Source organism: Rhamphochromis sp. 'chilingali' (genome assembly GCF_963969265.1).
Source record: "Rhamphochromis sp. 'chilingali' genome assembly, chromosome: 20".
Classification (NCBI taxonomy): Eukaryota; Metazoa; Chordata; class Actinopteri; order Cichliformes; family Cichlidae; genus Rhamphochromis; species Rhamphochromis sp. 'chilingali'.
The window spans coordinates 7,579,259-7,720,015 of NC_137947.1; the positions used below are offsets into that span (position 1 = coordinate 7,579,259).

A 140,757-nucleotide genomic window follows, 5' to 3' on the forward strand; every position below is an offset into this window, starting at 1 on the left:
CAGGTTACACTGAGGAAAAGGTACTTTAGCTCATCTGTTAAGGATGCTGGGCTGTTTCGTATCATTTCTGCTTTTAGAGATATTTTTTTTCTCAGCCTCGAGGTGTCTGAAGACACCACTCCAAATCTCTGCTTTTGATCTCTGCGTAATAACACATGTGATTTTCAATTACAAATAAGACACTGCATTAGGCAAAGATACACGGAAGGTAATGGACTTCCTCTGTTGCTCGGTAAGATGGACTTGTCCCTCAAGACCTCTGTTTCCATTATTAAACCACCTGCACAGTGCCCACCTCTACAGTTTCCATCCCTTCTGACCAAGGTGAAATTACCTGCTTTTGAACCTTAAGCATTATAAAAAGAAAGAAAAAGAGCCGCAGAGTTGTCACCCACAGTCTCAGCCTTCACTGCCCGGCAGGACTTTTTGTGTTCTTTAGGGCGGCAGCAAACAAAATATGCATTGTTGAGGTCTGACATCCCTATAGTTTTCATAATCAAAATATCCCAAGGGAGTGAAAAGCAGCATGTGAGCTGGTGGCAAATACTTTCACCGGCCACTCTCCCAGTATGTATCAAGACCTGGATGATGAATTACCATAGCAGGGCCTGAGAAAAAAAATGAGAACACCCCAGGATGAATGTTGTGTTGCAAATACAAACACTTAGTATTCCGCAGGGCTGAGACAAAAGTGGCTTCTTTTATGATAACCTAACAATTCACTGTGCCATCTCCAGTCTAACAGCAGCTTATGCAGATGTGCACGGCTCAGGAGTGCTCTGCTGTACTGAGGATCACCCCCCCACGCACTCACACACACCACCCCCTTGAAATTGTTCAGCAAGCAGGTCACATTGGCGTGGGCTGCCTGTTGTGGATAAAATGCTGAAACACTGTGCTCCGAGACACTCTAAAGCCTTATCACTCACCTACCTGGCCTATAACAGTCTGTGATGGATAGGCCCAGACTGAACCTGCAGTCTCCTGTCCAACCCATGTCATTTAGAGAAAATAGATTTGCTTGCTCCTAGGCTTAGATTACTTCTTGACTCTTAAACAAAACCGAGCTATGGGTTGCTTCCCATACACTACGCGACTTAGAAAAATCACACAAGAAAAAAAGAAAACAGCTCTTAAAAAGCGTTTAAGTGCAGTGTTTGTCAGCGGCTGAGTTGTGTGGCACAGGGGTATGGATGGGAATCGAGTCAATGCTGCAACGGTGACCTCATTTGGAGGCAAGACAAGGCAATGAGTTGAAATTGAAAATGTGAATATCCAGCTAATGGCAGAAGGGAGCTGGAGATATAATACCAGATCTATAAAGGACAATTTGAGGCCCTCCACTCTTGAGACTCGGGCGCTCAATCATGAAGTGATTCACTCAGATTGATCAAGGAGCGTTGTAATCACATGGGAATGTTACATTTGGCTCCAAAGACGGCTCGCATAAGTGTCAAGAGATTCAAAACTGGATTTAATGGATCTGAGGTGATGTGCTTAGAAATCCTTTCAGAAGGTGCAAATAGAATCCTCAGAGCATTTTACTGGCATTTAGCAGCTGTCCGGTGAAATTAATGTGCAGAACAGAGGAATAAATTCACCGTCAGAGACACAGAAGGCTGGAATTTACTCAGTATTCTCACAGCAGAAAATCAAAGGGCCGTGGCCCTCTGAAAGAAGATTTAGAAATCTGCTAATGAACCGCACTGTTGATAACAGTCCCGCATTAAGCAGAAAGCCTAAATGCACTTACAGATAACAAGCTTTCTTTTATTTAAAGCGATTCCAGTTAAAAGCTCGCTGCTCCCTCTGAAATTGAAATAAATGCCGCAAATGTGATATTAAATATTCATAACCTTCAGCTGTCATCTAGCTTTTCCCCGTTTCAAGACAAACGTGCAACAAAAAACATGATCCAGCGTAATTACGCACTTCTAATAAGTGTGAAAGTAGATGAGTGGGGCGTTAAGGGAAAGCAAAGCCAACTGAGATATCATGAGCTGCTTTTCTCACTTATATCAAAGTTCCCAACACTTGAGTTTCATGAATGCAGGCAGGTAACTTCCTTTTTCTTTCCTTTTTTTCTTCCCCCTCTTTCTCACGGAACATTTTCACATCTGTCTAATCGTTGTCTCCCAAAGCTTTTAATGCCTTTGATAAGATTGCAGACAGATAGGCCCATTGACTTAGGCTTATGTGCGTCTAAGAGAAATCATGACAGTAAACCGGTGCTTTTAAAACTTTAGATGGAATATGGCGCTGAAAAGGTTTTATCTAAAGCTTCAATCAAACTGCACTTTTATACTGAGCTTTGAAGAAGCGCCAGCCTGTGAAAAAAAATTCTTATTGTTTTGACATATTAATGAAACTACCTGTGTTTATGTCGTGTTTTGCTCTGCTATGTGACGTAATGATTCTACACAAAGCAACAGGAGGAGCCTTATTGTCAGTTTTTAAATTAAGAATAGTACCTATAGAGGATACACATTAGTCGTGGGCAAAAAAATGGACAGCTGTAATCTTCATTATTAAAGGCATTTGATGCATATCTTAAACAGCAAACCGGGTCTGTGACCATCTTTAACTCCTTCTTGTCTAATATGTCATTTATGTTTTTACATAACCCACCTTGGCAATGTAAATGTAAATTGGCAGTTTTGCCATGTTTACACTTCATATGTTTGGTATACTGATGTTCGGTAACATGTGTTGCCCCTGTTAAAAAAAATTTTTAATGGCTCAACATATTGTATAGCAGGGGTCTCAAACTCCAGTCCTTGAGGGCCAGTGTCCTGTAACTTCTCCATGTGTCCCTTCTGCAACACACCTGAATACAATTAGTAGGTCATTAGCAAGACTCCAGAACTTGACTGCATGCTGAGGTGGCGGCAATTCAGCCATTTGATTCCTGTTACAGCAGCTCATGAGTGAATGAACATGGTGCAAAAAGTGTACATTTAGTAGATCATTTTCCAAACACTTACATTTACTTAAATTTACTTGAGTGGGGTTAGGAGTCACCACTTCAGCATGCAGTCAAGTTCTATACTCTTGCTAATGACCCACAAATTTTTATTCAGGTGTGTTGTAACATGGAAAAGTTGCAGGACACTGGCCCTCGATGACTGGAGTTTGAGACCCCTGCTGTATAGCGAGTGTCATAAACCCTTAAATGCACAAGTGTTTGACGAATGTAGATCTACTTCAAAAGCTGAAATTAATAACATTATTTGCTCATGACCTTTAAAAACAGCATAATAAACAATAAACAATCCAATGCCACTTAATGGCCACGTTTTAGTGCTTTGCCTCTTATGTACCAGGGATTGGTTTTGTATAAGATAAATAAATAATGTTCTTAATATGATGACATTTAAAGACAAATTACACACTCATAATCAGTCCTAGCAAATGTTTAAAAAACAGTACAATAAAATAAAAATGTTGTCCTAAAGGACTCTTTAATAAATACAATGAAATATTTTTTTCAGAGAGTAGCAACATCCTTTTTCATTTTTACTTTCTCTGAGCCCAGGCGGGCACCTTGTGTGTCTTCTAAAGTTCTTTGAAGTTGAGTGCACTGTTACACTGGACTCAGGTCTAAAAATAGTCTTTTAATGTCTTTCTGCAAGTTTGATGTGATGCAGCCATACACATGTCACATATCTTATTACACCTTTTTAAAATCTATATAATCTTCCTGAGTGTTAGTGACTTGTGAATATCAACGTATCACCTCATATTAATCAGCTTGCCCCTATTCTGAACCATAAGGTTAATGTTAGGACTACACTGACTCTCTATATGCAAAATAAATCTTTTAAAATGATTCTGAGGCAGAAAAATACATAAGACAGTTTGACAGCAGAGACAAGTTAAACAAGACTAATACCCCATACTTACTAATGACTGGATTGGATCCCATTTGAATACATATGCTGATCATTTTTAAACACTGTAATAACTACAGTGATGATAACCCTATTCTGGGAGAACTTGCAGCTCCTCCTGTTTTTTGTTTCTCATCCATCATGATATTTTAGGGGTTTTTTGGTTTTGGTTTTTTAAAGCTCTCTTAAAGATTTAAAGAATTTTTTGGGGTTTTTTTTGCATCACAGGAAGTAGAATATGTGTTTTCTACTGCGTCTGGGATCAGTCACAGCCAGTTGCCATCTTCAAAGTGACTTTGTCGTGCTAAGACAGCGATAAAATGGCAATAAGACAGAGTAAGTCTTTCAGTATGCAATGGAATGGGGTCAAATCGGCAATTACATGCAATCTGTTTGTGATGATATGGTGATTAACTGTGACAAACTGGCAAAAAATTGCAAATCTGTTGCTGTTTGTTGCAAATCTGTTGCTAAGTGTATGCACAGAAATTCACGTTGAGTGCTTAGTTTCAGAGTCCAGCCAAAAAACAGGTTTGAATTTCAGAAATTCGTCCACAAATAGCAACACAGTTGCTGTGGGAAAGTGATTTAAGTCAAAATTGCTTAGATGCTCCGCAGCTTTCCTTTTACATAGGAATATAACTAAAACACAACTGCTTGACCACTGGCTGTAGTTTAGCATATAGAGCAGGTCATCTACTAATCGAAAGGTTGAATCCCTGGCTGCTTCAGTCTGCATGTCAAAGAGTCCTTGGGCAAGATGCTGAACCGCCAGTTGTTCTCCAATGCACAGTGAGAAAGCACTTAGGCACAGAAAAAAGTACTTGTGTGAATATGTGTGAATGTGTGATGAATGAGGCGAGTTGTATAAAGCGCTTTGAGTACTCAGGTTGAGTAGAAAAGTGCTACATAAGAACCAGTCCATTTACCATTATACCCATCCAGCCAACCTGATGGCGATCTGTCTGCATTTATAAATTAGACGGCAGTTTGTCTGAGAGTGTGACTGCAGTCAGTCTCAATCAGACCAGATTGTTTGGAAACAGGTTGCCTCCCACCACGCAACCTGTGCAGTCACCTTGCAACCAAACATGGTGGCCCAGATATAAAGTGTTTTGCACATTCAACCTCTGGGCAATCAGTTGGTCACTGCGACTACTTGGAGTTGGTCTCTCTCAGAAAAAAAGAAATCAGTGCAGTCACCTGGCAATGATCAATAGCAAGCAGTGCTATTTTTAATCTAGTGCGACTGAGCCACTGATGTAAGGTACTGTGCAGGTAGGACCAGCCCTGGCTTTGGTTTGATCTAGAGTGTGTGTTTACTGCAGATCTGCCATCTTCAAAGCATTAAAGTGTGTTATTGTATGGCCATGGTAGAGCTCTGGGGGGCTAACTGCTGACGCTCACCAACCATAGTACGAGCATGCTGACGTTTACCAGTTGTAGTCTTTAACGTATTAGCATATCAGGTGTGCTAAAACTGCACAACAGAGGCTGATGAGATTTGGAAAAACAAATGGGCAAAAGTCTATCAGATAAATAATAAAATAATATAAGTGAAAAATATGAGCCGCTGGTAGCCACCAATGGGACATATTTCAGTGAGGGCATTCCTCCTGGCCACCAGGACAGACAGCTAACATGGAAAAAAATTTACAGAGATGGCTTAACTGATAAAATAGACTAAAGGAATTAGAGGTGTGTGTTATGCTGCAGAATTTTACTCATTAGCCGACACTGCAGCTCAGCGATTGTGTCATTTGCCATTAAGTTTACAACATATTTCATAATCTCTTGTGAAGAGCCAATAACTCCGGAAGACATTTGATTTTATGCCACATTGCTGCACTCAAAGTCACGTCTTCACACCGATGAAGATTTCAACTTTCTTTCGCTGACCGAGAGTTTTGGTTGGTTTCTCAAAATACGCGATGCTTTCATTTCAAATGACAGAGCCGGCCGATTGCTATAAATGAATAATGAATTTCATCACCTACTGTAATATGAACACATTTCATCTCAGCGCTGCAGCGTGCATTGTCCAGAACAGGGGAGAAGCCTAATTACATAGCTACAGCATTGGGAAGACCGGGCTTAATCTCTTATGGGTTTCTCTAACAGATGTATCCAATTAATGGCCTGTCTTTGAAGAAATGTAGATGGCTACTTCTCTGGGAATTTTATTTCAAAGTAAAACACCCAGCCTTGTTTCTGATGAGCAGACTTTATGCCCAGTCCTAATTCTTTTGTCCAATACACAGATCTGATCTTAAGTAACTGCTGAAATATGAAGTGATTTAAAGAGAATCTTGAATGTTAATGACCTGGACAGAGACGCTCAAGGGAACTGATAGAGGCCCTGTGATGGAGCCATTACTTTACAGGCTGAGTCACAGCAGGTAAGCTGCTTGGGAAATTACACATAAGGGAGTATTATCTTGTAAAATGAAAGACTATACAGATAAAAATGGCAGCAATCCCTCTAAATGGAAGAAAAGAGAGAGTGTGTGTGTGTTGTGGGGGGGGATTCGGGTGTAGGAAAGAAAAATCCCACAATCATTTACCACTTGTATGCACAAGAGCAAGTCCAGCTTTCCTTGAATGAATGAGCCTGATTTGAGAGGACACTTACAGTCATAGGAATAGCGGAGTTAAGGACACCCAGAAAACCTTAATAGATCTGTGCCACTGCTCCCCCGCTGCTCTGAGAGAAGCCTGTCACGTAGCATGTACATGCATTTAGGCTTATTTACCTCGATCCCTTCGGCTGTCTGACAGGCACGTCTCACCGCTGGAGATGCAACATCGTTGTCTGGCAACCTCTTGATCAAAGTTTTGCAGCGGGGCCAGCACGCTGCACAGAGGGTGACACAGCTTTGCTGCTAATGCAAAAGATGACAGGCGAAAGCGTGAACACAACATATGCACGCGTTTACGCCAGCCTGCCTTTCAGTGTTCATAACCTGGACCTAAATTATTCATCTTCATTTTGATCTGCTGCTTGATTGGCCCTTACGCCTCTGCATTCGTTTGATTAATCTTCAAACTAAAATAACGAAGGCAAAAACAAAAAAGCATATATGCAGCAAGTCGGATGACCTTTCGGTTTCCAAATTTTGGAAGCAAATTGGAATCAATGAGATCGAATTGTCCAGTCTGGGCTTTATTAATGGAGTTGGAAATCCAGGGGCAACTCCGGAGCGTCTGCACTTCCAAGGGCTCATGTTTATATAGGGCTGCTTATAACTACCGGAAATGAAAGCCCTGCATTACTGAGGAACTTAATATCCTCTTTGACAACTTATTAAATATTTACCTGTAGCTTTCACAGAGATATCATCCAGGAACTTCAAAACCGAAAAACGTTCCCATCTAAAAAGGGAAGATTTGTCACTTTCAAAGGCTCCTCTGATACTCTGATCATTTATTCCAAACAACAAACCATCGACAATCATTTGTTGATTCAAGTGAAACTGCGAGCTTTTTGTTTTTTCCAGGTAGCAAGTCTGTAAATGCAAATCACCATCAACATAAAAACTCACAGCTATAAAAAAAACAGGTATCGTCGGAGCATTTACAGAGCACAGAATGGCATTTATTTGAAACATGAACACACTGTACCGAGAGAAATACAAAAAAAGCACTTTCAAATCAAAGCACATTTGAACATCCAGAAAAAAAGGATAAAAGAAATCAGGAAACAGTCGAGTCCTCGTGAATTTACTCGTCTTTCTTCGTTGTTGTTCGCCTGTAACTCTGCACTGCGCTGTCCTGCACAGCAAGTCTGCACCCTAGCACTGCAAAATGAATCGCGCACAGTCTAGTCTGCACTTTGGTGGTAGAGGGACGGGTGTCGAGATTTGTCGGATGACACCGCGGGTTAAGAGACGTTGAGGCTTGCACCTCCAAAGACAGCTGTGTGTGTTCTATACATTCTGTTGTTTTATTGACCTCTGGTCCAATACATTGCTTAATAAAATACAGATACTATAAAAAATAGTCTTCCACTGTTTCAGCATTAATGACTCCTATATTTCATATATATATTCATAAATAATTTAATACATAGATAAATAGATATTCTGTGTGTGGATTATAAACTTTCATAAAAGCATCGTTTCAGTAATGACTACAGTATTAATGCTGAAATGCTTGAGGGGTGCTGTCCGACCCTGATGCCCGGTAGACTGGGTGAAAGGCTGAGAGTGTGCATGAGGCTCGGCACTGGTGTTGCGTGCCAATGTCCCTCTCTCGTCGCCGTGCCAGTCTCTAGCTCCGCTGGCACTCGTTCTTACTGCAGGTGGCTTGACGCTCAATCTGCCACGTGCCTTCCTCGTATGTGCAGTAGCAGATTGTGCACTCATCGATCTTCACCTCTCGGCCAGCCGGTATCACCGCCGTGTCCGCGTAGCAGTTTGGCCCTGTAGGTGGTACAGACATAAAAGAAATAAATAAAGAGGAAAACAGGGCACGACAGACAACAGGGCTTTTTCAAATCTTTCACAGTGGAATTTCAAATTTAGCTCATCCATTTTTAATATGTTTCTTTTTGTGTTGTTGGCACAGTGTCACATTATCGAGGTCAGACTCACACTGAGAGCCCTGAAAAATGCGTGATTTGCTTTGTTCCTTTGATTTACAATGCTGTGGGACCTGTGCTGTGGTCAGATTAAACGAATACAAACTTGATGATAGTCAAGGGGATTGATTTATTGTTAAAATTCTGAAAATTCCTTTCATGTACGTGCAGAAGTCATTTTAAGGTTGCACTTGTCGGTTCTTTTTTGCCTTTTGAGCGGCCAAGGGCTCTGCTCGGTGTGAGGGGAACACGCAGTTCAAAGACCGAACACGACTGAAAGTCATGTTCTTTTGTGCTTCTCAGTGGATCTCAATCAGTTATAAATTCCTCAAATTCGCAGACACCTGTGTCAGCCGGCCTATTTATGAAATAGGATGGTAAACTGGTGCTTGACCTCCAGTTCATTTCAATTCCTGAATCTGGTGAGTGACATTAAGCATCAACATGAAGATACTTTCATTGTTTTCACTCACGTCTGGGAACATTTACTTTATGTAAAACCCTACATTCAAAAATTTCCCCGATATTTTGCTCAGTGCTGACATGACAGCATCACACGGTTGCTGTAGATCCATAACGTGAACCTCGTTTTCTACCACATCCCCAAGGTGCTCTGCCCGTGGAGGCCATTTGAGTACAGTGAACTCATTTGTGATGTTAAACAAACCAGTTTGAGATTATTTGAGCTTTGTCCTGCCAGAAGGAGCTATCGGAAGATGGACAGTGGTGAAGTAAAGAGATGGATAGGGTCAGCAACAATACTCAGGAAGGACGATGTCTTAAAATGATGCTCAAAGTGAGCCAAGAAAATATCCCTGACACCATTACCACCACCATCACCACCAGGCTGGACCTTTGCTGCTGTAGCCCATCAGCCACAAACTTTGATGTGCTGTCTGTTCAGAGATGTTCTTCTGCATACTACAGTTGTAACAAGCGGTTGTTTGACTCACTGTTGTCTTCCTATCAGCTCAAAGCATCTGACCATTGTCCTCTGGCACCAAAAAGTCGATTTCAACCAGAGAACTGCAGCTCGCTGTGTATTGTCTCTTCTCTGGGCATTCTCTGAAAACCATAGAGATGGCTGAGATGGGAAAATCCCAGCAGATCAGCACTTTGTGAAATACTTACATCAGGCCACCTGGCACCAACAACCATGACTTTGCCACTCAGCAGGATGTCTTGACCATGTCTATATGCCTTAATGCATTGAGTTGTTCATTGGCGGATGAATTATTTGCATTGAAGAACTGAAAGGAGAGTATGTTTTAGAGTATATTTTTGCTAATGCCAGCATTGAGTGTTTTTGGTAAGGGGGATTATGAAAACATAATGTTAATGGCTAAAGACTAGAGAGGACACAGCCTAATGCCAGACAGTCAGTGCTCTGATGCAGTCCAGACCTATGCATCAGTTAGCTAGTCAGCTACAACCAACCAATTATCCCATACACTGACTGCATCAACCACCAACAGCACCGGAGTTTGTTCTCTGCATTCTGACGCTGCCAAATGTGCATGCTTAACAATTGCACTGATTTAACCCCGGCTATTTCCAGTACACAGAGTTCCACTCAGGACAGAGCAACAGCTCTATTTCCACTGTGGTTTAGCTGGTGCTGTTCTACAATACATCAGATATACTGTCACTCTTGCTGATGCAATCTGAATGCATTTTATACATTTAACATTCATATTTTTTAATTGTTTTCTAATGTTTCTAATGCAGTGTGCAATTCAAGCTGAAGTAGGTTGCTATTATGGAGGGCAAAGTTTCAGTATCATGTACAAATAATTATTTGGATGGGAATAAATATAAATTAGTCATAAAGGAGGACTGGCAGAATTGTTTGGCCATATAATTCAGCTTTTCACAAAGGCTGGTGACAGAAAACCTTTTGTGCAAAAGTACATTGTGGAATGAAGGCCAGTGGGACACATGCCAGTTTGAAAGTGGGGCAGGACTTCAGTTATTGTTAAACTGCTAATTTTAGATGTTATATCTGTTGCATTGACCAGATGGAGTTCAGTGCAGTTGGTTGTCTTTTGGTTTTTTGGGTTGTTTTTTTTTGTTTTTTGTTTTTTTATTTTGCTTTAAGACAGTTTTGTGACATCCAGGAGAAGCTGAAAGCAGTCAGTCAAAGAAAAGAATGAATTTGCTGCTCGTCAGTTCATTTCTCTCAGTGGAAAATGGGCTCTCTCGTCTGGGCTTTTCATTGACTGTTTCCCAAAATAGTGTTCTGTTATGGGAATATAAGAGGCCCGGAAAAAAATAATGGCTACAGAAGCATCAAGAATTTGCTAACACCCTTTCTAGAGTCGTTTCTGATGGCAAGGAAATGAAAGGCTTTTCACATTTACCTTTATGATCTCAGGCTTGCGCTTCTCTTAAAGGTGGAATTTATGCAGCTTCCACTCTGCCATCTATCATCAACCGGCTTTGAATCCACTTAAAATACACATTCCTGGGAAATCATTACAATGTTCTTCAGACTACTGATTGACCACTTATGGTTTAAGCAGAACAGCCCTTTGATTCAGACCCAGCTCCCATCAGGATAAAGATTACACTGAATTCTCAACAACCTGAATCAAACGATTATCTCATCCACTGTCATATTCTGAAATTAAGGCATTCAACTGAATCCTGTCTTTTATTTTTGTATGGTTTGCACATGAGAGGTATTCAATTACATTTCTTTCCATGCTCCTTAGATTGGCTAAACCACAAGCACTGTAAAGCATATGTCTGGCTGAAGGCAGCTGCTCTCCTCTGCAACTTCAAGGCTGGACTGTGAATTGTGCATAAAAACAAATTAAGCACTGTTACACAGTGGTTTAATATGGTTTTTGAAGTGCACCCCAAGGGACTGCATCTTTTTTTTCTTCTTTTTTTTTTTAACTATTTTGCAGGAAATTGGCTCTCGCTAATGGAAATTTTGATGTTAGGTAGTGGTTGTTAAGACCTGAACAACTAGCCGAGAGAGTCGACAGAGGAAATAAAAGCTGTAGTCCAACTCATTTTGGTGCTTCTTCCCATCTGGCAACACTGGAGTGTACAAAGAAATCTACTTGCCATGCTTACAATACAAAAACACAAGTGTCCTCCTCCTATCGGACAGAATTACCTTCTTTTGGTCCTAAAGTGTAATGGGAATGTTTTTGTCTAGTGAATGTGCCCGCGTCCTCGACTAGTGGCTGCAGAAAAAGTGCTCATAAATCATCCATTATCTCTCCAGCCGCACGGCAAAATATAAACACTGTGGGAATTGCTTCCACAACAACAGGTGTAGCATAACAATGGCTATTTCCCTTACACTAACAAGGTCTTGAGCCACTCTGTTGTATAATTAAGATGCTGATAAATGGGGAGTCTTTCAGCTGCAGCCACTGCGTTTGATTGGACGCAGCGCCCAGAAGGAGCGAGCCTGCGCATCAATCAATGTGAACAGTTTACCGAGGCCTGTCAAAATGTCAACCCCAACACGTTTATAAGTCTGTACATGAACGCGCGTGCGCGCACGCTATCTGAATAACAACTCATCCTGTGGCCCGGGCTGCTGTCGCTACTGATTCATCATCATTAGTAGCATTTAAAGCACTGAGTCTCCAGTAAGGGGATGCATATGTCAAGGGTGTACTAGGAGAGAGGGGGGAAAATGCGAAAAATAATCTCCCACTTCGCAGCATTAATCAAAAGCACTTCCTTCGTGGAGCTGGGATTAAAGCCCATCATTGACAGTTGCATGACACTCATTTGTGTTAATTAATGCATGGATTTAGCCCTGCTGTGCTTACTCATTCCTCTCACCCTATTATTCTGCCATTCATATCACACCACCTTTTTGTCATTGTTTCATTAATATAATATAATATATCCCCATCTCTCCGTCACTCACTGTGGCAAAAAAAAAAAAAAAGGGTTTTATGGGCACATCAGGCTTCACAAGAGCTTTTGAAAAACACCCGAAGAGGCAGAGACAAATGGACTGTGCATGTGCATGAACAGTTGGACCCAAACTGTCAGTGCAGCGTGTTAGAAGTTGGCATGGGAAGCATGTGAAAGAGATAGCCATTAGCACCTGTGGCTTTTGGCTCTGTAACTGCGCCAGATAATGGATGGAGAAACGAGGACACATCCTGATGATCGCACCCCTTAATTCTGACATGTTAAAAACAGCCGCATTATAAGGTAATGGAAAGAGAAGAATAGCCGAAATCACTCATCTTAATGCATTTCTTGGGTACATTTGCATTATAAATGCAGAATAAAAACGAGGCTGCTTTGTAAGGGCAGAAAGAGGGGGGACTTTGCAGGGATTTCACAACAATATGAATAATTTCTTTCAGAGATGCTCGGTGAGACTGGTTTTCTAAGTAACCGCCTCGCTTAGAGAGCCGCTGACTCTTTGGTTTTGTGGGAGTGGCACCTTGCGTGAAGGTTCGCGTACGCGCACAGATGATCTTTGCAGCCAAGCTATGCAGCTGCACTCGAGCAGCTCGACTGTCGTGACCAATGTCCTTTAAAGAAAGGAGCCTCGAGAGCCATCACAGCAGTGTCCAGGTGACAGTCTTTGCTGCAAGACCTTCATTTACATAATCCTTTAAAAAAAAAAAACCAGCGTGTTTAAAGGTCTGGCATCAGGCCTAGAACATGTTTTTGTATCGTTTTGTTCCTCTATGGGGTTTTTTCCTGTACTGAGAATGTATTTTCAAGTCACATTAAAATGGACTTTTATTCAGGAGAAAATGTAGAAAATAACACTTAACAAGCAGACCAAAGCTGAAAAGCATTCAGTGACCCAGTAGTACTATAATGCGACTAACTATTATCGTCATTATTGCGACCTTTCGCTATTGTAATAACTCAAAGTCCAGTAATGGGAAAGAAAATGGCCTTTAAATAATAAAAATGTTGTGGTCCAGCAAAAAAAAATTAAACAAAAAGGGGGGGAAAGAAAAAACTAAACCTTTTGTGAATTGATTAGCTTATTAGAGCAGATGCAAAATGCCCTGCATGTAATTCCACGTTTGCCTAAAAAATTAAACCAGTGCATGCATTAATCTTGATTTCCTCATGACATTATTTATAACAACAAATACTACCCATAAAGTCTGTTGCTGGATGTCATTTTGTTTGTCGTGTAATAAGGAAAGCTTTGGATTCCTCTGCACATACGAGGCTCTAATAAATGCCACACTCTGTAGGGTAAAACTTAGAGGTCACTGCTACCTTCCAAGTAGCCTTGCCAAGACTAAAAACATAAGCGTTAGTGTGTATGTTAGACTGGCATCGGTAGTAGTCTTGTGTCCTTTCCAAACGTGAGGAGTATGCCATTAGCTTTATTATCATGTGAGGTTACAGGTTACGTTAGAAAATTATCTGGAACAGCCACAGCGTGGGAGCCAATGTGTGAAATTAGAATAATGTTCTCATGCTCGTCATTCGGTTTGGGAAAGTTCACACTCCAGCAAGTGCAGCTAGATTGGTGTTAGATACTCCAACTCATCAGGTATTCCCCATTTTTTAAATTCTTTCTCATGTAACAGAAAAAAGGAAACATCGATCGATAAGTTTCTCATTACGGTTTAATTTACTTTTCCCTTTTTTCAAAATAAAAAAAAAATCTTGGATGAACAGTTTCAGCCTCACTTATTTTTTTTTTACCCTCATATGATGTGTGTGCATATTTCATACACTTACAGTAGCTTTCTCCAAGAGCCTGCTTTTACTTTCTTCCGCGAGAAATCCATCGCTGTACATGCTGAAATGCTACTGGAATTTCAATGATAAATTAGTCACAGTTATTACTGTAAGCTACATTATGGTGTGAGAAGTGTTTGATAAGTGTACCAACATTAGCCTAAGGGGCTTAGCAAACAGTCAGTAATGAAGCAGCATTATTTTTGCATTCATTGACTGAAACTAGCTCTGTCAGCTGCACTGGTCCCTATCTGTGGCATCAGGGTGAAATGGGGGATGCTTTAAATGGACAAACCAGACCATTTTATATCCATACAAACAATTTCCCTTTTGACTCATGTGTTTTTTGATGTCTGTTTTTTTAAAAGGCCCGTCTATGAATCATGCCTTTCTTAGTTTAAATGAGCCCGTATCCCTCTTGGCAACCAGGCTACCGTGTCTCGTGCTGCTCTATTTGAAGTGATTTTGGCTCCGGTTCATACTGTTTATCACACCCCCCCTTCCAGATTAGTGTTGACCCTAATGTCTGAGTCTTGGAGAGCACCACTTGTTTCCTCGTGCGTTGCCAAGGCAATACCCTGCAAGAGCAAAGGACAAGAGGGAGGGGAGCCACGGCTGAGGTGCAGATGAGAGCGACTTCTCCTGCATTGATTTTTTTTTTCCTCTAAGCGTTCTTCAAAAGCAGATGCAGTGAGAGAAATCTGAATCTGCAAGAACGGAAAGCGCCACGTCTTTACCAATATGTCCAAGAAAAGGAAAGCAACACGTCAAAACATATTGGCAAGAGGAAAAAAACTAAAAAAGGGAGAAAAAAGACAGACTCCAGCTTAGAGTATAGAAAACATGTTTTCCCCCTTCAGCTCGCATTGACTAGATGTTCTTTGCATGAATCGATGCTGTTTAATTAAACTTTATGGCATAGAGCGAATGATGGTCACAAACTTTTGAGGGCTATGAGACCATTTAATTGCAATATGTTCCACTGCTTTAAGATAATGAGTGAAAAATGATGAGAACCTGCCCCCATTCACAGCTGTTCTTTGATATTCATGAACAAATGTCTGGGGTGGATGTTAGTGATACCTCTTACTTTCATCTTCCTCCCCTGGCTCTTCCCCGAGTGTCTCCTAGCATACAGGGTGAATAACACATCTGAGGCAGGGTGCTCTGCCATAAGCATTGATTTTGCATGCCTGAAAAGGCCAAGATAATGCCTGTGCATAATTGATGAACTTATCAAACATTGAAATACCTCGTTGTATTTTTATCAATAGTGAGGAAAATGGTAAAGAGGCGAAGTGGCTGTTTGCTGGGGAATGAAGGTAAAAGACAGGAGGGATTACTTGTTGAACGAGAAACCACATCTGAGGGTGTTTTTATCTCTACAGATTTTAATCTTTCATTTTCACTTCTCTTCGGTGCTTTTTTTAAAAAAAACAAAAAAACTTTCCTGTGCACACTACCAGCCTCCTTCCCCATTTGGTGTCATCTGGGTGAGTGTTTAATTCTTTCTCATTAATGAGCCCGAGCTTTGATGTGACACATCGGATGCACCGCGGAACCTGGGAGGTCTTAACATCTGCCCACAACTCAAACAACATCTGTAGACAAGACAAACAACAGAACCAGAGGAGGAACTCTCCGTCGACGACCTCTACCATCCCCCCCCCCGCCGCCCCCTTCTTTTTTTTTTCTTCCTTTTTACATCATCTGTATTTTATCACGGAGCCACCTCTTCGGCGCTGTCTCATATCGAGTGCTGCATGATCAACAGCGACAAGATGGGAGCTGACAATCAATGATCCTCGTCATCTAAATGATGGCGCCTGCAATACCTGGCTAAGAAGCATCATGAATAAAAGACAAAGTGAAATCCGATGGATAATCGTTTTGATATTGAGAGGAGCTGAAGGGAAGATCAGTGGTGTCATTTGGAGTGATGTCTCATTTACTTCTGTTTACATCTAATTAGTATAGCCTCCAATTATTTAATAAGATGTCCCCCAGTTAATTTTTCACATTTTTATTGTTCTTTGTTGTCAAGTCCAATTAAGTCCACAAAGAGATGCATCTTTTGGGGGTATTTTTGTATTAGTTCCTGACAGAGATCTTAATTTTCTGGGAGCGGATGGCGTAGCGCGCAGAGTCAGACTTTCACAAAAGATATCTGGTGTTTGTTTGTCGAGTGCTCACGCCTCCTGTTTGCACAGCCGCAACCCCGTCAGCCGTGGTCGCAAAATCACGAGCCAAAAATGATTCCCCGTCCAATAAGAAGTTGTTAAACACACACTGATACCAGACTCTCGATTCTGTGTCAATTAACACTTTGGGCTCTAATGTTCACAGCTATCGTGAACATGCGAAAACACCAGCAGGAGGCAGAGCAAAAGTGAGGAAGGAAGTGTAAATTATTGGCACGATCCTAAAAATACATAAAAAGTGTACCTGCTAGAGTTACAAACAAAAAAAGCACAGCAGCCCGACTGCTGCACAAATGAGGCGTAAATGTTGCCAAAGCCTATTTCTGTATTCTCATAAATATCACTGTGCTCCTGTAGATTATGCTCCCTAAAGGAGTTTGAGAGCAGGCTCACAGACGCTGCATGACGATGACGAGGCTTCTACTTTTAGCTAAATGTCATAAAGGTATATGCATGGAAACAAGTATTTGAGACAAGTTTAAAAGAGCACTCTGGTCATTTAGTCCTTCACTTCACTATATTAAGGAACACAGACAGGAAAGTCCAGATTTCCATAATGGAACTGAGCAGAGTCTCATTGCGCCCAAAAGTGGAGGAAGCAATTTTGGGTTCTCATGTTTCTTCGCAGATTCAATTCAGTTTCTAGTTAAACAACATAACGAGTGGCTTTACGCAGCCGACAAATGGTTTGGACATTCATGATGAATGAATCACTGAATCATCGGTACAAAAGCAACGACCTTTGATCGTAAAACGACTGGTGGGAGAAATCACTGGTCGCATTTCGAGACGAAACATCCAGTCACTAAGCTGAAAATTGAGCATCATCATCGTCAGAGCTAAACATAACAGTGTTTGTTAAAAACAGATCGCTCTGAACTTTTGGCCAATTTGGGTGTAATTCAGAATATATGGTGCACAAGTGTAACCAGATTTCCAGCTGAGCACACAAATAATTGTAATGTTAAATCAAGCAGCAGGCTCCTGTGTTTCTCTGTGGAAGCACACCGAGGGCTTCATTAACGTTTTTAAGAGTGGAGAAATAATGCTTCCAGAACCAGCAGGTACTCCCCCACTGGAAAACTCTTAAATATGGTTAAAAAAAAACAAATTTTCCCCAAGTTAAAGGGCAACAGACTACACATAAAAGATGCACTTAGCTGCCCATCAATCACTGTTTGCAGATTAGACTAGTGTTTCAAAGATATCACTTTCTTTTGGAAGTTATAAGTGAAAAAGGTGTTCTTTAACACCATTTAGCTTGGTTTGCAAGCTGCATGCATAATTGTACATGTGAAATACATCAGTACAGAATCACAGTCAAAAAAACAAACCAAAAAAACCGGAGCACAGACATCTTGGACGGTCTGTTGGTATAATTAACCACACAACAAGCCGTATTATTTGTCAGATAATTACAGATCAAGAGGTCCAGTAGAGTGCCTCCAATTAGCCGAGGTGATGTCTAGCAGCAACACTGCGTGTGCATGGGTCCGCGCACACGTGCCACTCAAATCAGTCACGCCTTTAAACATATATAACTATCAAAGTTAGACATTTGAGCTGATAGCATTAACTTTAAGGAGCATGGGTGTTTCCTGGACTTTTTAAAATGGTGTGTCACGGGGTTACGAACAAGACATAAATCACAATATGCAAATAACTGTGAGCAGACCTCCTCCCTCCATAAACATGCATGAGGAGATGCAGCTGTCCATAAGAAAAGAGCACAACTGCAAACCAAATGCAGTCTGGTTACAATCATAAATATGTTTTATTTCATTGTTGGGTAGAAGAAAAAATAATCTCACATCAGGAAACAACGGGCAGCCATTAAAAAAAACCTGTTATATCACCTCTATTATTAGCACTTTTATTGCATTTTGTTATTCAATATTGACAATGATGTATTGAGCAGGACAAGTTTGTTTTCCCCCATAAAAAAGGATTCCCAGTCCTTCTTGTACCCTCTATAATTTCCGGCAATGGCTGCATTGAGGAAACAGCATCAGCCTTGCCCCTGACAAAGAGCGAAACTTCTACACTGGCTTCATTTTTCAGCTCTAGAGGGTGTCAGTTGGCTAAAATATAAAATCTCCCAGCCCAAGCTGAGATTAACTTGATGATGTTATTAGGGTCATCAATTTAGGAAGCTCTAACAACGCCACAGAAGACGTGCCCTACTGTTTTTGCAGGCTGAGTAGTTAACACTTTTAACCACACAATCCCCATGGGCTACAGTATTCCTCGCGACGGTATTAGCTGTGGCCAGATAACGTGTCATCCCTTGCATAGCAAGCCGCATTCATTGAAAGGTAATGTGTGGTAATCTTATGGTAATAGGGACTGACGTCAACCTAAAACTGAAAATCCTTATCGGGTGAACGAGCACGTGGATTTGGGGATACTTGAGAATACAAATGCCCGCTCTCTTCAATCTGCCACATCTCTGTGCATACTGTACGGGATCTACATTCGTCTCCTGGACTGCCGTGCCTACAAATGTGGCCCAGCTAATCCACTGGGCATTTCACAGGGGGGAAATTATGGAGCACTGCCCAAAACTGCCCAAAAAGCACTCTCAGCATGATCAATATGTGCATATATATAAAATGTGGGTGTCCAGCAAAAATAAATAAATAAATAAATAAATATGGAAGAACAAAGGACCAACATGTACTCCCCAAGATTACAGCAGCCAAATATTAATAAAGCGAGCGACGCTCTATGACTACCAATCTTTTTCAACTTGCTACCACTGGAAGGTTGTGAGACAGGCTTCTCATTTGAGCGGGACGATCTCTGATTGATGACTAGTCATGAACATTCATTACATGCAAATTCTAATGTCTATAATACTTCCAGAGTTTAAAATGATACATGACTAATGCTAATGTGATATTCTGGGTGCAATGATAATGAACCGATGGCAGACATATGCTGAAGAAGAGGTGTTTTTGTGCGTGTGTGTGTTTTGTTCATTTAAGCCAAATTCATTCATCATCATCTGATCATCTGTTTCAAATCGACTTCTAATTTTCCCATTTGGCATTTAATGTGTAAAAAGTTCCAACAGACGCCCGGAAAATCAAAATATCTCACTTGCAGTTTTACCCGGAAAAAAAAAGAGACACTACCAGCAGCGCTTGTCACCTTGTAAGCGGTTCATACAGACGAAGCACTTTCACATGCAGCGGGTTCTGTTTTCCACATGCAGATTGTTTGCTCTTGTTTATAGCAGACAGCCTGCGCCGCTTTAAGATTCCAAGTCAGAGATACATATCGCAAGTCATCATTCTTTTTGCTGAAGGAAGCAATGTTGCTGACATTGCCATGTTGCATTAGAGTCACGCCAAGAAAACAAGGGGGCATAATCTAGGACATGCTGTCTGGAATCATCGGAAACAACTTCATATAATCGACTCTGAGCTGCAGAATTCCTTCTTCTCAGGCAGGCTCTCAAACCAACGGGATCATAAACTCCACCCCCCGCCCCCCCAACAGCAGCAGAAGCAGCAAAAAATGCAAGCGTATCTCAAATCTCAGTACCAGACGGATTTGGAACATATGCTACAGAATCAATCAAACGACTCTCGAAATGACATTAAGAATGACGCAGAGAAAAAAGTAATATTTACACAAAAACAGGCCACGACTCAGAGCTAATTAGCCATATTTTTTTGCCGTGACTTCATTTAAACAGATTTGATCCGATGTGGCAAGATACTGCACACACTGCAGTGCAGCATGCTGCCTGCTTTGCGTCAGCGAAATGATGCTTTGCTACCTCGCTACTCCTGTTGTGGTGCCCTTGAGCAAAAACTGGCACTAGTGGGGCTTTCATGCCAATGCCACTGGGATACCAACTGCACTGGAATGAACTGGCTTGTTGAAAGAAATCATCATCTCCACTCACCACCCTTGCAGATGGGACAGCACTGATCCGGCTCGTACTCCGGGTCCACGCACTCCGTCTGTGGGCAGGCTGCCACAGAGCACAGCACCTCTCCGCTCGGCTCACACCTGCACTTCTCACACGGAGACACCTGATAGCAGAGAAAAAAAACATCAATTTACGCTCTTACAAACAGTTCATCACATGCACAAGTAAACACAGGTGACATAAACTCCTCCCATATTAATTGATTTCTTGCCATCTTTGTCTAAGATTCATTTATTTCATGTCTGTTTAGCCAATTGTCTGCCTTTCTGCAGCTCTCTCTGTCTCTCAAACACACACAACCTGCACACACAAAACACGCCTGCCTGTCTGCCTCCTTTAAAGACTGTGTGCACTCAGTGTCACAAAGCCACATCTATAGGGAAGCCCCATCTTTCTCAACTTCATTGCCAATGAATGCCTCATTTTAGAAAGGGCTGAGTCGAGAATTGAACTTCACAATCGAATCAGGGGGATATGGAGAAATCAATAGGAATGGGAAACAAGAAGGAAGATGCTTCCAATTTTCTCGCCGCGTGATCAGAGTCAGGAATTACTGAGTTATCCGAGCGTTCCTGTATATCTCAAAGTACAGCAAATGTAGCACAAAGGCAGAGCGCACTTTGAATTACATTTAGCCTGCAGCCTACAGTGTCCATGCAAAGCTCAGTTTAGCAGCTGCATGTATAAAGTCATATACATGTAGTCTTAACAAGAGAGCAAAGGTTAATTCCAGCATTGCTGTAGATTGCAGAGGCTTGCGCCTCCGCATGGCACTCCACTGTGAAAATGGAGTGAGGTAGCACTTAGCACAATGCCCCAGAATGCAGCAATCAAGCATTAAAACCTGCCTGTTGCTTAGTTTCAAAGCACCCCCTCTTCACACAGCAGAAAGGCTGATGTATGCGGCTAGTGGCAGTAGAGGCTTTCTGTAGATTTGGCTCAGCAGAGAGCTGTCGGCAACAACATGAGTTAGAGGAAGACATCCCATATTAGCCCCAACCACCTGGTGAGACACTATCCATTATAAATAGGAGCATTAGGCGCTGATAAATGAGACCTAACGCTGAGACTGTGGTGCAGTCCTGAGCTGAACCTTTCAAAGTGGTGTCAGAAGATAAAACAACCATCTCACCAGTGTATTTCTTCTTCCTCAAACACCCACATGCAGCAGTGTGCTGCGCTGTGCTGTTGTAACACTACTATAACTGTAACTTTTATCATGTGTATCAACAAACTAAATATGGAAACACTCTGCTGAAGCTGCACTGCTAAATTCAGCCTCCAGTAACATTGTGCAGAGGAGAAAAAAAGGGAAATAAAAGACAAGTGCTGACCTTTGCCATTATAAATTTGCCTGCCTGCTTGCATGCTGCAAGGCGAGGTAACTAGCTCCTGTGTAGTGCCTGTGATAAACTCCACTCATGGCGAGGGAGTGTTCTGTCAGCCCTTCTTTCAAGTTGGAGCATGTCAAAAATGAGTGAATGCAGTTAATGGGCTCACCTTAAACTCTTCTAGCGAAGCATAGATCTTGCCCCGAAACTCACAGTAGTTCTTTTTCTCCTTGCACTGCGGGCAGCACTGGCTAGTGTCCACTTTGATGCAGCGAGGGTGGACCTTGGGACATTCTGGCTTTGAGCACAGAGGGCCTTCATCTGTGCAGAGGCAAGGGCACGTTGAAGGGCCCGGGGTGAACTGCTCGCCGATGGCAAAAACAAAGCCGCTCTCATCCATGCAGCCTTTCCCCCTGTAGTCTGGGTACGCGTACTCATCGATGGCGTCCAGGGAGAGGGTGACGTCACTGGTCGGAGCTTCGTCTATTTGGTTCAGGCTGTCCTGTTCGCTCCACAGCTCCTGGGAATTCTCGCCTTTAGATCCTCGCGCCTGAGAGCTGAGGTTTGACCTGGCATTCCTGTTGGGCCCTACAGCATTGATTTCCTGCGGCTGTTCCTGGGCCATGTATCCCAGCGGCTCCTCTGCAGTCTGCTTGTCCTGATGTTTGTCCTCCCTAGCTTGGGTCAACACCCTTTCCAGACGCTCTTGGCTCACCGGTAAGGTCGCGATAGGATTACACAGAGCGCCGCTCATCATCAGGAACCCAAGAACAAAGAGAACTTCTGCTGTCATGGCAACGGAGTGCAGCATCTCTCCCCACCACCAGCGAGGTGGGAAAACACCTTGGCTCACATAACACACTTCACATCTCAGGTGTGAGCCAGTCCATCTGGAAAGAGAAAATTAAACTGGGGTTATGTGCTCGGCATTTTGTCACTTTTTATCCAAGGTGTGGCTTTTGTCTCATTTAGCCTCGAGAACAGGGCAAGAAATTCACTTCAGAGCACTGCTTCATCATGTCTGTCGAACACCCCGCTGAGTGTGATGCAAGCCTGCAGGATCAGTGAATTGGATCATCAGGACAGGGAGCATTCATGGGGCCGTTGTAGGAAATCGATGCTGCTTCATACTGTAACACTTCCCTGCATCAATCGGGCTCAGCGGTGATAAAGTAAAAGAAAAATGGTCAAAAAAACCTCCAACAACTTGAATCTCGTAAGCTCGTAAGCTCTTAGGGAGAATCAGGATCAATGTCTAGATTTTTTTTCTTAAATGAATCCCAGTCAGCTGTACAAAGGGAAGATTTGATTTGAAAATAGAACATAATATCAGTCTGGAAAGACAAATTTCCTTTGCTAGAACTGACTGCAGTGGCCAGCTTTTGCAAAGAGGAGCATTAAAAGTTTCCCTCTAAAGCTCTGTCTCTGTTTTTTGTTTTTAAATCAGAAGTAGAAGCACATCTCTTTCCTTATAGTTTTCAGCACTGCCAGGAGTCAATATACAACAGCTGAAGTTAAGGAAAATCCCAGGATCAACTGCTGACGCTGCACACACTGCAAATTTCTGAAAAGCTGTAGTCAATGTTTTTGTTTTTGTCTCCTGCTTAACTTGATTTACCGCACCGCCTTGAAATTCAAATGCCCGCTACGATGCTTTGCTGCATTCAGTGGCCTACTTCCATTCATTTCCCTACTCCCACCAAATGCTCGGCTTAGCTCGACGCCGAGCTCCGTCTGACGGGCTCGTCTAAGAGTTGACATCCGCGGCCTATTTCGTTAAACAGAAAAGGTGAGATTACCCCTCATCGATTGACTCGACAATTAACTTAAGACCTGTCCGCGTTTGTTTAAGAAATAGTTCACCATATTGATTGGTTTGTCAGCGTCAATGAACACAACTAATTTCCAACAGAGTGTTTAGGAGCCCTAAACAGCAGGTGAAGAGCTGAAATGGTAACACATACAGCAGAGATAGCAGCCGCATTAATTCTACTGCGAGGAAAACAAAGTCTGCATGTTTTAAGCCACGCATTTTGATATTCATTAATTCTGCTCCATTCTGAAGGAAAAAAAATGCTGGAATTGACTGCTGGCACACCAGTGGTATTTGAGTAGTGTTTTAGCCTTGGAGCTGCTGTGGAACTGAGAGGAAGCAGAACGAGGTGCATACCGATAACACTGTTGCAGCAGAAAGAAAGAAAGAAAGAAAGAAAGAAAGAAAGAAAGAAAGAAAGAAAGAAAGAAAGAAAGAAAGAAAGAAAGAAAGAAAGAAAGAAAGAGAGAGAGAGAGAGAGAGAGAAAGAGAAATGCCTAGGCCTCATTAGCAAAAAGGACCTGCTACTGGCTGTCACATTAACACCGCTGCTGGTTTTTGCTGTTGTGCTGGGTGGCCCTCAGGCTCGGGGAGCAGAACCTCATCCGTAACATCATGTTAAAGGACACAAGGATGCCAATAGATCTATATTTGCCCTTCACTGTCAACAGCTCCCACGGATAACCGGCAACAAGTTAATTCCAAAGGTAACGCGGTCGGTACGGTGTGTGAACAAGCTGGTAATGAGTCATGTGGGTGTCGTGTCTCGCGGGCGTTCTCTCTTTTCTCATTACGTAAAAGTTGCTCGAGTTTGTGTAACTCTCACTGTCACTTCGCACAAATGTGGCAAATTTGTAATGAAAACGTCAGCGTTGTGACTTACTAAACTTCATCTGTGCAGCGTAACAAGAAGATGCGGTGCATTTTATAACCTTTAAGCGGGCACGCAATGCGAAAAGGTGCACTTGGTTAAGTGCCATGAAATAACAGTTTGTGTTTGTGTCCTGTGAATAGGCTGTAGATGTAAGACAACCGTAACCACTGTGACGTCTGTGAAGCCTCAAGCTGAGTGCTTTTCAGCCGTCAGCATCTTGGTGTTTTGACACCAGACACAACATGACTCTAATTGGGACCAATATGTACAAAAACATCATGTCTTTCCCATCCATCCGTTTCCGGTTAGCCAGTTTAGGATCACGGTGGGGCTGGAGCCTGTCCCAGCTGTCATAGGGTAAAAGGTTGGGCACAGCCTGGGCAGGTCGCTACTCTCTCACGGGGCCAACACAGAGTGAGAGACAATCGTTCATGCTCACACCTATGACCGATTTAGAATCACCAATTAACCTAACCCCATGCAGATCTTTGGACTGCCGACTGTGCTTTGCATGCTGCTGCAACATCATCACACAGTCACTTCTATTTATGCTTGCTGTTAAGGTGCATTATTCTCCTGTACGATAGAGGTCACCACTCAGACAGTGCCGCCACATCAGCGCTGATATAGGAAGCGAAGAAGTCAAAACTGGAAGCAAAGACATTGCAAAGTTACAGTATCTTCTTCAGTATATCTATATATCTCTGAGATTCTGTACTGATATACCATTAAAACAGCCATAAAAACAGCCATAAAAACCAATACAATGGTACATTTGTGCATTCAACACAGCTGCATTTTAGGGTTAATGCACCAGATTACAAAAATCAAGAGGTGCATGACTACGAGTCACAAAAATATTGGCACATGCCACTGAATGTAATCAGCATAAACACGATTTTGATCTTTTTCCATCCAGTAACACTTCAAGTTAGATATTTAGACCATAAACACGTTTAAAAACGTTTTGAAGATCATAGATGAGCCATTTCCCCACAGACTAATATACAACACTATGTAACTACAGGAGTCGCCCCCTGCTGGCCATTAGAAAGAATGAAGGTTTAAGACATTTCTTGGTTGATAGATGAAAAATCCTCACAAACTAAAAAACGTCAATCGTTTTAGTTTGTGCTTATTAATTTCAAGCTTTTCAGACCAGCTTTAAGATCCATCCTCACTGGCTTCTCTGTGGTGCCATAACCAGTACATTTATTCTCTTCCTATTCAGACAATAATAAGCACTGAACACACTTAAGTCTCTTTTCCATTCTTCCTCCAACATACAACACAGTCAAAGGGTTGCTAACTATCCACTTACAGAGATGATATACACTGGTGACGTGAGTGCTCACTACAGAACTACATGTGTACCCATGGCTGAAAATAGTCCTAAACAAATGTACCATTTACTTGCTTTTGTATAACTTCTACTTCAAGCCACAGTTCCCTGCTGTTTTTATGAAAACACATACTCCTGATAAAATAAAATAAAAACTATTACATCTAAGACCCATTTCATTACTTCAGGAATCAATGGGATAGCTACTAAAAGCCGCAGACAGGTTTTGGTTCTGGTTTTATTTATTTATTTATTTTTCTTATTGGATTTGTTAAAGGTAAGAAAAGGAAACAGTAGCATCTTTTTTATCTCTTGACAACAAACTCTTTACAAAATTATGCAGATTCCCAGCATCGGCAAATCAAGTTGTTGCCTACATCCATTAGCCTTATCCTTATGCCATCTTGCCATTTTCATACAGATCACATCTTTTCCAAATGTCTATCTAATTAATTCTCCAGCACACAGCATAATGTGTACCAAATGTCAGGAAGATTTACACACTGGATTGAAAACACTGAAAATATTTTCACTGTTCAAGATGCCTTTGTGGATACTTCTTCATTACCACTCCTCAGGTTCAAGTGATGGCAAGCGTTTTTTATATTTATAATGTTGCATATAAGCTATTTGCTGAAAGGTCATGGATTTATCTTTGGCCTACAGCTCTGCAAAGAATTCTGGGTTTTTTGCTTCACTGCTCTATCTTCAGTGCTCGCTAAGACGTTCTGGCAGGAAGAGAAAAAACACAACTAAGAAGTGACATGAACATACAATACAGTGTCAGTCTACATGTCGCTGCAGAATACAGCATTGAATATTACATAAATTATTTGCATTAATCACCTAGTGTCTTTCACGCTGCAACCATAGTCTCTTTAGGGACCTAATTGTGATGTAGCAAGTCTGTGTTTTTGCCTGCCGAGGTAACAACAGCGCTCTTGCGCTCGGTCACAAACCCTGCACAGGTGTGACCTCAAAGCACATCTCAGATTTATGCTAACTACCGGCTGCAGCCATCAATCAAAAGCATACCAGAGATTATATAAGCTGGTATCAGTGAGTTCATTCACACACGTGTGACACTTCAGAACACCCACTTCTGAGCAAAATAAAGAAGGAAATTCAGCTTTGTAAGTGGAAAAGCAACTCTCCAATTAACAGCAAATACTTATCGCTGGAAAACAAACACTTGATGGAAAATTAGGTGTGTTTATGTGTATATATTTTTGTTTTTATGGGAGAGCAGTCACTTTTTGAACCACACAGAGTCTAGTGGATGCGCATTTCCCCCCCTTTTTTTTTTTTTTTTAAATCGCTTTGGCAAGTGGCAGGATTCTGTACTGTGCCAAGTGAAGTGGTGCAAGCAATTATTAAGTGACATAAGGTGCTAAAATGAGATTAAGGTCTAGGCAAAGACTTTTTTTTAAGTCAGTTAAACAAGAAATATGTATGAGAAAAGTTCAAATCCCCAGACATGCAGTTTGTATTATATTACAGTGCCTTGGACCAAAACAGTTACACTAACACATGCATCATAATAATGCCAATAAAAAACAGAAGCTTATCTTTGCTGTTGTGCTGAGACTTGATCTGACGGTCGTCCAATTTTTGATTAATAAATAATGATGCAAACAGACTCCAGGAGAACAAACCACACACCCCGGGAATACAATATATATCTCAAATATAAGACTAAAACGTCTCTGGAGTGGTCATATTGTATTAAAGTTTAATGACTGGGACTTTAAAGCAGGTTATGGTCGGCCGGCTTTCAGACAGCGATGTGAAAGTTGTCGGTTCAAACCTCAGGCCTGACAGGCTGAACAGCAGGAAGACCTCTGCTGGAAACTGACAGCAAAGGAAGCAGATTTCCCGTGAAATACAACATCGCATTCATTAGTATAAAAACAGATTCGGGTCTCTAAATTCCTGCAACACATGCGCTATAAATCATGCACTACTATAGAAAACTGTGGCTGTCTTGTCAATACATTTCATATTGCACTACACCATCCAAATCCCAGATAAATGTCTTTGGATTTGTTTTACTGGCTAATATAAGTCTAAGGGAGTTAGATGTCTCATGGGTTTAGCCATCCCCAAACATTATTCATGTCACTTTGTAGGTTAATGTACTGTCTGCAAATGACTTCACTGCACATAAAATGTAATTATTTCTGTTTGCATGGCTGATGTAACCTATTAAATATTCATATCTTATTTAATATTTCCTTGCTTGCTATATCAACACTGTTTTATGGACATTCCTGTGTTTTGTCACCTTCATTATACCCAGCTTAGAGCAGAGGAAGGGCTCTGCCTTAATACTTTCCTGCAAATTGGTTTTTAATAAGGTCAAATAACATATTTAAGGGAGAACATATGCAATTATTAATATTCTGTAACCAGGCAATACATAGGTCAAGAAGAAAAGCACTGACAGTGTTCTCCTGTTGTAATGCACTTTCACTGATCATAGCTACATCACAGTACATGAAACTTGCCATTAAATATTGCACGTTTTTATTATAATTTATTATTTATTACGCTATTTGTTTCGACTGTGCCTTCGAAAGCAGCCTGTTGTTTTTTCCACCTATATTTTTCCTGGGAAAAATACTAAATAATGTGATTTTCTCTGGATAAATTAGATCAAATTTATAGATACTAAGTGCTAGCCCAAAATTTAATTCCAGGGTAATAAGAAGATGTAAGAGATGGATGCATATCAGCATGTCCATATTAAAAGAATGGGAATTGCCTTACTGTATGTTACAGATTGTTTTCCCCTCGTCCACCCCAAACTTCAGCTGATATGCCTTCATGTAGCTCTATCCTTCAATTCTCTGCATGCAGTTAGCAACAATTACCATATACACAGAGGATGTAACCTTGGATTTGTGTCTAACTGAAGGGAATTTTACAGGGACATGCAAAAGCTTGCCCTCTTGAAAATTTCTGTTAGTACAGTTAAATGAATAAAAGATGTCCTAATTTCCACTAGGAATAAAGTTAGAGTGAGAAAATCAAGAAACGAGGAAACAGCTGGGCACCCTGCTGGGCACCCGGCATGGTCAGTGCTTAATAGCTAATCTTTTGGCAAGTAACACAACTTGCTGTAGAAGTTAAGAGTCATTTATTTATTTACTCTGAATTTGTTAAATATTCTTGCAAAAGCTTCAACTTCTGTGTTCTTTTGAGGTTTGGCCACAGATTTTTCATGGTATTTAGGCCGACAGACTATCAGAGCCATGGGAAAAAAAAACAAACAGCCTTTAGTTTCTTTTCGTATTTGACTCTGAATTTTAAGGTGTGTTCAGGATCATTGCCCCGATGTAGAAGCCAGCCTCGTCTCATCTTCTCATCTTTTTTTACAGACTCAAACTGTGATGCTTCTAGAGTTTGCAGGTATTTAATTGAATCTATTCTTCCCTCTGCCGGTGAAATGCTCCCTATTCCGCTGGCTGCAACAAAAGCCCAAAGCACGACCTATACACCTCTGTGAAGTTAAAGAAGTCTTCTTTTCATGAATTCTTCTTTTTTTTCTGTGAAATCTACCTCAAACACATCTGTGTTTTGCCTTTCTTGCAATCCAGGTGGCGGCTGTCTCTGAACATTGTCTTGGTCTTCCAGACCTCAACTTGATCTCCACCACTCCCGTTAGCTTTCATCTTCCTAACGAACTGAGCAAAGAGCTCCCTGAATGTCTTCCCCTCATAGCAGTCCCTTGCTTTGTAGGTAGAGTGCTGTTTGGGTGCAGGATTTTTTGACACAAGCTGAAGAAGAAGTCGGAGTATTTATAAAACTTTGAAACTTCCAATATGGTGTTTCATTATGACAAGTGTGAAAAAGCCTTGGAAAAGATAATCCAAGGTTAGGAAAGACTGGGGGTAGTAGCTGTGGCTCATGTGGCAGAACTATTAAATTGAAAGGTTGATGGTTCAAGCCCTGGGTCCTCAAGTCTGCATGGCAAAGTATACTCGGGGGCAAGATACTGAACCCCTAGTTGCTGCCAATGCATTCATTATATTGCCAATGTGTGTACATATTAGATAGAAAGCATTTCAGCATAGGGGGAAAAGGTGCTTGTGTGAATGAGGCACGCACCTTTCCTGTTTTCACACTCTGCAGTTCTACACAATAGAAATGACAGACAAATCTATCTTCAAATGTTGAAATAGTTTTTCCCTTTTTGGAGTTCACTTCATTTTCTACTCACTTAACTGTTCATTGTTGCAGAAATGTGGACCAACCTTCTGCATGGCACTATAATTATCCCTTGATAATACAATTGCATTTTGTTATTCTGCTCCAACCATTAAAATTGCAAATCTAACTCCTGCCGGTCCCCGTGCTATTACTTTTGAGGACCGACCATGCTTCCACTTCCATCTGACATTTAAATATTTCTGTGGCTTCCTGCGCCGGAGTGAACGGACTCAACATCCAGCCTCGGTGTTTGGCACCAGTGTGACAAAGTGGCTAGGACAGAATTCATTTGCCATTTGTCACTTGCGTATATTGTTATTCTGTGTTCTGTTATTTTACAGTCAGCCATAATGCTTTAATTTAGACAGTGCTGGTGTAACTTCTCTTAACGCACAATATCCCGGGTTTTGTTTGTGGTAGCAGTAGTTACATTCTTTACATCCATGCATGTGTTTTAAAGCAAACACTACTAACCATCAGATCATCTGAATTTTCTTCTGTTTACAGGCACATGTCTAGTAAATTATGTTTCTTTATGTTGCTTTGGTTATACTTACCATGGTGTCCATGTTGTGCATTCAGGTCCTGTATGTGAGACGGGTGTATGGGAAGGGCCGCCCACTACTTCCTGTTTATATAGGGTCATGAGGTCAATGATTGGATCACTGGGTGTAACCAAATGGAGGGTTTTTCATTTTGTATAGTATTGTTTGTTTTCTTTAAAGTAGCCTTTTGAGTTATATTGTATGCAGTGTTTTACTTTACAAACCATTTAGTTGAGTAAATGAGTTTGTCAGTTTCATGCATGACTTTATTCCTGTTCTTTGTTTAGAATTGTATTATTTGGTTTGACCTATTTTGTTCAATGGTAGGGACTAACGAGGTCAGGTGTGGGCAAAGTCTTGTATAAAGCCAGTGGGATTTTTGCATGCCTGATTGATTGTTTTATGGTAAAAGGGAGATGCTAGCAATAAAGTATGCTTAAAAAGAACTTCAATTGTCTGCTAATGCTATTTACTTATCACCTTCCTTGCTGCTTAAGTTATGCTACATCACAACCAGCACCAGTTCAGTCATTATCGTCGCTGAAGTTATAAATCCCCTCTGTCAAAGGCCAGAGTTTTGTTTACATCTCAGGCAACCGAACATAGTAGGTTTGACCACTGAGGTGCAGCAACAATGATTAATCAAGACGGGATTCAGCCTAGCTGCAGCTTCACGCTTCAGTGAAGCTCACCATCGCATTGATTCATGACTCATAAATTATTGTCGTTTTCATTACACAGCAGAGCGAATATGGACGATAAGTCCTGCCACAACAACCTGAGATCTGAGTGCAATTTTTAGCTCCACCTTGACAAATACGATACTATTATTCATATAAATTGAACTGGCAAGGTTTCAATAACACAAACCGTGGCGCTTGAGTTGTGTAAAGGCTGACCTCCCTATTACTTTCTTCTTAGATGTCACTCAGTTAGGGCGGTTGATGGCTGTTCAGTCTCGCAATAATGCTATAAATAGGGTCAAATGTACTGAGGCAGCTCGCTCATCTCCAGAAATTTTCTACACCCCAACTAAGCTGTTTGTTTCTAATTAGCATTTAATCTTAATTAATAGGAGTGGTATTTAAAAGAATAAATAGGACAATTTGCAAATCTGATCCCAGTGAAACGCTTCACGGTGACAGAAAGCGATGGGAAAGGGATGCAGCAGTGGCGAGACTACAGTATCAGCACCCTTTTTTGTTTCCTTCTCTGTGTAAGGCTGGTATAGTACACAATGTATGTCTGACAAGCAGCACTACCAGATAAGCAAACATCATATTCACATTGTCTTGGGGAATGCAACTCCTGCGAATGTCCCTATGTAAAATCAAAGTGGATGTCATTGAGAGGAAAACCATCTCCTCAGGGCTAGAATAAACTCAGACAGACAAATATGCCCTCGCCACTGCATGCACTTCATTTATTGCACACAGATTACAGATTCTCCTAGTTAGACTCCTCCAACAACCCAACATGCCATCAACATAACAATTTACTCTGAGGTCTGCTTCAATTTATGACAAAGCCCATCGCAGGGGATGAGATGTGAAATGCTTAGGCGGTGGTGACTTGTGGGCTTGGATCTGACAGGGCTGAGAGAGTATTGAATTAATGATGCTGCGTTTTAAAATTCATTTTCATACAGATAAACAGTGTGAAATGATGAAATCCAATTAGAGCAATAAGGGACACTAAGGCAGGATCCAAGAGCATAAAGCCATCTGCCAGTGAGTAAAGATTGCTGCAGGGCTGTCTAATTGAATTTTGTCCTCTGACTGTAAATCTTACTAGTGACCCAAATCAGAAGAAAGTTTGCCTAAACATGCAAACCAACAGCCCTTGCAAAACTGTCATACAGGCTTTAAGGTTATATGCAGTGCAAGAAGGTAAGTGGTTTGCTCTTGCAACAAAGCCAACTAGGGAAAGTCTGAGGCTGGAACTATATTAAGGAAAAGAGAATTTAAAAAGCTGTTTTTTGTGTGTTTCTCAATAAGAACAAAGAGAAGTGATGATGATGATGATGATGATGATGATGATGATGACAGTGATGGGTATGCAGCTGGAACACGCCCAAAACGGAACTAGCATTTCAATAAAAAAAATGAACAAATCAGAACAGAATTTACCAAATAATAATAATAACAACAACAAGCCTACAGTATCACAAAACATATAGAATCCTGAGACCCTACCCCCTACTTTTCTGGATACTATGAATATATTAAATAATGAATACATTGGATTGTGGGTTTCGGCTGCCTGCTCGGCTCGGCTCTGCTGGTAAAGGCTGTGCTGACTGGATGGTGCACCCCTAAGTGTGTGAGCAGAGTCTGAAACCTCTCTTAGAAAATCCTCAGTCCTATATTACATATTTAAAAAAACACATAATGAACTTACAATAACAGCCACAGGTGCAACAGTAGGTTGCGACAATCTGCGTTAGTTTTCTCCAATCAAGCTAATTTGCATGGGATTAGGTGATAGGTGCAATTAAATGCATGCACGGTGGCTTTACTGTGACACAGAGAGTGGGAACATCAAGGAAATGCAAAAGAACATTAGAGCAGAAAACATAAATTAGCTTATTCACAGTCAACTAAGTTGATCTGAAGCCCGAGCGTTCAAGCAATTTAAGACAAGCAAATAAGAGAAGAAGAAGAAAAAACCTCCACACAGGAACACTGATGCATCCTTATTCACCTGTGATCCTCGGAGTGAGTCCGTATCCGTGAGTGCGCTGGGTTCAAACACACAGCCTTCAGCCTGCTGGACAGCGGAGCTCAAGACAGCAACAAATGATGTGTAGTGTAGAGATGGGAACAGGCGCTCGTTAAGCCAGTCAAATGCACAGTTTCCTCGGAGGAAGCTCGCAGGTCATCAGCGTGCTGCGCTCAACTTTCATCGGCGCAGTGAGTGAGAGCGCTCCGTCTGCGGCGAACAGCCACGGTTTCAAAGCGCTACTGATGTTGCTGCCCTACACTGGCACTTTATTTCTCACGGTGACAAAAAAAATTAAATAATTTAATAAATGGGGGAGAGAAGAGAGGCAGCAGCGCTCCGACGTCACGTTCAGCCGAGAGACCGCTAGATGGAGCAGTTAAATATGGCTCCAAGACAACAGGCAGTCAATTAGTGAGCCCGATGGATGTTTCACAGGTCGGTTCAGAAGGTTCACTCGCTGCTGTGATTAACGACTTTACCTAATTATCTGGAATTAGGGAGTCGTTTTCCATGGCGCACTTTGGTCTTTGGGGGTAATTTGGTGCCAGAAAAGAAAAAGACTAAAGCACCTGATGTAAGATTCTGATTAATTGTTGCATAAAGATGTTTTCTGTGTGTGTGCGGCCAAGATTCCTCCTCTTACCTGATTTATCTTAACTGAAGCTGTGAATTGCATCCCCTCAACAGCCCGCTGTTCATCAGTGTCACATAGTCATGTAATCCATAGAGATCCCGTTTTATTGTTCATTTGCCTGTTTCATTACCAAAAAGGTCTTAAATGGTTTAAGACATTATTTCACATTAGTTAGTCATTATTTATTGTTGCCAGTTGGAGGTGAGTTTAAATGACTAGCAGCACAAAGTCGCCAATAAGTCGCCACGCTGTCAGTTTTAGCCTATTTTCAGCTTAGTTTTATTTTCATTTTCATGCCTAAAACTTTTTTTTTCTTGCAGTCCAAGGAGATAGCATGCTTCATACTTCACTGCATTTACCTGACAGCTGTGAGTAAAAGATAAATTCCTGGGCACAGCAGCTGAGGAAAAAAAAATCTAACACCACCATGATAACCTGTTCACAGCACAATATCCAGCAGGTGTATTATCTTAGCTGGTGCTGTTAGAAAGGAAATGCCATTAGCTTAGCAACTATGTGGTCACAGAACAAAGCTGAGCAGAGTGACAGTTTGACCTGATGCAGCCATAACTGATGTTCTTCCACATTCACTCCACTTTGCCCAGCTACATTATATGTAAATGCACATACAGTCTACCTATATAGTAGCTGGATGCACATTTAGACTTCAGATTATTGAAGCCACTCTTTTAATTTTACTTTGAAAGTGAATTTGTAGGATTTCTGTTCCCTTTTATGAAGCCGTTTTGGTACTTTTACCTTCTCCATCACTGGTAGCACTACCTGAGCACACAAAGAAATTATCCTAGAAATGCAGTTGGTAAAACAACAGCAGCAGACTATATGCTGTTCAGGTCTCTAAAAAAGTATTCCTTATATGGATAAAACAAACAAACTTTAAGATAAAGCAAAGCTTCTGAAATATAAATCTAAGGGATATTATTTATAAGAGCAGACTATTGGTTGCATATTTACTGCTTATACGCTGGAATAAAGCCTCACTTTAAGGATTATGAATGTGAAGCTTCATAATAAAAAGTCTAGCATACAGACTTATTGTGTGTGATGGAAGTTTAAAAGAAGAAATCCCAATCTGCACCACAGACATGCAAGTCTGCAAAGTATTGCAGCCGTTTTTCATCAGGGCCTGAGCGACAGCCTGTACACCTTTAAAAAATTATTTATTTTCTTATTTACCTCTAAATAGCTTTTTTTTTCCAAAACTGCATTATGGCAGCAAGCTCCAGCAATGGCCCGCTCACTCCTGCCTGTGTCAGGTTGAAAAAGGAAATCATTAATATAACATTAGAAGCTGGCTGTGAACTCATAACTGCCCTGGGCACACATCAACATACATGCAGCAGCGTTCAGTGCACATACACCTTCCCCCAGGTTGAAATGTCATCCTTCACTGTCATTACATTTCTGCCCCCATTAACTATTGATTATCTCCACTTCAGCATTTGGAGCCCTGCTGTGGAAATGGCCCTCGTGGCTTGCTACGGATCAGGCGGAACAGAAGTGCTCCCCTCCTCCTCCTCCTGGGTTTTTACGCTGAAAAGGGAGCAAAGTCAGATTCGCCAAGGGGCGAGGGTAAAGAGGGACAAGCCGGCAGGGACACGGAGAAACAAGGAGTGACTGCACTGTACCCCCACCTGCCCACTAGCAGCACGGTTGAGCGGACGACTGGAGGTTAACTTGTTCTTTTTTTTTGCACCCATGAGAATTTTGCCACAGCATGTGTTGAATATTTACTGTGAGGTTCAGCTTCGCTTCTGTTTTCTTTCAGGAGAGTGCAGGTAGAAAAGTTTGTTTGGGCAGGAGCTGCATGCCCTCTGCCACAAACAAACTGCATCCTTAATACTATGGAGTAGTTTGTGCAGAGTTGTCTTCGCACTCCTGCTAGTCTCTATGTGGCTGTGTCCTGCTAATGGACTCCCTCTATTTTTTCTATATTTCAGCTGTTGAATGTTTTACACGTACAATCTGTGGAAGCAAATTCAGTGTTTGGGGGATAAAAATAAAGAATAAAAGTTGATCTTACGACCTTATTAATATCACTTTGTTTATGGGGTTTGTTTCCAAGTGTAGAAAACTGAATCACACCAGAAGGCTTCAGAATCCCTCATTTCTACAAAGGGAATAAAAAACACAAATCCTAAACAGTGTATATTCAACAAAATAGCTTCAACACTCTGAGATATTATCCATAATTTCGGCTAAGTGGGTATGTGTGGTATATACAATTATGGCTTAAAGCCACGAGTAAACAAGGGAGAAATCCTCAAGAGTCCAGGTTTATATTTATGACTCGGAGAAATCAGCAAAAACATGGAATTCTTTCACCACCGACAAAATTAGAACAAAAGCAACCAATCTGCATTTGTAAAAAGTCCCATTTATTTCAAAGTCATTTCATCAACAAACATAATAAATCTGCATTCTGGTATTTTTTGGTGGGTGGCGGTGGGGTGGGGGTGGGGGGGTGCCACACCAGGAACACATGAATAAAACATTTATTTAAATAACTGATCAGCACCCCGTTTCGGATGAAACAAGTCGAAGCCTTCCCCCACTCGCCGAGGCTGGAGAATAAACAAGAAACAAGCCGGTGTACAGTACGAGCGAGCGAGAGTTAGTCAGGCCAGTCCCTGCTTTACATGATTACTGTGTAGGGTGAAATCCACTAGAATCCAATGTGGCTTTAAGATAATCCCATCAGAACTGCAACAGTGCAACGCTACTACAGAACACCCAAGCCTGTTAGCACTGATGAGAGCCTATAGTGAAAGAGAGGGAGGGGAATATGACAGAAGAGTGGAACAATCCTTGTTAAAAAAAAACAAAAAAAAAAAACACTTAACTTCTACAGTGAAAAACCAAAGGTTTAACAGCCTGCTGCCAACAAAAGCACCACGTCTTTTATTGCTAGTTGACATTTTCTAGGAAAAACTAGTCACACAGACAGAAAACTACGGTAAGTCAATAATTGCATCGGGATAAGTCTTCGTATAAAGCTCTGGAACACAAATCCATTTGAAAAATAGCTTTTTTATGAATACAAGCCTGAGTTACCCACATTAATTGTTATACATGTCCATGAGATAATACTGACTTAATATGCACCTCTACTGCCTCATTTAATTAACGAGAACATGTTTTGATACTGCCAGCCTTTCTGCCTCTGTCTAATGTCATCCTGATTTATGGGGAACAAATGTTACACGGGGAAAACTTACACACTGGTGTAAGCCGATTTTAGGCCTATATACTTGCCATCCTTTTTAATTAGGTCCTATCGGTCGGCTACGATGCCTGGGCTCAAAAGCAGGTGTCAATAAGGAGCAAACTTCTGCCGCTCTGACTTTTTGACGCCGGAGGTTGGCATTTTTGCGGTGTAAGGGCATAAACCCTGCGTTAGGCTGGAAGCGGCTGCTGGGTGGACGGCCAGCACGGGGAGCGTTTTCATGCCAAGCAGGCTGGAAACGGGGACGGCGTAGTGTGGGTTTTGGATGGCTGGTAAGGTGGAGGGAGAGTGGACGTTAATTGTGGTGGGGGCTTGGGTGGTGGCCGCCAGGACGGCCATAGAGGTTGCAGAAGTGGAGGCAGTGGAAGCAGACTGTGAGAAGCTCATGTTCAGGTCAACTGGGGTCGCAGAGGAAGCGGCCTGCATTGTGTATTTAGCCATCTCTAAGCTGCAGGCCGTGACGATTGGAGGGGTAGTTGGAGACGGTGAAGGGTTAAGAGGAGAAAAATGGAGAAAGAAAAACGGGGAGAGGATGGGGGGAGAGACAAAGGATAAGGGAGGTGAGAAAGGAGAAAACAAAAGAATCAAAGAAGGAATGTGTTAAAAAGCAGAGACAATAAGGATTTTAATGCAGTCAAGAGAACAGAGCAGTGAGTTGGAACAAATCCAGCCTCACCCTGAGCACAATATCTCTGTCCCAATATAATAGCTCAGTGTTTGGCTGTCTTATCATCAGGCTGCGAGTGATGCCCTGCTGGACGTGGCTGTCCTGCGTAATGTCTTACCTGGCATTGATGAGGTACTGGGCCACACTGATGCTGGCTGGTGAACCTGTGATCGTGACTTGGCGCATGGCTGAGCCATCAGTGGCGCTGGCAATTTTGATGTGAGCTCCAGAGACCTGGCGAATCTCATTGATCTTGCTACCCTGTCTTCCAATTATGCAGCCAATGAACTGGGAGTTGGAGATCAGAAACATGCGAATAACAAAACAGGAATGCAGAAATTAGATTTTACAAAAGAACCTGGGAGCAACCGCCGTGGCCGTTTTCTGTAGAGGGAAACCACATTTCTCTTCATTATTGTGACAACAGAAAGCATATCTACGGTCCAATATGCCCATCAGATAAAACAGATGATACATAATTTATCACCACTAAAGCACTGGCTTTTACTTTTTACAAACTGATTGGTATTTTGGCAAATATGTTTATTTCTTGTCTGAGTTAAATGAGAAGGCAGGATGATATATTAGAAACAGAAAGAGCATCTATCTTGGCTCTGTCTGCAGTAGAAGTAGTAGTGTTGATGATAAACAAGAAATTATTTTTTAAAAATTATATGATAACATGTTAATATGCATATGGTAAATAATTCAGCAGCAGCCGTTATTATCTGGGAGACAGTGCAAAGAGAATAAGTGGCTGTTGCACCTTATCACTGGGTCCCACCTGCTATGTAATAGAAAAAAGAAGTAGATAGCTTGTCTATCTACTCTGAGTGACTTCATTATACTCTTCTGTAAACGCAGCAATAACATTGTGAATTATTTTGGTCACTAAGTAGTGCAGTGAAACTCTGACACCTTAATATTCCTACAGTGTGAAGTCAGCAAAATCCACCTCCAAAGCTCAGTAATTACCTCCGCCGAGGAGGTTATGTTTTTGGTAGCGTTTGTGTCATTCTTTCTGTAAACACATTAGCTCAAAAAAGGTTTGAATGAATTCTGATAAAACTTTGCAGGGGAGCAGAGCGAGGTCATGTTAACAATCCATTAAAATTTGGCTTAGACCTACCAGGGTCTTCAAGGTCAACTTAATGATTTATTGGTCAAAAATTGGAAAAAATGCCTTTTGACTCAAAAATTGTGATTCTTACAAGTATGGTATGTAAAAAAAAAAAAAGATTTTGACCTCTGACCTCTTCTTCAAGGTTAAAAGATTGATCTGAAGGTCAAAGTGATAACTGACCTCTGACCTTTTACATTTTAGATCTGCCTATTGACCCCAAAACGTGTTATTTTAACTGCGCTACTAACTTCTTGCATAAAATACAGTAGAAGTCCATTAAAAGTAAGAAAATGAGATGCCTTGACAGAGGTTTGTGCTCTCAGGGTGGTTCTTGTTAATTATGTTGCTTGTTTGGACAGCGTAGTGCTACGTTTGTTAGCACTCTTGCTTCATGGTAAAAAGGTCCTGAGTTCATATCAGGGCTGGGCCTCTCTGTTTAGAGTTTTTACGTTCTCCCTGCACTTGTGTGGGTTCTCTTGGGGTACTCCTGCTTCCTCCCATAGTCTAAAAACACGTGTGGGTTTTGGTTAATTGGAGATTCTAAATTGGCTGTGAATGGTTGTCTGGTGATGTGTCCATGGTGTACCCTGCCTCTCGTCCTATGACAGGATAAGCTGCGGATCTCTGCAACTCTGAACTGGATACGTAAGAAACTGGATGGTACAGTGACTTCCTGGAGTCTTCATTATTTTCCCTCAATGCTCAAGAAAGACACTTCTTTTGCCCAAGAAATAGACACCCATTAAATATTACAACTTGTTGATTTTACAGTTTGGTTCAGTCATTATTAAACTAACAAGATACAACATTAAAATTCAGAATTGACAGACCAAAGCTGGGTATTTCTCCCCCTTTCCCTGCCTCCATGGTAAGCTTAGCTAACAGGCTGCTGGCTTTGTTTTTATGTTTACACACCTGAGAGTCAGTCTCACTCATCCAAGTCTCAGCAAGAAAAGTGCATTTACCAAAAAGATGTTTCCTACAACATCAAGTTCTGACATGATTCAGTACAGATGAAACCAGGACTGTCTGTGTCTGAAGCAGCACAGTTAACAGTCCTCTAACAGCCGTCCACAGACATCTTTTCAATAAATCTGTTGTGGATTCCTTTTGCAATAATCGATGTCAGCCAAAAGCAAGGACTATTTAATTTCCGCAGCTAAGTAGGTGAAACATTTGTGTCCAAACAATTCCTCATTAAAGCTGTCCTCCTAGAAAGTTTTAATGAAGCCAAATGCATGGAGATTATCAGTTCAGGTTTTAGTGCCGGGAGAACACAAACAATGTAACACTTACATCATTAGGTATTGCCAGCTCTTGTGAACTTGTGGGGGCAGATGCATCCAATCCTGCAAAGTAGGACAAGGAGCGCTACCAACAGTTTGGCACTAATGGCTTCCACTTTCATAGCACGACAAGTTGCCCTACTTTGTCTAGGTTATCACTGTTACACTGCTAAATTAAGAAGCAGAAAATAGCATAGGGCAAAATAATCATTCTAAAAAGACAATACATATATACATAATACATGCATGCTGCTTGACTATGACTACCACACCAATACTCGCTATTTAATCAAAATATTGTAATGTATTGTGCTGAGTTAGTTGTGACGGAATATATGAGTACGTGGGGTGGTTGAGGTCAGGGATGGTCTGGCCAAGACAGTGTTAGATTTGGAGGAGAAATGTTGCAAAAGGTGGAGGATGGGGTCAAAAACTTAGGATTTGTTTTTGTTTGGTTTTTCTTTGGAGAGGGAAACTGGGCAAATGGGGCTGAAATTTGGGTTTGATGGGAGAAATGGTGAGAAATTGTTAAATATTTACTAAACTGTAAATATTTTTGACATTTTTCACATTTCCCTGTCAGAGAAAGCTGCTGTTTTTTTCCTTTTTTAGCTTATATATCATTCTGTCTGCTTCAGTCTTTTCGCATATTCTTTTCAGTGATAAATATTTCAGTGACTAACTTTCAAGGTAAAAAAAAAAGAAAGCTGGGTGGCTTAACCTTAAAAACCTACAATTGTGTTGATTATTCTTGTTTTGTTTTTCATCTTATTTTCTTGTGAAAATCGATGAAATGCAGATACATCACCGCAAAGCCACCGTCTACTCTCAAAGAAATCCTTGATCCTCACTGAAGTGACAGCAGTGTTTTGATGGTGTGAGTCGAAGAGGAGTGATGAGAGAGGGATAGATGGACTTCCCTGGGGAGCCGTGGGTACGTACCAGGGAAGGTAGGGTTGCTCTGCCCAAGGGAAGGGAGGGGGATATGCTGCATAGCCAACTGGTGAAGCTTGGTCAACTGCAGGGTAGGAAGGAAGTTAGAACTAACCAATCAAACTGGATTATTTCAGAGGAGCTGACAACTACAAAACAGAGCCAATCTGAAGTTCACAAACATCACACATGGTGTCAGTATCAAGAGATTCATTTTCCTCAGAAAGCATGCTGACTTCTCATAGCAGTCATCTGAAAATACAGTCACATCTCAAGCTACAAAGCTACAAGTGATCATGAACTCTGCAAATCTTCATTTCCATTTCAATCAGTGCATGCTGCTACCGTGGGTTAGTGTTAGTAAAGTCAACAGATCAGGGTTACTGAAATTTGATCTTCGCACAATAGGGTACACAGAGGGCGTATCGGTGGCTTGGAAGGAGTGGGCAGGAGTAGGTCATTAGGACTGATGTCAGTCACTCAAATGAACATACTTACATCTTGATGTGCAAAAGCATACTGCCCTGGAATTGCAAAGGCCTGGAAGGAAGAACAGATGAGATACGGTTATGTAATCGGGTGGTGCAGACATGTTATAACGTGTTACTTGAAAAATGAATTTGTCACAGACCATCAAGAGGAAAGTCAGTGCAGTGAAAATCCATTCCTTTCCCCTTTTCCATGGCTCTAATGTTTATAGATCTGACGGAATTTCATCTAAATGTCATCTGCCTTCCCCCCCCCTCCTTCTCCGACCATTAGCTGGAAATCCAATAACATAAACAGATGTCTGATAGGTCAAAGCAGACTCTGCCAAATTCAGGACAGCGCCTGGGCAGCTCGTGGAAAACATCAGCCTTAGACACAACATGTAAACATGTGAATTATTCATGTAAAAGCAAGTTATTCCTAAATTTTCGGCTAAATGCATGTAAATATGATCAATGGTTGTATATATTTACTAGGGGTGCAACGATACACAAAATTCACGGTTCGGTTCAGTTCGATACTTTGGTGTCACGGTTCGATATTTTTTCGATACAAAAAAAATGTTCATGCCTTTTTAATTTGTCATTTATTAAAATTATAAATATATATATTTTAACTCAAAAGTACAGTTTTTAAATTTAATGTTGCTGAAACAAAAATAATTTAAAAAATAAATATATCTGATTGAGGAGTCACTCATCTTTGGAAAAGAGAGTTTATTACAGAGAAATGGCTCTTTCCAAAATAAAAGCTATACTATACGCTTCTTCTGGGCTATATTCTCAGCAGCATATTGTAGCGGGTCAGGGCTGTTCGGGGTTCTGTTTGTACAGTTATGTTTTGTTTATGTTGCCATAGTGACGGGTGACGCCCTCTCGCTGCGACGGTGTGTCCTTCCGGGGTCAGAGGGCGCCCTGTGTGTTGTTGTTGTGGCTGTGCAGTTGCCGCGCTGAGCAGTTAGCTAGCGGCAGTGTTCTTCTGCAGATGTCAATAAACGGCTGTGCTCCCTGGCTAGCTCACGGGAAGCAAGACCAAACAACACCTCCGTCTCCTCGTTGTCTGAGCTCGCCACATTGGTGTCAGAAGTGGGATGATGGTGGCACCCCATGTTCTGACCCGAGTGACTTTTCCCCCGCCTGTCGTGACCGGCGGTGCGCCAAAAGAAGGCACCTGGACATTTGCAGGACTTTGTGTGGGGCAATGGGGTCGTCGGGGACGACTGACCCCTTAGGCGGGGGCTATGTAGCGGGTCAGGGCTGTTCGGGGTTCTGTTTGTACAGTTATGTTTTGTTTATGTTGCCATAGTGACGGGTGACGCCTTCTCGCTGCGACGGTGTGTCCTTCCGGGGTCAGAGGGCGCTCTGTGTGTTGTTGTTGCTGTGCGGTTGCGGCGCTGAGGAGTTAGCTAGCGGCAGTGTTCTTCTGCAGATGTCAATAAACGGCTGTGCTCCCTGGCTAGCTCACGGTAAGCAAGACCAAACGACACCTCCCTCTCCTCCTTGTCTGAGCTCGCCACAATATTAAACATATCAGGTCCCCATAAGGAGAATCATGTGCTAACGGCTGTCTAAATGACTCGGGTAAAGTTTGTAACATGCATGCTTGTTGTTTTTGTCTGCTTCCACTTGTCTTTGCACTAGGATGATGTCGGCGTAAATGTGCAGTCATATTCGTTGTGTTCCCACTAGTGCTCCGTTATCGAGCTACCCCTGCGTGGGGCTAGACGGCTAACACGTTAACGAGCTAACTGCTCGCTAACACACTAGTTCCCACCCATGTAATTGAGCATTGCGTGGCACATCCAACATACTGTTTTACTTTAGTCCATGACGCGCTTACCTTCAGGGTCATATGTCACATGAAAACCAAAATAATTCCAAACGCCACATCTGAATGAGGGTGGGGAAGGTTCAATTTGCCATGTTGCAAGGAGAGCTTAACTTCTGTCTCGCTAGCTTGCCCTGCGCTCGTCCTTCTGATGATGCTGTCTGTGTTGAGCGCTCAGTGGATCTGCGCTCGACAGTGCAGCCTAGGCTGAGTAGTCGAACGCAGATTTACTGAGCGCTCAACACAGACAGCATCGTCAGAAGGAAAGTTGATAAAATAAATTACAAATTTTGTATTGTTCGATACATATGCGTACCGAACCGAAAGCACTGTATCGAACGGTTCAATATCGATACGAGTATCGTTGCACCCCTAATATTTACACTGTTTTGCCCGTTTAGTAATAGAAACACCCCCTGATGATCAGTGAAATTTTGAAATCACACAAAATAATAAGTCCACTCAACTGCTGCGTGTCTTTAAATAAGCTAAATTCAGAGCTAAACAACTCCCCTATGGCTACTTACTTGTGCAGAGTGCTGTGGTGCTAATACTGCATGGGTTCCAGCAGGTACGACCTTGGGACGGTAGGGAATAGTTGCGCCTTTCGGTGGAGACTGGAGACACAGTCGTGCAAACCAAAAAGGGAGAAAATTTATACACTGGCGCAGCTGAGAAAAAGAACTCTCACTGGCATTGATGCGTTTTATATCCTCCTTTATAGCACTGCCTGAATCTTTTTATATCCCATTCATCTGCAGAGAAAGTAACATAAAAGATCGGACCAAAGAAAACTGCGATACAACTGGGAGCACAGCTAAAAATGGGGAATTGGCAAGTTTTTGATCAAAATAGAAAGAGGTCAAGTGGATACTAAACCCAAAATCCAAACTCAAAGCTCCTCAGAATACATTAAGAGCATGTGCTGCGATGGGCAGTGTGAGAAAAGTTTAAAACGGGGTCTAAAAACGTGAAGAGGCTTTGACAGTACAGTGGTAATTTAAACGCTGACATTTTAACGATATGGGAAAAGTACTGCATCAATATCCAGTTTTATATGTTTGTTATATAATACACGTCTGGGTATATCAGACAGACAAGGTTAAGAACTATCAATATAAATTATCTGGGCTTTAGCTTTGAAGACATCCTGAATTTACTACCTTCCTCTGCTCTCTAAATAAATGTGACATACTTGACTTCTAAATAGAGCCGCTGAACGTGAAGATCATCTGCTGGCTGACAGCGCTTACCTCCAGCATCACAGAGCAGATGTGTCTTACACACTGAGTGATGGCCTGTGGAGTGCCGGAGATTGTGACAGCCCTCTCTGTGGAGTCCGGCAGCATGTCTCCTGCCACCTGAACCTGAGCGCCTGTGGTCTTAACATCACCAGACAACAGAAAATACAAAGGCTATTTATTGCTGAAAAGAGCACGCCATCACCCAGATTGAAATGCCGTTTCGAGCACCCCACAAATTATCCTGAACACATTTTGACATGCAGGGAGCAGCTGCAAGCCAAATAGCAATGTGCGCTCCAATATTTGAAGAGGCGCACACAAATATTGTCCATTCGGAATGAGTATTCAGGCCCTGCTCATCCTCGCAGGCATAATCAATGGGATTTTCACCCACCCCCCTCCCCGCCACCCCTCCAGAAAACATACACATAGCTTCATGTAGTTTAAGGCAGAGAAAAACAAGAAGATTTTGACTTGAGTGTTTGATACTCAGGGTGTCAGAGTGCCAGGGAGACTGTTTTCTGTGCTTGTTTGGGTGCAAAAAAAACCAACTTCCTGCTGCAACATGAAAAAAAAGAAAGAAAACGACTCATACCTCTCGGATTTCTTTGATCTTTGAGCCTCCTTTGCCAATCAGTGAGCCACACTGGCTCCCCGGGAAAACCAGGCGAAGTGTCACAGGTGGCTTGCTTGTCACGTTGCTGTTTGTCATTGCTGCGGTAATATCCTGAGGGAGATTTCCAAAATATGTTGTTTTTCAGTGTCGACTGTACGGAACATCAGCGTTATTTGACAAGTCTTTTTGTGTGTGTGCGCGTGTTGTGATGCAAGACTGGAGAAAAGGTGCAGCCAGTGTCTTTCATGCTTTTGGGCATACCTCTTCAAACTTTTGCGCAATCATGGAAAAGGCTCTAAAGATGCCCTCTGTAGGTCCTGTGATGGTGACTATCCTCTCAGGGGACGAGCCCTCTGATATGTTGATGCGAGCGCCACTCTGGAAGCAAAGCCCCGCGGTTATTCCAGCTGTGATTTGATTCGATCTGCCTGACAACGTGAAATTATACGCCCTTTCTCATTACAGATGTCAAAGCAAACACTCACCTCCTCCCTCATTTTCTTGACTGTTTCTCCTTTCTGAAATCAGGCAGGAAAAGAAGTCGGTTAGATTGGATTTATAAGAGGAATATAACAAGACAAACAGAAGTAAAACAGCCAAAAAATCTATAAATGGTGATGGATTGTAAAATAAATCTACCTTCCCAATTATGCTGCCAACTTCCTGCGGATGAAAAGATAACAGCGGGACTTCTCTCAACAGTTTTTCAGCAGGATGTAAACATTTTAAAAGCTATTACGACACCGTTAGGCTATTACAACAAAAATGCACTGAATGATTTGAACTATTTACAAATGTCCATTACCTTTCCGTGCATCAGCAGCCTCAGCGTCAGTGTAACGTTCAAACTCCCATCTGAAGCCATTTCTTCCTTGTCAGACATTCTCGTTTTCCCAGATGTAAAGTAAAACACTCTGCAAGGATCGAGAAATAGTCAGGTAGTCAGGAAATAACATGTAAACTGAATGCATGCAGGCTGAAGTGAACATTACCGCTGTAACATTTGACTATTTATGCACAGGGTCTCATTCAGGCCTCCATCGGGTACTGCTGCTTTTTATCTTTTTATTCTGAATTTCCAGCAAACCTGTGATTTTTGGGTTATCCTCACTACTCGTGCTAACTACCCTGTTCTTCTGTTTACAGCTAAATTCCCAGAGCGGCCTGAAATATGCATCATTTCTTTTCCTCAACAAGATTCAGCTGGAAAGACCTTTCTGGCAAAATAAATGTTAAAAGCTTTCATGAAGTGCGTGTAAGCTGCATTACCACTGTGGAATCCATCTGTGGCACAGATGAAGTAGACCTCCATCTGAAATTGTTATGGATTATTACCTTAACGAGGATAAACGTTGAGTAAGTGGAAAATTCTCCAAAGATGGAACACTCACTTTTATGTTGCTTTACGGAGCCACGTACCCTTTTGGGGGATTTTTAACTTAAATGATGCTCTCTGAAGAGTCATGGACCATTGTTGCTTGTCTTCTGATCATGTAGTTGTGAGCGGGGGAAGATAAGCCTATCGCTGCGTGCAATCTTCACATGGGACTGTGTCTTTAGTTCCGGCTAAATACAAGTTGTGTGACTCTCTTGGAGAAGATAAGATATAAAGGAAGCTACTTGTGCTGGGGAGGCCTGAGGATCAATTGATGTGTGTGTCTGTTTGTGTGAGAAAGAGACAGAGAGAGAGACGTGTCTCTTAATATCACACTGACACCACGCAATGTCGACTCTGCTGTGGCCGCGTATCCAATTCTTTGTATTTGTAGAACAAATAAAGAATGTCTCGATGCAGTGAAGGACGGCCAGCTTATTGCACCGTAACAGACAGAGAGACGACTTCAAGTCTATAAAGCGCCAAGGTCGCAGTGTTCATTAGATCATCATGGTTCTGCTGAGAAGTGATTTTTCTATTTACTTTTAACGCTGGGCACGATGGAGAGTTTGTAGCTAATAAACAAGATAATCTAAATGGAGAAAAAAAAGTAATTTAACAAGAGATTGATGTGATTGTGGACTAACTTAGTAATCACTCACATGTGAGACATTATCTAAAACCTTTTTGCAAATGATAGATTTGCTTCAGCTGAAATCTTGGTCATGTCAGAAAAAGCAGGAATATACTGGCTATAGTGGCTTGCTGTTGGCGAGCATGCATGAAGTACTCCCAGTTAATCTGCAGTTAAAGTCAATCCTACTCGTTTTAACAGTATGCCTAATGACAACCATCTCTCATTTCTTTATATTTTGCATCCAAGGAGCCAAACTTTACTTATTGAGTTTGACCAATAGTTCTCCAGGATTTCTGAAGGTGTTTTAAATACTGGCTGCTTCTCACTTAAAAGCTAGTTTTAGTTGTTCTCTTATTTTCATTCATATACTCCATATTGTATGTTGTTATGTATGAGGAAACATAAAATATAATACACATATACCAAAATATCATAAAAAGACTTTGTCAAAAAAATGTTTTAATGGACAGGTGGCTGTGAAGAAGCCATTCTTAAGGAAAGTAAACAGGGAGAAAAGGCTGAGGCCGAATTACTTAAGAACTATACAAAAAGTCAAAAGTATCAGGTCTTATGAAATGAGGAAGACGTACATCACAGACAGAGGTACAACAGTGAGTGTCTACAGCCATCTGTAAAACATAGTGGGTGCTCTGTCATTGTTTGGGGCTGTATTTTTTAGCCAGTGGTGTTGGAGATGTCAGATTTCCACCCACCATGCGTCAGATGGGCAGCAATATCATTTTTCAGCATGACATTGATCCAAAAAAACACTGCCAATGCAGTAAAAGCACAATGGAACACTATCAGTCATGTATTGGTCTCCCTATAGCCTGGTCATCAACGTCTCTGATACTGTGGGATCATCTCGACAGAGAAAAGAAGAAAAGCCAGCCAACATCTAAATAAGAGCTTTGAATGGAGGAGAAGTATTGCTGAAGACTACTTAGAAAAATTACAAGAAAGCTTGTCTAAAAGAGTTCAGGCTGTGTTGAAGAATAAAGGTGGTCAGGTTTGCTTCGTCTACTGTATTTCCATCTATCGTTTAACTAAGGCACTGCATCCGTTTTCCACTTTGATATAAAAATATACAGAAATGAGGGGTTAATCAGGACTTTTGTTTAGTATTGTACACTTGTTAACTTTTTAATAAAGAGTTGGATGAGACATTGGCGTAACATTGTGCTGAACATCGGGGGGGGGGTCAAGATCTCTGTCTAAATAAATAAATAAATCTGCATAAATTCCCAGATGTTTAAACGTGCAACTATTTTGCTGGTAATACTTGAAATGAGTAAAGACATTAACGGCCTATTTATGCAAAATAATTCATAATTTTATTAGGGGGGTTATATTGGTAGGGTCTGATTATTGGGGGGTCATAACCCCCGTAACCCCCGTGGAAATTACGCCCCTAGGATGAGAAGATTGACACTATTCCTTTGTCTTTATGAAGTAGGGTTCTAGCCAGTCAGCTTAGTTTAGCATGAAGACACAATTCTGCATCTTTGTTTAATCAATAACAGAATGAATCACAAAAACAATACACTATGGTTTATCTGCCTGCCTCCTTCACTGGCTCAGCCAGTTGGCAGGCAAACAGTGGAGCTCTCCAGGAGCTGTTGAACCCAGTCAAGGATTTAGTGACCTTTGGACTGAAACAGGCTAAGCTAACAGGCTGTGGCCTCATACATATGTACAGATGGATAACCCTTCAATGCCAAGTGTTTCACAAAAAGTGTCATTTTTATGACCTTCCCATAGATCCCAGCTTTTATACTCACACAAACCAATAAATACAGTACTCTGTGCCGCCATTCCACACCTAGAAAAAAGAAGAACAGCGTGATTGTGTGGGTTTGATTAAGACATGCTAGCACTAACAACAAAATTCATTCAGGAGGTATCCAGTTAAAATGTTGGTAATATCAGTGTGATGACAAGCAAACAAAAACGGGGTTTCCCAGCAGCAGCGAGAAGCTTACAATATGGTATTGTTCTAGCACATTCCAGTGTTGATAATACCAGACTGGGCTAAAGGCCTTAATCCAACCAATATCTTGAATAAGTGGAGGGTGTCTTTCTGCTAACAAGAAGCGCAGCTATTCTCTCCTCTGTGCATCATTATAAAGTTCCTGTGAATACATCGAATAAAGCGAAACATCTCTGTCTAATCCTATAGGCCGGGATTTGTTTAGCTAATGCTAAGACCCTTTTGACCTATTTCTGTCACCTCTAGCATGCAGGCACCCACTCAAGACTTCCCGAACAAAACGCTGGTGCACAACAGCACCCACAGAGTATACATGATAAAACAGATAATCTACAGGAACTCAGCTCCGGGAACAGGCAGCCAGAAGTGTGCTTCAGACAATAAAAACAGGGTATTATCCCTCGGGGGAAATGGAGAACAATGTCTAAGTGGATTACTTGAAGGATTTCGTATGAAAATATATTCAAATTTGGAGGCTAAGACGAAGAATGATAGAACATTTTGAAATTGAAACAGTACTGATAAAATTACAGCATTTCAGGAGATTATGACTTGCAATTGTTCTCCAGTTTAGGAGCAATGCTCTTAAAAGACAATGTTTCAAATTACTTATCTCGCTTATCACAACAAGCCAACAGCATTCGCTTCTTAAAAATCTCGAGCAATGGCTATTTATAGCTATTTTGTGAGCCACCACATATCAGTATATAAGTGTGAGTCCTCTCAGTGTGGCATTCCTCCATCAACACAAAGCCTCCAGTATTGGAGATTCATCACATGTCTGGCTTAATGTGTTAATTAATTCAAGCCCAAACTATCTCTTAGGGGAACGGTGCAACAAAATGCATTTACAGCACAGCACAGAGTACAGGAAAAACAAGCAGCTCAAATTATCTCAACCTAATGGGAGTCAGGAGTAGTGCATTAAAACAAAGCCTCTCATTACTCAGCTTCCATTAAAAGTCCACAACCAACAACTTCAGCTTTCTTTCTGGCTAAACCCCAAAGTTACTGTTGTATGCAACAATGTTCCCAACAAATTCTCTTCAGTGAACAATCACCAGCTTGCATTTGAAGCCCAGTGCGAGGCCTGTAATGCATCAAGAATGAGTGGTTTAAAGTACTGACCTTATATACAAAATACTGCTTCCGTGCTCTTATTTCTGGTATTCAAAAAGAATGGCGCTTTAGTTTGTAGTCCGTGCTCAACGTATGACCCTTTGTTGTCAGTTATCCACAGAGTGGACAGATGGCTCCCTGTGCCCTCAGACCGGCTGGAGCGGAGGCTGGCTTTGCTATTAGTCCCTCAGCTTAGCCCAAGATAAGCCCCTACGCAGGGCAAGTGAACCCGCATCTCTTGCCTAATTCTCCCTGTCACAGTCACCAAAGAGGCGTTCCTCCGCATGGAGTTCCACTAGCTGAAGAGGCCTAAGGGCAGGGCAAAGAGGCTCTCCGGCTGGACAGTGTCCAGCAAAGATAGAACCAGCTACAGTTACACCACAACAAAAAGACCCAGGAAGGTCTAGCCTTTTGCAGTCATCAAAAAAGCACAGTGAGATGGTGAAGAGAAGCTTTGTTAACCGATGTTGGTTCGTGTCTAACGGCTCTGCATGACTGCTGTGTTTTTCATTAGATTTTCTGCGAGCTTCCTGCCAGCACAGGGCAGGATTTTCTCTAAAAATAAATCTCCTTGTAAGAAAGCACAGATTTCTTACAAGGAACTTGACTAATTGAGGGGTGGAAAGGACAATGTGGCGTTTGAGGTATTTAGTGATGTTAAGCACAATGTCTTCGTGGGGGGCTTTGCCCACCCCCCTTCATACGGCCTCTGCCCTCCCCCACAACAAGCCCTTCTGCCCTTGTAATGAGGCCATACTGGATACAATACAGCCCTTCTGCACAGAAAAAATGTATTCAGCTGAGACCCAAATTTGTGAAGGAAATGAATCAGTGAAGCATAAGTGGCATATTTAATTACTATTCAGTGCGTTGCACGGAGACAATGATGGCTGCTGCGAGTCTCATGGCCGTCTATCAGACGTGTAAGCAGACATTCACTTCTCAGCTATGATTTCAATTCAGCCTCCAAGTTGCACTTCTATGATTAAAAGATTTTACCTCGTGAGAACAGAAGAAGGAAGGCTGTCTTTATAAGTCTCGATACTGACTTGATTTGACTCGCTTCACTTTTTAGGAGGCCTTTATTTCAGAGTTAAGACAAGGTTAGAGGTTAAGCAGTAAAAGTAAGCAAAGTTTTATCCAGTTATAACAAAACAGGTTCAACAGGGTGTCTCTTTGTGTCCAAACTGCAAGTAGAATCAGAAGCACAAGAGGAGCATCAAAGCATTCAAGGGCATAGCATGTGACAGCTATTTCTATCCTTTCAGAGACCATGAGATGATCTGGCATTTCATGCCAATCACTTGTGACTAATTTCTTCTCCTTCATGTACCTTGTCTGTCAACTAGATTAAAAAGTCAGGGATTAGATGTAATTGGATTACAGTGAAGTGATTACTTAGACCTGCTGGTGTAATCAGTTACAGTTACTGAAAGCAGAGTACATGTAGTGGTTACCCAAATGGGAAAAACTAGATAAAGGATAAAATATACACACTGCCCTTGCATGATTTTCTGTGGCTTTCTAGCTCTATAGCTAGCACATCTTAATCATCACACAGTATTATTGTGAACTAATCAATATTTTTAATCAGTCACTTCTGATTAATGCCCTCGTTTGTGCACCCTGTTAGCCAGCGAGGCTAGGAGTCGGATGATATGTAAGAGGTACTGAGAAGCAATTTCTCATGCTTGTTACTCAAAGCAGTGATTTCAGATGTCTTGGAAGGAATTTAAATGCCTGTACAGGATGAATACACAGTTCATGCTCATGATATTATTTAAATGTATATATGTGCTTAGCACCTGTGAACCTTTCATGTCTGCTGGGCGGACACAACGCACTCAAAAATCTGATGGATGCCCCATATATGAAAATGACAGCTATAGATTATGTGTCAGTGCAGATCTCTCATCAGCTGCCAGAAACATATGTACGTGCATAATGCATGTATTTCTACAGCCAGCGCCCCCTTTGGAATGTGTTAAAAATATATATTTCATCTGATAATTAAGAAATGTTGATGTAAGGAAATATACTGTGTCCCAACTTTTGGTTTTATATCCCACAGCACCATCTGTTTTACAGTAAAAACACATAAAATTACACAATATAAAAGAACATTTTTTAAGGTAGATAGACTTAAAACTGCATGACTCTCACTTATCGTTAATCACATTCACAAAGAATACCTGGCCTCCCAATAAGCTTACAAGATTCAACTAACCTATATTAAAAACCAGTGTACATTTTTAAGGACTTTTTTTTCTCTAAGCTAAACATTTTTAAGATTGCCAACCGTTTATCTGATGCTCTTCTACAAAAATTGGCCAAAAGCGAAGGTTGAGATTTTTTTTTCCCACGTGACCGCAGTGCAGCTACAACAGTTTTGATTGGTCCAAGGAGCAGCATGTTTTGGTGCTCTCTTCCGTCTTCCGTCTTCCTAGCAGTAAATAAATAAATAGTCATTACACCGAGGTAAAGTAACACCAACATCTGCTGGGTCGGCCGGTCTTACGCACAGGGACTACAAATGGACGAGGACTACAAAAGCTCAGCTGCTGTCCGCCGGACTTTACACTCTAGCAGAGTCGATCAGTAACCTACGCAGTGATAAGGACTGCGTTTGAAATATCTGAAGCAGGAGCAGTCCCGCTGTGTTTTGTGTTACCTTTGTTCGGCGGAACAATTGTCATAATGGCTTTTCACCAACTTTGCACTTTTGAAACTTTTCAGCAGGTCTCGGGGCGCTACGGTTATGGAGAAAACTTCAGAGACGTGATCGAGCAGGAGTTCACGCGGATTAAAGGTAATGATTGTGCTCAGTCCTGAGCAGCAGCTGTAGTGACGGAACCGCTGGCTGTAAACCGTTGCTTCTCTGTTGTAAACAGGGATAACATACCTGGATCATGCAGCAGCTACTTTGTATCCCGAGTCTGTGCTTAGGGACTACTGCCGGGACATTACAAGCAATCTGTACGGTGAGACAAGTCACATAAAATCCCACCAAGTGTTACTGCTATGTGGTTATTTTTCCTTGAGCCATGAAATTTAAAAGCATCTCCTTTTTGTTTTTCCCCCCAATAGGAAACCCCCACAGCCACAACCCCAGCAGCAGACTCACACATGACACGGTGGACCGGGTCAGATACAGGTAAAGTCTGTGCATGCTCTCAAAAGCCTTAATAATGGGCCAGCAACTCCTTCAGTTGGTACTTTGCTGGAATAAATGAGTGAAAACATTTTCTTACAGGGTATTGCAGCATTTTAACACCACCCCTGAGGAGTACTCTGTGATTTTCACTTCTGGTTGTACAGCCGCTCTTAAATTAGTGGCTGAGAGCTTTCCCTGGAGGTCGCACACAGAGAGCCAAGCAGGGAGTCACTTCTGCTACCTCACTGACAGCCATACCTCTGTAGTTGGCATGAGAGGACTGACTTCTAGCCGGGGGGTGGTTACCCAGCCCGTCTCCCCGCAGGAATTGGAAAACAGAGCAAAGGATGAAGCTCAAGTTGAAGATGTTATTTGCCAGACACCGCACCTCTTCTGCTACCCAGCACAGAGCAACTTCTCAGGGAGGAAGTATCCCCTTAGCCATGTGAAAGGCATCCAGGCGAGACGCCTTTACCCAGCGTGCGCCCACCAAGGCCGCTGGTTTGTGTTGCTCGATGCAGCCTCTTATGTCAGTTGTTCGCCTCTAAGCCTACAGGACTGCCCTGCTGATTTCATTCCTATCTCTTTCTACAAGATATTTGGCTTCCCCACAGGTCTGGGGGCGCTTCTTGTCCGTAACGACGCAGCAGACATACTAAAAAAGACTTATTTTGGAGGAGGCACAGCAGCAGCTTACCTTTCCGGAGAAGATTATTATGTGCAGGCAGCAAATATTTCTGACAGGTAAAACATTCTTACAGCCCATCGAAGGCCAGATAGTCTCTGAGAACTCACTGTTGTGAGCATCTGTATTCAAAACGCAATGTTTTCTCTCTCCCCGATAAAGATTTGAAGATGGCACTGTGTCCTTCTTGGACATCATTGGCTTAAATCACGCATTTGAAGCTCTTTACAGAATCACAGGTACTGTTGCCAGAGCATGGCGATTCATTCAATCTGTTTAATAGCGAAATCATGATGCGTATGCGGGTTGTTTATAATCTGCCTCAGGTTAAAAACAACAACCCTCAACCTTCGTTTATTTCTTTTTCCCTTCAGGGGGCATGCACAACATCCAGCAGCACACGTTCGGCCTGGCACGATACACTTACATGCTGCTGTCAAGTCTTTGCCATGGCAACGGGAGACCAGTGGCTCACATATACACCGAAGGCCAGTTTGACAGTCCAATCACACAGGGCGCAGTCCTGAACTTCAGCCTAATGGATTCAAATGGACAGATAATTGGCTATTCACAGGTGCATGTGGAAAACAGAATTTACTTCTATTTCATAACAGTCTAATAATTGTGTGTTTATGTAAAGGAGGTGAAATAATTTCTGTCACTCACAGGTCGACAGAATGGCCAACCTGTACAATATTCACGTGCGCACGGGTTGCTTCTGCAACACGGGGGCATGTCAGTCCTTCCTCGGGATCACCAGTCAGCGGGTGAAGAGGAACCTGCAGGTGAGAGATGAAAGAAAGAGAAAATTGTCAAAGTCGGTTAAGGGCATGCGTAGGTAGAATGAAACGTCTCTCTCTCTCTCTTTTTCTCTTCAAGGCCGGCCACGTCTGTGGAGACAACATCGACATAGTGGATGGCCAGCCGACCGGATCTGTTCGAGTGTCCTTCGGCTACATGTCAACATTTGAAGACTGTCAAAAGTTCCTGAACTTTGTGGCGGAGTGCTTCGTAGAGAAACCCGTCAGAGTAGACCAAGAGAGGCTACAGGAGTTAAAAAGAGCTGCTGCAGCGTCAGAGGACTCCAATGAATCTCCTTCAATCAAAATTACTAATGGAGAAGTATATAAAGGAGATGAAAAGAAGCCCACAGAAGCATCACTGAAGGGATTTCAACTGAGAGACTCAAACAGCCATGGGGTGGCTTATACTCTGACCAACATATACATCTATCCTATCAAATCTTGTGGAGCGTATGAGGTTTGAGAACAGCCCAGCCTTATCTCTCGTCTTTCTTTTCTAACCTTTTTCTCTCCTCCCCCTTCTTCCACTCTACCTGTTTTGATTTGACTCTGCTCTTCATGCAGGTCCACGACTGGCCGGTGGGCCCGCTGGGTTTACTGTATGACAGAGGCTGGATGGTGGTAAATGGAAACGGCGTTTGCCTGAGTCAGAAGAGGGAGCCACGTTTGTGTCTCATTCGCCCGCAAGTCCACATTCACTCCAACAAATTGCTCCTGCAGGCACCAGGTCAGACACTCAGTCCATGGCTCACTGGGAATACATTTTTAAAATATATGTCTAAATTTCAGTTAGTCCGATTTTTGTGCCGTAAACTTCAACGAGGATTTTTGTTTTGCTTTTTCTTCAATCGCCCTACAGGGATGGATACCATTTCTGTTCCCCTGGAAAACAACAATCATTCGCACACGAGGGTGTGTCACAGTAAAGTTTGTGGTGACAGGTGAGCTGGCAGCGTTTGAGACATCCGAAAAGCATGAGCTGCAGGAAATATTGTGACACATGTCATTTGTTCTTTGTTTTTCTCTCGTGTCAACGCTCTCCCTACCTGTGTCGTTCTTTATGCTACCCCTTCTTTGCGGATGGCATTATAAGGCCCTCCTCTCCCAGCTTCTTATGAAATTCCTGCTGCTTACCATTTTTAGGGGAAAACAAACAATAGAGCACTGGATGATATTAATCTCCTCTGACAGATCCCCACATGACGAGTCACAAGCTTAAAAAAAAAGCCATTCACCCAGTGATTCTCCGATTAGATGTCACAGCAAATAGTAAGCAGCATCAAAACTCTGTAGATTTCCCCCGGGGGTCTCCTGAATATAATCTTCCTCCTTCCCCAAGGGTGGAGACTGTCGACTGTGGGGATGAGGCTGCATCATGGCTTTCAGACTTCCTTGGACAGCCGTGCCGCCTGATAAAACAAAGGCCTGATTTCACCCGAGAAATGAAGAAAAGGCCGAGTGAAGGTACCAGTACAAGCGTTTCACCTGTTTTGCCTCGCCTTTCTCTGTTTACTCCAGATTTATGTGGAATACAGTACACGAGCAGTGTGACCTTGCATTCAGTAATGCTGGCAACATCTTTTTCTGTAACACTGCTTAAGAGCGTCAGATTGTAATCCGAAAGACTGTGAAAATGCTGCGTATGCCAGGGATTCTCAGCCAAGGATGTGAATCCCTCATTTAGACTGGAACATGCGATTTGATTTTAAAAAATCACACCTACTGAGCAAACATTCACACCTGATTCCTTTTGCACTTTGCAATGTGTGAAAATTATTAATAAGGGAGCAGAAAACATGCCCCAATATGTTCATTTCATCCTCTATATTTTCTTTTTGGGCTCCACTGGAGTAGCTTTGGATGACTCACAGTTCAAAACAATCCTTATTTATCTTATTCCTAGCTTGTGTGCGCCACTCTGACACAAGCCATTTTAGCTAATTCACTCTCCCAGCCTTAAGCCAACGTTTTTCTGATTGGCTGTTCCATTGTAAACACAAGATATGTATATTTAAAGTGCTTATCTAAAAGTAGTGCATACCTGATTAATGAGTTAAATGTCACAACTCAGTGGCTTAAAACTGTGTACTTAAATTTTGTACAATAGTTCAATGAAATTGTAGTACTGTCCCATGTCAGCGTTAATATAAAGGCAAGCAAAACACAATAAATAAATGCATAAAGTGCATCAAGTTCAGTTGTTATAGTTAATATGACTTCATAAAAGTGAACTTAATCTGAGTATGGAGAGCCAGGATTTTAATGGCAAGCCTGTGCTACAAACTGGAGATGAGGGATTTGAAAGCTCTGGACATTTAGCATCCAGGGAGAATCTAAGGCTAGGATTATACCAGGAAATACTTACTTATACTTTTGCATGTATACAACGGTCAGCTTGGGTCTGCATGACTTAAATTTCCCCATCAGATGGTGAACTTGAGGCTCTGTGCAGACCTCAGAGTCACTCCCACTTTGTTATGAACAAATGGACTTGTGGCTGCTACCACTGGCCTGACTTATGCTCCTTGAAGAGGAATGCACACAAATCCAGACACCACAGTTCTTCTTATCGTACCACTTTGAAAGAGTATGATGAGAGGAGCCATGTGAAGTCGGTGCCATTGTACTGCTGTGTCTTTTGAGCTACAGCAAATTAGGACATCTCAGCCTCGCCTGTGCAGATGCCGATCGTTCTTTGTTTTGAAATCTGCCTTTTGCGAGTCTCCAGATTATCCTGGCGTTTAATATACATTTCTGACATCTTCATTTCCCACACTCCACATCTTTGGAACTTTTTTATTTGTATCCAAGCTAAGCAACAAGGCCAAGGGTTGTAAGCACATAAGGAAAAAAAGCTGCCGTTCCCAGAGTGGCCTTGAGGCTTACTCCAAAAGTGAGTAAAACCCTGTAGACTGCAATGTTAAAAAGCCCAAATTTATACACATAAGAGCTGCAGAACATAATTTTGATCTCTATGGTCACATCTCACTTAATAATAACAACAGTACAACTATATGACAACTACACTGTGTGTGTGTGTGTGTGTGTGTGTGTGTGTGTGTGTGTGTGTGTGTATATGTATATATGTGTGTGTATATATGTGTGTGTGTGTATATGTGTATATATGTGTATATATGTATATGTGTATATTAGGGGTGCAACGATACACAAAATTCACGGTTCGGTTCGGTTCGATACTTTGGTGTCACGGTTCGATATTTTTTCGATACAAAAAAAATGTTCATGCCTTTTTAATTTGTCATTTATTAAAATTATAAATATATATTTTAACTCAAAAGTACAGTTTTTAAATTTAATGTTGCTGAAACAAAAATAATTAAAAAAAATAAATATATCTGATTGAGGAGTCACTCATCTTTGGAAAAGAGAGTTTATTACAGAGAAATGGCTCTTTCCAAAATAAAAGCTATACTATACGCTTCTTCTGGGCTATATTCTCAGCAGCATATTGTAGCGGGTCAGGGCTGTTCGGGGTTCTGTTTGTACAGTTATGTTTTGTTTATGTTGCCATAGTGACAGGTGACGCCCTCTTGCTGCGACGGTGTGTCCTTCCGGGGTCAGAGGGCGCCCTGTGTGTTGTTGTTGTTGTTGCTGTGCGGTTGCCGCGCTGAGCAGTTAGCTAGCGGCAGTGTTCTTCTGCAGATGTCAATAAACGGCTGTGCTCCCTGGCTAGCTCACGGGAAGCAAGACCAAACAACACCTCCGTCTCCTCGTTGTCTGAGCTCGCCACATTGGTGTCAGAAGTGGGATGATGGTGGCACCCCATGTTCTGACCCGAGTGACTTTTCCCCCGCCTGTCGTGACCGGCGGTGCGCCAAAAGAAGGCACCTGGATATTTGCAAAGTGAAAGCAAAAAACAAGCGCAAATTCAAACGCGATTTCAATATGTCACATATTGACAGTGGCTCACCGATGCCAATGACATAATTACCCAGCTACATTTCCGAAAGAATGCAAAAGCATTGACATATATTTTTCCTTCCTACAATAGCCCGACCGGCAGGGCAGAGATAGATTTTGGTAGCCCGACTGGAAAAATCGCTAGCCCGATTTTGCAAGCCCTGTGTTACAGGCATGGCCCTTTAAGGATGAAGCCTGATGGGAAATGTATTCGGGATGTGTGTAGCGGGACTGCCTGGTGTGTGTGTGTGTGTGTGTGTGAAGAGAGAGAGCGGAGAAGGGGAAAAAGTAACGGTTAGCTACAGAAGAGACAGAAAGAAAATAAATAAAAGGAATATAATAACTCCCTCGACAGCCAGAGTTGTGTCGGCGATGCTCGCTGTGAGTAAACTGTTTCAGCCCACTGTACGCTGTGTTCGTGCCTTAGAGAAGAAATAAAGTTCGGTGAAGCAGTTTCCTACGCCTCCTTCGATCTTTTTGCTAGCGGAGTTGACCTGTATAGTAAGCTTTGCCGGCTACCGGCTACGAGTCAGTTACGGAACCTTCAAGTAACTGCCAGAGGTTTCCTTACTACGGTTCGGGGCCGCGGATCTGGCGCGGTAACACCTGTATCTGATTGAGGAGTCACTCATCTTTGGAAAAGAGAGTTTATTACAGAGAAATGGCTCTTTCCAAAATAAAAGCTATACTATACGCTTCTTCTGGGCTATATTCTCAGCAGCATATTGTAGCGGGTCAGGGCTGTTCGGGGTTCTGTTTGTACAGTTATGTTTTGTTTATGTTGCCATAGTGACGGGTGACGCCTTCTCGCTGCGACGGTGTGTCCTTCCGGGGTCAGAGGGCGCTCTGTGTGTTGTTGTTGCTGTGCGGTTGCCGCGCTGCGGAGTTAGCTAGCGGCAGTGTTCTTCTGCAGATGTCAATAAACGGCTGTGCTCCCTGGCTAGCTCACGGTAAGCAAGACCAAACGACACCTCCCTCTCCTCCTTGTCTGAGCTCGCCACAATATTAAACATATCAGGTCCCCATAAGGAGAATCATGTGCTAACGGCTGTCTAAATGACTCGGGTAAAGTTTGTAACATGCATGCTTGTTGTTTTTGTCTGCTTCCACTTGTCTTTGCACTAGGATGATGTCGGCGTAAATGTGCAGTCATATTCGTTGTGTTCCCACTAGTGCTCCGTTATCGAGCTACCCCTGCGTGGGGCTAGACGGCTAACACGTTAACGAGCTAACTGCTCGCTAACACACTAGTTCCCACCCATGTAATTGAGCATTGCGTGGCACATCCAACATACTGTTTTACTTTAGTCCATGACGCGCTTACCTTCAGGGTCATATGTCACATGAAAACCAAAATAATTCCAAACGCCACATCTGAATGAGGGTGGGGAAGGTTCAATTTGCCATGTTGCAAGGAGAGCTTAACTTCTGTCTCGCTAGCTTGCCCTGCGCTCGTCCTTCTGATGATGCTGTCTGTGTTGAGCGCTCAGTGGATCTGCGCTCGACAGTGCAGCCTAGGCTGAGTAGTCGAACGCAGATTTACTGAGCGCTCAACACAGACAGCATCGTCAGAAGGAAAGTTGATAAAATAAATTACAAATTTTGTATTGTTCGATACATATGCGTACTGAACCGAAAGCACTGTATCGAACGGTTCAATATCGATATGAGTATCGTTGCACCCCTAATATGTATATATGCTATACTGTATAGTGCAGACTATCCAAAAAAATTGCATGTGCATAAAACAAAGTGCATTTGTGTTTTCCACCACTGTAGTTTATGGAGCTTGCTAAATGAGCTTGCTAACCATAGTCAACTGATTTAAAAAAAAAAAAATTAATAACAGCATTAATAAAGCACGGAGTTAAGAAAACAATGGCTGAATCCATCAGTTTATGCACTAATCCAGTGTACAGTACCACTGCTGATGACGTCTTTAGGAATGTTATGATCTCAGGTTATTGTCCATTTTCTGTAGAGCACTAAGAAACTTGTTGCAACTGTTTTCACAGCCTGAGTAAATTTCCTCATATCGAGTGAAATTTCACTCGAATCTTTAATATTTGTTAGGCCATAACTGGCAATTTGACAAATAAACACTCAGAGAGCAATTCTGCAGTCTGGAAAAACTAACTCTTGCTTCAGTATAATATTTCTTGACAAGTTTTATTTACTAGACAACTTCTGTCATAATATCTAATCAATAATTATTTCCTTTTAATTTAAAAAACAAAAATGTATTTATTGTGGTATAACCATCTCATTTTTTGTGGCTGCTCTTTCTCTGCTACAGTTTCTGCAGCTGTCACTTCCTTGTACATTCTCTGATATTTTTTTTAAGAATATTTCAAGGACACAGTGATAGAAGATTTCATCCGTGTAACCCAACAAAACATTTTGTGTGTTGAATTGTGAGTGCGCATTTGGATGTGTGCCAAGATTCACTTACATTTTCCAAATGCTGTATTTCAGTAAAACCTCAATTACCAGACTTTTTAAAACGACAGTGTTAATGAAAATGTTTTCCTCAGCTCACTGTGCTAATATGAAGTTGTTCCCTTCTAGCTGCCACCTCCACATCGCTCTCCCTGGTAAATGAAGCTCAGTATCTCATGATCAGCCGTGCCAGCGTGGAGCTCATTCAGAACCTAATGAGCAGCAGGTTTGAACACATGGCATGTTATTCAAAATACACATGGCTCCAGTGAAATATTCAGGATGCGTCGATGTCTGTACATTTGCATCACAGTGGGTCATTTACACAGCAAGGCAAACTAACATGCAATTTCCCCATTTGCCTTCTCAGGCAGGACGATTCTGAGGGCGATCAGCTCCTTGACACACAGAGTGTCATTAGCCGCTTCCGGGCCAATTTAGTCATCGCTGGTGTCGAACCGTTTGAGGAGGATAATTGGTCACACTTGGTTATTGGCAGTACTCAATTCATGGTGAGCTGACACTTTGAGATAAATGATGAAATCTTCAACTGCGGATTTGTCCAAAATGAATATGCTCCCTCTGTGATTAACCTGAAGGTTGCAGGACATTGTGGAAGATGTCACATGGTTGGAATTGACCAAGACACAGGAAGCAAAACAAAAGAGCCGCTAATGTCTCTATCTGCTTACCGCAGCGGGAAGGTCAGTCAAAAGCAATTACTGCACCTTCATGTAGATGCTTTGTGTGGTTGTGTGTTTGTTTGTGTGTGTGTGTGTGGCAACTCAAACGCTCTGCTATTTTGTGATTTTTTTTATTTTTTTTTAGGTGACCTTTGGTGTTTACCTGACCCATCAGCTAACAGAGGGCTCCACCGCAGCAGCCAATGTCCTCTCGGTCGGTTCCCTCATACAGCCCAAGCCAAACAGTTCTTAAAGCAGTCGTCTGCAACATCCTCTTAATTTATTTCAGTGACATCTCTGGTCCTTAGAGGCCTTTTCTCTGCTGTGCATCCTAAATATCACCTGTCAAACACTGACAGAGTTACTGGAGACGTTTGCTCATTTTCTTTGTATAACCTGAGTGGTCCTCAAGTGTCCTTTTCATGCCACATCATTCAGGCTTTCAGATTGTTGTGATGGAAAATGTATGACATTTGGGGATTTTTTTTTTTTAATGTAAAGAAGATGTGAAATAAAAAAAAACTGCTGTCACAACTTTGTTGTTGAGCAAATGCATTGCAAGGAGGGTTTTTTTTCTCTCTAGAAATAGAAATGTGTACAATTACAAACCAATTCCAGAAAAGTTGGGTTGCTGTGTAAAAGGTAAATAAAAAAAACAGAATGCAATCCCCATCACTTTAAACCAACTTTGTCTTCAATGGCTGTTCCTTCCACAGAAAAGAAAAGAAAGTGGCTTGTGCTCACAGCCAGAGCTGAGTGCTTTAGATGACCACATTAATGGAGCCAAGAGTAGAAAAAAATGACTGAAAAGAATGTTTAGATCCCTATGAAGCCCCAGCTTTTGGCTCATAGAGGATACACCCACCTCATTATTTGAAACTTTGGCCGTGTATAATATGAGCATCCACCATCCTAGCAATTTTTCATTTCAATAACTGTCATAAGCCTTTGAATCGTGGAGTGTCCGTTTCTTCATCTCAGAGTCAACTTTCACTAAGACAGCAACTGCAGACTCCCAAATGCTCTTCAGAGAGGTGTGCTGGCTTAGTGACAATACACAGTGAACTACTTTGATGCATGCGTAATGATGTGCAGTAACAGCAGCCCGTGTCTTTATGTATTTTGATTCAGTTCAGTTGTATTTATACAGTGCCAGTCAACAATAACGACTTTCAGTGCAAGAGCAAGGCTTGACCAGAGAACCCTACAACACAGCACAGAGAACTCTTACTCAGAGGTGGTTGTGCTCCAGCGTAGCTGAGGTAATCCTGCAACTTAATACAAGGTGTGGATCACTTTAGGCCTCATCATCATTATCATTCATCTGATGCAGAGCTGGAAAATAGGCATATAGAAATAATGACAAAGTCAAAGTGCGCCAATAATTGTGCACGCTGTGTGGTTTCAATGTGTTATCTGATCCAGAACATGTCAAGCTTGGTGCATTAATCCCAGCTTATATTAACCCTCCAGACAGTTCTTCGTGAAGGTTTTCCCCATGAAGGTTTTTATTGACATTTCCTCCCAAACACACGACCAATGTGACTGCTGCCAAAAATCTAAAACATATTTCTTGCAGTATAGAAACCTCCCAGAGTGTCGGTGATCAGTAAATGCTCCCAAGGGTGCACTAGTGTTTTTGGTGTGGATTGCAAATCTGTTTTTATTTATTTCTTTTTTCTTTTTTGCATCTTATATTTTATATTTTAAAGTGGTCCTGAGCAGTAGCTCTCCAGGCTTGTCAGTTTCAGTCCAGTGCTTGTAGCTGGCCATTTTCAAAGGTTTTGTTTTGTTTTGTTTTGTCACTTAATGCTGATCTATGAATCATTCAAGCATTAAAATAAACTTACTCAAAGAATGGACTGGAGTTCTGTCTGCGCATAACTTAGCACACTTATCAAAAAAAACAATTTTAAATGGTATCTTTTGGCTCTTTATCACTAGCAGCCTGTATCATAACACATGATATGTTCTCATTGCTTTAGCTGAATCTACAAAAAACGCAATAGATAACACAGTTTGACAGACATAAAATAATGTTTTTGCACCAGAAATGAGATTCTCTAAGGGCTCTTAGCTGAAAACGTTTTACACGGTGTTCAGCACGCTATTAAATAAGTCTCACAATACTGGACAAGTGTGGGGCAAAAGAAGAAGTGTCAGGTCTAAAATACTGGATCAGAAAATCATGTCCTCATGAAACACATAAAACGTCAGGAAAGACCTGACACAGGACCTGAAAGATGCATCTGGCCCTTCAGTTGATCAATGAAAAATGCTCTCAGTGGAAGGCTGGCAGGCAAGTAGCCATTGTTAATGATGAGAAACAGGGAGGAAAGGCTGAGGTGCGTCAAATTACACAAGAAGCATGTCTTATGGAGTGAGGAATCCACATTTTAAATTGTTGGTTCAATTAGTGATCAATATGTGCAAGGGAGGTAAAGCGAGAGGGATAACAGTTAATGTCTACAGCCCTAAATCTCTGCAGTGTTTTGGGGCTGCATTTCAGTCAGTAATGTTGGGGAACTTCAGGTAGCCTGGAGAAGTATTCCCGAAGAGTACTTACATAATACTTAATTTTAGGAAGTATTTTGCCCAAACTCTCCTTTAAATGCTTTTTTTAGTAGATAGTGAAAGAACTGAGCCTTTTCTATAATTTAGTTGTTTATCTATCACTTAATTACTTTGTGGTTGTGGTGAATGGCCAAGACGCAGGTTTTTATTAGGAGGAAAAGCTTTAAAAAGATTTATGCCCCTGTTCACAAAGCCTTGCAGAGAGCCAGACTGGACTCTTGCTTCTGACCCCGGACCTGATGTTTGACACCCTTTGCCACAGACTGTATCGAGCTGTATAGATTGCTGTCTTAAGGTGTGTAACATATATTGTGCTTTGTAGTGCAAACATGTGCTACCTTAACAGCCTCTGGCACCGCACCCTTGTGGCTTCTGCTATCTTTTATGGCGTGGTCTGCTGGGGCGGCAGCATCTCTGCTGGGGACAGGAAGAGACTGAACAGGGTGATCCGAAGGGCCAGCTCTGTTCTAGGATGCCCTCTGGACCCAGTGGAGGTGGTGAGTGACAGGAGAACGGCGGCTAAGCTGTCATCCCTGATGGACAACATCTCCCACCCCATGCAGCAGACTGTGACAGCACTGAGCAGCTCCTTCAGTGGGAGACTGCGGCACCCACGGTGTGGGACGGAGAGATTTCGCAGGTCTTTCCTCCCCACTGCTGTCAGACTCCATAATAAAGACTTTAACTGATCAAGCACACACATCCATACATATGCAATAATACTAAGTGCAATAATCCTTTCTGTCATCGTTGTATTTTTACTCAGTTGTATATTGTATTTGTATTTGTATTCTATTTTTATCTTATTGTATATTTATTTTATTTTATTCTACTGTATATAGTATTTTATTTTATTCTATTCTGTACAGTTGTGTACTGTATTTATTCTTATTGTATTCTAATTTTTGCCTCATAACTTTTGCACTGTCCACTTCCTGCTGTGACAAAACAAATTTCCCAAGTGTGGGACTAATAAAGGTTATCTTATCTTATCTTATCTTTCACCGCGAATCAGGTCTTTGAACGGACTTCGGTCAAAGTTTGCTGAAGTTCCTTGCGAGCCATATAACTGTCCCAGACGTTTAGCTGTATAGATAAAGTCTCTTTTTGTTCAATATAACTGACCTTAAATAATGAAGAGAAGGGACGTTAAACAGAATGAGCCATCCTCCCACAATAGCGGGGTACAGCGGACTTCCAAATCCAAGAAGAAGGAGGGGACACGGTCACCACAGTGAGTTAGCTAGCTTACCTTACTGCATTAGCTTTTACCTTTTAACGGCTAGTGGAATTAAAAGTCCACTAGCAGTCTGCACTAAGACAGTTTTCGTGTGTAGTTTGTTATTCCGTTTGTTACACGTTTGTAAGCGCAGGACAGGCATTTTACTACATGACGCTATATGGTGTTACTACTACAAGCACGCTTTTACTAGACCATAATAGAGTTGATAGGTTGTTAGCTAGCTAAATGGACATTGAAGCATTGAGCAAACGCATTTAGCGAAGACAACAATATCAAAAACTCGTAAAGGGCGTTGTTGTAAACATTTGAAAATATGTCTTGCATAATGGTCTACAGATCAATACAGTAACTAGTGGAACAATACAAGTGAGTCATTTTCCCAGAGTACAGGAATTCCTGTAGTGTTGTTGAAAACTAAACTGTGTCAGGGACTGGAAGTGTCTTGAAAATGTGAAAATATAACATCACTAACAGACGCATCTTCTACAGAGCGACTGCCCAGTAAAACAAAGGTTGCATTGCGTCATCCTGCAAAGAATGGCAGCCCGACTATAAACAGGAAAAAAGAGAGGTGATTAATTAAAAATCTGCAGTGAACTTTATTTTTTCAGAAAAGATTTGAATAATAAATTCAAGGAGTTAACTTTAGATAGTGATGGCTTTTGGAACAAGTGACCTCCTAGATGTTTCCCCCGAGCAGTACAGAGAGATCAGTCTTTGACTAAAAGGGCTCTTCTGGCTGATTAAAGTGTTAATGGAAGGGGTGGGATGTATTGTCCATTAATTGGCAATAGTCTGAATAGCATCCTTTTTTTCGCTGTTGCCTCCAGGGAGTCCAGACTGACTCCAATGACAGCCTGCCGTCTTGATTAGATCGTTCAGTTCTTCTCTCCCATATTAATGTCTCTATATTAATGCTGCATTCACAGACTGATAGGACATGTGGAGAGCTGCTTGGTGCACACCAGTGGGAATAAGTGAGCATTTCCAAGTACATCTGCTCAACCTGGTCCACAGACCCTTCAGTGTGTCTCTGAGGGAGATTTTATTTATGTATTTATTTTTTTGGGGGGGGGGCTTTTGTTTCTCAGATCTTGCCTGAATAGAGCTGCACTTTTTTTTGCACCACTCAACAAACTCATCCACCACACCCCCGTCCTCCTCTCCCCTCACTTGATGCTTCTCACATTTGCTGAGTCATTCAAACTGTCTGCAGGGATGCAGCTGAATTTAGATGTCATGAAGAGGAGAAGTGGGAGCCAAACTTTTTAGTGTTGCTGTAGTGTTGATTTGGTGTTTTAACACAGATTGGACAGTTAGGGGTAGGCGGAATAAAGTCATCAGAAGTTTATAATAATTTTTGGATAAAGAGAGAAAGTCGGTGTCAGTGCAAACAGGAACGGCCTAGTCTACTGAAATTGTACGCCTCCAGACTGTTTTATACCTTTTGTAAATGCTTTCATGTTTATATGACTGATGCAAAAACAGTGAGTCATGTTCATGGAGATTTTGCACCCCTTGAGTCACTTGCCAGTGTTTTCCCACTCTGTTTGTACACAGTGTTAAGTCTCAGGTGAACATGCTGAAAACCTGCGTATGCCTATTTTCTTTTACACAAAGACAGTGGAACAAGAATCAATGGAGGAATAGTTGAAGAATCTGTCCGATAAGCAGAATTGCCAATCAATAAGATCTTATCAATATCCATCTTTAGTCTCCAGTCACATTGTTTTTATTTCTGTCTTTTTTCTGTCTCCTTATAGGTCCCAAGGGTGGCTAAAAAGGGGCTTATTGGCCCTCTTTGTTATCTTGGTTGTGGTGCCTTTCTCGGTGAAAATGCTTCCAGAATTAATTCAGCACTTTGTTTACACACACAGAAGTATGTGAAAATCCAGTTTGCCGCTTGGATGTACTGTAAATCCTTAGCTTGCTACTCAGAAAAAAAAGCACCTCTCTTTTTTCCTGTTTATAGTCAGCCTGCCATTCTTTGTTGACCTCAGCCGACCTGCTGATTTCTCCCTTAATCACACCATCAACATGTACTTAACATCAGAGGAAGGAATTTCCCTCGGCGTATGGTGAGCATAAGCTAAGTTAAACTTTTTTCTTTTCTTTTTTTTCCTAGCATAGCTTTTAAAATCCTAAGACTAAAGGACAACACTTGTTTTTTAATGATCCAGTTGTTGGTTGTATTTCTAAGCGGTGCATTGTTTTGACCGTCAAAGGCACACTGTCCCTGAAAGTCGGTGGAAGGAGGCACAGGGGAAAGACTTGGCGTGGTACCAAAACACTTTAAGCGATGGAAGTCCAGTTTTCATATATCTTCATGGAAACACAGGCACGAGGTATTATAAATAATGCATTTGTATTACAGCTGCAGATACAAAGAGTAGAGGTTCCACACTTTGGAAAAAATACCAATTTTTTGGCTCTGTGGCTTTTTTTTTAATGAATCCAACAGGGCAGCTCCTCATCGGGTGGGAGTTGCAAAAGTGAGTGATCACAAATACAAACATATTAATCTTTTAAAAGGTCTTTGTGGCCATTCTGATGACAAATAAGTGTTATGTGTCAACAGATATTGAGTGCTCTTGGTTACCATGTCCTAGTGCCTGACTACAGAGGTTGGTACAAATGGAGATTTATGACTCTTATTTAAACATATTTTCTATTTCAGTGCTTTTTAGCCTTAGTATTGATTGTAAAGCAAAACCTTCTCACATTGATTTAATATCATTTGCAGACATATAATCACTGTGAACTAATTTTGTTGCGCTTGATGAGTTGTTTGTTGTAAGGCAGTCAAAAGAGATCAGTTCAGCTTCAGGTCAATGTCTGATGAGGGTTTTCCTCTAAGTGACTGCCACCTTGTGGCTGCTTTGCTCTCAAGCTCAGCTCTCTGACGTGACCGTGAATAGCAAATGATGTGACAAACTCTGGCAGGTTTTGGAGACTCCACCGGAGAGCCAACTGAAGCCGGTCTGACCACTGATTTCCTCTGCGTGTACAACTGGGTCAAAGAACGCAGCAGAAACAGCCTTGTCGTTATCTGGGGACATTCTCTTGGCACTGGGTCAGTAAGGAAAGACTCCTGATGTGCAGCATTTTGGAAACCTTTACACACTCCCAAAAAATGTTTGGAATACTTGTCACATCCTCTTCCTTTTAAAATATTGAAGTAATAATCTGCAACAGTCAAGAGCTATTCTAAATTTCATTATCGAATTGGACAGAAAGCAATAATGCCATTCGACTGTAAAAAGTAAAATTTGCTTGTTGGGGCAAAAAAGTCCTGCATAGGCTGCAAAGTTGGATTTCTACTATAAAACCTGATAGAAGCAGCTGGATGGCGTTGGTACAGTTCTTTTTACTTCAGGCTTAGGATAAGCTGCTGATCTTAACCAGGACCCACCAGATGAACAACTGAAGGTAAATGATGAGAAGCCATAGCATTTTTAGTTCTACCAACTCTTCCAGGCTGTTTTTATATGCAAAAATGATGAACAGGATCAGGAGGCTAATAACATTAATGAGCAAAGTTAACAGTTGTCAAAGAAAACATCTTAAAAATACATAATTTCCTGGTGCTTAAGCCTGGCAGGAGGGTAATTTAAATCTGGAATAATTCATCAGCAACTGTGTGGTAATGATGGCAGATAGTTCACAGCCCAGCTCGGCACCCTGAAGATCCCTGTTTGGAAGTACTTCAGATTTTTGTCACTAGGCAGCAAATTATGGAACCTTACCTGTACTGACTGACTGAATAGAAACGGAGGAAGCCTTATGAATAGGCAAGTGATAAATGCTTTATGCAACGCAGATCCCTCATGAATTGAATATTTCCCGTTTCATATTGAGAAATAGCTTTTCTGTCTTTTTCCAGGTGGAGATAATTCGGTGCTTAATGTCTATTTTTTATGTTAATCTAATTTTTTTGTTCATTTTCTAATATCTGGGTTATTTTTTTTAACAGACGTGTTCATTTTGAAATGAATGTAGTTGCACATTTAGCTGTTTTTCATTGTATTGGTTCACCCTTATAATGCTCAAAACAAGATACCTCGAACCAGTTTGCATTTCTTTAAAAAAACATAATCAAATTGGATTTGGTTGAAATTAGTTGACAGCTGTAATGAATCTGGCAACATCGATGAGATGAGAAGGTGACGTATTGGATAAACTGAAAATGCTTTTCTGTATTTCCGTGCAGAGTGGCGACTAACACTGCAGACAAACTTCTGGAGCAGGGTAGGTTTTGCTACTAATGAATCAAGCAAATAGAAGTAATGCCCAATTTAAACTTCTGCGAGGAATCTTTGCAGGGCCTACGACTTAACCTTTGTCCCCACATTTATTTTTGTGCCCTCCATTCTGTTCAGTAACTAATGGTTACCACGTGGTAACCATTAGTTACTGAGTCCTCATGTTGATGCTAAGATTATTTTTCCATATACTGAGGTGATGATTGTTATTATCTCACTGATATATTCAAAGACTGCAGTGAAAAGCAGCACAGGAGGAATCCAATATATAACCCAATATCTGCGGCTACATCGACCAGACGTGTTAGCTGCGTTTCTTATAAGGTGCACGTCAGGTTGCGTCGTGGGCTATGATGTAAAGTTCCCGCTGAAGCATAAATTGGACATAAGAGCATGTGAGCTCAACATGGTGATTGTTTCCCGTTCTTTTCAGGAGTGGTGTTTGATGGGGTGATCCTTGAAGGCACATTCAATACTGTTCGGCAAAATATTCCTCCATTTAACCCTTTTGCTTGGGTATGCTCGTCTAACCTACCACCTTTAGTATTTGCTGTATTTATTTCATGTGACTGTGTTACTGCATCACAACAGACTTTACAATGACTTTTTTCTTTGTGTTTAAAGCGTTACTGGAAATTTCCAGGCCTTGGTTACTTATACCGAGCACCATGGGAAGATAATAAGTTTGTCTTTCCTACTGAAGAAAAGTAAGTTGGTTATGTACATACAGTAGTGAAATATTAAGAGATATGTAATACGTTAATAAGCTAAAAATGTTATTACTAGAAAAATGCTGTGATTTGATATAGCTCTGTTATTCTGCAGTTTGAAGAAAATGAGAAGCCCCATACTTTTCCTTCATTCTGAGGATGATCACTTGGTTCCCATTGAGGTTGCTCAGCAGGTATCAGTGGCACAGACAGCTGCTTGTCATTTAAAGTAAACTGAGTCAGTGTTTTCATTAGAGCTGTAAGTAATTAATGACTCTTCTAGGAACATTTTTGTTTTAGGTAAACTGAAATTCCTTCTCTTTACTCCCCCAGACATACGAGGTGGCAGCGCATGCCCAGAATACAGAGAGAGTCAAGCTGGTGACATTTGAAGGGTCTCTGGGATATCTGCACAACGGCTTATACAGAGACCCCCGTCTGCCTGAAATCGTAAAGTGAGAAAACATCACACTAATCGTGCTCGTAGTGATTACACCAAATCTGTTTCATTTCCACAACATGTGTACTGTGTTCCCTCGTGTCTCTTCTACAGGAGGTTTGTGCAGTCTTTGTAATGCTGGAAAGACGTCTGAAGCAGAAAGGCCTCGTCATACTTCACATGGAGACCACTGATTTAATGAATTGCTTTACTTATTTTGCAAAAGAAAAAGTGATTTACTGAAACATCTTAATGAATTCTGAACACTGTAAATTGAATGAGTTTAAAGTTTTTAATGAACTGAAAGAATTTTTGAAGCTTTTATAAGATTGTGTTTCTAAATGAGTTGCAGCTTTAGGATTGTTAACTGCTGATTTTTGTGATTGTAAATAGGAAATGGAAATGTGAGACATTACCACACAAGTGATAACTTGTGTTATCTTCTGTTATCACAAGTGTCGTTTAAAAAAAAGGAAATAAAGACAGAAATCCTGAGTTACGTCGTCTAAACCACAGAATATGTAGAGCATACAGATAAGTTTTTGAGAATTTCATTTTTATGTCTGTCTTGTTAAAAACAGCTACAAGATGGGATCTCTGAGGACTATAGTTCAACATGTATGATATCCACAAATGTGTTAAAAAAATCTGCTAATATTAAATGATTTCTTCCACTGTAAGGAAATACAAAGAAGGAAACACAAGGAAATGGTATATTTATCATTGCATTAATTAAAGTTATGTTGACTGACTGTGAACCAAGCCCTCTTGTAAATTATGGTAATGTCATGTGCTGTGCAGTTTCACCCAAGTAGGGGGCAGTAAGTGAGAAACAAGGTAACTTTCAGGTAAAGTTGAAATTTGTAATGTAAAACTAATTTTCATTTTGAAGCGTCAGAATCTGACTCAGACAATTGTACATATTAAATGAGACCATAGAGCATTTAAGTAGTCAAGGAAGACGAGTGTCTGTTTGAAAATCAGTCTACCAAGTCAGCCTACCTTGAGCTGAACTGTGTCCTTAAAGATAAATGTAGTCAAAGTGCATAGGAACTTTTAAGTTACAGTCTTAAACTCAGGTTTAACTTATCAGCTTTATCCAAAGAATAACCTAGAACTGCAATCCAAACAAGTAGGACATTTAGAGGTTGCTGCGCTTGCTTAAAATTGTGCATTATCGTGGCTCAGACTGACAAATTGTTCGGACAACTTTGGGTCCATTAAGAGGCCTCATCAGACAGTGAATAGACCCGCTTGTTGTACTCGAGGATCATGTTTCATGCACCAGCTCTCTGTCAAAGTTGAAGCTCCAGTCTTTGCAGTCGGATGACGTGGCCGAAGGTTGCGGTAGATGCGCCGACAGAGTTTCTATAATCACCGTGTATCCATCGTTTTCTGCGCTGACTGGACGTCGTCAGCCACGTGCCTCTTTTCAGCCAATCGAACGTGCATACGACGAACGCTCATGAGGCTCTTACGCCATATGCGTACGAGAGCATCCCTAAAAATTGCCTCTGTCATACAACCAGGAAGAAGGTGGGATAGCCGTGCAAAGCTAACATCCCCAGTCTTTCTGTACACTTTTTTTCTGAAAATAATGGGATATTCCAGGTGGAAGGTGGTAGCGGCGGTGGTTTTCGCACTTGTATGTTCTTTATCACCTGTCGACGCAGACGAACATGACCACACGGTAAGACACCTTTTTGAGAGGCCGACTGAAAAGGGGGAGCCTTGAAAATAATGGACGTTTGTGCTCTGTGTAACCTGCTAACTGTAGCCGCGACGGCTAGCTACACCCCACAAAACAGAATTATAAACGTGACAGGGTTCATGACTTGGTCTTTGTGGGTTATATACTGATACTGGGTGAGCTATCAAACGGGTAGGCATTCATTTAGCCGGCTAAGTTGTCACTACTTATCGGCCTAAGTGCTTATGAGTAACGTTTGCTTGCTAGCTTGTTAACACATCTTCCAAGCTGGTCTTTGCAACCTTACTTGAGCACCGGCGGAAGCTACACTTAAGTTAGCAGCTAGTTAGCCTGTAGCTAACGTTAGTTAGTTAATCAAAGGCAAGATTTATAAAACTGCCGTCCGTTTAGCCTCGCAAACACAATTAATGAAAAACATTTACTCTTGACATCGATTAAACTTAAGGCCCTCTTCATATTACTTTTGTTCTCCGTTGTCAGATCCAGCCTCCCTAATTACACCTGGCTAACAAGATAATAATGTGCATTACATTGTCTTAATTATAAATGGGGCGCTAATGTGGAAGCTGTTAAGTAAAGAGGCGGATGTTGCATTCACGAGAACTTCCTTGCCAGTGGTACACATAGCTAACACACAATAGTGCTACGAGGATGGCTCGATAACAGTGTGAAAAGAGCCTGAAATTTACATTTGTTTGCATGAATTATAACGCGATAGTGCTCTGAAAGTTGCTGCTATTGTTTTAAAAGTTGTTGGCAACTCACAGAAGTTTCTTTGGTGCACTATCGATAGAATAAGAATAGGACATCAGCAGTACTTGCAGAACTGGTGTAGCATTCCTGGATTTAATTATAAGAGTCCTCCTGTTTTCGTTTTGCAGTACACAGATAAGGAGGAGGTAGTTTTATGGATGAACACAGTGGGGCCTTACCACAACCGACAGGAGACATACAAGTATTTCTCGTTGCCCTTCTGTGCGGGCTCCCAGAAGACCATCAGTCATTACCATGAAACACTTGGAGAGGCTCTGCAGGGAGTGGAGCTTGAATTCAGCGGCTTGCAAATAAAGTTCAAAGGTACTTACACTGACTTCCACCTCTTTAGGACTTTTGAATCAGCAAGAGCATTATAACTAAAAAATGTTGCTTGTCTCTGGATGTCTGGCTTTATTAATTCCACAAAACTTCCTACACTTACTAAAAATGTGATCTTTATCTTTGTAGAGGAAGTCATGCAGTCAACATACTGTGAAATAGAGTTGGACAAAGCCAAACGAGATGCTTTTGTCTACGCCATAAAGAATCACTACTGGTACCAAATGTACATAGATGACCTGCCAATCTGGGGTAAGTTGATAACCACTTTTTATTTTATTAACACATCTACTTTTACATGTTTCTTTTGTTTTGTCTAGCTTCTGAGGTGTGTTCTTATTACTATAGATGTAATAGGTATAATGTCAATCTGCTGAAGATTGATATTGGGCGACATTCATCTTTTGACTGTTATTACCCTGTAAGCACATAGGATTACATTCACTACTAGCAGTATAGGGAGTAGAGGGAGAAAAACCAAAATCCAACAGCAATGAAAAAAAAATAGAAAAATTATTATTTTTGTGAACAATATTTTTATTGCTTTTTGCAACAGCATACAAAGATTTGTTTTCACAGTAATATGCAGCAGTAGTAAAGTCCCCCCCCCCCAAAAAAAAAACAAAACAAAACAAACAAACAAACAAAAAAAAACATAGCCAAATTTATTTTTAACATCTCTCTCATCTCAGAATTTCACGCATCCCCTCTTACTGGCTATTAGTGGTGATGTGGTAATATTTAGAGTAGAGTGACCGACATTTTCATCCTGATGGTGAAGAAGTAAAACCAGTTCCTATTCTTGAGATAACTGGTCCATTTATTCTTTACCGGTGTTGTAGGGAGGTGTAACCGGACACAATGTCATGTGTCAAATGTCAGAATAAAAGGCACTCAAGATTTAGTCTATGTTGTATTATATTGTTTTTGTTTTGAATCAGCTTAATTAGTGCAGTGTACCGGTTGATTAGCTTATATACAGCTTTACGTTTTAGAATAATTTTATGGTATTATGCTGACTGAAAAATATACTAATGAGTGGAACCATTTTGACATAAAGTGAATAAAGACACTGGATGTACTGAGTGTTAGGGCTGTCCAGAATAATAAACACTTCCCAAGGTGAGCTCTTCAGCCCATGTATTAAAGACAATGGCTGTGGTGTTTTTTCATCTTTATCTGTGTATAAAATGATAACTCGGAGAGAAAGTTGGAAGCAACAGCAGGTTTAACTTTTCTCTCACGCTGTGCCCCGCTGCTGTCTCACTTTTTGAAACCTCTCCGTCCACTCACCCACTGAACATGTCAGGAAGAGTCAGAGTGCTGTTCCTGTGCCAAACAAGCAAGACATTGTTAAGATGTGTAGGATACAATCTTGTATTTTATTTCTTTTGCAAAGAAGCTTAAAAATAAAACAATTGTTAAATTGGCAACAAATTGTTTATATTTCCAATTTGATTGCTGAATAACAACCCAATGAACATTAAAATAGTTGAATATTTGGATACAGAGCTCATAAAAATTCTCCTGCAGCTTTTAGTATTCATTTCCCATGTGCAAAAGTGTTTCATATAAACCAAAAGAAGGATATTAATGACTCACTACTGTTACTGAGTCAAGACTGTCACTCTAACAAGCAGTCAGTGTGAACACTCACATATGTTGGAGTAGTACAATGGTGCCACTCCTACCCTGTTTAAACAGACTATGCAAGCTGATGTAGAAGGAAGTGGGAGGGGCGCTGGTATTTGCTCAAACGTTGCTGAGTTATGTGTCGCATAATTAGGAGCGTCATGAATATCTATAAGTCTAACATCCGGGTTGCTATTGTGTGAGAAGTGCACTGGTGTGCCTTTCTTTTATGAGATGTTTATCAGGGTTATTTAGCTCAGCAATTGCAGACCTGTCGTTCATCACTTTCAGAACTTGCTCACTTGTAGTACCGCTTACTAAAGTGAGCTCGCCTGCATAATATTATGTATGCTAGAACAAAAATTCCTGTCTACATTAATTTGTGGTGCAGAATGTGGAACAATTTTTCAGGCATTAAACATTAAACAGACATATATATATATATAGCCACAACAGTAGATTCATAGTTCTAGCTTTGCATCAGACTTCTTTGCTCAGCAATGACCTTTTATGAAAACTAAATCCTGACTGTAACAAGTGAGTAGAGATTATGCTGTTACAAAGTTATCAAAAGTGGCCTTTATTTGGCATTTGCACCCTGATTGTTAATGTTGTATAACTAAAGCGTTTATTTTCACCTGTCCATTGGACCACTGCTGAATGAGATCTCGAGTTGTTTTTTCGTTGTTTTTTTTTTTTTTTTTTTTTTTTAAAGGTATTGTTGGTGAGGCAGATGAAAATGGAGAAGAGCACTACCTGTGGACGTATAAGAAACTAGAGATCGGCTTCAATGGCAATAGAATCGTTGACGTAAATCTGACCAGCGAAGGGAAAGTCAGACTTGTGCCAAACACAAGAATCCCAATGTCCTATTCTGTGAGTACTTTTTGATTAACATTCTGGGAAGCTAAAAATCATTGTATATCTGCCATATTTGACTTATACTCTCTTGGGGATACATAGGACATGTAAACACATGCATAAATGCCAATGAACCTCTCCTATCCAGGTGAAATGGAAGAAGTCAGATGTAAAGTTTGAAGACAGATTTGACAAGTACCTTGATCCATCCTTCTTTCAGCACAGAGTGAGTGAAATAACTTTTGTGGTGTTTCACATGCTTCCTCATGCCAGTGGGGATACCATTGGCTTGTTGTAATAGCACAACTCTGTATGACATTTCAGAAGATGCAAGTTGAGCCTTGCAACAGATGTAATGTAAATGACCAACCTGCTCAATAAGAGTCTTTGTTTTGTTTTCCATGCAGCGTCATAACTCATTTGTTTTACTCAAGTGTGGCTATTTGATGTACTGTTTTGATGCAAAGAGCTTTCCAGTGTTGCTACCTCTTAAAGAAAATTTTTGATTTTACTATATATATATTTTTTAGATTCACTGGTTCTCCATCTTTAATTCCTTCATGATGGTCATTTTCTTGGTGGGTCTGGTGTCCATGATTCTTATGAGAACGCTAAGAAAGGACTATGCCAGATACAGCAAAGAGGAGGAAATGGATGACATGGTAAACTTTGGCTGTACTTGCATGCTTTAACATGGAACTAAGATCTGTTCTTGTTGTTTTTTTCCCCTCATCATGCTTTTCTCTCAGTTTCCTTATGTTGCTTTGTACCAACAGGATAGAGACCTTGGAGACGAATATGGGTGGAAGCAGGTACATGGAGATGTGTTTAGGCCGTCAAGCCATCCACTGATCTTCTCTTCACTTATTGGCTCCGGCTGCCAGATTTTCTCAGTCTCCCTCATCGTTATCATCGTCGCTATGGTTGAGGATCTGTACACAGAGTGAGTAATTGAACATTTTGTTATGATTGTAAGATTTCGCTGAGGACTGTTTTTGATCTGGTTTTTAGTTGCAAAGTTGATTTCTGTGTATTGGATCCTTTATCAAAAGTCTTTGTCTTCTCTCACTTACGGTTTTATCAAAGAGCAAGGTTTAAATCATTCAGCTAAAATTCAAATATGAAATAATCAGGAAAATATGTACTGTGAAAATGCTCATTTTTGTGTAAAGTTGTGAAAAGTTGCTCTCTTCTAGCACCCCCACAACTACATGAGCTCCCAGGTTTAAAAGCCTCTACGAATTTTATTCGCTTTCTTTGTTTAGCCTGAAAAATATAGAAAGTGCATTATTCTGTGTTTTAAAAAGTTCTACAGCAAAACAAATAAGCTAAAGTAAAAATACAGTTTTTGTTTGCAGAGTCTGCTGGCTTTATAGTGATATAATGACTTCAGTTTCTCAGTCAAAAAAAAGTTGTCTGGCAGCATGGGAAGGCAGTGAAAGTATTCTAAATAATCCCAAGAAATCATTTCATGCAGTCTTGGCTCTTGCAGAAGTGAAGACTGAGTTGTTGGCTTTTATTTTTAGTCTCCACAGCTATGGTAAAAATCCCATTCTGGTATGTCTAGTGGCTAATGTGGCTAAGGTTACAATTACCTTTTGATGTAAGGCTCAAAATGCTAATATTGAAGAACAATTGGAAAATGGAGACTTTTAAGATTGATGACTGAAGCCAATAGACAAGAGTTTTGTGCGGGTTGTGTTTTTGTGTTGCGTCACTGCAGAGAATGGGTATGAAGGACTGTTAACCTGGTGTCACATGCAAGCCATTTTTTCCCCTCTATAAATCCAGACTTTATATTATAACATCTGAGAAAGTTAAAGACGTGCTGTGATCTTGATAATAACATTTAATAAGATCACTCAGACAAAGAAGTGGGAGAGATACTGTGCTGCTCCCATTGGCTTCATTTCACTGTCATACCTTTTCCTAGAAGAGGTGTGAACAGCAGCAGCTCAGTTGATTTTAAAGCTACAGACTCTGAAACGGGATTGTAGAAAAAAGAACATCTGTGCTATATTTGGGAGCTACATGTTGAAAGAGGTGTTCTTGGAACTTGCATTAACTTGTTAAAAAAGCATTACCTTACATTTTGAGGGGTCTGCTAACTTACGTTAGTTTGTTGTAGTCTGTCATGCTTAACATTAACAAAATGATTAGGAAAATAGAAAGAAGACAGAAAAAGAATAATTAATTATCATTTGTGTATAAATAAGAGGAAATTAAAAAAAAAAAAGAAGGTAACCATTTTGTAAATCAAGGAATCAAGTGTTCATTTCTATCTTTCTTCTTTTGTTTTAGACAAAGAATTGGGTGCAAGTGTGCTATAAAATACTACAAAAAATTATATGCAACGCCAAGGGGAGTGGTCTTCACTTGGCCTAACTTTTTCTTTTCCCTGTAGGAGAGGATCCATGCTGAGCACAGCCATTTTTGTGTATGCTGCAACCTCTCCTGTCAATGGCTACTTCGGGGGAAGTTTGTATGCAAAACAAGGAGGTAATAAAATAGTTTGTTTTCTTACAAACAAAATATGTGTGACATGCCCTAATAAAGCAGTTTGTCGTGTTTTGCCGTCTGATTTATTTATTTATTTTTTGGCTTAATACAGGCAGGAGATGGATTAAACAAATGTTCATTGGGGCCTTTATGATCCCAGCCATGGTGTGCGGGACTGCCTTTTTCATCAACTTCATTGCTATCTACTACCACGCCTCCAGAGCCATCCCATTTGGAACCATGGTGGGATTTCACACTGCAGCACCTCCCTAAAAACCACAATGTTATGAAGAACATCCTCCAAGTCAAGAGCCAGCATTTAAATTGTGTGGCCGCATAGATCTCTGGTATCAGCAATGGGATTTAGTCATGCAGGGGAACACAACTGAAGTAATGAGAAAAGTGTACTAACAAATTGAAACACAATATGCACACTTCACCTGATATTTATGACACTAGAGTCCCAAACCCACTGTAGAGTTTTAATTCTGTTTGCTTTATTTCTTCATTCAGTGCCAAATGTTTTCAGACACTACAGCAATAAAAAATGCACACACACAAACATTTCACATATTTTTTAAATTGCTAATTACAGAAATTACAAACAGCTGTTTGTTTGCTCCACTCAGCGCTGCAGAGCTGATCAATCAAAAGTGTCATGAAATAGCCATTGTTCCCCTGACTCAGCCAAACCTCAGAAACATCTAGGGCATCTGCTGATGAAATCCATTCATCTGTTACTCTTCCAGTTTAATGAACATTTGAGTTTGTACCATAAGATCACGCAGTGAACATTAACTTCTGTAACACAGTCAACAAAATTAAAACAACTGCTTGGGGATGTAAAACACCCTGGATAATGGCCGTAAATACAGACCGCCCAACTAAAACAATTAAATGTTTGTCATCTTTGCAGGTTGCTGTCTGCTGTATCTGCTTCTTTGTCATCCTGCCTCTGAACCTCGTGGGAACAATTTTGGGGAGGAATCTGTCTGGCCAGCCCAACTTTCCCTGCCGAGTTAATGCTGTGCCGCGGCCGATCCCTGAGAAGAAATGGTAGGTGTGGTTTGACGTGGACAGTCGCAGTTGTCTTTGCCTTAGTGACAGAGACGTGGGCAACCGTGGCTCAGGGGGTTGGGAATCGCATCTGTAACCGGAAGGTTGCCGGTTCGATCCCTGGGCTCTCTGTCCTGGTCGTTGTGTCCTTGGGCAAGACACTTTACCCTATTTGCCTACTGGTGTTGGCCAGAGGGGCCGATGGCGCGATATGGCAGCCTCGCTTCTGTCAGTCTGCCCCAGGGCAGCTGTGGCTACAACTGTAGCTGCCTCCACCAGTGTATGAATGTGAGAGTGAATGAATAGTGGTATTGTAAAGCGCTTTGGGTGCCTTGAAAAGAGCTATATAAATCCAATCCATTATTATTATTATTAGTGACAGAGACGTGGGGTCAGATAATGGATAGAGTGTAACTGGAACTTAAGACTACCCTGAGGTCACCGCTTTCAACAGTTTTTGTTTTTAGTGTTGTCCCTCTACGATGTAAATGAGAACACGTATCCCTAAAATAATTCTCTCATGCAGACCCTGCCCCAAGTGCCGTTAGTGTTAGTTTGTAAGGGGCACCGGTCAGGGGAGAGTTATTTATGATTCTCGTAAGTGGCAGGTGTCCTTTATTTTGTTTATAAAATGTCAGAAGATGGAGGCTTAGCTTATCGGATCAGTGGGCAGTGAGAATGTCGTACTCAATGCAGGTGACACAAGGTGTTGAATGGCCTGTGTTTAAGTTGCCAGATGTCAGGTTTAAAGTTCAAAACATTTTAGCTGTCTGCACAAACACTTTTAGGTTATGAAATATGGAAAAGCGATCGACTGCAGGTTTATTAACATTTACAACGTTCTGCCAAGCACTGTGGCTTGCTGCCAAATGGAAAAGGTAGATGTGACCTAAGGCCATTGTCTGACTCTACTTGAATTTCCAATCTGTCAACTTTTCCCCCTTCTCGCATTCGTAACACAATTTGTCATGTGTCCTTACCCTGAAGGGGGACTCTGACACGAACACTCAAGGATACACGGCCACGTCAATATGTTGAATTTTGTGCTCTCAGGTTCATGGAGCCAGCTGTCATCGTGTGCCTTGGAGGAATCCTTCCTTTTGGTTCCATTTTCATAGAAATGTAAGTGTATTGCAGTGTTACTGAGGGACTCTGTTTAAAATGATCCAGACAGCCATGTTGAAGTGTTTTTTGTTTTTGTCCTCATGTGACAGGTACTTCATCTTCACATCTTTCTGGGCCTACAAAATCTACTATGTGTATGGCTTCATGATGCTGGTCCTGGTTATCCTGTGCATTGTGACTGTGTGTGTCACCATTGTGTGTACATACTTTCTTCTCAATGCTGAGGACTACAGATGGTGAGTTTTTCCCCCACATGGATCTCTGGAATATCAGCCACAAAACTGAGGCATTGTCACCCTGTCATCAATCCTCTTTCTCGTTTGCTTGTCCCTCTCTTCCAGGCAATGGACGAGCTTCCTCTCTGCTGCATCCACTGCTGTTTATGTGTACATGTACTCCTTTTACTACTATTTCTTCAAAACTAAGTGAGTTTTACTCTTTATTAATCCGATGAAACATCCTGTTGTAGAAGTGCTTACATCTTACACACCTCTTACATTTTAACCTGTTGTATTTCAGGATGTATGGGCTGTTCCAGACATCCTTCTACTTTGGCTACATGGCTGTGTTTAGCACTGCCCTGGGAATCATGTGTGGTAAGTTTTACGTCCACCTAATTTTATATCGTAGTAGGTCCAGGCCCTATTCCATGAAGCAGGTTTAGCTAACTCTGAGTTTGTTAACCATGAGATGAAAACCCTGGTTTTCTGTGCCAGGAAAAAAGTTAACTAAGTTGGTTACCGTGGTAACGGATCATTGAACTAAAAAACTCTTGAGTTTTTCTCTGCACCTAAACCAGCTGATTGACACTCACTCATTCCTCATTTGTAAAGTCCATCTAAGAGCAAATGGAAAAGCAACTTAATTGGCAGATGTTTGTTTTTAGAAACAGTGAAATCCCACCTTAGAAGTTAGGTTGGAAAAAAAAATCACATCAGGGCTGTTACAGCCATTCACTCATCAATATATAAGGATAGAGACAGACAGCTCAGAATAAAGTCTATGTAGTCTACATGTTTCTTACTCTGTGGACAGTAATCCAGCAGTCAGACTCTTAGTCAGTTCCTCTGAAACATTACTGTTGCAGTTAATGTTTAACTTAAATGCATCTGCATAATAGCTTGCATCTGTATAAAGATGCATAATATATGATCTGTTGTCAATCATTTGTCGTGTTGTAAAAGCCACACTGATGGGGGGGAAATGTCTGTCAAAGCTGGGATTTTGGAGATGGTGAATATTTGAGTGAAGATGATTTTAAGACCTGAAAACTGGACTAAATGTATTTAAAGTGTCTTTTTATATGCAGCTGCAAGCAGTCTGTATTCTGAACATATCTGCTGAAATTTGTTCACAGCTTGAGATTCAGTTGTTACATGCTTTCAACATGTTCAAAGGTTTTTAATTCAGACTCTGAATCTCAACATATTTCCCACAAAAAATCACAAATCAGTCTCAGTGGGTCGACAGAGAACAGGATCTGCCCAAAGGCATAGGCTCTGTAACAGATTAGCAAACGGACCGAAGTCTACTTGCAAAGCAGGAGAGATCCAAAATAGATGAATAGATCACAGGTTCAGACCAGATCAGGCCCTCATCCAGTTTAGGTTCATCCTGTCTGGATCCATTTTTAATGGCTTAACTTTTCCAGATAATATTTTTTTCAAACAACTCAATGTTCATAAACTGTAGAAGAGAGAGGGAGGGAAAAAATGTTTTAATTTAATAAAAACGTGTCTTGAAGGTGGATCCACCCTGCAGTCTGCTACTGTCTTCAGTTTCTCTCACCTACACTCTGGCCCCGTAGGGTTAAAGCTAAATAATAAGATTTAAATATCAAATTCAAGCTTCATTTAATGAAAGTTCAAGCCGGGTAAGTGATGATCCAGCTTTGAACTTCACACACGCACACACATGTGTGTTATCAAACTTTTATTCTCTCTATGATGGTGACAGCAGACCAAGCTCATTAAAATCTCTTTTCTCTTCTTTGCTTTTTAAGATGACTGTCATGGTCCACACTGACACACATTCATATCCCTTGGTTTACTGGATTTAAATAACACTTTTTATTCACCCGTTGCCATAGTGAACTGTGGTATCAGAGCTCCATTGATGATGCTTTCTTTCTCCACTCTCACATGCTTAACTCGGGGTGAACATACTCAGAGTTGATTCAACTTACTCCACTCAGCTGGTCTGGAACAAGAAACTCAAAGTTAATCAACTTTGAATTTATTTTTAAACTCAGAGTTTGTTGAAGACTCATCTCAGAATAGGAACTATTAGATGTTCTGCCAAATGTAAATAGCTGTTCACTGCATAAACACCAGTGGTCTCATTTATAAAGGGTTGGTTTTGTGTTTATGTGACTTTACACACAGTTCATTTTAACAAAAGAGAAAAGAAATAAATAGATGTGATGAATACATGATGGGCTAAAATCTCAACTACCACGTCTCACTTCGTGTCACATGTTGGTAACACATCCACTTTATTGGAAACATACAAATAAGGAGTGTTATTTGTGCCAGTGAGGCGTGACGCCATAAAAAATAGTCTGACATTAAATTCTGCTCAAGATTTCTCAATTTCCTCATCACATTCCCCGCCCTCTGAGCACAGAGACTGAGACAGTTCTTACACTGCATCTTACTCATAGTGTGGAGCAATTTCACCTTTCACTGAAGTTCAGTTTTCAAATATCTCAGAGTGCGGTTTTGTCTTGTTTTGTTTTTTTTTAATATCATTTGGAGAACTTGTGGATCAATTTGATTGGTGTAAAAATGCAAATATTGAGGTGATACTTGATGGATCACTGTCACAGCAAGAACCGTTTATTAGCAGCATTCACACTGTACATTGACAGTTTGTGGTTGAATTTGGCCATTTAGAGGATTTAACCTCGCTTTACTTCTTAGTGACTGAAACATGCCTTTTGCTTCCTGCCTTTAAAAAATGTTAAAGGCAGGAAGCAGCAGCTTCCATAATTTAACATGACTATTTTTACAGTTTTACTTAAATTCATGTCTTGCAAGGTTTGCTTTTCCTCTTACCTGCACAAGTTTCCTCTAAATTGCTCATTTTCACATGAAGAATGCCACCTGCTCATGAATGGGAGTGCCTTTGTGATCTTGTGCAAATTCTCCAAAGATTGCTGCAAATTATCATCCCAGGTGGATTATTTTTGTATATCAAGCTGCAAGTCTAGCTGTCAGAAATCAAGAGAATCTGGGAAGTCTGTCAGCAGACACGGGGGACCTCAATAATTTGAAGATATTAATACAACTGCTGACATTTTATTGTTAGACGCGCACGGTACTGCGACAGGAATAAAGGAGAATTGTTGCTCAAACAGAAAGTGGTTTACGGTTTAGACAGGTGGTGGTCGAGGGGACGTGACAGTCATAGAGATGGACGTGAAAATATTAAACAGCAGGTGGTACAATGGAGGGGGCTATAGAAGTACAGTAGACATCTGCTACGGTCAGCAATCTAATAAAAGCTTTTCACACCTCCCTATAAACGATGTTAACCTGAAATTTCATTCATAGTTGGGCTTGAGTCAAACATGGAGAAAAGCACACTGACTGTATATGATTTAGGCTTATTCAGTATGAAAAATGTTAGTCGTATGTACATACAGGTAGTTCTTGCATGAAACCAATTATCTTTTTAGAGAAATCTTATTTTCTACATCGGTTATTCAGCTCTAAGTGCAGCTAAGTAGTCTTTTCCCCACCAGCTGCAAGCCAAACTCATTTTTCAGCTGAAAGAGTAATAAGCCAAGGCTGACACTCATGTACCTTGAAGGACCTTTGTGGAGCTTTCTCTGATCTGCATCAGGTACTACACTGCCTCCTGGGCTGGCTGTGTGTCTGAATGCTCATTTTGTAGATGTGGGATGTGCGTTTCTCTGCTAAAACCTTTATTGGATACCTCACCAGTAATCATCCTGTCTCGTGATGGATTTACCTGCAAAGTAACAGCAGAGTTTGATACCTGGTGCTGTCAAACAAAAAGAAACTTGCTCACAGATCATCTTTTGCTTTTCAGGTGCCGTAGGATACATGGGAACAAGTGCCTTTGTGAGGAAGATTTACACAAATGTGAAAATTGACTAAGAAGTGAAGCAGCATCAACACAGGGATGTTAATGGATTTGCCTAGGCGTATCCCAAAAGACGGCGGGCACAAGTCATTCTTTATTACTTTTCGTTCTTGCAAAGAGATTGTGAGAATCTCACTTTGTACAATGTAGTTTTTCCATATTTTTTTTCTCCTCTCTGAAAGATTTTCAACGCGCAACTCAATAGTGAACAACAGGAGACCTGCGGAAGAGATATCAAACACAACTTTTGATTTTTATCAGTTGCTTTCAAACAAACATTGAGGGAGGCGGCGAATGTTTAAGGCTGACATGGCTTCTCTTTTCCAACCCAGTCCCACCTGAGACCAGAGAACATACAGTACATGTGATATTGATGGAATAGTGTAGCTCTCTTCAGTGAAGAGGCCTGAGTGTATTGAAAGCCTTTGTTCTGTTGTGTCAGAATATTGGAGAGTTGGGTTTGTGTTTGTGTTCTGACTCTGAAGTCTATTTTGTATTCATGAAGTCACTCAAATTATTGTTACTATAGTACAATTGGTTGTTTCCATTGAAATCCACTGGGGAAAAAAAACAAACAAAAAACTAAAAATGTTCACCCAATAATCATTCACCAATTTCAATTATTCTTAACTCCCTGTTAGGGTAGCAGTCCATCCAGTCAAGAGATTTTAGTCCTGCTGTAGTTTACTGTACAGACAAAGAACAGAGGGACTGAGCAACAGCTGAGGTACAGCAAGAACTGATTTTTTTAAAAATGGATGTTTGATGTGATCCCATTTATCTGTTTAGTTTTATGTTTTCTAAATGTTTGGGTTTGAATGAAGTCTACATGTAAAGATAATATATGGATGGTGGGCAGTGTATATAACCATAATAATGTACCTTTTAGATGTAGATCCCAAATGTATTTTCGTTGTACAGATTTACTACAGGGTGTTGTTTTTTCCTTTCTTCCAAAAATGAATCGTTCAGTTAAAACAATTTGTTTGTTTGGTGCTTGGGGTGGGGCTGGTGGCGCTGTTACATCTTGCCTGAAATTGCATGAAGTTTTCACCAAATCATCAAATCAGATTTCACTTCAGTGCTGTCAGTTTTTTTTTTTTTTTCTTTTTCCTGATTGTTGGCATCTTCTTGGTTTCAAAATGGAAAGGTGCATTTTGATGATTTTCTAGACACATTATTTTGATTCCATATGTTATTTAAAGCCTTAAAAAGGCCCTACATCTTCTGGTAAGCCATTTCCATCACGTTCTGTTGCCTAACCCAAAACATCGTCTGTGAATGTTCAACGGAAAGAGGCAGTGGCTTTGTTTCTGCAAACATACTGTACAAATTCAACTTTATGTACACTTAAAGCTAGATGTTTTCATAACCACACAGTGCTGCGGTGTGTTTCAAATGCTCCCCCCCATTTTGTGTAAATTCAGTATGTACCCTACTTGTATGAGAAGTGGCATTGCCTTCTTTTTTCTCTTGATTTCCAGTTCTCCCCCACTGAAGTTGATTTTGGCACCTCATGTTGTGTACCAATGTCTGATTAGACATTTTGAACCTCCATATTAACTTGCTGTAAAAAGAAAATAAACATGTTTATGTACAGGGGTTATTAAAGCGTGATCTTGACTTTGATGGTAAATACTGTTGAACCTGATTAGAACAGTCTACAGCATTTATTTCTAGACTACAGCATTATAGTCCTAGCTGGACCACTAAGGAGAGGCAGCTAAGATGATGAAGTTATGGCAGGAAAAATAAGACAAACATGAAGACCACTTTATTCTGTGGTCTGGTGCATTATTCAAGACAAAGAGCTGTGGTTTATAAAGCGTTTGTTTATTAGAGCATCCCGATGTTATGAGTAAATGCATATGCTAAAGTGTAAACTCAGTATATTTCTAGATTTGTACCACGTTTAAGCCTTCAATCTGCTGTGAAGTGTTCAGTTGACTTTTTCAAAGTACTCCTTGGCTCCTTCTGGTGTTGGTTTGATCTGAAAAACAAACATTACAAAAACTGAGAAAGGAGGAAAAAAAAAAGAAAAGTGTATGGTATCAAATCCACATTAGCTGTTATAGCCTTGAATGGACTGAAACACAGAGCCCAGGTGTACTCACTGTTGGGGAGTGAGGGGTCCAGCTGGCCGGACACACCTCCCCGTGAGTCTCCACAAACTGGAAGGCCTTCACTAGACGAAGAGTCTCTTCAACACAGCGGCCCACTGGCAAGTCATTCACACTCATGTGCTTCACCACGCCATTTGGATCAATGATGAAGAGTCCCCTAAAGGAAAAAAACCAAAAACATCAGACATCTTTCTAAACAAGTTTAGGTCTCGATGCATGCTCAATCATCCAGGTAAGGAAATCCCAAAAGGTTGATTTTGTTCATCTGGACGTAGCATTTTCAGTGGAAGAAACATTTCGTCACTCATCCAAGTGACTTCAGGTTTCCCCAAGCTTATAAACAGTGTTAGAAGGTTCTCCCTTCAATATTGAGCAATTACATAAAAGACCAGTTACAGGCACTATTGCAACACTTGGTGATATATCTGGATAAACCCACCAAATGAGAGAAAACACACTTTAAGGCCTGTTGCATAATATTCCCTGTCTTCAAATTAAAAATACCCAGAGGACTGGGTATTTAAATCAACAATGATAACAGTAGCAGCAACATTAGTCACTTTTCCAGACATTAAAAAAAAAAGAAAAAAAAAAAAGAGCTTTTTCTAAGTTTTTTTTGGGTATAGATGACGGAGTTGTGGAACTGTGGGTGTGAATGTATGACATTTACCATTTAAAGCCTTTATACAAACTGACCATGTAAAATAAAATTTAATAAAAGACGTGAGGATAGAACTTTACAAAACAAAAAGTCTGGCAGAAACATTCCTGGATGGCAAAAATCAAAGAAAAACTGTTTAATACGCTCTATAAAAAGTAATCCCCGTGATGCACGTTATCAGATTCTGTTAGGGTTCCTATTACAGCTGTGCACATTTTTACTGGTTTGTGTTTTATGTCTTTGGTCTTATATTTTAGTACTGTGAGCCAGTTGTGGACTGATAGTTGTGGTTTCACAGCGCATAATGAACTCACCTCAGAGCAATTCCTGGGCCGTCCAGCAGCACACCATAGTCTCTGGAGATCTGCTTGTTGAGATCTGAGAGCAGAGGGATGTGGATATTTCCCAAGCCTCCAGCCTGACAAAACATAAAAAGATACATGAACACAAACGCTGCATAGTGCTTCTAGTAGTGTTCGAGAAATAACAGCTTTTGAGATTATTTCACAGTACTGCAAAGTGCTGCAAGCACAACACACTGAGGTCAGTCATTTACTAAAGGCTCCTTGAAGTTCTACTTCAGAGACTGAATAGAGAACGCACAGTGATCTGAACCTTGCACCGTGTGCCGCTTACTGAATAACTATTACACTGAATGTACCTTTCGTGGCGTGTTGATCCATGCCAGGTGGGTGAAGTGAGAGTCCACAGACACTCCGACCACCTCACAGTTGACATCGTGGAACTCGTTGGCCTTGTCGCTGAATGCGATGATTTCTGTCGGACACACAAATGTGCTGTGGTGTAACAAAAAATAAAAAGCACTTATTAAAAATCATAGCACATCTGCAGAAATACTGGAAAATCTCAGGCCATTAATGCCAACATTTTATTCACTTCTTCATCTCATGCTGAAAATTATTCTTATAAATACTCACAAATCCAGTGGGTAGAAGAAAAGAACCAGGTATTTGCCCTTGAAATCAGCGAGGCTCATGTCCTTGAACTCCCCATTGTGGACAGCTGTCCCTTTAAAAGCAGGCGCAGGCTGGGTGACAGCAGGGGCCCATCTGGAAGCGCCTGATACAGCAAAGTCAAACTCTATTTATTTATCATTTATTTATCAATATAAGATATGCAACAGTCTTCTTTTTTTGTCAATTTGCCTTTGTACAGAACTGACTATAAGATGCATGCTGGATAAAACAGTAATTTATTGTAATGTCATCTGGTCAATGTTTGGCTTGACACAGACATACAAACATCTACACTGTTTATCTGGCAATGGGTGGGTGGGGTTGAGGGTGGGAAAGCAAGGCTTTTGCAGAGTGAAACACACAAACATCAAACATGACTTTAGTTGGTTTTATAGATACATCTCCCCTTTGTTTGCTGCAATGTATTTTAAGTACACAGAGCAAGAACATTAATGTTATCTAAAGGAAACCGAGTTGCAAAGTTCTGAAAAATTCAGCCGTCATACGAGTTCAAGAAAAATCAGAAATAAAAAGTCGAATCATTCTCTCACATCAATTTTATGACAGTAAGAGTATTTTTTGTCATAACTGCTGTAACAAACATGATATTACAGCAAAGCTAACATTTGAACAAATGCTTTTAGTTTATATCCACAACACTGAACACTTGAGCAGAATTTAACCAACCAGGATCAGAAATATAACAATACTGTTGATATTGCTGGAAAGTTAATTATAATGACTATAGTTTTTCCTTTTGAGTACAGCTGTAACCAACTGTTTGGTAAAACTGCCCGATATTTTATTTTGCAGAATAAGATTGATAAAAACAATATAGGGAGAAAAATGCTATCATCTTATCCTGGAAAGCAAATAACTTACTTCATTTCATCTGTAAGTTATTTGATCAGTTGACTAACTCATGATGTGTGCTATATATAAGTAGAAAACAGAAAAATCATTCTGAGCTGAATCAGGCAGTTTCATTTCTGACTGCATGCTGTGTGTTTTGGTTCTGTACATACTGGTGGAGAAACAGGATCTCTGGAGTGCAGGAGCAGTGAGGACTCTTGCAGCCCCGCAGGCTCCATGCTGACAAGCTGCTGCGACTTTCAGCCCTCCTGCTGCAACCCTCGCCTCAAAAATAAATAAAAAGACATTAATATGACATGAATAATCCATAATCTGGAAGGATATTTAGCTCTTTTAGTTATCAAGTTGCCATTTTACTAACTGCAACAATGGTTTAGGACGACTGGAACATGAAAAGGTATCAATGCTTTCAAGCTTGCAGATACATTCAAGAGTGAAAGAATTTGTCCTCTGTGAAAGGAAAATGTCCTCTAATCGTGTTTTTCATGGTTTACCTTCATTGGTACCACCTGAGAATCTAGTGAGCAAAGGTGATTGTGGTGCTGAAAGAAAGATCCTCCAGCATTACACAAGCCTTGTTAAGAAACCTTTTAAAATGAGAGGTTATTTAATGAATTTGAGTTGATAAAATTAAAGGTCTAACCCAACAGTTTCTCCACACTGAACTAAACCAAGGTCTTTGTGAGTACTGCTCATTCTTTAATTACTATACTCCCACTGAGATATTCCACTGCTATGTTATATACAGATAGTACTTTATGTGAGCAGCACATCTCAATGTTCCTACTGCACATACACTGCCACCATAAATACTTCAAAAACGCATGTGCCACTAACTTTTTAAAGTGACTTTTCTTCCAACATAGGTTATGAATTATTTAAATAGATTTATTTTTGCGACACCGTACTGTTATATGTAGGCTACAGTGTGTTCTGGAGTAGCTTGAGGAAACATTCCCGCTGTGTGTGTGTGTGCGGAGATTCTGTCTATCAACACGCACCACCTTTAGGTAAGAAATTATTTTTTATTCAAAACTTGTTGAACGAATTGCTTAGCTGGGATATCAAAGAGAATTTCCAAAAATAGGAGGAAACTGAGGCTACACTGCCTCTGTAAGTTTCTAAGTCATCCACTTGCTTTGGCTCCCAAACGGTGAAACGGCAGCAGGGATTTTATATCAGCAAGTGCTGTTACTAACAGAAGGAAAAATAAATCACAACAAAGCTTTCTAAAGTTAGAATTTTTAGTCCATGTTATCCTCGCGCTCTGCAGTAACAGTAACGAGTGCCCTGTCCTCCACACCAAGTTTCTCTGACTCCTCCCCTCCTGCTGCAGCTGGAGCAGCTGTCTGACACTCAGTTTTTATTTCCTCATTCATATAATTGATATCAAAGCTCATACTGAAGGACACTCATCTGCAGAAGTCTGTATCTTTACGAATACTGAAATCCCTGTTAGGCATTATTGACGTTACATTTAACCTGACCATGCATCAAAGTCAGAGACAGCAATCACTGGACCTCAATGACTTTATCATCAGCTCAGAATAAAACCACATTAGCGCTCTGAACTATGCAGGCAGTTCCCCTGCAGTGACTCATTTACTGTACATCACTGTAAAAATCCCTATTAAAAAAGGCACCAGAACAAAGCCGTTTACAGCAGGGCTGTCAAAGATAACACTGGGGGTGTGTAGTATCGTGATATTTTGTTTGCTAATAATGTATCGATACAGGGACAGCAGAAATCGATATTTTGTTACAAAAAAAAGTTTTTGTGGACTGGAACATGCTCTGACTTCAGAGCATGTTGATCAGCTCCTTTTTCTGAGCAAGAATTCTGACACTGTCCAAATGTGTTTAACTTTTTTTTTTATGGCAGCAATAAACATGACTTACTTATTACTTATTTTAATTTAAGACATGTTTTATTTTAATTAAGTTTAAAACTTTTTTATTTAATGTAAAATTATATTTTGTTTTAATTTACTTTCAAATTCTTCAGTTGCTGAATGGGCTGCATAGGTTTCACAAATTGCATAGTTCAGAATAGCTATAATTGTACCAGATGGTTGCATTCAGTTAAGTTGGACTAGACTGTAATACAAACCGTTCAGTTTGTCAACAATAAAACTGACTGAAATGAGAGAAACACTGAATGTGAGACTTTGTTATTAGATAAAATGAATATTGATAAAGTTTACCTTTATGTACAGAATCTGAATATCGCAAAATATTTTTAAAAAAATTGCAATAATATCGTATTGTGGGCTGTATGGTGATTCCCACCTCTAAATAACACCCAGCAAAGACTCCAATCTGGTCGCTAGGCACCTTTGAAAAATGTGGATTTTGGATTTTTACACTACAACTTAAGTAACAGACATTGCGTAATTAACCTCTGTTACTTGAGTAAAGGATAAAAAATTAAATGGCCCTATAGATAAATGTCTTTATTTACAGAAACAAACAACAAAAAAGACATTTTCTATAAATTAACAAAAACTTTGTATTATAATTACAGGGCAGTCTAGGCCATGATCTACAACAATTTTAAATGCGATTTTCAACATGTATTTTTTACAATTTAAACCTAAAAAGTTGTGCTGACCGATTTCGTTCATTTCGTTTCACTTACTACAAAAAAGAGGAAAAAAAAGAAAAAAGCTTTATAATGTGGAGAAAATATATTTGCACGTTGAATTTGTAGTTAAACTTCTTTAAGCTCCTAGGACCTGGCGTCCACATATGTGGACATCACATTTTGGGTTATTTAAACTAAAATACTCAATTTTGCTCTACATGGGCCTGATATCCACTTACGAGGACATTATACTGCTACTGTTCTATCAAATTTTAAAATGAATATCCTCATATGTAGCTCTTATTTTTCTTAAAAACAAAAATAAGGTAAAATAAATAAATAAATAAATAAATCTGGTAATTCTTTGTTTTTACATTCGTCAGGCCCCAATATGCCCAAATATCAAAGAGAAATTAAAAATTCATGTCGTGGAAGAGTTTGGGTCTTAGGAGGTTAAACTGTAAAATAGGAATTTCTTTGATGTGGCCCATGTAAGATCAAAGTGGACTGTATGTGGCTCATGATGTAAGATTAGTTTGACATCGCTGGTTTACAGCCTGCAAAGAATCAACCACTATGATGCGTCTGAAACTTTTCTGTATGGTTTCCTTTTTTAAGACTCCACATAAATCAGTTTATGTGTAGAAGTACAACATGTGGAAGCTATTCTAATGAGTCAGACAGCAAACAGTGGCTGAGGCTTCCAGAAAGGGACCCTCATCCCCACCAGCATAAACTATATTTAAGAAAAAAAAAGAAAAAAAAAGGAGAACAAAAAGGACAAAGCAAAAATAGATTTACACCACCGAGATAGAGGATCATCGTTGTTAATGCTAATGTATGCCATGTGCCAAATGTTACTGATTGTGCACGTTTTCTGCTGTAAGAGTTGTTAAACCTGTAGACTGATGGAAAGGGTGGGGACCGTAACGTTGCACTACTAGGTAAACTGCACTAATATGCTCTCACTGAACACTGTCATCCAGCTGTAGCAGGTTAGACATGCAAACAAACGGCTGATAATGAGCCGGCTAAAACAACAACAGCTGGTCATAAGCCAACATTATGCCAGCTCGAGTTCCATCTGATAAATATGTTGATTACATTCTCACATTGTATGGGAGTTTATTCACTAAATGTCTGTCCAACAATGTTACATCCACTCCAAAGAAAGTTTCACTAATGATGGCTAACTGCAGCAAAATCATCGGTGCTTGCTGACATAAAGGTTCAGGATATTCTCAACAACTCGCGTCAGTATTGCTTTCAAATAGAAGTGAGCTTCACTGACTAATCGACTTGCTTCAGACTACTTTCAAAGTTTTACAGCCTCCTCCAGAGTAAATGGACATAGATATACCACAACTGAGGTAAACAGTCACTAAGATATACAGCAGCCAGATTTGGTTGTCCTACAGCGCCCAACATAGCTAGGATTATGCACTTATATTGGGAGGGGTTGGAAAGCAGGATCTACTGACATCTAGTGGTGAGATTTTATACACCATACCTTTAAAGTAAAAACTGGGGCTCTTGAAGCATGTGGACTGCAGAATAAAATTCAACATCAGCTCAATCACGCAAAACAAACTGCCTTAATATTGAACACAATTCAGCCCCAGCTTTGTTGCCATTCATACAAATAATAATAATAATAAATCTATATTAGTCATGGCCTACAAAGTGAACACAGCAGTTGCCTACAGGTGGTAATTATTATCATACTAAATTTGAACCTCTGCTGTGTTCCCGCCTTCCTTTCTTTAAGACTTTGTGTAATTAATGGGATTAATTGCAAGTGAGCTTCTTTTTTTAATTTTTTTTTTATCTTAATACAAGGCAACTCAGTTCATAACTTTGACCCTGCTTACCATAGAAAATTCTAGCACAATGCATCAAGATGGCGAAATTAACGTTTCTATATAAGACACGAACGTCATTTTTTAAGGTTTTGTTTAGGTATAACCACAACTCCACTCATCGCTCTTCTTATGAAGCGAGGCTTGCGCAGTTGCCGCGGGTTGACACCGGTGTCAGTTGGTGCTCAGGTTCAAATGTGCAGCACACACAACATAAATGCGGAGGACAATTTTTCATTTATTTATTTATTTTAATCAATACCTGCTATCAACACTGACTAATGACTTATGTGCAACAGCGCGAATAACAAATGCAAAGTAACGTTATATAAAGTTGCACTTACAGAGGTCCTGAGCAGTTTTCCGATGGTGGCTGCCATTTTGGATTATGTCACTGGAGACACGGTTGAGCAGGTTATTACACACGTGCTCAATTCCAACCTCTCCTTTGAAGGAAAAACTATAAAAATAAATGAATTGTATTAATATTTTGCCAGCTCAATTTATCGAATATGCCGACCATAAAACGTATTTTGTGACAAATTATGGCGCATAAAGAAAATGCTAAAGTCACGTTACCTTCAGGTACAGCTCGTAATATTTAGACAAAAATATTTTAAGTGAGCGAAACACGAAGCTGATATTTTTTTTCTTTTTAATTTAAATTGTGTTTGTTTGACCGTAAAAATGCTAAATTGGTCGTTGCGGTCTCTGTTGAACACGCTGAGCAGAAAGCCACTAGGAAAAAAAAACGCGACGCCTGATATATCCCACATCCCTGAATGTAGCATAAACCTTTGCGAACACGTGACTGGTGGCGGAAGTTGAGTCTAATTAGAAGTTGACCTCAAAAGCATGAGAAATGCATGCTTGTAGGCGATGTACTGTAATAGTGTCACTGTGAGTGATTTAATTTATGAAACGTGAATGTACTCGTTGTTCTAATGGATCCTAACCTGTTGTACTGGAAAGCAGAGGGACAGGTAACGGTGCACAGCATGCATAGCATCACCTCTCACAGTTACCATGGAATTGGTTTCTTTCGTGCTTTTTCATGACTACACTTTTCCTGTTTTACAGTCTTTCCTCCGTCGACTCAAGATCTGGGTTAATCTCCTTAATCCAACCCTCCTGCTCTCATCTGACGTGAGTAGCAACCACTGCAGTGATCCGATATTATGGGATGAGTGGAAAATACCTGATGTTTACCTTGTGATTTTGCTCCCCGCAGCCTGAGATACAAAAGGCTCACTCTCTCCTTGGAAGCGGAGAAAAATTAAATGAAAAGGTCAGATTATGTTGAAGGATCTGAGTGCACAGTGGTCACGTACACAACACTGTGAACCTGCTGCAGGTTGTTTTACTTCTCTTTCTTTCATTTTCTCTACTAGGATGAAGCTGCACTGACCATCTCACTTGTAAGTCTTGCAAGAAATGACCCTAAATTAAGATTTCCTCGCTATCAGTCTTATTAAAGTATTGTTAAGTGGAAGGAGCTATGTTGTGCAGATGTGATTTAAAGGAGGATGACCACTTTGCCTCCACAGTCATCTGTCCACCCTGATTCTGGGGCTGCTCTTCCCCTAATTTTTCGGCCGCCAGGTAACATACTTTTACAAGTGTTGTTTACAAGTTTCCATACATACAGTTGCAGTGTGATCAGTTCATATGTGTGATAACAAAGATTTAAACGGTTGTTAAAGATGCTACAAAGGCTGCAGGTTTTCCAGATAAACACCTGTAAGTTCAAACAGCAATCAGCTGTGTTTTTTCCCATGTGTATTCCTGAAGCATTAAAATAGACCTGTTAGACTTTTCCATATTTTATCTCCAAAGAAAAACTTTGGTCATGTGTTATATGAGATAAAGTTTCAAATAACAAGGTTAACATGTATAACATATATATAAGTAACCTGCGTGATCAGGTAGAAGAAAAGGAGCTTAAGAAGGGGGGGGAATGGGATGAAAATAACCTGTGTCAGATTGATGGGCTGCACCAGGGTCCATTATGTCTGTGAATTAAATGAAAGCTACCCTAGTAGAATCCAAGTAAATGGGCACAATAGCAGTCCATATCTATATATTGTGCAATGAAAAAGGATAATGAATGCAACAATATTTCAAAACATGCAGCTTTCTTGTGATTTCTTTAAGTAGTCTTCAGGAATAGTTCTCCAGGCTTCATGAAGGACATTCAAAGCTCTTCTTTGGATGTTGGCTGCCTTTTCTTCTGTTCTCTGTCAAGATGATCCTACACTGCTTCAATAATGTTGAGGTCCAGGCTCTGGGGAGGCCAATCCATGACCGATAGCGTTCCACTGTGTGTTTTTTTTCTATCCAAGTATGCTGCACTGCACTAGCAGTGTGTTTGCAAGGTGGAACTCAAATGAACTCCAGTCTTATCCCTATGTTTCCGAGTTCTTAATAATGGCTTCCTGACAGCCACCTCCCATTGAGACCATTTCTGATGAGGTTTTGGTGAGCAGTAGATGGGTCCACATACATACATACACACACACACACATACACACACACACACACACACACACACACACACACACACACATACCTTTCAGGTACTCCTCGTCTGCTGTAGTTTTTTTTTTTTTTTCTTTTTTTTTTTTTTTTGACTGTCTGTTGTGTCTACACATAACAATCGTTCATCCCTTAAGTTAAATGTCCTTTTATGCTTGAATGATTCAGAACAGTCCTCTGAAAATGGTCAGGTACAACGAAAGAACAGAAAATGAGTGTGAAAGCAGCTGATGTCCAAAGAAAAACTTTGAAAGACGTTTAGAAAGCCTGCAGAACTATTCCTCAAAAGCACTTAAAACACTTCTAAATAATAAAATAAACTGTCTCCTTACAATAAAAATATATTTTTTTAAAAACACAAACAAGGTGCGGCTCAAGACTTTTGCACAGTGCTGTATATCGCTGAAAGAGTTTTACAGGAGATTCTGATGAGTTCATGTCCACCTGCTTCTTTTCAGCATTTCTTCCTATATCAGGACCTTTGGTAGGTGTCTTCTCCTTTATCTATAGATAGATAGATAGAGATATAGAACTTTTTTTTTCAAAAGGAAGTTTATTTATTTAATTTCACAGGTTGTTGCCAGTCTTTTGCCACACAGCACTGTGAAACCTGCTCTGTTTTGGCAGGTAACAAAGCATATTGATGAGATTGATAAATATATATATATTAGACATGAACAAAGTAACTAATGGCAAATATTCCACTGCACTCTTTCAGTTTCTGCTGCAGAGTTACAGTGCTGGGTTCAATTATGCAAACAGAAATTCTTCATCAGAGCAGGTAAAGTGTTTAGATCAGGCCTATATTTTCATTTATGAGCTGATTGTGTGATCAAATAGCTCAATCATTTTTTTTTTAAAGTGTCTTTTCTCTAATCTCGAGCCCTCCCTCTGTTTCTGCACTTATCTCCCAGCACCAGGGGTACAACATTTCTCTGAAGCAGCTTCTGTTGATCACTGGTACAGTCTCCTATACAACATGTGCAGGGGTGTGTGCATTTTGATTATGGAAATCGTAACCGTAATGCCTCAAGTAAACTTTTGGTTTTTCAGTCATTGCTACTTTGTATCTTCTGTTTCAGGCCCTCCCTCAGATTTTTATCAACAGACTAGGTTTAAGAAGCTCAGCAGTGCAGACTTTCTTTAGGTCAATATTACCAATCCCTCTCTCAGGTAAGTTCTGTGTGCTGAATACAAGCTGCTGTGCTTACTGCATAAATAGTATTGTGGAGACTCGTACAGTAGAAATCATCCCAATGCAGACACTGTATTTAAAGTTTGCATTTTAGGTTTCTATTAGAGTAGCTTTGCATGATTTACAGTTCAGAATAATCCTTATGTATTTTACACTTAGCTTTGCAGACCCTCTGTCTGAAACAAGCTGCTCTGCTTTTAAAGTAACTTTCTTCTTATCCTGATTGGCTTCCTCTTGCCAAATGAAGGTTTAGCAGGTGGTATGAGCTCACATATTTGCCTGGGAAGACCATATTGGGGATAATAGGAAAAAAATGAAGCCTGAGCCTATTGGTACCCTAAAAGAGCAAATAAACTAGCATACTTTCAGCTCTGCAATGTTGTTTTACTCTCCTCAGCTACTCTGGCTTTCTTCAATGTGTTAACTGTAAGAAGTGAGGAGTCAGAAACTGGCATCCAAGTGTTTGATCACAATGGAAATCCTGTTGGCATGTCCAAAGCAGCAGGAGAAAAGGTATTTTTAAATTAAAAAAAGAAAAATCAGTAATTTCAGTGAAATCTTGATGTAGTAAAGATCTTTCCTTTTTTGTGAGGCTGTGTGGGAGACTGCCTTGTCAAGAGCGGCACTGTTCGGTATGACCGCCGCCGTTCCTAATCTGCTGGTGCTACTCATGAAAAGGTCAGCCTTTTGTTAAAGCCGTCTTTAACACCCTCCGAATAAAATCAGGTTTGACCGAATAGATTTTTCTTTACAGGGTGAGACCCTTCCAGAGGAACTCTCTGCTTGTCGCTCCTCTCCGACACATAAGCACCGCGCTCGTCCTTGGCCTGATGATTCCCGTTTCATTCAGTCTCTTTCCACAGCTGGGAACGGTAAGGGTCGGGGTCCTCCTCTGCTCTCAGGTTTTGTTTTGCTTTCTTGAACTTAGCTGACACTGACCTTGTTTTGCAGATAAAGAGGGAGCAGTTGGAGGAGGAGCTGCAGGCTGCAGCAATTGGGAGACATTTATTCTACCACAGAGGACTCTGAAAAGCAGCTTTAGATAGAAGACACACAATCCACTGACACATGTTCCACAAACTGCAGAGAGCATGACAGGAACAACCACCACATCACACACACACCCCAAAATAAAGAGTTTATTTAAAGCAACAGTTTACTTTCTGATAGAAATTTATTTCACTTTGAGTATTAGTTGGATTTATAGATATAGCAAATATTACACATTTTCATGAAAATATATTTTCAAAGTTGCACGAGCCTATGTGTTACCGTCACCTGAAATACTGCAATGTGGTGGAAAATGGATTCAACCGTACAACAATGGCGCTAACGACACTGATTTAGAAGAGTGGAGAGAAAAAAACAGCTTGGAAAATAAGACGTGTAATTAAATACAAGTGAGTCAGTGTGGGAATGGAAGCATTAATCGTTATTTAATCAGCTCAAGACTGAAGTGGAAGCTGTTAGTACAACTCTGAAAATTCCCCACCGCACAACAGTTTACTTCTGTTTCAGCTGTGCGCGGCGCTAATGCTGTTAGCAAAATAGAAAATGTGACATTCCTTTAAAAGAAAAACAAGAATCTACAAGTTGTGCAGTGTCTGCTACACTTGTAATCTGATTTCCCCGCACAGCAAAGTTTCTATCAGCTAAATCGGTAATTGCAAAACCTGCACACACATGTGACAGTACAAAGTGAGTACCCAGCCATGAACAAGCTTTGTGACGTTTGGAGTTGCTGCGTTGCACCGTGAACAGGAAGCCAACGTGTGGGAAAACGCTCTGATGGAAAATCACTGCTCGTTGTTTCTGCTCTACAAACTCCAAGTCAACAGCTGCGGCGCTTTTCCCCTCATACCTGTTACTGTTAAGGGATAAAACTTGCATTGTTTTACATTTTCAGCAAATCCCACATAAAGACCATCGTTTCAGATTACTCAAAAACTCAAGCAGCTGTGCACTGAGGTCTACACCTCAGGCAGCAGCCAGTCTGTTCACATTGTGTGTTGATATTTTTAATAACTCGAGCTGTAGATTAATTTAGTTTCTGCTAAAAAACATTAATTATCACCAAACTAATCCTTTCATTGCTCCCATTATTGGTGTGTGAGTCCCATGATGTATTAGATAAGCAGTGCACCATAAAATCTGATGCTAGGGACACTTTTCTTCCTTGTATTAACAGTGTGCCATTTAAAAAAAACAAACAAAAAAAAAACGTAATGATCCCAACAGTGAGTCCATGCTGCGGATGGTAACCTGCAGTAGAGTGTTTGAAAACAGCTTTATATCCTCAAGAGCTGCTCTGCAGCTGCCAAATGAAAGAGGAAGTTCTCCGTCGCTGGAGGGAAATGACGCTGCTTTAAACCTTCCAGTGTGATTTTAGAGTCTTCACACTCATCAGCAAGAGCAACCAGGTTAGCGAGGATCTCTTTAGTCTTGACAGAAATGTCCTGCAGATGAAGGGCACATTAGATTTAAGACTAGGTTTCTTGCAGCTGACGCTTTCCTGTCCGGTGTTTTTAACTACGTTCTTACCTTGATCACCTGACTGTCTGACTTCTCTGCGTCCTCCGCAGACTGCACGATGAGTTGGCCGATGTCCTTGTGCAACTTCCCCATAGCCATGGCTTCTGTTGTGAGAGACTCAGCATCAGTCTGAGAGAATCAAAGCAACATATTGCTCTCTCTTTGAACACATGCTACCTTTAGCACTCTGGGATACTGTGATGGTGCTGTCTGGGAGGTTCACAAACACATCAAACAAATCCATTCTGTTGCTCACTTCCGGATTTACAAACCCTGCTATGTATCCTGTGGAGGAAGCAAACATATTGGAGCATTAATAATTCACCCATTCACCCCAGTCATGGCAGTGCAGATAGTTGCTAAGCTGCGTGATGAGTTTTCTGTTAATTACACAGATAAACCAGTAGGCAGCCTCACCGGGGCATTTCTTTAAATCCTCCAGTTCAGCATCACTCAGGTGGACGTACGGGTGGAGGATGGACCAGTCTTTCCTGTGCCACACGAGAGCCGGCAGAACTCTGAGAGACAAACAGAGAAAAGAGTTACCCACACAACACAATTATGTCCACTATGATATGATTATGAAAGTCTTAAATTCACCTCGTGAACTCCAGCAACGCCTCAATCCGAGGGTGATGGACAACAATCCGCTTCTTCAGCATCAAGGCTGTATACAGGATGATGGTCTCCATCCCGAACTGAGACACCACATCTGAGACAAGAGCAAAAACATGGTCGAAGATTTGAGATCTTGTGACTTTTTCCACTAACAGCTAACATTTTAAAATGTTCAATGAATTAATTAAAAAAAGCTGTACATCAACTAAAAATGGATATAATAATTACTTAGATGCCAAACTGCATTTGCATAACGTTTTCCTGCCGTCCCCAGCTATTCATTTATTGTTATGCCCGTGTAAAAAAACTTTTTCACGAGACTGTGTGGAGACGTGATTAAGTACACCTCATCATTCGGTAGCTCGTGCGACCACTTTAAACAGCAATAACATAAACTCATAATTTTCTCTCTGATTTCATCAGTCTCTAACAACACTAGAGGCATTGTGGCCCAGTCTTCTTTACAACATAGCTTCAGTTCATTGACGTTTTACAGTCAGTCATTTATGCACAGCTCTTTTAAGGAAAACTTCAGCTATCAGACAGATGGGCCTCTTTGGTATACAGGGGAATTCTGGTCGACTCAATGACTGTAACGTGCACTTCTGGAAGGATTGTGGTATTGTGTTAACACACGCCTCAATGCTCCAGACCAGCAAACTGACAAAACTTCTGCTTTTATAGAGGTTCTCACACTTAACAATGATAAGTTAATCAAGTACATTTGATTAGCTGCACCTGGGTACCCTCTTATTAAAGCGGTAAGTTTATTAGATTTTCTCAGGACTGCATAAGGTTGTAAGAAAACTTTCATTTTCATGTGAAGTATCAGCTGACCCTGATATGTTTTACTTCCTAAAAACCTCCAGTAACAGCGGGGGTTTCTAATAAGAGCTAAAAAGCATGAATTCTTTGCTTTTAAAAAGTTCAAATAGTGTTTGGCCACAACAAAACAAATGAAACAAATAACAAAAATCTTAAATAGCAGATTTGTGTACACAGGAAAGTCCGGGAAAGGTGTTCAGTATTTTTATGTGTGTTCCTCTTTACAAACGTGAAGTCCTACCTTTGACTGAACCTGCCAAGTAGGCTTTCCGAACATCGTAGTCCTTAATGAGAAACGAGCCGTTTTCGTCGCTCTGACAGATTCCTTTGGTGAGGACGGTGATGTAGGCTTCCATCATTTTCACCGGACTTCCGTGTTTGACATACATCCTGAGAAATAAATGTAACTGTGTGAGTTCAGCCCAAAGCACAAAGACATAAGGTGATGCTTCGTATTCATAAAGACTGTCACCTGCAGAGTATTCTACTGAGTGCAGCATATTTCTCAGGGTTGAAGTCTTTTGCTGTAACAACTACTGAAAAATGAGTGACCTTGACGAAGAGAAAGAGAGACATTAAAGAAATGCTCATCTATGGAGGGATGGAGATATTATATGTGACAAAAAGGATAAAGCTAATGCCTGGATAAAGACACCTTACCTTGTTTAGTGCTGTCGGCTCCTGTACTTCCATTGTAGTAATGTAATACCAGGTACGGGAGAACTGACCAAACACAAAAGTGTGAAAGTCACGGCCATCGTGTGTCAGGCAGCACTTGCTGAGCAGGACTTCCCTTAGTTCGTCGCCCACAGATGGATAGCACCACACCCACAAAGTGTCTCCATTCACATCTTTCTCTGAAGGAGGGGAAATAAAAGCAACATGTAGCAACATTTAGCATGTCAGGAGAAAGAAATGCATTCAGACTGGACTTTCAGGGTCTTCTAAGAGCATCACTACCAATAACAAGGTTACTGGAGGCGCTCAGGAACCCATCCAGAGCCATTCAGGTTGAACATGCAGGAGCAATAAACCAGTGAGGGGACATTCTCGGATCACAATAGTATCATGTGATTGTCCTGCATGTTCAGCGGATCTGAGACGCCGACTTCGCTTAAAAAAAAAGACAAAAGAACGACTTCCTAACCGAAACTTACCGATTAATCCCACGCTTAACATAAGCTGCGTTTCAGTCGTTGCCATATTCCATACCTGAAACAGTTCATAAGCACAAGTTAACTGGAGAGCAGCCACCGGGCGTCTTCTTCTGCGGACATAGTTGTAACAGGAAAGTTACCTTGAGAGTTCATGCGAGATCAGAATGCCAGAGAGCGATGCTGGATGGGTTTAATGGGACAGAAAGTGGGCTAAAACTTGCCAGCAGTCTGATTCAGAAGATTTCTGCTGCTGTCAACAAACATTTCCCCTCTCTCTCTCTGCGAAGCTGCTTCCCTCTTCCGGGACAGGAGGGCTGTGCAGGGAGGAGCTACGCAGCTCACAGCCAATCACAGCAGCCGTAACGGTGCGTTCATGGTAACTCACAAAATGCAAGTAATGTTCACGGACGGCAGGAAAATATAAATTTGAAATTTTATGAATTCATAGCATTTCACATTATGATGTGATAGAAAAGTCTGCGTTTTCACGTAATCTGTAGCACAGATATATGTTTTTGAAAGTAAAACAGTCAAAATAAAACCAAGATTGCTTTTAAGATTGCATTCTGTACTGTAAGTGGCAATATTGGACTGGCAGTGGAGCACATTCTCTAACATAATGATTATATTTATACAGCTAATAATTGTATTCTATTTAGCTTTAAATTATCATTTTTATGTTACTTATAGAGCTACTTTTAATTTTGTCATATTCCGTTTTACTGAGTTATTTGACTTTGTTTAGCTATTGTTTCATGGTTTTATTGGTTGTGTTTACTCTTTGCTACCTATGCACGGGAATTTACGAACTTGGTAGATAAACTGGGCTCTATCTTATCTTATTTCACACGCATTGATTGAATTGATCTTTTTTGAGTTAATGTTTTTCTGAATAGTACTTGAAGGTACCATTGGGGGGAGCACATACGGGAACCTTGTACCATCAGAGTTGCCAGGTTTGATTAAAGCCCTCACTTGGGAAGTTTAGATTATGCATTGCTATTCTACGTTCTAAAATGGACCAGTGACTTCAGACGGCCACTGGTGCTAACGCTATAGAAACTTTCATAAAAGCACAAGAGTTACAAGTTATTTCCCGTTTTAAATTGTATCATTTTAATGATCATATTTCCGTTACTGAAAACATGCCACAGCCAACGGAATCATTTGTCATTTAAAGTCTTATGTGCTTGCATATCCAAAAAGGTCTACAAGATGTGAAAAGGGTGTGTTTACAAATGATAAAAGTGAAATAAAAATAATAACAAAACTACGCGGATACGCTGAACTGTACGTTGTATTAAGTTAATTGTCTTTATTTCCTTTCACCGCCTCATAGATGCGGCGCACACAGTATGGGATTGGGGGGGAGGGATAACACGTGACGCAACTGGCAACCCTACCAAGGCTACTCACGAGGTTGTTCCTTTCTCAGCCAGCACCGTTGCACAGGGTGAGTGCGTGGCTTTGATGGACTGGTAAAATTTCTTAAAATTAATCCAAGTCAACCAATTTTGAGCTTTGCTAAAAGGTCATCGACATGCCGGCGTATTTTCAGCGGCCAGAGAATGCTCTGAAACGAGCGAACGGTGAGTATACAAACGGCTTCGTGTTTTAACAGATGGGCCACATCCATGCTAACTACTGGGCGAAGGGTTAGCTGGCATTAGCCGTTGGTGACTCGTTGTTGTTAGCCGGCCGGGCTAACTGCTAACGCTAGCCGGATGGCGGGGAAGCCATATCGAAATTGTGAAGCTACGTTGGTATGTAGCCAACAGTCTACGCAGATTTTTAAATTACAAAAGAAAGACTTTTTAGAAAAGTAAGTGACTGCCAGAGAGCTGTTAACCTTCCACGTAGCTTTACGGTGTTGTTAACGCTGCCTGGGAATCGGTGCTGTAAGTAGATCCTACTATCACCGACGCACCAACAGCGGCCTAATCAGCCGGCTCTAGCTTGTCACGGTGTGTGAAGCGTTTGCTTTTTTTTTTTTAATGATGCGGGACTTGACGCGTTTATTGTTGACTTATATTATTTTAACATGTTTGCGCAGAATTTCTTGAGGTTGGCAAGAAGCAGCCGGCCTTGGATGTCTTGTACGATGTCATCAAAAGCAAGAAACACCGAACATGGCAGAAGATCCACGAGCCCATTATGCTCAAATATCTGGAGCTCTGCGTCGATCTTCGCAAGAGTCACCTGGCCAAGGAGGGTCTCTACCAGTACAAGAACATCTGCCAGCAGGTCTGCAAGAAAAAATCTGTGATTTTTGCACACACAAAATAATTTATGCAAAATAGCAGTTTAGTCTAAATGTAAGCGCTTTCTGTTTCCAGGTGAACATCAAGTCTTTGGAGGATGTGGTTAGGGCCTACCTGAAGCTGGCAGAGGAGAAGACTGAGACAGCCAAGGAGGAGTCCCAGCAAATGGTCCTGGACATCGAAGATCTGGATAACATCCAGACCCCAGAAAGGTGATGCTGCTTAAGTTTTTATATAGTAAATCAGCTGTTTAACAAATGACTTAATTCATTTCTTAGGGCTGGTGTTTGATTTAACTTTAAATTTTGATTTGTTTTTTTTGTTTTTTTTTCAATTAAACAAATAAACTGGACTAATGTGAAACTTGCTTTGATTTTAGCGTGCTCCTGAGTGCTGTGAGTGGAGAGGACACTCAAGATCGTACTGATCGCCTGCTCCTCACTCCGTGGGTGAAGTTCTTGTGGGAGTCCTACCGCCAGTGCCTTGACCTGCTGAGAAACAACTCCAAGGTGGAGCGTCTATACCATGACATTGCACAGCAAGGTAGGGACATGCATCAAATTACTTTTTAAATACTGTCTGTTTTCATGATGTCATGTTCTAGTCCTAAGTCAATATTCCAGGCTGCTTACTACCATCTTAATATAAAGTTTTTGTATTTTTAATCGTTTTCTGTATATGGATGTTAATTAACACCAATGCATGTATAGTATGTTTTATAAAACAAAAATCTTTCCCAATGAAGTCATTTAATTATTATTCAGAAATGTATTTCAAGTCTGTTTGCTGTGAGTCTAGGATTAGCTAATCCTCAAGGTATTACAGCAGTTACGCAAAGCAATGCGATGTAATAAGATATAATGTAACAGATTAAATTAATTGTCAAAGTGAACAGTTATTGTTGTTACTATTAATATTAAATAACTGAATAGTTTTGCAACTGCAAACATTTTTACAGTTAAAACCTTTAAGTACGAGGCTCTAAAATCCTACCTTCCCTGCAGCATTCAAGTTTTGCCTTCAGTACACCCGCAAGGCAGAATTTCGTAAGCTCTGTGACAACCTGCGCATGCATCTGGGTCAGATCCAGCGCCATCACAACCAGAGCACTGCCATCAATCTGAACAACCCTGAAAGTCAGTCCATGCACCTGGAGACACGTCTGGTGCAGCTGGACAGCGCCATAAGCATGGAGCTGTGGCAGGTTAGTCTACCTAACACTCTTCAACAACTACACAAGCATTTTCAGATCGGTTGCCTCCACTGTTGTGGGATGCTGTAATGTGCAGCTGGCAATGTATAATATTATAGTAGCTTTGAAACATGATGAATGTAAAATTAATGGTACTAATGCAATTATTCTTTTTCCTCTCAGGAAGCATTCAAGGCTGTTGAGGACATCCATGGCCTGTTTGCTCTTTCCAAGAAGCCTCCCAAACCACAGCTGATGGCCAACTACTACAACAAGGTGTCTACTGTATTCTGGAAATCTGGAAACGCTCTCTTCCATGCCTGCACACTTCACCGGCTCTATCATCTGTCCAGGGAGATGCGAAAGAATCTGACCCAAGAGGAGATGCAGCGGTATTCCATTAATTCCTTGTGGATAAATGCACCAGTGTTTGTTTGTTTTTGTTTTTAAAATTTGATCATGACCAAATATGTATTGAAATTTACTTTCAATTTTCAGGATGTCTACCCGAGTCCTCCTGGCTACGCTATCTATTCCCATCACCCCTGAGCGTACCGATATTGCTCGCTTGCTTGACATGGATGGCATCATTGTTGAGAAACACCGAAGGCTAGCTACCCTCCTTGCCCTGCAGTCTCCACCAACCCGCCAAAGTCTCATTAATGATATGGTACACTATGTGCTCAAGAAGAGAGAGAAATCTTCACACCCTTTTAAGAATATAGTTTTTTGTTTTTATCTGTTCTTTAATTTGTTTTAAATTTTTTGTCAAATGTATGATTTTTGTGTTTTAGGTTAGATTTAACTTGCTGCAGTATGTTGTAACTGATGTGAAAGAACTTTACAACTGGCTTGAGGTCGACTTTCATCCTCTGAAGCTGAGCGGGAGAGTGACCAAGGTAAACTGTCCAGCTTCATGTGGCAGCAGCAAACGTAATAATTACAAGGAGCTGTCGTTCAGTTCATTTTCTTACATACAGCTTGAAGTTTATTCATTTAATTAACATTTCTTGTTGCTTGTAATTTCCTACTCTTCTAGGTGTTAAACTGGGTGAGAGATCAGGCTGAGAAGGAACCTGATCTTCAGCAGTATGTCCCACATCTGCAGAGTAACACCATCCTGAGGCTCTTGCAACAGGTAATCCTCTCTCTCTTCTGGTTAATCTTTTTTTTCTAAATCACTTCTACCCTGAAATGGGTGTAATTGTCTTCATTTTTTAAATTTTAGGTTGCACAGATCTATCAAAGCATCGAGTTCAGTCGTCTGGCCTCTCTGGTTCCATTTGTGGACGCCTTCCAGCTGGAGCGCTCCATTGTAGATGCTGCACGGCATTGTGATCTGCAGGTAAGACTCACATTGGTAGAGACACTGACATCACTGATGGTCCAGAAACAGGGATGTGAGCTATTACTGAAGTAACATGCTGCGTTTTTGTAGATTATCTAACATTTCTTTTTGTCTTGTAGGTCAGAATAGACCACACCTCTAAAACTCTGAGCTTCGGCTCTGATCTGAACTACTCGACCAAAGAGGATGCTCCTGTTGGACCTTTCCTGCAGAACATGCCGTCAGAGCAGATAAGGAACCAGCTCACTGCCATGTCTGCATCTTTGGCTAAAGCCATACAGGTCATCAAGCCTGCCTCCATCCTGGTGAGTTCAACCTCTAACCGATACACAGTGACCAGAGGCACCTAATATACAGCGCCCCCCCCCCCCCCCCCCCCCTTTTTATTAATGTACATACAGTGACGGTATTTTTCATGTTATATTTAAAACATTACTCATGTTATGCCTTTGTTTGAATTCAAGTGCATCTTATTTATTTTTTTAATTATTCTTTCTTAGCAAGAGCGAGAGGAGCATAACCAACAGGCCATCGCTGCCTACCTGAAAAGTGCCCGCAAGGATCACCAGCGCATCCTGGCTCGTAGACAGACCATCGAAGAGCGCAAGGAGCGTCTGGAGAGCTTAAACATTCAGCGTGAGAAGGAGGAGCTAGAACAGCGGGAGGCTGAGATGCAGAAGGTTCGCAAGGCAGAGGAGGAGCGTCTGCGGCAGGAGGCCAAAGAAAGGGAGAAGGAGCGCATCATGGAGGAGCACAAGCAGATCAAGAAGAAGAATGCCCGTGAGCGCTTGGAGCAGATCAAGAAGACTGAACTTGGAGCAAAGGCTTTCAAGGATATCGACATTGAGGTGATGAAATGTAGCCATAATCAACTTGATCTGGGTAAGTTTCACATGGATTACATTTTTAATGTAGATCTAACAAACTGGTTTTGTTGCAGGACCTGGAAGAACTGGACCCTGACTTCATCATGGCTAAACAGGTGGAGCAGCTGGAGAAGGAGAAGAAAGAACTTCAGGAGCGTCTGAAGAACCAGGAGAAAAAGGTAATGGTATTAAATCAGTAGAAGTATTGATAACTTAAATATGTACTGGGCCCTAAGTTTTATCTCTCTTCAGATTGACTATTTTGAGAGGGCAAAGCGTCTTGAGGAGATTCCCCTGATCAAAAAAGCTTATGAGGAGCAGCGTGTCAAGGATATGGAACTGTGGGAGCTCCAGGAGGAGGAGAGGGTAAGTGGGCAGGAAAAAAGCGCTTTACATAAAGAGATAAAAACGAATGTAAAACATCTGAGCATCTGGAATGTAACAAGTTGTTCTTCTCTTTATGTAGATTAGTACCATGAAAGTTGAACGGGAGAAGGCTCTGGAGCACAAGAAGCGCATGTCCAGGATGATGGAGGACAAAGAGAACTTCCTGTCCAAAATAACAGCTGCTCGTAGCTTCATTTATGAGGTAAGACTGCTTAGTCAATCTCTGAGCATTAGCTGACTATGAGGACTGAAGCAGTGCTTTCAGCTTCACTTCTGTGCCTTTTAAAGGAAAAACTGAAGGCTTTCCAAGAGCGCTTGATAGAGGAAAGGAAGACGCGCCTGGAAGACAGAAAGAGACAGCGCAAAGAGGACAGGCGTAATGCTTACTACCGGGAAAAAGAAGAAGAGGCACAGCGTATTCATGAGGAGCAGCTCAAGAAAGGTTTGTACAATCACGAATCCGTGATCCAACCTGTCCTCATAAAGTTAGGACAGGAGCTCATATTCCACAGAGAACCAGGAAGGATTTTTAATTTTTTTTTTTAATAGAGCGTGAAGAGCGTGAACGCCTGGAACAAGAGCAGCGAGAGGAGGAGGAGAGGGAGTACCAGGAGCGTCTACGAAAGCTTGAGGAGCAAGAGCGGAAGCAGCGTCTTCGTCAGCAGGAGATTGAGGAGCGAGAACGACGCCGTGAGGAGGAGAGAAAGGTCCCACAGGAGGAGAAGCCAAAGGTTTGGATCTGTTTTTTAATAAGTTGCTTTTGCTTACCCCAAGATGGCTGGGATGGGCTGTGTAAGGATAATATGGTCTACAGGACTGTGAGTAATTTTGAAGTATCATGTGATTCTGTTAAAAGGAGGATGGAGGATGGAGACGACGCACAGAGGGTGGGGATTCAGAGTGGCGTCGTCCTGCACCAGACAGGTGTGTGTCACCAACACTTAGTTCCTGCTTTTCTTCTTGTAATGCCAACTCAGCTAGGAATGGCTTCTCTAACAACAACTGTGTGCTCCTTAGGACTTGGAGACAGGACGATGACAAGGAGGAGAAAGAGTTACCTTTCAGACGAGATGGTCCTCGTAGAAGCGGAGAGGACAGAGGTCCCCGTAGGGTCTTTGACGATGAACGAGGCCCACGCCGTGGTGACGATGAAGACCGCCCTGTTCGCAGAGGGTTGGATGATGACCGTGGTCCACGCAGAGGTTTCGACGATGATCGTGGTCCAAGGCGTGGTGGAGATGACGACCGTGGTCCTAGACGTGGCTTTGATGATGACAGAGGTCCTCGTAGAGGCATGGATGACTCCAGGGGACCCAGGCGTGGAGCTGATGACGACTGGGGCCCCAGAAGAGGAGATGATGACAGAGTTGGAAGAAGAGGTATGGATGATGGGCCACATCGTGGTGATGATGACGCCAAACCTTGGAAACCACTGGGCCGACCTGGTAAGTCTGTAGCCAATTGGCTATCAGTAAATAATAGAAAAGTCTTGTTATCCAACAGCCAGGCAGCTGGTCTGTGCCTAAATGTCAAGTCTTAATAAAATGATGATAATGAACACCTCTGATATAGGGGGGTGGCGTGAGCGAGAGAAGGCCAGAGAGGAAAGTTGGGGACCTCCCCGGGGTGGCCCCCATGATGATGGAGATGATGGCGAAGGAGACGAAAGATCCAGCGACCGCAACAGAGACCGTCGTCCAAACAGGTGGGGCTAATAGATCTATGCCTGTATGCTGAGTTATTCGTAGCACCGTGGAGGATGTGACAATTTGCTTTTCAGGTAGTTGTTGGCAGAGTTTCTAATTGGTGTCACTGTGCGTTCACAGAGAGGATGGTATCTGGAGAAGAGGGGGTACTGATGAGGGAAGCAGCTGGAGAGAATCTCGCAGAGAGGAGGCAGACCGCGATGATCGACGTGATCGAGACGATCGACGCGATCGAGACGATCGACGTGACCGTGATGATCGCCGCAATAGAGACCCTCGTGATAGAGATCGCCGTGATGATCGTGACAACAGAGGCCCACCCAGAGATCCTGATGATGGTGAGCAGAGCATGTTTTAGACTTGCTTTCAGTGTCTTTGCTGGGTTTGATCTCATTAAGTGTGATCTAAGTAATTTATTTTATGCACAAATGTTAACTTTGTTTCAGAAAATTGCTGTATGAAATGTAAATAAACAATTAAAAAAAAACTGCATAGATTTACCAATAATTTAAGCTCTGCTTTTATTAATAATAATCAAATATCAAGCTTGAAGGGAGAACATTTTGATTCCAAAACTAGTATGGTTTGCTCCCAAACACTTTTGTTGTTAAGAGATGTTAAAAGAAAACTGATGTGCACAACATCACCATGGTTTTTATCTTCCTGAAATCAAATAAAAAGTAATCACAGTTGAGAGAGATTTAAAACGCTGTAGACGCTGGTGTCCCTGATCCAACTCTCCATCCTCAATCCACTGAGCTCATCTTCTGACTGTCAAAAATTTCAACGTGAAGATAACTTATTCAGCCAGCAGAGGGCACTGCAAACCCATTGATACATGCTCTGCTACATAAGCTTTTTTTTTTTTTTTTTTTTAAATTTAAAGAAATCATCCACTTTGGACACACGAAACTTCCAAAGTTAAAACATAAAAACTTCCGTTGCTGGAATATTTTCTACGAAACATCTTTGTTCCCCACAGGTGGTTCTTGGCGTCGTGGAGGTGAGGATAAACGTGAGGAGCGCGACAGGGACCGAAACAGAGAACCGGGACGGGACCGTGATCGTGACGCTGATGGAGAGAAGGGCTGGCGTACTGACAAAGAAAACCTTCGCCGCACCAAAAACGAGACAGATGATGATGGCTGGACCACCGTTCGCCGCTGAACCTCAGCTCATGGCTCAATCAATAAAAAATGATTTAAAATAATAATAATTATAATAATCAGAAATACCACATCACTGTTGGCCACAGTGTTACATTGGTGGCCAAAAAATACCTTTGATTTGAGTATTTGTAAAATGCAGTTTCCTGGGAAGTGATTTTGTTTTATTTTTATCTTGACCTGCAGTTTTGAACCGGAACCTCCTCACCTTCTAAACACCATTAACCAATGAACTTGTGTTCACTTAGGTTTCAGTGAAGCATTACTGTAACCCCCAGTGGTTGGAAATGTTCTTACCTTAGTGAAGTTAATCCGACCTACATGCAAACCAGTGAACCTGCTACAATATTCAATGCAAACTCAGTGTACCACCAACTGCCTCTTTTATTGACTGTACCTTGCATAGATGTTATGGCACAGATCTACAACTCTTCTAATGGCTGATGGTGACTAGGAATCGTGTCACCTGCTTCAGTTATTTCAGCTCTTCCATCTAATATGAGATGCTTTCTAACCTGTTAAAGAACTAGTGGAATTTACATTTTGTGCATGCATAGAGTATTGAAATGGTCTGGCTTCATATCCAGTGCGTGCTTCTATCTTGCTGCAATCAATGGTATCACACCAGGTTGCATGTGAACAGATAAAGCCTTTATTAATAAAGACAATGCTCACCAGGAGTATGTTCTCTTTGTCTTCAATGGGATATAAAAAATGTTAGAGTATGCTGCCCTTAGCTTTGCCTAGTTTAGATCAATAAAGCCACAGATAACCTTATGAACATACATTTTAGAAATAAAGCCTGCTTGCAAATGCGTTTCAATACTTAATTTAAATGAGTAAAGCAACTATGTTGATACTTGCACATGATGAAGCTTGTCGTTTAGATTTTGGTTTCTGGTTTCTAAATTAATCCCACATCACTGCTAATGTATAAACAACACATGGGGATGCTGCATCGTAATCCAGAACTTCTTGGCTACCTTGAGGCTGAAACTGAAACATGTATGCCCAAATATTTAGGAGCGGTCAGACTGCTGGCCTGGCAAACAAGATAATAATAATTCAAAACTGCTTGTGGAGGCTACAACCGTACGACGCTGGCGATCTGAACTTTGTAAAGCCTTTCTTTCTGTAACCACTAGATGTCGGTAAAACACCAGAAAGAAGACGCGTTACATCTGAAAACGGGAAACGTGTTGGTTCATGCCTAAGATCATCAGTTAACTGAGGGTATAAAACTCAGTAAAAATATAAACAAGCAGAAGGTGGTCAGAAAGGAGGCAATTACAAAACCAGTAACATGCTGCTGGAGCTATAAAGTAAGAAAACACCCTCAGCAGGGCGGGAGTTTGTTGTCCCAACAACAAAACTGCGTTGGCATTTTTAATTTGGCTCCCCGATTTGAGCTACTATATAATAATGATGATGATGATGATGATAATAAAAGTAATAGTAATAATAATAATAATAACAGTAAAAATAATAGGCTGATATTTAATGCAAACCAAAAGCCTCTATCTGAGCTGTATAAGCGAATTGAATAAAAAACTATCCACCTCTGGGAGATTCCTCCAGGTATTGAAAATAATAAACTGGAATGTGTTTTTTAACATCTTAAACAAGATGGTGTGTGTGGTGTATGTGTGTGGGCATGTTGGTGCTCTGATAGCGCTGAGAAGCCCATTCAGTGCTCCAGTATATTTTTATAGGCCACATTTAATTTCAGGGACCCGCATAAATGAGCAAAGCCTAAACTCCATGTGAGTAATAATAATAATAATAATAATTTAATAATAATAATAAGTGGAGTTATTCTGATTATATGTATTTGGTTGGAAACTTTCCTTGAAACATGTATCAGCTTACAAGCAGCGGCCAAAAAATTAAAATGAACAAAAACAAAAAAAGGCATAAAATGATGAAATAATCTCCAAACATTTGGACGTAGGCTGTCGGTAGGCAATACATCATTTTCTCATTTCGGGGGATGCATCAGTTCACTTGTCAGCAGCCTGCGCGGACTCCAAGTGTGTATTATTTCTTTGTGAAGGCCCGCTGTGCGCGGACATGGCTGCAGCTTCGTGCTGCTGCCGTCAGCCGCTGATCTGCATGCAGGGGTGACAGGTCGCACTCGCACAGGTACACTACTCTAATAAACAGCTCTCACCGTCTAACACACAGCGACACATCAGTGTTACTGAACACTGACTGTTTCAGGATCGTGTCCCGCACACTAGATAAAAAAAAAGCAGAAGCACCTCTAAATCTGAGCTTAAGCGCGTCTGCGTCTTCGACAAACCATTCTGCACAAATGTAAGCGTGTCAGTATAGAACTCATACTAATGTTGATCCTAGAATCGGGACAAATGGAAACAAGCAGCAACGAAAAAAAAAGAATTTTCTACAAATGTCCAGTCACAAATAAATAAATAAACAAAAAGAAAACAGGAAAATATGGAAAAATAAATTAAAACCGACTAATGGCGCAAATAAGCGGCTGCTGAAAAATTCAATTTATTCCATACCATTAGCATCCCAAAAACAGAGTCAAACAGAGCTGATGTGTTGCCGCCACATTGTTTTTGCATATTTTAAAGTAATCACCTCTAGTAGTAACAGCACACACACTTTAAAGATCTGCCTGAATCTGTCGTAGACACTAAATGCAAATAAGCAGGCTACCTTTTCTACTGGTTAGTTGAATGTGTTAAATGTCCTGGAGATATGTGCGCACGAGTGGATGCATGTGTCTGTGTGTCTACATGTGCGCGTGCGGGCATGTGTGCGTGCACGCGGGGGGCTCTTCTCTGAACGAATCCGTTCCGTGTTGCGCGTTCGAGTCCGCCTCTCCGCGCCCCTGCTTCCCATTGACGCACTTTTTAAGCGTCTTCCCCCTTCTCCACCTTAAGGCGAGCAGCAGCGGCAGCGACCAATCACCATGCCATTACAGCCTTCAGAGGAAGCTGTTTATGGGGCTGCAGCGCTAATTAGGCTCATGAACTAACAAATCTGCCTGCACGAAGCCGGCGAGGAAAACGATCACATCCATGGATTAGTCTGGGAGTAGCCGAGCACTTTTTCTTTTCTGGCTTCTTCGACACTGCCCGCCGCCCTTTCCCAACTTGTTTACTGCGCAGAAACTTTCCCCTTTTTTTTCCTTGGGTGTGGAGTATTTTTCAAGCAAGAGCGCCTACGACAACTTTAACCTAAACTGGGGAATCTGGACTATCAGACCATGTTTCAACCTACACCCAAGAGGTGTTTTACTATAGAGTCTTTAGTGGCGAAGGATAATCCGATACCGGCGTCCCGCTCCGAGGAGCCCATCAGGCCAGCGGCTCTCAGCTATGCAAACTCCGGCCAGATGAACCCATTTCTGAACGGCTTTCACTCCGGCGGCAGGGGCGTCTACTCTAACCCGGACTTGGTTTTTGCCGAGGCGGTCTCTCATCCGCCAAACTCTACCGTTCCAGTACATCCGGTGGCCCCGCCGCACGCTCTGGCCGCTCACCCGCTTTCATCCTCACACAGTCCGCACCCGCTTTTTGCCAGCCAGCAAAGAGACCCCTCAACTTTCTACCCCTGGTTATTACACAGATATAGGTACTTGGGTCACAGGTTTCAAGGTAAGTTGTCAAAGTATTCGACTTTGGATGAGTTTTACGCACGAACAACTACGGGCTGTAGCATTTTCTTTTCTGTTATTATTTCATTTTTGTTTTTTTTAGTTTTTTTAGACTGTGTTAAGCTGAGAGCAAGGTGGTGTAAAAAAATATAAATATATATTTGTAGCTGTAGCAGAACAGTTTTAAAGTGAAGCGTCGTTAAGTGCCAAAAGTAGTTTCTAAAGGTGTCGCAGCTGTAAAAAGAAATGACCTCGTAACGAATTTCTTCGATTTTGGACAAAGAAAAATAATCTGTAACAAAGAAATATTTATGGCTGGGCTTGTGAGGACGCCTGCAGCTTTGGAGTATGTGTTAACGGGTTGTTGTTTTTTTACGAATTGAAATTCTGACATGTTTGTACACCGGTAGTCTGCAGGTTATATATAGCGCATGATCTATATCCAGAAACGCAATGAAAGCATTTCGCTAGTCTGCGGTTTAAACCTGTTACAGCAGGTTTTTTGTTTTTTAGTTTTTTTAGTTTTGTTTTTTTAAAGAAATAAATACATTTTTATTTGAGCTAAACGTGTAATTATATGATTATGCTGTTTCTAAATTTCTGAACCTGACATCAGACAAAATATGAGTAAATTGTAAATTTATTGTTTAAGTTGGTTTGGCCTGAGAACTTTTCTATTGTTGATTTCGGGTGCTATATTTGTGGTATTTTTATGTGATCGTTATTATTAATAATATTATTACTGAATATTATTTTTATTTGTTTGATTTGGTTTGTTTTTCCTGCAAGTGACAGCGCTATTTTTATTTTTTATTTTACTGGAATGTATTTTCAGTTTAATTTCTAAGATGGTTTTGTGTGTTGTCGATTTACAGTTTGTTCACAAAAAGCTAATTTAATTAAGTCCAGGATTATACGTCTGCTTTATTTGTTTCCCTCTTCTCTTCACACGGAAGGACTGACAGATATTAAAAGAAGAAACCTTCAGTAATGATTAATTTAAACACACACACACACACACACACACACACACACTTTCATAAATACGGCGTGTGGCTTTTTATTGACTAATGTCCAGCTTCTTTTTGGACTTTATTATCGTCCTCTTTTATAGTCCCTCAGGAGACTGCAGTCCTCTAGCTGCGCCCAGGCCTGTTGTTTCTTATGGAATAGTTAACATCTTATAAAATATACATATATATTTGAATACGTCACTGAGGATCCTCACTTTCTGCTCGCTTCCAGGTAATGAAACGAGTCCAGAGAGCTTCCTTTTGCACAACGCGCTGGCCAGAAAGCCCAAAAGAATCCGGACAGCGTTTTCACCTTCGCAACTCCTGCGGCTCGAACACGCGTTCGAGAAAAACCATTATGTGGTGGGAGCAGAAAGAAAGCAGCTCGCCCACAGCCTTAGCCTCACAGAAACTCAGGTAAGAAGCACTGGATTTTACTCGACATTCCGCCCTCTCTCTCTCCACTCACCTGCTCTCACGTTGTGTGTGTGTTTTTTGTTTCAGTGCTGCTTCTCAGCGCGTCGTGTCGTGTTTTTGGCTTTTAGGAAATCCCCACTTTCATTTTACAGTAATTCGAGAGATTATTATTGATTATTATAGAAGCTGACTGTGTCGTGGTGCTTGTCCTGGAGGACGGTGTGTTACTTTTTATGTGTTTGGTTTTTTTAACGTGGTACCGTGCGTCATGGAGCCTTCAATCAGGCCTGTAAAACGTGTGCGTATTTACGCGCGGCACTAAAGCGGGGTGTTATCATTTGCTTATCATTTGCCAAACAATAACGCGAAATTATCAGGTGGCACACCGTTTCCACGTTGTCATTTGAAGACAGAGGCTTTCTGCTGGAGCCAGTCGATCGTCATTGTGTAGGCCTAACCTCATTCCAGGAGGGGGTTGAATTACTTTGTTTTGGGGTGGGGGGTGGGGGGAGAGAATGTTGCCTTTTCAAAATGGAGGGCAAATTAACCAGTTAACCATTTTATAGGGTAGGAGATACAAAGAGCGAGGCGGGTTCAGTGAATTCCCCCTGCCATATTTAAGATGCTGTTTGAGCCCATCAGCCTGCTGTCTTTTGTCCGCTGTGTGTCCTTTATACGGCGGGGCCTTTTGGAGGAGCTGAAGGGAGACATGAACCGTCACCTACTTCAATTAGCCCACTGAAGGCTTATTAAACGCACCTCGGTCACCATTAAAGAGCTGAAAGGGCTGCACAACGACAAAACAGGAACAGATAATTTATCGATTTAGATGTTGTTAATTCCCCCCACGGTACCGATTATTAACAAATCCACTTAGAGGAGCGTGTGGACATATATGTTAAACGTGCCTCAGAGACATTTATTTCTCTTGACATCCACATGCTGACATTTTTGTTTTAAAAAATCTAAAAAAATTAAATACATTTCTGACCTACTTTGGGTATGGCGTCAAAGTTTCTGCGCGCATTAAAACAGTAGTGAACCTTATTTATTAAAATATTCTATTTGTGTCACAGCTCCTTGTCTCATTTTCCTTTTTCCCTCCCGATAATTTTAAGGCGTGATGTGGAAAAGACTCTGTCCTGTTATATTGTTAATAGAATTGGGGTTTGACCTTTTTAAGGCGGAAGTCGCTCTTTTTTATGTGAGTTAATAAGAATAATTGGAGTAATTAACAATGACATGATTTTTAATGGCATGTATTCGTGCTGTACTGGAACTATAATTGATGTTTGTTTATCCTGGCGGCTGTTTCCTTAGGTGCAGGTCACATTTTGCCTTTTTAAAAAAGTATTGTTATTTCTGCTGAACTCTCTGCTTGTTTTTAGCCATGCTATCCTATTCACGCTTGGTTTTACGCACTGGCCAATCGCGGTTTATCTCGTGAAACTGATACGGGTTTTTCTGGTCCCCCCCCCCCCCCCCCCCCCCCCCCCCCTTCTCTATGCAGGTAAAAGTGTGGTTTCAGAACCGACGGACGAAGTTCAAGAGACAGAAGTTGGAAGAGGAGGGCTCGGAGTCTCAGCAGAAGAAGAAAGGATCGCATCACATAAACCGGTGGAGACTGGCGACTAAACAGGCGAGCCCGGAGGAAATTGATGTCACTTCGGACGATTAAAATAAAGACTATGCGCCTGAATGAAGGAGGACATGGATACAGGATGCCGTGTAGAGACAAGTGAGAGGGTACAAAGCCAATGTCACATTTCAGATCTCCGGAGACCGGCAGCTGAGGGTGAGACAAGCCCGACTGACACTGCTGTCACCACGCGGGTCTGTCAGTCCGAGTGACCCAGGGAAATGTGACCGACAGTGTGTCAGTCCACCTACCTGAACCCTTTCTCGCACCAACCACCACTACTACCCCCCTTCCCCCACCCTCCCCCACCTACAACCAACACCTAATTATATTTTTCTCCAACTCACATTGGACGTTTGCACTTCAGAAGGCTTTTATTATTATTTTTTCCTCCTCTTATTTTTTTAAACAAAAAAAAAAATCGTTTCCACGTAAGATATACCAAAACACCAAACTGCTTTTTTTTTTTTTTGTAAAACTTGAAATGCATGGTCTAGTTTTTTTTTCTTCTTTTTTTCCTGGTAGCTGTTTTTAATTTGACGAGTTTTCGCAAACCAAGGAAAAACAGAAACAATAACAACAAAAAAGAGGAATAATCAGTTTTGTTTCTAACTCTATTTTCAAACAGAGAGATGTCGTGCTTCTTCCTTTTTACAATGTGTGCAGTCTTTAATTAATGATTCTCGTGTAAAAGTGATTGTGAAAACATATGAAGTAGCGGTGCTGCGTTATGGTGTTTATTTTTTAATTTTTTTAAGGAAAGAAAAGTGGAATTTCGATGAAAAAATGACATCTTTCTATAAAAAAAATAAAAAATAAGTGAATCAGACCACAGACAAAGTACTTAAAGGGAAGGTATCAGGACATTCCTTTAACCTAAAGCTTTACCAATGTGTCGCTGTGGCCCCCACACAGGCTTCTGTCAGGACTTGACCCTCCAGTGAAAGTTGCAATGAAGGACTAAAAAGCAAGAATTGAGCAAAGACAGGAGAGAGAGCAAAAATAAAAAAGCACTGAGCGTTATTCCATGTACAGAAATGCTAAAAAAAAAAAGTTAATGTTTCTGTTAAACCCGCTTTTACAGAATGTAAATACTTTTTGTGTTTGTGTTAAGTTTGCTACAATTTTAACACAAAGTATACTTCCAAGAAGTATGTAATTGTCAATATTTTGTCAATAAAGTTTTATCAATATGTCGCGCGCAGTAAAAGTATAGGCTTTTGATTACGGAAAGCAACCTTAAGGTTTTTTTTTTTCTTTTTTCTTTTTTTGGAAATGCGCAATCATTTAGCGCACAGCGAGGCGCGCTGATGTGGCGTTTATAGGATGATTTAAAAAACAAAGAGAGGAAAAATTCTGCAGCATGTAATTTGTTTTCCTCAGCCCTGCATTTGTTTCTCAGTCTGACATAGAAAGCATTTTTTTTCCTCCAGGAGCTGCAGCGTCTGCTCCGCTCCGGCTACAAAGAGTCCCTACAAGCTTTTGTGAAAGTGCAAATCAGTTTGGGCAATTATCATGCGAGTAATATGAGGGGGGAAAGGGGATGCATTGCCCAGTGGTCCACTTTAATCTCTTAATCCACGGATCCAAGGGGGGCTTGGTTGGACATAATTTAGTACAATCTGACTACCCCTCACGACGCGATAAGGGAAGGTTGCAATGTGCCGCAAAAAATGGGATCTTTGTTTAAAATCTTGTCTTTTAGGCTCCAATCGTGCTGCAAGCTGCTGCTTTGGACCGAGCGGAAACATTACAGGACTTCTTTTTTGGAGTCCGTGGGCGCATTAAAAAAGAGAAAGAGATGCAGGAAACGATTTCTCATTTAAACACAAACAAACCAAACAACAAAACCACGAAAGCAGAAAGAAATCTTAACAAATTGAAACTAGATTATGATGGTTTTTGTTTGTTTCCTCGCGAACAGCACAGCAAACCTAACTTCGGTGTTTCTCGCGGAGGTGCACGTGTTTGTTTAATTGTTTCATAAAGTAAAAAGTGGTGTTTTTGTGGTTTGGGTTAGGAAGGAGGGGGGACATGGCATATAGGGAATTCTTAATCGGCCCATAGATTATAACAGCAATAAAAATCTATAGAGAATACCATTAGCTTTGGAGAAAAAAACCCCTAAAAGCTTTATTACAAACCCAGCTTTGAAATAGGGGGGATTAGAGGACTGAAAGGGTCCCACAATAGTTAGAAGAAAAGGTTTCATGCTAATGAGGTTAATGCCCTTTGTATCTCCGGACTCCACAACTTCATTACTCCTATCTCGGGCAACACCGAGCGGCTCAGAGCTTCACAATCCACTCGAGCTTTTCCCTACCCTGCCTATAAAGAAGGATTTGATAGCAGTCCTGTTCAAACTAGATAATTATATCTTTTCAAGTTGGAATTAAGATAAAGAAAGTGCAGTGGAGGCGGTGAGCCTTGATCCGCCGCAAACAAATTTGGCGCACTCCCCCCCCCCACCACACATACACCCCCTCCTCGTGTGCGTCTGCATGGACACACAGGAGACAGGACAGGCTTCTCATTAGAGCCTGGCACAATTTGATTAATTTAAATGCGTTTGATTTCAACCCCTCTCTCTTAAAAGAAGCTAGTGCATGGAAATAATTTTTGATCTTATTTTTGAAATTACGTTTTGTTTTTTTTAAGCTACAATATCCAAAAATCTTCTTCACCAAATTAAAAGCTTCCAGTGGGTGTATTGTATTTTAATTTGTTAAATAAAATTAAAAGAGACTCTTTATTTTGAAAGTGCATATTACTACATAAAAAAATGAAAATAATAAAAAGCTGTAGGCGGAGGTGGAGTGGGGGATTATTTTCTGTAAAGCAGTCTGGGTAAAGACATCTTCCTAACAAAAGCGCGCATGCCGCTTCCGTAATATTTAGGTGTTTCACGTCTGAGAAATTCAAGGCGCTCTTCTTTTCAGATCCTGGCATTTGTTTGAGGACGATCAGGTGCAATTTGAAACTAAGGTCACATGAATATAATTACTTTGGACAGAACTCAAACAGCGTGCGCGCGTTATGAGTTGAAGTGGGCCCTCACGTATTAGATCCTTCTCCCAGACGTTCGTGCTGTGCGTTAAGGGCCAATTGTGGGGACCTTTGGTGACCCTCTTATCTAAACTGAAACTGCCCCTCTCGGTCCGGGGGCTAAACTCCCTCATAAATCATCACAAGTCCACGCGCAATTTGGTTCTTGCGTAAATTTTGGACAATTTGGAAACGAGCTCCCGCTGCATCAAACATTTAGCGCGCAACGTGAAACGATTATCCACCACTGAAAAGAGTAGTCGGTCCTATCAAGTGACCCCACTGACCCAAAACCTTTAATCTGCAATTAGTAGGTATAATTACGTCCGCTGACACCACTAATGTGAATAGTGGCCGAGGGAGGGAATAAGCGGAGGACAGGCTCGGTATTAGCGCGCAAAGTCAATAATTGATCGAGCTGGAATCTCTTAAGTCGGAAGAAGTGGCTTCTGAAAGGATGGATTTGGATAGTTTGTCAACACGTCGTCTGCCAGAGGAGTTTCATTTCGAAGAGCATCTCGTCGGGGGCAAAATGAATGTCTGTGAGGTGGCACCTGTAGGCCGACCCCGTTACAGACCCAACGTCAGGCCTAACTTGATCTGTCCTGTTTCACAAATTGCCTCTGAAATTGATCCTTGAAACGAGAGAATGAACCCCGCACAATTCCCCTGGCCTCGACATAAGGTGCAGCGATAAATATACAAGACTAATGAGCAATTACCATACGATCACTCTTCAAATAGCTTACATAATAACAAATTAAACATCCACGCCTCGGATTCAGTTTCTTTCTTTATTATTAATAACGAAGGAGTGGCGTTTGCAGCCACGATGTGCTCGGATGATTATGTTTTCCGAACCCAGCAATTTCCAATTTGCCATCGGGTACAGTCAGCGGTTATTGACTCGGACTAACTAGTCTACCGACTTTCAGGGGCATGAACACAGCTGGGCAGAAGTGGCGATCTTTGTGAATAACGCGTCCTTTATCCTTAAGTTATTTCCAGCTCAGATTTTGAACGAGGTGAGGCGTTTAAGAGCAGGATTAAACACGCAGACACTCACGAAGCGCTCCTAAAGGCATCACAGCGGCCTGCTGCGTTTCCTGACATGACAATGAACTTGTTAGCGTTTGAGATCCTATACTGGAAAAAAAAAATCAACATATTGTTTAAAAAAAAAAAGGAAAAATGCCAAAGCTGTAAGATATAAATATGCTGACTGTTCTTTAAAAAGAAAAGAAAAAGAAACAAAAAGACACTTGAGTTAATGTATTCAAGGCAGGTCGACATCGTATACACACACACACACACACACACACACACACACACACACACACACACACACACACACACACACACACACACTAAGAGCCTGGCACCAAAATGTGATTGTTAATAGATGAACAAAGCCAAGTGGCACATTACAAGCTGCTCTGACAGGCCCATGCAGAGTTTCACTCACTGGGTTTTGGTGCTCCATTGCCCATGTTCACCGAGGTCACCACACACACACGCTTGTCACATGACCTACATGTGACAAATGGTTATTTCACTATGAAATATTCATTGCATTTCAGAAACAGTAAACTTTATTTTTTTCCACCTGCACAATGGCCGCCCTCCCCGTCTGTCAGGCCTCAGTCCCATCATGCCTTGCGCCCTGCATTTGCAGACACCACCAGCATATCTGTGTGCTCCCCTCAGTAACCACACTGCACAGGCACAGCTCAGTTTGGAAGGCCTCAGAAACTTTATTAGCTGTTTTTCCCCCCGTCTTCCTTAAACTCTTCTTATTATAATTGGCTGCAGCAGTAAACACCTATTTTTCCATGCATTAATATTCTTATGGCAAACTGCAATGCCAGAGATTCCTAATGCTTATTTTCTCTAAAAATATAGGGGCAATTTGGGCTGTAATTTGAGGCCGTTTCATTTGCATATAAGTGTTTCCCACATATCCACCACCAGCTCTGAAGAGAGCGATTGTCGACCCCTTGTCCTCTGAAGTTCCAACCTCCAAACATTTTATAGGTTGTATCTGCAAGCAGCATTCCCTTCAGCTCGCTAATGTGTAACACATGGCGGACTGTACACCTGATAAAATACCTCAGGGGCGCTGCAGTTTGGAAAATCCTCAATTCGCTCTCTAAATAAAACAAACAATGGCCTCACTAAATATATCACATGTGCCTGCTGAACTATTTTGTGTCTCTTGACCTGCAAGTCCCCTCCCACATCATCAGCACTGACACAGCTCTGTCTGTTTGCAGGATGCAGCTTGCAGGTACTTTTGAAAATACTGCCTGATTTTATGACCTCCTGCTTTTAGAATAAACAGGCTGTAGTGCTACGGCTTGCTGAAGCTCCATTGCTCTTGTGTGTGTGTGTGTGTGTGTGTGTGTGTGTGTGTGTGTGTGTGTGTGTGTGTGTGTGTGTGTGTGTGTGTGTCTATGTAAGCCGCTGGTTCTCCTGTCCGTGTTTTATGTCGCTCCATGTGAGGGTATGGTCACATGCAATTAAATTAGCTCACTTCTAAAAGTGGACTTTTGAGTCCACTTCCCCTCTGCTACTTCATCCCTGTGAAATCGCTGCAAATGTGGCTACAATTAGAGCTGAAGTGTAACATAGCTCCCAGAGCATGGGTTACAGAGCAGACAGGTGAAATTGTGGGCACCTGTTCTTCTGCCCCCTCAAAGCTTCGCTGTGTCTCCCCCTTTTGGTGACTGGGAGGGAGCAAAATCTGGCCCCCCAAAAACATGAAATATCAAGTTACTTTGGGCTGAGTCTGACAGCAGTGGAGTGTTTAGTGTCTGGGAAGTGAAGCAGCAATAAAATACTAGTGGTCTTTGCAGACAGGGGGTTGCATGCTCTTGGGTAGTGGATGGTGCATCGCTTTTCCTTATTCCTTTTCAACGCAGGAGTCAACTGAGCCCATGACACACATTTAAAATGTAACTTTAGATGTTTGGATTTTTCATTAAGTGGCTTTAAAATAGACTGTTGGCAAACAAGAGAAACATTAGCCTGAAGTAAAGCACATATCAGTAAATACTACTGGTACTGTAGCCTTAAATAGTTTTGTTAACACTAAAAAGAAATGGCACAGTTTCAAAGTGGAACTGTAAACTATTGCAGTGGACCACCCTATGGTAAGGTGAAAAATTATTATTCTAATTTGTTTTATAGCCTGAGCTATAGTTGATCATAACACAAATAACTATATGATAACATTAATATAGAAGAAATACTTTTCGGTGGCGCTATTTTGATGTTTCCTTTACCAGATAATTAATTTGCTTGTGAAACAAGTGGGCAATGTATAAAAACTAGCAATAAATTGAGCTTTAAGCAACGATAACCTGCATATATTTTTTTAATTTTGCAAACATATCCGTGAACATTTTGTTGATGGTACTGTAAAGCTGGAAATGATGTTTATAAATCTTTATAGAAGTTAGTAAACACACAGCAGCGCTACTATAAACATTACTTACATGGCTATTCTAAAAGTCGAAGCTTATGTTCTTAATAATTGTATTAAATAACTTAAAACTAAGAAGGTAAGGTGGGCAGTGGCGTAAATTATAAGAATGTGAGCTTGGGGCGGGGGGGGGGGGGGGGGGGGGCGGTGAGGGGGGGCTGCTTACTTATGCTAGCATCTTGGTATTTTTTGAAATATTGTTGCTTAAACAGACACAAATTAGTCACTTCCTGTTTAAGAAAAAAATAAAAATATAGTAATTATATATATATATATATATATATATATATATATATATATATATATATATATATATATATATATATATATAGTGAGAATAATCTCACTGATCACTGTGTATCTCTGTGATGCCAGTAGTTATGACAAATCTACAATATTTTGGTGCCCTGAGAATTAGAACAAGCTTAGCGATCAGTAATGAAAGCTTTACTACAATATTTCTCTTATCAGTTATGACACCATGCATTATACTACATATAATTTTAAAAAATGTTGAAGGGTCTTTCTTTTTTAATATCTAGAATTTTAGGTGTCCCATAAATAAAATTGGATTGAATAAAATTTTTTTTTTTCTACACATGAATAAATTATATTTATATTACTGCCTTAATAATGATTGGTAAACAGGAATAATTATCCTATGTTATTAGTAAATAATTAATCCTGTAATTGTTGAATTAACTATCTATTTACCATTTAACAACAAAGGTCATTATGAAGTGTTTTGACATTTCTGCTTGTGTGTGTGTTGACATATTTGGTGTGAGTTAAAAACAGAAGTGTGGCTCCAGACTGAAAATATTTACCAGCTCATTCTGCACATTTTCACGCTTTAGTTTGGAATATGGAGCTTTTACCCTCCTTTCCAAATTACCCTCAGTCAAAACTGGAGAATGACAAGCAACACTGACCAGACCACTTTATTCTAATTTACAACAGGCAGTTTTCATAACACACCAGAAGGGGTTTCTTGACACTCTGTAATTCATGGTAATTCATGACGTTTCAGCTGCTTCACGCGACGTCTTCATGAATGCTGATCCAACTCTTACGCCAGCTCTCATTAGCTTCTCATACAACACTGAAGTCATTTGTGGCATCAATGCGACGCCGTGCCAACTCTCTGGTCAGTTCTGTCATAATAGCCCACCTCCCCCTCTGCGCAACAGACACTTGAAGTCGGTTTAAACATGACTAATATTCACAAACAATATTTTCCGTGGAGGACTGTGTGTGCGCGCGTGTCTTGTATGAGCGAGTATGCATTTGCGGTTTGGTAGTGGGTGTCTCTGCGTTCTCTGCTCCATCGTGGAAAAATACCGTCCGACAAAACAGTCTGTGGCTTTGTCTCGAGAAATTGAATGTCCTCGGTCGTGGCTAAATACACATCGTTATGTTCAGCACAAACACCTAACAAAAGAAGTGGTTTTGTCTCATGAGCCCGAGGGCTGCAACTTCAGCTGAGATTATGCACACAAACATGGAAGTAATATACAGAAGATGAGGCTGGAAAAAGTACGAGAAGCTTCATGTTTGTTACGTCTTTGCTATGGCGGCAGATGTTCTCGAATTCCCTGCTGGAAAACCGCGCGGGCCATGTGTTCCAAATGTGTTACGGCAGGGGGAGAAAATACAGTGTGCTGAAGTGTCTGACATCTAAACACTGACATGTTTAAGCAACGCAGAAAGACAAGAAAAGGCTTTTAGTGCAGGTTTCAGTGTGACTGCTTGGAGAGCTGGAGCCTTGCTTGACAGGCGGTGTAAATGATTGGTGGCAGTAATTCAGTTTGTGACACCTATTATGGGCCAATGAACAACTTAGCACCTCCACAGAGAAACTGACCTAAATTACTCTTGCTGATCATTCACTCCCATTCACTCATAATGTTCTTCCTCTGCACAGCTTAGCTATTTATTGAAAGGAGAGGAATGCTGTCTAAACATCTCAAGTGGAGTTTGTGAGAGCCACCTTCTAATTAATAACAAGCATAACTCGGTTTACGTAAGCTTAAGTTGAAATAATTACCTCTCCACAGGCAGCAGCACAGAGAGACTTTGAAGTCTGACCAGCGTTGGCTGGGAACTCTCCAACTTCGACGGTTGTGCAGCACTCCATTATGCATTAGCAGCAACCGAGAAGTGCTCTGTGCTTCACCTGACTCTAACTGGTGCTAACGCTTGCTGGCTAAAGCGCCTTCAACCATATAATTGCATGCAGTGTGAACATATGAGCTCTAAATGCATGTAACCCACAGAAATGAGGGGCGGGTTGACTGTGAAGCCACGCGATGTGCGCATCAGCAGCTCAGATGAGCGGGCAGAATAAACAGGTGCAACGCCGAGTGTGGAATATATAAACGAGGAAATGGCAATCTATGTCTTTTCAAGTCCAATTACAACGACAGCTAAAGCCACAGCACCTGGTCTTGTTGAAGCTTTTTGTCCCCCTCTAATACAAGCACGCACGCACACACAGGCTGTTCTATGTGTTTATGAGTGAGGTATAATGGTAGCGGGGTGTGTAAGTGCTGCAGGTTATTTTGTATTTGGAGGTGAGGACATGGCAAATCAGACCACTTCACACATGAAAGGCAGGAGTAGGTTCATTTAATTCTCTGTGCCTCTCTTAGCCTGGATCTCGCTGTCCTTTTAGGGGGACTCCAGAGGCTAGTTAAAAGGTGTCTGATTCTCACCATGAATCTAATTAGATCTCTGACTGAGGTCTTAACATCTCCTTTGAAAAAAAAAAGAAGAAGAAGAAGAAGAAAAAAGAAATGCATGGAGGAATAAGGTGCTAAAGCACATAGCCCCTCGCCTCCACTGCACCTTGGCCTGAGCTGTCCCCCTGCTCCCTCCTTTTCAAGAGAAAAACAAAGTCCTGCAGGCTAATGAAGTTTGTAATTAAGGAGATTCTGTCGGGCTGAATGAGTAATTAGGACGTAGTTTCTCAGGGGTGTTAATGGTGGTCAGGCTCAGTGGAGCATAGGCTGCATGTATGGCCAAAGAGAGCACTCTTTCATACCTCACCAGCAAGCGGAAGGGGGGGAGACGTGAGCCCGTTTTCCCCTTGATTTAGACCTGTTGTCTCTCAGGGAGGGGGCTGTTTGGTGCACTGTAAGATGTGCAGTGTTATTTAAGATCAGTAGACTGAGTGGTTGAGGAGAAGCTGTCCTTCTTCCCTCCAGATTGTCACGTTCAGGCATGTCTATAGGAAACATGAGTGCATTCGCAGCCCAACTAATTTGCTATAGATTTCTGACGTATTGTGAAATCAGATATAATTTGAGGCAAATGGCTGCGGGACAGGACCACGCGCTGTTCCTGGTGAAGACATCTCCATTCTAATTATCACATTTACTTCAGATTGGTTGACTGTGCTGCTGATAAAGAAAGTTCACCTGGCCTCAATTAACTATATTTATCTCAGATTATCCCTCCATGAGATTTCTGCTCTGGCGAAAAGATTAGCGTTATTAAGAGTCGCATATGCAGGATGAATACATTTTCAGACAAAGTGACATCTCTTAAGGATGAGAAATTAAATCAATGAAATGGGAATCAAAAGGAAGTTGCTGCATGTACTCGGGATTCTTCAGCCGCCTTTTTTTTTTTTCATAAAAATTTCTCCTGCTGTAATATCACAGCTTGCATGCACAGATACGCTGTTTTCAAATTGAAAACTAAATTTAATAATTGTTTAATTCTTATCTGAAGTTATCTACAATCAAATTTGCTCACCAAAACAGAGAGGTGAGATTTACTTAAAGTGGTGATTTGGATTTGCAGTAATAGAGCACATTAGCGTGAGCACACTGAAGCCAGATCAGAGTGTTTACAAACTGACGTCTTTGACAGATACTGTAGAAGGAGTCTCACCAGAGGCTGATCTCTGGTTAACCTCTACATTCTCTATAATCATTTACACAGTTTAAACTGGGAAACGTCCTGCTGTGAGGCACAACACCTGGGCTTTGAACCCGTGACCTCACATCTGAGTGCTCTCGCTGAAGCCCCCGCTGCCTCCCGGTCAGCTGGAGGATCAGCACGGACAGACAGACCCAGAACTCTTCATTTCCTGTTTCGCCTGCAACTACAAAAAAAAAAGCAAAGAAAAGAAAAAAGAAGCTACCTGTGTTACAGGTAACCAAAGCACGACCCTTGTGAGGACAAGCTATGTTTTCCCTGTGCTGTGGGTAAAAGGCCAGAAGGAAAACAGAAAGCGAACAATGTGGTCATTCCAGATATTTTTACGTATTCAAAGATAATAAAAGAGACTTTAAAGTAATATCGTTCCAGATTTTTCCACTTTATTGACATTTTTTGTTGCCTTAGAATTGCTCCCGTGGACCAAAAGGGGATAAGACAGATCTCAGTTGCAGGTGTTGCGACTTTCATCCGTAGATAAAGCCGCGGCCGGCTGAGTTGGTTGTGTCCCTGTGACGCGCCTCCAATAATCCATAATGAGTCGTACTTGTACTTTGCGCATTTATTTTAAGAACAAAACAAAAACAAACATTTGCGCTTTCAATCAATTTACAACTAGCGCATGGATTAACTGGTGTGCCAAAAAATGACGGTCAACAGAAAAGTTTGCCCACAAACCAACCCAACACACCTGCTGCGAACACCGACATCAGGTAAATAGACTGTGACCACACCCACATACCATCACCTGAGACGCAGGTAAAGCTATACACCTGTGCCACCAAAACAAAAAGGAAAAACATAAACATTGACTTTGGCTCTTACAATAGGCTCATTACAGGTTAAGTAGCGCAGGTGTTTGTCAGCTCCAGGCAGACCTACGTGGATGAGGCCTTCTCATGCAGGCTACTTCCTCACACATTAGTCTTCAACCAAATTACTCTGAGCGGAGGCTCTGCCCAGTCCATCCCTCATCGACCTCTCTCCCCTCTGCGCTGCAGGCAGGGCTGGAGATAAAAAAGCTGAAAACCGGCTCTAGGAATCCTAAATATTAGTGGTTGTAAATCAGCCCCCAGTGGCCTATGAATAGCAATTATCTTTTTTTGCACTAATAAATCCCCCTAGTCACAGATAAGATGGTTTCCTTCCCCAACCCGCAGTAAAAACAGCTAAGTATTGAGCAAGCAAAAATGGGAGGGGTACAGCAAATAAATGAGGGCTCTTTAGCAGTGGATTACACTCAGTCATAAGAGGGAAAAATGTAGTCTTTTGTAATGGTGGTGCACAGCATATGAATCGAGAGGGGAAAAGGCGTATGATCACAGGACTTTAGGAATTCAGATGATATCAAGGAGCAAGCCTGAGCTCTTATCAGCCTTATCAATACCTGCTAAACATGATTCCCTTCAGTGCGCACTGAGTTTCGGCTGGTGGAAGTGCTGAGATTTCCTGAAAATATCACTGGAGGGGGAGGAGAGGGAACATAGTGAATGATTGTGAGGTTATACCAATCTGATAGGAATGCTCTTTGATTTTTATCTATAATCAGTGAGGATGGACAAGGTTTAGCCATTCTAGAGCGCTCTCGACTGATTCAGCTGAACATCCCTCAACCAGAACGCCAAACTAACTTCCTCTGTTGTTAGCACTGAGAATAAGTTCACAGTACCTCTGAACTCTACTGGGATTTCTAAGACTTTATGGTATTCATCTATAAAGGAGAAAAACACAGCAATCAGCAGCTTTTTCCTTGCCTCTTTGCTCTATAAGGTGAATGAACCCTTATTCCATGTAAAGACTTAAGTTAACCTCATTAAGCTTGCTCACACACAAGACACATAATTATCCCTGAGAGGATAGCTGGTGCTAATACAAATTAGAAAGATAATTAAGCTACTGAGACTGGCCATTGCATCTCCCAGAGCATTGGACCCACAGAACCATTACGGTGAATTAGAGCCTTTGTTTACAGTCACAACAAGAGCCTTTTACCAGTGGCCATGTTTGTCAGAAGCCCCGTGTAACCTGGGTTCAAGTGCGCCGTGCTTCCTTTGGTTACTTGTGGCACATTAGTTTGGGAACACACCTCGCCCAGGTGTTTGCGCCTACCTGCAGAATTTAATGTGAATTCCTTTCTTTGCAGCGTCAACCACAACTCCACAACGCCCCACCTCACTGAAAGCAAAGACCCCTGAGAAAAAGTGCCTGTGGGCACTCATAAAAATTCAATCTAAATGACAAACCACTTCTGAAGTGTGCAATGCGGCTGCTCCCCTCTGTAACAAGGCAGTTTAGTGCCCTGAAAAGTCATAGCAGCTACTTCAACGATACCTTAAATGCCTCCTCAAGCTAGCAGTAAGCAGTTCTCTCTTTGCCTTTGCAAACTCTCACTCAAACAGGAATAATAAATCTGGCTGATTTCTACATTCCTCTTTAGATCATATGATACCCAAACAACCGGGTGAAAACTCAAACTGCTCCAGCGTGTGCACCACAAACATACATGAGCGCCACTCAATCTGGTCTCTCCGCAGCATCGTGATTAGATCAGGGCTGAACTTTTTTGGTGAAAATATGTCAAGAGAAAAAGATAAGTACACACAGCTGGATGCATTTTAGACTGCAATTCTCTTTTGTCATAGGAAGAGCACACACTGTGGAGGGCCCAAATGAAAATGCCGTTGCATTTGAGTGAACCAAAGCAATTGTTTGTGCGTGTGGGGAGGGGGTTGTTCCACACACTCCAGCTATGCTTTAAAAATATAGCTCATAATGGTGAAAAAGTTTTTGGCCATGTACAGAGGCAAGTTTTCTTTTTCTTCCCTTTGGTGAGGGGAGTGTGGAGAAGAGGAGCACGCTGCTGGTTGTGTGCCAGCTCTGCCTCCTGTGGTTTCACGCATAACAACCTTGCATGTGCACAGCTCTAAGTAAAGCATTGATTTAAGAGGGTACTTCTTCTTTCCACAGCTTTAGCAAAACAAGCTCCTATGTTTGGATAGACCCTGTAAGCAGCTCACTGACCTGAGCAATGGGTCAGATTAAGTTGGACCCTCCCCACCACCGCCACCTTCACCCTTCCCTCCCTCCCTTCATCCTTGTCGGCCCAACGCAAAATGAGGAAAGGGAAAGTGCTCTTCAGGGCAGGCAGGCCTGCCAGCCAGGTCAAGGGAGTTGCTCAGGAAAACAGGAAACTGACAAGAGAGACAAATGACAGGTCTCACCCAACCACCCGCTGGTTAACCAGCTTGCTAAAAAGCTGATCATCCGTAATTGCTGCAAGACTTTAAAAAGCCTTTAAAATATCTGGTGAGATTTAATTAAAAAAATAGAAAATATTTTACTCCAGCAATTACCACAGCTCTGTCCATTTTCCCATAACTAATTTCCAAAAGTCTACCACTAAGCTGTGGTTACCTAGCTCATTGTAGTCAGACTCATCCCAGTCCACATAAATCTGTAAATCTGTTACCACTGAAGCTCGTCTGGGACAAAGCTGGGATAATAACCTGTAAAGGAGGTCGTACAGTTGATCATGAACACAGCAAGCTCTCTATTATGGTTCACAATTAAAAGAAACATTAACTCCGAGTGGAAAAAGCAGACGGCAAACACTGTGACATGGCATCAGGCTTAACTTAAATTATCTATTGACTCTGCTGAGAGATTGTTCACAATAAGTTAGTTATATATTTCCTCTGGAGAAGTTGGAGGGAGGATTGTGTGTGCTTTTGCTTGTGTTTGTGCTTGTGTGTGAGTAAGGGGAGAGTAAGGGTTCAGAGCAGAGAAGCTGCTTTTGGCCAAAGGCAGAGATAAGCGAAGGGGAGTGGAGGTGGTGGGAGGGACGCAACGATTGAGCCAGGCAATCAGCGAGCGATCTGAGGCGGTGTTTAGTGATGCTGTAAGATCTGCTAAACTAGCCCTAATTTCCCCTGTTGTAGGAGATGTGTGAGTTGAGGTGGAAAGGGGCAGGAGGAGGGGAGGCCTTTGGTCTGTCGGAGTAGAGTTAATCTGAACCTGGGGCAGCGCGTTCACTTTTGATGGAGGCCAGAGATTGGACGCCGAAGCGGAGGGGGAGGAGGGCCGGGAGGATGAAAGATCACCCGCACCTGCGAGGGGCTGCCGAAAGTTACAACTCACTCAAAGAGGCCTTTTTTACTGCTGCTCCATTTGTCAAAGATGATGGGGGCAATAGAAGCGAGAGCTTCACTCCATTTCTGTTTTTACTGGTGGCTCATCATTTGCACTCGCTGCCATGGGATAAAGATTACACCGATTCGTCTTTTCACCACGAAATCTTTGCCAAATGCAAACTAAGTGCACATTTACAGAGTGACAAAAAATCACCACAAGGATAAAAGAAGAGTCTTAGCGTGGCATGTAATTCTTTTTTCCATGTTTGATTCACTGCGGCCTCTTTTTGGTTTCAAGAGGTGCTTGTATGCAAAATCTCCCACAATCCTCTTGGAAAGAAATATGAAGCACCGCCCCTTTGAGGTTTGCCCTCTTTAGCCTTGTGTCTTCGTCTCGTGCGCTAAAAGAATAATCTGTGCCGAGAGTTTTCGATTAACTTACAAAGGTCCTCTCCTTCTTTGCAGCATAAAACGCTGAGATCTGACGCAAAGAGCACTCTGTCTCCACAAACCACAGCTTCATCAACAATAAGCGTCGGCAATAATTTACAGCTGCGAGGATTTAAGGCAGAATTTCTTAACAAGGATGAACTCGCTGTCCAAATCAATAACTGTGTCAGGCTTAAAAACACGAGTTTCTCGGGACAGGTGCAAGATAAATTTCGGAGTATTAGAATGCCATCCAGACTCTGTTCTTTATTAAAGTCAGTAACAATCCAGTTTGTAAATGCATTATAGGCCAGATATGCTGAATAGAGCTGAATACAGCCAAGTGAAGATGGGAGGAGAGCATTAATCCCTCTCCTCTGTCTGTTTCATGTGGCCTTTTATGCTCTTTGCCAGGGTAATGCTCTCGCCTCAGCTGGCAGTTCAGGCTGCGCCGAGAGCATAGCACATCTGGCTCTAAAGCTGAGGGAGGGATAGTGTGTGCGAGTGTCTAAATAGATCGTGGGCTTATGTCTGCGTCAGGCAGGTGGGCACCACTTTGTGTTTGGACGTATTTTCTGAAGAATTACAAAGAAACTGCCCTCCGTGCCCCAACATGACAGGCAGAGGTGCCTGCTCATAAACAAGAACATATGGACGGTAAAGAATCGTAAAGATTTTGTTTCCGCTGGCCCGGAGTCCCGCTGAGAGCAAAGTATCAACTTCAGTCAAAGAATGAATGTTTTCCGTAAGTTATCGTCCAGACAAGTGGAGCGAGTAACTCTTCTCCAGAAAACAAAGAGAAGCTCCCAGCTGGGAACTAAACAGATTGCACTCTACATGCATGTATTTAAAATTGAGACGTATAAATCGTGCGCTCATGCTAACAGATTGAGATGTTTTACAAGTGAAACATGCTTGCTTTGACATTCCTGCATTAACTTTTCAGCTCTGTGACGCTGCAAGTGCTTCCCTCTTCTTCTCGTACATGGAATGTTTTTCCAGAGTGCGGTTTGGACGCTCATTCATGCTTTTTTCACATGCAAATCGATTTCCATATGTTCATCTGAGAGCGATGTGCTTGTGCGGTGAGCACTACCCGAAATTCAAGTTCTCTCCACTATTCTAATGAGACTCTGTTCAAATATAGACAGGAGAATTGCTTGCGCCATATAAACACACAGCCAAATCATTGTGTTTGATGAATGGACTACAGGAGGGCCTGTATATGCACATCGCTGATGTTAGGCCCGAGGCTCTTGTCGAATAGATTGCGAGAGAAAATGTGGGACAGAATTCCTGGCAAAGCTAACAGGTCAGGGAATATCCACTTTATAATGGCATAGTGTTGTGAAAAACAAGTGGACCAGCAACTCATAGATCACATTTCACACCCAGGGCCAATTAAAGCCTGCTTTAAATAACATCAAGCTGATGGATCTGTCTCAACCCTTAACACCGCAACCTTGGAAGCACGAGGACTCATTGCCCTGCAGTTTAGCAGCATGTGGCCGCCAGCAGTCATACACAAGAGAGGCTTGCAGTGAAAAATAATGGGCACATTTTTACACCCTCTAGTCCTTTACACCTGCACACCATGTCCTCAGTTATAGAGTGGGTGAAGTGGCTGGTGTTAGCCAGAAACAACATTCAAAGGACTGAGCTCCAGACTGAATCACCTGCAAGAAGCGGCTCATCTTTTCTTCTGTCAATGTTTTTGAAAGAGGCACCATTTCATAGTGATTGCGAACAGCTAACTGGTGATGCTGGGTGTGAGAAAGTGTTGCTGGAATATTTCGCCACATGAAGGGGAGACCAATTGTGTGTACAGCACCATCTCTGCAGGGATTAGTGGTGCCATTAAGTGGCGATGAGTTGCAGCGGGGGGCCACATCCCCTGCTCCCTCATTAAATCGCCGGCAGCTGCCCTTTATCACAGCTCTCCCTCGCCACCGTACTGTACCATCAGCACCCTCACAGCACCCATGGTGCCAGTCTAGGACCTTTGGCCTTCATGAAATCTCTTTTAGTAGCTTTAAGAAAGTTTAATTACAGGCTACTGTAAGGACCACATTGATTTCCCCCCTTGTGGTTTTTGCACCATCTACATTTCTTTAGATGCAAATGTGTTTTAAATGAACTCATCTAAAATTGCATTTAATATACTTTTGCTAAGAACGAGATGCTGGTGAGAAGGGGCTGTGTTAGAAAGGTATGATTAAAACCATGGAAACGAAGGTTGAATATGATTAACATATTTTAAATATTATTAAGACTCTATATATTTATAGATATTGTAAAATGTCTGCAATTTTGTTCCTCTCTATGGTTTTTTCTGATACACATAATTTATTTAGTCCGGGATGTAACCTAGTGGTGGCTGGTGACTAACCACACAGCAGGTGATGTGCGAATATGAAGACTGGGATTGATTTGTTCTGTTCACGCGGTGACACGACAATGATCATCAAAAAAAAGCAAAGCTTTTCCAAGAGCAGCCTTTTCTCACGCAGACACGTCGCTCTCGTAGCTCTTTAATCCATCACAAAAAACATTAATCCATCGACATTGTTTTAAGTGTGGATCGGGGAGAAAAAGACACAAAGACACTGTGACACCGCATGTATGTGCAGGAGCGCTTCACACTACAATGTATGTAATGATATCAAAAGGAATTCACAAATATTCCCAGACACTAAACAGCTTTTGAAAAGAGGAGACAGAGGTGTTCTCGAATGCTTCCCAGAATGACGTGCTCGAGGCTGTGGCTGCAGGGCAGAGATGCATTGCTCTGCAGACAGAGGGGAAAAAAATAGTAGGTGGGGCAGGAAATAATGACAAGGCCTATGCGTCTTTTCTGAAAACACCCACTCTTGTGAAGTTTGGCCATTTCCTTAAGGCATAATTCATTTCTGGAAGCATGAAAGTTGAATTTTCCTTTATTTATTTAGAACACGATGAAATATATGGATGCATATACCTGAAACATCTTTTAAAAAAGAAGTTAAAACCCCCATTTTCACTGGATTTAAGTACCGTGATGAAGAAACACAAAGTCCAAAGCAGTTCAGTGTTACAATAGTGAATACAGCTGTCCAGTCTCAGCCCCTGAGGCGACCGGGCCTGGATGAGGTCTCAGAAACACAATCATACACACATGGATCTGGGGAAATTAGAGTTTCACGTAATGTAAGCATTTACAGGTGGTAAATATCCTGTTGGATTTCATGAATGTAGAAGCTTAAGCTTTACGCCCACAAGCTGCAGGGCAGAGACACCCCCCCTCCCCAACCCCGCTCCCAACACACACACAGAAACGGAATTGATTTAGTATTCAATATTAAGCAATTCAGTCGTATGAATCTTTTCACACCTTTGGATAATCTGCAGCATCTTGAAACGAACACAATTTCACTGATACGCCATATATAAACGCAAACGTATGGCAATCGCCAAGTCAGCTGGTGAATAAACAAGTGAAATCTCTAACCTATGTCACTTCCTGATATCAGCACCGTGGAATATGAGTCTAATTTCAAGGTAATTAAGATGATCTCTTTCCTATTTATTTTTTCAATTTACGTGCCTTTTCAGTAATATCTTGCTCCATACATCAGCCCTGGAAATAGTTAAATCAAATTTGCATCCCTTGAATTGGGTATATCACAAACCTGATTGCATCGGCGAAATCCACCCATTTTCTGGGGTTTGACTTTAGCTACGCTCCGTGTAATTACATGGCGAGGACCGGCGACAACATTCGAGACAACGGAATTACATCGGCGTTGGCTCGAGTAATCGCTCGTTCACAGCGTTGAAGTTTTCACCGCCGCCTGAAGTTTGTTTCACTGCAAGCGGAACAGAGGCCGTAAAGACGACGCTCAAGGCCCTCCAGTTTGTTACCGAGCACTTTACCTGAAGAGCCGTTGTACTTAAAAGAGACTAACAGCCATAATGGAGATCTCTATCCAAGGTTGCATATCTGATCGACGGTGCTTTAAAGATCAAACAGCCAGCTAAACATTTGGCATTCCACACAGAGCTTCTTTTGATGTTGTGGACCGCCTCTCTTCAAAGGTGTCTTCATACCACCACGAAGATGTAAACATTATTACTCTTAATCCATTCAGTCATATTTTGTTTGCTTTCAGGGCAGAGTCACATTCAATTTTATCCAGGATAACCCAGAGAAATGCTCACTGACCATTTGTAACACTAATTAAAAAATCAACCCTGGAAATTGTGCAGGAATCATAAAGCAGCTATTATAAGAAAAGATGTTTTGTATTAGCTTGCAGCAGTTTGCTCATTTCTTTCCTCCAGTTTTTGACATCCAAATGTCAGGTAGCCTCGTAATAACTTACATAACTAATTCCAATTTCACTTTGATTTGTCCAAATGTAATAAATAAAAATACTGCAATGTTTTGCATTTCCGCAGCAACGGTTCTTATCTTCGACTCGGCTTGCATCACCTTGATTCCTTTCAGATGGAAGCAGCTATTATCGGGCAAATGATGTCTGAAATGTAGAGTATATTAATGATGACTGTAACGCCTGCCCGATCACTTGCTTAGAAAAATTATAGAGGATTATTTCTGAAAGGCAGAAAAACATGCCGCTTATTAAATCATTTCTCTCTCTTTCTCTCTCTTCAACCCCCCCACCCCTCCTTCTTCATGCTTTTCATGGGTGGTCAACAGTAATCAGTTTACCGTCTGGCTCTTTCAGGATGTTAAGACATCCACTTTTCATTTGCACAAACAGTAAGATAGTTTCAAGCACCCATTTAAATTAATCCCCCTTAAAGTTTTGTGCAGTCCCTCTAGAAAAAAAAAACACACACACCCACTTTTAATCGGAAACCTGTTTTTTTCCTCTTTTTTTTTGCAAAAAAAAGGATTTACTCATAATTCTCATTCTCATCCCTTCCCCCCACTTGCAAAAAAACACATCTGCACCCCTTTTGCGTGCACGCTGTGCAGACACATGTGCTTCCACATACATACACACCAACACACACACACAAACACACACTGTATAATTTATAAAGCCTAAGCTCTTTCAATACTCCAAAATGCCAGATAAACTTTTCTCATTTGCTCCTAATTTGGTCACGCAAGATAATGCCAACATCTGAAGGCTTTTTAAACTGCTTTTTAAAATGCATTCCTGAAAGGAGCTGGCACTGGCACCTCTGCACCTTGTCAGCTCCAATAATTATTTCCAATCCGGAGCTAGCCCTTAATGTGCTGATTAATCCAGCCCTCTCCTTGCTGTGAGATGCATTCAGCTCCATTAATTTTTCAAAAAGGCCTCACTCTCTTTTGCTGGGAGCCCTGCAGATGTCAGGGCTGTGGCAGAGAAAGCCATTAGAAGTTAACACCTCCCACTCCCCGGAGACTGGCATGGACTTTCTCCTCCCCCATTCTAATGCCAAGCAGCCGCATTAAGGACGTCAGCTGCCAAGCCTGGCATTCCCTGAACTTGGACATCACCATCTAATCATCCCCCCACCAAAAGCAAACAACCTTAATAAAAAGTGGTTTCGAGAAACCGACATAATGAGAAACAAGGCTATGACGCTCTCACAAGCCGTGTCAGCATCCTCGCTTTGGTTTCCTGGGAATATTCAGGATTTGAGGAGATTCTCATGGCGTGTGTCAGTGTTCTTATCCAAACTCTCAGCTCGGAGATTCCCAGCCAGGTTTCAAATCGGCCTCTGTGAAAATGTCCTTTAGAACAACTCACTCACCAGTGTGTTCGAATTCAAAGCGGTTTGAAATCTGCGCTCCAACCTCCTCTCACTCACGGAGCTTTGTGCGGCTTCCCCCTTATGCAGACTGGTTACAAGCTGTCTCAATTGAGGAAATCCCCCCCTTCAAGCAGCTTTTATCTGCCGATAGGTAGGTGAATGGTGGAAATTAGGATTCCTGGAGAGACTTGGGATGGAGAGAATAGAAACAAAGACTTCCCCATGTCGGGAACCGATGTCTCTTTTTCCACTGCTTTTTCCTTTCATCCCAAGGGCTCCTGTCAGACAGAGGGAAGGAGAACGAGAGCACATATAATACCTTTTAAGAGGCTGCCAGTTCTCTCCCATGCGATAAGCTCTGCTCGAATCACAATGGAGTTTCAGGACCCTGCAGTCACCCCACTGTAGGCCTGAGAACACACTTCAGCACAGACATCAACATCGATATGCAAGCACATTGAAATATAGCACTGTAGCTAATTATACATACAATATTGGCTCCATCTCGAACTAAAGAGTCTCTTCTTATAAATCACTGTTAGGGTCCGACTATAGCCTCTTAAGTTAACTTTAGGACTTAAACATCCAATCATCTGCGTACACCGCAAAGCTCAGGTTGCCAATACAAAGGTGTGTAACTCCACTCAACAGTGGCGATACTATGTATACAGTATTTTGTATACAATCCCCACCGCAAAGTATTCAAAAATCTGTATAAACAGAGGCAGTGTCAAATCCCAGCCCTTTTGAATGTTAATGAAACGGAGGTGTTAGGATGTCAGAAATCTGTCCAATAATGATAACAGTACAACTCCTGTTTACACTGAGCACGCTTCAGCTCCCAAAACCCAAAGTGCAGCCTCATTTACGTGCTAATGTGGGGAGGCAGATAAAGGACGGAGGAGCGATCACATGCCCTGTCAGAGAGTCACCCTTTGAACCATCCCTCATGCCGGTGAAGAGGGGGGAAATTAAAGAGCCTCAGCAGGTTTACCACCTTTCAAACACAACTCACACTCCACTCAAGTCCTCATGTTTGTGACAGAGGGAAAAATAAACACACAA

At 41.3% G+C, this 140,757-nt stretch overlaps 10 protein-coding genes across 17 annotated transcripts; 6 read left to right on the forward strand and 4 right to left on the reverse strand.

Moving 5' to 3' along the window:
- Positions 1–7,507: 7,507 nt before the first annotated feature.
- Positions 7,508–33,501, reverse strand: vwc2 (von Willebrand factor C domain containing 2). The gene is made up of 4 exons (XM_080869464.1): positions 33,137–33,501; positions 21,817–22,537; positions 20,290–20,419; positions 7,508–8,311 (listed from the first exon to the last, which is right to left on the reverse strand). The coding sequence occupies exons 2-4, from the start codon at positions 22,456–22,458 to the stop codon at positions 8,160–8,162; spliced, it is 924 nt and encodes a 307-aa protein (XP_080725590.1). The 5' UTR covers positions 22,459–22,537; positions 33,137–33,501; the 3' UTR covers positions 7,508–8,159.
- Positions 33,502–36,173: 2,672 nt separating this feature from the next.
- LOC308388241 (poly(rC)-binding protein 3) lies at positions 36,174–50,955 on the reverse strand. Of its 3 annotated transcripts, none has more exons than XM_080868825.1 (14): positions 50,354–50,955; positions 49,017–49,057; positions 46,029–46,137; positions 45,863–45,886; positions 45,709–45,741; positions 45,485–45,601; positions 45,203–45,334; positions 44,617–44,745; positions 43,891–43,980; positions 41,546–41,587; positions 41,057–41,132; positions 40,125–40,177; positions 37,824–37,993; positions 36,174–36,571 (listed from the first exon to the last, which is right to left on the reverse strand). In XM_080868825.1, exons 3-14 carry the CDS (start codon positions 46,104–46,106, stop codon positions 36,535–36,537), a joined length of 981 nt encoding a protein of 326 aa, XP_080724951.1. In that variant the 5' UTR covers positions 46,107–46,137; positions 49,017–49,057; positions 50,354–50,955; the 3' UTR covers positions 36,174–36,534. The 3 variants fall into 3 exon arrangements, with proteins under 3 accessions (XP_080724951.1, XP_080724949.1, XP_080724950.1); XM_080868823.1 differs by having other exon boundaries at positions 36,174–37,486; positions 50,354–50,947; XM_080868824.1 differs by lacking the exon at positions 50,354–50,955 and adding an exon at positions 49,218–50,236 and having other exon boundaries at positions 36,174–37,486.
- A 1,794-nt stretch (positions 50,956–52,749) lies between these two features.
- Positions 52,750–62,297, forward strand: mocos (molybdenum cofactor sulfurase). The gene is made up of 15 exons (XM_080868822.1): positions 52,750–53,153; positions 53,236–53,325; positions 53,432–53,498; positions 53,598–54,242; positions 54,346–54,422; positions 54,558–54,757; positions 54,852–54,968; positions 55,063–55,443; positions 55,551–55,713; positions 55,846–55,927; positions 56,326–56,450; positions 61,476–61,572; positions 61,717–61,858; positions 61,946–62,050; positions 62,175–62,297. The coding sequence occupies exons 1-15, from the start codon at positions 53,042–53,044 to the stop codon at positions 62,280–62,282; spliced, it is 2,511 nt and encodes an 836-aa protein (XP_080724948.1). The 5' UTR covers positions 52,750–53,041; the 3' UTR covers positions 62,283–62,297.
- A 3,076-nt stretch (positions 62,298–65,373) lies between these two features.
- Positions 65,374–72,031, forward strand: LOC308388383 (lysophosphatidylserine lipase ABHD12). Of its 5 annotated transcripts, none has more exons than XM_080869066.1 (14): positions 65,386–65,837; positions 66,336–66,417; positions 67,610–67,725; positions 67,819–67,924; positions 68,072–68,191; positions 68,308–68,338; positions 68,425–68,470; positions 68,790–68,919; positions 70,057–70,094; positions 70,542–70,624; positions 70,733–70,815; positions 70,934–71,012; positions 71,152–71,273; positions 71,372–72,029. In XM_080869066.1, the coding sequence occupies exons 1-14, from the start codon at positions 65,762–65,764 to the stop codon at positions 71,391–71,393; spliced, it is 1,134 nt and encodes a 377-aa protein (XP_080725192.1). In that variant the 5' UTR covers positions 65,386–65,761; the 3' UTR covers positions 71,394–72,029. The 5 variants fall into 5 exon arrangements, with proteins under 5 accessions (XP_080725194.1, XP_080725192.1, XP_080725193.1 ...); XM_080869069.1 differs by lacking the exon at positions 65,386–65,837 and adding an exon at positions 65,865–66,212 and having other exon boundaries at positions 71,372–72,027; XM_080869067.1 differs by lacking the exon at positions 66,336–66,417 and having other exon boundaries at positions 65,396–65,837; positions 71,372–72,027.
- A 757-nt stretch (positions 72,032–72,788) lies between these two features.
- tm9sf3 (transmembrane 9 superfamily member 3) lies at positions 72,789–86,945 on the forward strand. Its single transcript, XM_080869235.1, has 15 exons — positions 72,789–72,947; positions 73,850–74,045; positions 74,193–74,315; positions 76,411–76,571; positions 76,705–76,782; positions 77,087–77,218; positions 77,333–77,499; positions 78,961–79,055; positions 79,168–79,298; positions 79,972–80,111; positions 81,165–81,233; positions 81,326–81,472; positions 81,578–81,661; positions 81,756–81,832; positions 85,293–86,945. The coding sequence occupies exons 1-15, from the start codon at positions 72,855–72,857 to the stop codon at positions 85,358–85,360; spliced, it is 1,761 nt and encodes a 586-aa protein (XP_080725361.1). The 5' UTR covers positions 72,789–72,854; the 3' UTR covers positions 85,361–86,945.
- A 218-nt stretch (positions 86,946–87,163) lies between these two features.
- Positions 87,164–94,922, reverse strand: prdx3 (peroxiredoxin 3). Its single transcript, XM_080869239.1, has 7 exons — positions 94,768–94,922; positions 90,133–90,244; positions 89,069–89,210; positions 88,792–88,927; positions 88,445–88,548; positions 87,461–87,626; positions 87,164–87,336 (listed from the first exon to the last, which is right to left on the reverse strand). Exons 1-7 carry the CDS (start codon positions 94,801–94,803, stop codon positions 87,286–87,288), a joined length of 747 nt encoding a protein of 248 aa, XP_080725365.1. The 5' UTR covers positions 94,804–94,922; the 3' UTR covers positions 87,164–87,285.
- A 313-nt stretch (positions 94,923–95,235) lies between these two features.
- sfxn4 (sideroflexin 4) lies at positions 95,236–100,292 on the forward strand. Of its 2 annotated transcripts, XM_080869237.1 has the most exons (14): positions 95,236–95,406; positions 95,504–95,569; positions 95,655–95,711; positions 95,815–95,841; positions 95,971–96,025; positions 97,417–97,442; positions 97,532–97,585; positions 97,677–97,739; positions 97,873–97,947; positions 98,041–98,131; positions 98,551–98,666; positions 98,746–98,831; positions 98,908–99,025; positions 99,105–100,292. In XM_080869237.1, the coding sequence occupies exons 1-14, from the start codon at positions 95,368–95,370 to the stop codon at positions 99,180–99,182; spliced, it is 951 nt and encodes a 316-aa protein (XP_080725363.1). In that variant the 5' UTR covers positions 95,236–95,367; the 3' UTR covers positions 99,183–100,292. The 2 variants fall into 2 exon arrangements, with proteins under 2 accessions (XP_080725363.1, XP_080725364.1); XM_080869238.1 differs by lacking the exon at positions 95,236–95,406 and having other exon boundaries at positions 95,540–95,569; positions 95,933–96,025.
- Positions 100,293–100,426: 134 nt separating this feature from the next.
- Positions 100,427–103,607, reverse strand: dennd10 (DENN domain containing 10). Its single transcript, XM_080869236.1, has 10 exons — positions 103,426–103,607; positions 103,286–103,340; positions 102,789–102,985; positions 102,601–102,680; positions 102,370–102,518; positions 101,286–101,397; positions 101,103–101,203; positions 100,863–100,970; positions 100,695–100,789; positions 100,427–100,609 (listed from the first exon to the last, which is right to left on the reverse strand). Exons 2-10 carry the CDS (start codon positions 103,329–103,331, stop codon positions 100,442–100,444), a joined length of 1,056 nt encoding a protein of 351 aa, XP_080725362.1. The 5' UTR covers positions 103,332–103,340; positions 103,426–103,607; the 3' UTR covers positions 100,427–100,441.
- A 1,092-nt stretch (positions 103,608–104,699) lies between these two features.
- Positions 104,700–112,891, forward strand: eif3s10 (eukaryotic translation initiation factor 3, subunit 10 (theta)). Its single transcript, XM_080869495.1, has 22 exons — positions 104,700–104,874; positions 105,339–105,529; positions 105,622–105,758; positions 105,926–106,089; positions 106,551–106,750; positions 106,922–107,130; positions 107,237–107,408; positions 107,533–107,637; positions 107,778–107,876; positions 107,967–108,083; positions 108,206–108,391; positions 108,587–108,934; positions 109,027–109,131; positions 109,205–109,318; positions 109,419–109,541; positions 109,628–109,781; positions 109,889–110,070; positions 110,196–110,263; positions 110,357–110,784; positions 110,912–111,044; positions 111,166–111,383; positions 112,028–112,891. The coding sequence occupies exons 1-22, from the start codon at positions 104,826–104,828 to the stop codon at positions 112,210–112,212; spliced, it is 3,687 nt and encodes a 1,228-aa protein (XP_080725621.1). The 5' UTR covers positions 104,700–104,825; the 3' UTR covers positions 112,213–112,891.
- Positions 112,892–115,109: 2,218 nt separating this feature from the next.
- On the forward strand, positions 115,110–119,121 carry emx2 (empty spiracles homeobox 2). Its single transcript, XM_080869564.1, has 3 exons — positions 115,110–115,840; positions 117,085–117,269; positions 118,780–119,121. The coding sequence occupies exons 1-3, from the start codon at positions 115,450–115,452 to the stop codon at positions 118,945–118,947; spliced, it is 744 nt and encodes a 247-aa protein (XP_080725690.1). The 5' UTR covers positions 115,110–115,449; the 3' UTR covers positions 118,948–119,121.
- Positions 119,122–140,757: the final 21,636 nt, after the last annotated feature.

Bases quoted from the DNA above. Each gene is read 5' to 3' on its own strand.
- vwc2 (XM_080869464.1), bottom strand. From the start codon at position 22,458: ATGCTGCACTCCGTTGCCATGACAGCAGAAGTTCTCTTTGTTCTTGGG. The intron at 20,420-21,816 runs GTGAGCCCATTA...CTCTGCTATCAG, and splicing joins CTTCGCTAGAAGAGTTTAAG to GTGTCTCCGTGTGAGAAGTG. The intron at 8,312-20,289 runs GTGAGTGGAGAT...TACCACCTACAG, and splicing joins CTGTCCCATCTGCAAGGGTG to GGCCAAACTGCTACGCGGAC.
- LOC308388241 (XM_080868823.1), bottom strand. From the start codon at position 46,106: ATGTCTGACAAGGAAGAAATGGCTTCAGATGGGAGTTTGAACGTTACA. The intron at 43,981-44,616 runs GTAAGCGCTGTC...CTGTGTCTCCAG, and splicing joins TCTGCTCTGTGATGCTGGAG to TCTCCACCGAAAGGCGCAAC. The intron at 41,133-41,545 runs GTAAGTATGTTC...CCTACCCTGCAG, and splicing joins ATGCTTTTGCACATCAAGAT to TTGACCAAGCTTCACCAGTT.
- mocos (XM_080868822.1), top strand. From the start codon at position 53,042: ATGGCTTTTCACCAACTTTGCACTTTTGAAACTTTTCAGCAGGTCTCG. The intron at 53,326-53,431 runs GTGAGACAAGTC...TCCCCCCAATAG, and splicing joins CATTACAAGCAATCTGTACG to GAAACCCCCACAGCCACAAC. The intron at 54,969-55,062 runs GTGAGAGATGAA...TTTCTCTTCAAG, and splicing joins GGGTGAAGAGGAACCTGCAG to GCCGGCCACGTCTGTGGAGA.
- LOC308388383 (XM_080869066.1), top strand. From the start codon at position 65,762: ATGAGCCATCCTCCCACAATAGCGGGGTACAGCGGACTTCCAAATCCA. The intron at 68,192-68,307 runs GTATTATAAATA...TGAATCCAACAG, and splicing joins CATGGAAACACAGGCACGAG to GGCAGCTCCTCATCGGGTGG. The intron at 68,339-68,424 runs GTGAGTGATCAC...ATGTGTCAACAG, and splicing joins ATCGGGTGGGAGTTGCAAAA to ATATTGAGTGCTCTTGGTTA.
- tm9sf3 (XM_080869235.1), top strand. From the start codon at position 72,855: ATGGGATATTCCAGGTGGAAGGTGGTAGCGGCGGTGGTTTTCGCACTT. The intron at 74,046-74,192 runs GTACTTACACTG...TTATCTTTGTAG, and splicing joins CTTGCAAATAAAGTTCAAAG to AGGAAGTCATGCAGTCAACA. The intron at 76,783-77,086 runs GTGAGTGAAATA...TATATTTTTTAG, and splicing joins CATCCTTCTTTCAGCACAGA to ATTCACTGGTTCTCCATCTT.
- prdx3 (XM_080869239.1), bottom strand. From the start codon at position 94,803: ATGGCAGCCACCATCGGAAAACTGCTCAGGACCTCT. The intron at 88,928-89,068 runs GTGAGTATTTAT...GTTACACCACAG, and splicing joins TTCTTCTACCCACTGGATTT to CACATTTGTGTGTCCGACAG. The intron at 87,337-87,460 runs GTGAGTACACCT...TTTGTTTTTCAG, and splicing joins GGACCCCTCACTCCCCAACA to ATCAAACCAACACCAGAAGG.
- sfxn4 (XM_080869237.1), top strand. From the start codon at position 95,368: ATGGATCCTAACCTGTTGTACTGGAAAGCAGAGGGACAG. The intron at 95,407-95,503 runs GTAACGGTGCAC...CCTGTTTTACAG, and splicing joins ACTGGAAAGCAGAGGGACAG to TCTTTCCTCCGTCGACTCAA. The intron at 96,026-97,416 runs GTAACATACTTT...GCTTCTTTTCAG, and splicing joins CCTAATTTTTCGGCCGCCAG to CATTTCTTCCTATATCAGGA.
- dennd10 (XM_080869236.1), bottom strand. From the start codon at position 103,331: ATGGCAACGACTGAAACGCAGCTTATGTTAAGCGTGGGATTAATCG. The intron at 102,681-102,788 runs GTAAGGTGTCTT...CTCTTCGTCAAG, and splicing joins AGCCGACAGCACTAAACAAG to GTCACTCATTTTTCAGTAGT. The intron at 102,519-102,600 runs GTGACAGTCTTT...TTTATTTCTCAG, and splicing joins CTCAGTAGAATACTCTGCAG to GATGTATGTCAAACACGGAA.
- eif3s10 (XM_080869495.1), top strand. From the start codon at position 104,826: ATGCCGGCGTATTTTCAGCGGCCAGAGAATGCTCTGAAACGAGCGAAC. The intron at 108,392-108,586 runs GTGAGTTCAACC...ATTCTTTCTTAG, and splicing joins TCAAGCCTGCCTCCATCCTG to CAAGAGCGAGAGGAGCATAA. The intron at 109,782-109,888 runs GTTTGTACAATC...TTTTTTTAATAG, and splicing joins TGAGGAGCAGCTCAAGAAAG to AGCGTGAAGAGCGTGAACGC.
- emx2 (XM_080869564.1), top strand. From the start codon at position 115,450: ATGTTTCAACCTACACCCAAGAGGTGTTTTACTATAGAGTCTTTAGTG. The intron at 115,841-117,084 runs GTAAGTTGTCAA...GCTCGCTTCCAG, and splicing joins CTTGGGTCACAGGTTTCAAG to GTAATGAAACGAGTCCAGAG. The intron at 117,270-118,779 runs GTAAGAAGCACT...TTCTCTATGCAG, and splicing joins TTAGCCTCACAGAAACTCAG to GTAAAAGTGTGGTTTCAGAA.